Below are 142458 nucleotides of genomic sequence, written 5' to 3' on the forward strand. Positions count from 1 at the left end.
TGCAAAAATTAATAAAAACTTGTTTTTGCTTTGTCGTTATGGGGTATTGTGTATAGATTGATGATGAAAATGTGTTATTTAATCAATTTTAGAATAAGGCTGTAACTTAACAAAATGTGGAAAAAGAAAAAAGGTCTGAATACTTTCCGAATGCGCTGTATATTTGGCCTGGTGAAGCGGTTTTATGCGATGATTGAATGTAAGCTGATAATTATGTTTTTTACTCAACTGGTCTCAAGTCAAGACCGAGTACAGATTCATCCAACACCGAGACACTCATGTGTGAGACTTTTATTGTACTTTTGAGCGTGTTTCATTCCCCCCATTGGATTGGCACTGGTTGGGGGGTACCAGCATGGAGTAGCAGGCTGAAGTTGGTCCAAGCAGACACTGATCTGAGGTCAGTTTAGTGTCCTAGATCTATCAGAGCCTAATGGAGTGGGTGGGAGATGGCATGAACTGAGACAGAGGCTGGGGGAGGTGACAGTTGGTCTCTGCCACCTCGACAGAAAGGGGAAGAGGGTACAGCTGGCGGTGACTTGCTGGAGACTGGTTGCCATAGTTACCGGAAGTGAATAATGAAGTGGCATTGGGTTTCACTTTAGACCCCTCTGTCTGTTTCTTTCTTTCTCTCTCTCTATTTGTCCTCTTTCTCTTTCTTCCTTTCCCTCTTACACTGTTTCTCGCTCTGTCTCTTACTTTCTCTCAATCTCTTTATCTTTCTCTCCCTCTTACCTTCGTCTTTCCTCTCTTCGACATTATCCTTCACTAGTTCACTCGCTCCTCCTCCCTCCTCCTTCCAGCTTGCCATTTTGGCCTCCTCTGTATTTCAGTCCAATAAAGTATAGCATCCTCAGGTTGCTCCTAGCATCTTAAGATATTGAGGGAACCACTGGAGCGCATCCTCTCTCTCTCCCCCTCCCTCTGCCCTACCCCTCTTCTCTGTCTACCCCCCCTCTCCCTTGCTCTACCTTTCGGTCTCTATCTCTCCACCACCTCCCCCTCACTCTGCCACCCCCCTCTTCTCTCTCTCTCTCTCTCTCTCTCTCTGTCTCTGTCTCTGTCTCTGTCTCTGTCTGTCTCTGTCTCTGTCTCTCTCTGTGTCTCTGTCTCTCTCTCTGTCTCTGTCTCTCTGTCTCTCTGTCTCTCTCTCTACCTTCAGAGCGGGGCTGGCGGCAGGCAGGCAGCAGTGGCTGTGTTTCTTTGTGTTGGCTCTCTCTCCCCCCTGGGACCTAATCAGATGGAATGATTCCTGTAGCCCAGCTCCAGACAGCCTCAGCATTAATACTGCTGCTGCCTAGTGCCTGCCTGGGTCTCTGCCTGCATGCCATTCAGCCAGTCCCTCTAGAGTCTCCCGCTGAATATAAAGCATGGAGGAAGGAAGGAAAGGAGGAAGGATTTTACCTAGTGCACACCATACACTACACTACACTACACTGGTCTACACCCAGCCATGGTCTGGTCTCAGCCCCATCGCTCCTTAGAGAAGCCTGCATATGGACGTTGCTCCCCTTACCTGGTGCTTTGTGTGGAGGGGAAAATGAGAAACGCTGACCCCTGGTGGTTGTTGGAGCTCTAAGTGGATTTGAACGTTGAGTTACACAGATCTGTGTTTAGTGTTTACGCCTTTCACAGCCCAGCTCTTCACACTTGAAATGTTTTCTTATTCGCACACACACTTACACAGAAGATGTGTGTTACTTTGTACTTGATTGTAGACTGAGGTACACTACCGTTCAAAAGTTTGGGATCACTTAGAAATGTCCTTGTTTTTGAAAGACAAGCACATATTTCATCTGTTAAATTAACATCAAATTGATCAGAAATACAGTGTAGACATTGTTAATGTTGTAAATGACTATTGTAGCTGGAAACAGCAGATTTTTTATGGAATATCTACGTAGGCGTAGAGAGGCCCATTATCAGCAACCATCAGTCCTGTGTTCCAATGGCACGTTGTGTTAGCTAGTCCAAGTTTATCATTTTAAAAGGCTAATTGATCATTAGAAAACCATTTTGCAATTATGTTAGCTCAGCTGAAAACTGTTGTGCTGATTACAGAAGCAATAAAACTGGCCTTCTTTAGACTAATTCAGTATCTGTAGCGTCAGCATTTGTGGATTCAATTAAAGGCTCAAAATGGCTAGAAACAAAGAACTTTCTTCTGAAACTCGTCAGTCTATTCTTGTTCTAATAAATGAAGGCTGTTCCATGCGAGAAATTGCCAGGAAACTGAAGATCTCGTACAACGTTGTGTACTACTCTCTTCACAGAACAGCGCAAACTGGCTCTAACCAGAATAGAAAGAGGAGTGGGAGGCCCGGTGCACAACTGAGCAAGAGGACAAGTACATTAGTGTCTAGTTTGAGAAACAGATGCCTCACAAGTCCTCAACTGGCAGCTTCATTAAATAGTACCTGCAAAACACCAGTCTCAACGTCAACAGTGAAGAGACGACTCCGAGATGCTCCGGGAGTTGCAAAGAAAAAGCCATATCTCAGACTGGCCAATAAAATAAAAGATTAAGATGGGCAGAAGAACACAGACACTGGACAAAGGAAGATTGGAAAAAAAGCGTTATGAACAGACAAATCTAAGTTTGAGGTATTCGGATCACAAAGAAGAATATTCGTGAGACGCAGAAAAAATGAACAGATGCTGAAGGATTGTTTGACGCCATCTGTCAATCATGGTGGAGGCAATGTGATGGTCTGGGGGGTGCTTTGGTGGTGGTAAAGTGGGAGATTTGTTCAAGGTTAAAGGGATCTTGAAGAAGGAAGGCTTTCACTCCATTTTGCAATGCCATACCCTGTGGACGGCGCTTAATTGGAGCCAATTTCCTCCTACAACAGGACAAAGACCCAAATCACAGCTCAAACTATGCATGAACTATTTAGGGAAGAAGCAGTCAGCTGGTATTCTGTCTATAATGGAGTGGCCAGTACATTCACTGGATCTCAACCCTATTGAGCTGTTGTGGGGGCAGCTTGACCGTATAGTACGTAAGAAGTGCTCATCAAGCCAATCCAACTTGTGGGAGGTGCTTCGGGAAGCATGGGGTGAAATCTCTTCAGATTACATCAACAAATTGCCAACTAGAATGCCAAAGGTCTGCAAGGCTGTAATTGCTGCAAAATGTGGATTCTTTGACGAAAGCAAAGTTGGAAGGACACAATTATTATTTCAATTAAAAATCATTATTTATAACCTTGTCAACGCCTTGACTATATTTCCTATTCATTCTGCAACTCATTTCATTGTCATGGAAATGTCTAAGTGACCCCAAACGTTTAAACGGTAGTGTATATCTGACTGAACTCTCTCCTCCCTCCGTCCAGGCAAAGCGTCCTCCAACGATGACGATGTTCAGAAGTCAGACGTGTCCTCGACGGGACAGGGGGTCATCGACAAGGACCACCTGGGGCCGCTCCTGCTGCAGGTGAGGTCAAAGGTCACGACTCTCCTCTTAAATTGTCTGGCTGTACCGTCTGGCCTCTTATTGGCCTGTTGTACTGACTCTTCATGAGTTCACCCTCTGTCCTCAGGCCCTGGATGGCTTTTTATTTGTGGTGAACCGAGAGGGCAGCGTCGTGTTTGTGTCTGACAACGTGACCCAGTACCTGCAGTACAAACAGGAAGAGCTCATCAGCACCTCCGTCTACAACATCCTCCATGAGGACGACAGGGAGGAGTTCCACAAGAACCTGCCCAAGACCAACGGTACGGCACGCTCACGCATGCACACACATACATGCGAACATACGCACACACACACACACACAGGCGCACTCTCTTTCCATGTCTCTCAACATTCTGCAGTAGGGAGACAGGGTGAAGATGATTTAAAAACCTAGCTTGGAGATGTGGTTAGACACACACATTATCATAGACATATACAAACACCTACTCTTCCCTCCTATCCTCCTTTTCTTGCTCGGTCCCAATAATGAGCGGTTTCTCATAAACCTCCTTGAGTGCACAAGATCCTCTCTGACACACCGGAGCCCCCCACACAAACACAAACACACACACACACTGAGCCCCACCTGCTCCACACACCCAGGAGCACACACATATACACACAGAGCTAGTGCTAAGCAGACAGAGCGTGGCAGAGCTGTCAGTCACACTCAGTGGTCCAGACAGTGTAAAACAGGCCTGTGCTCCATTCAGATCCCATGGCAGCCATCTGGAAACTGCTCACTATTGAATAATGCACCCCTGTATTTCCCCAGCTTGAATTCTGTGTGTGTGTGGGTACGTGTGTGTGCGTGGGTACGTGTGTGTGCGTGGGTAGGTGTGTGTGCGTGGGTACGTGTGTGTGTTTATTTCTAAAGCCAATTAATTATGGATATGTTTGCTCTGCTGAACCTGCTCCCTCGATTTAACTCCCCAGCAGTGTCCCTAAACAGCGGCTCCAAAGTGTCATTGACACTCTCTCTCTCCGTCTCCCACCTCTTTCTCCGTCTCGTACTCTCTGTACTCCTACTTTTTTAGAATAACGTGGTTGCTAGGACTATCGTTTATTTATTTCGCTGGTCCTTTTCTCTCGCTTTCTTTTTTTGAATTCTCTCTCCTTCCCGCGCCTCTCCCCCATCATTACCTCCGACTCCATGAATGAACTACGCTCTCTCTGCACATTCCTGTGGGATGACCACTGATCACGCCAACTGGGGCTTGCACCACATATGCACGCCACACAGAGACACACACACACACACACACGCACACATTTTCTCTCACTCACACAGTCCCCTGTGTGTGTCTAGGGGGCGGGAGTTTTTCTCCCCGAGTCTACCGTTCTGTCCAGCCTCGGCGCTTGTTAATTGTGTCTAAGGGGAAATGTCTGGGCCTCACGGCAAGGCTGGGCTGTCTCTGTCAGGCTGAAGATTGGATCCTAACCGTCTAAGACCTTTTTTAAATCACCATTCAGTACCAGTTAGAAACCCCCAAGCCCTAGGGCATCCCACCCTGTCAGTGGGGGCTGGTGGGGGGAGCTGTAGGAGGACGGGCTCATTGTAGTGGCTGGAATGGAACAAATGAGTCAAACGTGGTTTTCATATGTTCGTGTTTGATACCGTTCCATGAATTCCGTTCCAGCCATTGCATTGAGCCTTGTCCTCCTATAGCTACTCCCACCAGCCTCCTCTGCTCCCTGTACAGACAAACCTTCCCTCTCTCCCGCCACCTGCCCTGTCAGAAACAGACAGACTGGGGGGCCTTGGTCCCTGATAAGGCTTCAGACAAACGTTGGGGGAGAGTGGGGTTCCAAACCTTCCTCCCCTGCGTCCTAATCACTGATCTCACATGACTGGAAAGGAGAATGGAACCTGTGCTATTTTAACACATATATTTAATTGTGTTTGTGTCCTTTGGAACATTTCCTAGAAAAGAGAATGTAGGATGCACGCTACTGTAGCATCTCTCTCTCTCCCCACCTCATCCCCTTCCCTGTGAAGGTGACCCTCTGGGTGGCTGTTCTCTGATGAGGAGTCAGGGCCCAAATGAGGATAGATGGCTGGGTGTCCCTGTCTACCTGGCCTCTCTGCTCTGCTCCCCCCCCTGACCTCGGCAGCAGCACAGGGCTGGAGGGATATTGGAAATCGACACGTCAGCTACATTAATCCCACGGTCCATTTAGCCAGGAATCAGAACGAGAGGAGATACTTTTGCTTTTAGATATGAGGGAAAGTAGTAACGCTGGTTCGTCTGTCGTGTGTGTCCGGATATTTGAAATGGCATGATTTAAAAGATTCAAACATGCATCTTTCTTGATGTTCATGTTCATCTCCAGCTTGGGTGTCTTTGTTATATGCCAGTCACTCTGGATAAGCCTGTTTTCTCATGTCATTTGTGACTCTTGACTAAATATGTTTGTGTGTATACCGGACACACACAGTGTTTGTCAGTATACATTAGTGTGGGGCTCTCTCTATCCATGGTTGTTTGTACATGTACAGGTAACTGCCAAAGTAAAGGAAACACCAACATAAAGTGTCTTAATAGGGCGTTGTGCCTCCAACAGCCAGAACAGCTTCAATGCACCTTGGCATAGATTTTACAAGTGTCCGGAACTCAATTGGAGGGATGTGACACCATTCTTCCATTAGAAATTCCATCATTTGGTGTTTTGTTGATGGTGGTGGAAAACGCTGTCTCAGGTGCCGTCCCAGAATCTCCCATAAGTGTTCAATTGGGTTGAGATCTGGTGACTGAGACGGCCATGGCAGATGGTTTACATCGTTTTCATGCTCATCAAACCATTTGGTGACCACTCTGTGATGCCCTGTGATGGCGGCATTGTCATCCTATTGGGGCATAGGCATGGTAGCCAAAATAATGGCTTGCCCAGCATTTTAGTACATGACCCTAAGCATGATGGGATGTTAATTACTTAATTAGCTCCGGAACCACACCTGTGTGGAAGCGCCTAACTTCAATATACTTTTGTATCCCTCATTTACTCAAGCATTTACATTATTTTGGCAGTTATATGTTTATTTTAATACGGCGTATGCATTTGAATTGACTATATATTTGAATGTACTACATGTATAGTGAGGTGTCTTCTCTCCTCCTCAGTGAATGGGGTGTCCTGGGGGGGGGAGGCGCCCCGGCAGAAGAGCCACACCTTCACCTGCCGCATGCTGGTCAAGTTTGGCAACACCCACGGGCCTGTAGAGGAGGGGCATGGAGGACCGCACTACGAGACCATGCAATGCTTCGCCCTGACCCAGCCCAAGGCCATGATCGAAGACGGCGAAGGTACAGACACACGGGCGCACACACGGACGCATACACCGACACACACACACCACACAATCGCGCGCACACACACACACACAGTATATAACATTTGGCCCGATCCCAGAATGAATGTCTGTGTATGTGTAGGTTAAGTAGTTATTTCCCATTCTCCTCAGACCTGCAGTCGTGTATGATCTGTGTGGCCCGTCGTGTGACTGCTGTGGAGAGAACAGAGAGCTTCAACACCCGACACGAGCTCACAGGTGAGACTGACAGCAGCGTCGCTGAGGTTTATTACTTATCCCGCAAACCTGGTTGTATCATTTGATTTCATAGGGCCTTGTGTGTCCAGAAATGTGTACAATATCCTTCAATAGGTGTGTATTATCCACGTTCAACCATGTCCATCTCGTCTCCTCTTCTCCCCGTCCAGGTAAGCTGATCCAGATAGACCAGAACTCTCTGCGTGCGTCGATGCGTCCCGGCTGGGAGGATCTGCTGAGGCGCTGTATCCAGATGTTCCTACAGCACAGCGACGGACAGCCCTGGTCCCACAAACGCCACTACCACGAGGGTACGCCACACACACACACCTGTACCAATACACACATCTGTTACATGCGGAGTCACACACACACACACACACACACACACACACCTGTCTTAAAACACACATGAATAGCATCACTAAGAGCCCTTTATGTCAGGATACCACCGACCCTATACCTCATCTTTGATATATATTTCACTTCCATATCTTCATCTGAACCCATTGTATTTGCCCCCTCGTCCTTGCCCCCCCCCCACCCCCCAGCCTTCCTGCAGGGTCACGCTGAGACCCCCCTGTACCGCTTCTCCCTGTCAGACGGCACCCCTGTCACGGCCCAGACCAAGAGCAAGCTGTACCGCCACCCCATGAGCAATGAACCCCAGGGCTTCATCTCCACCCACCTGCTACAGAGGTACACACACACACACACACACACAGCTGAGGTAGCTGATATCCACAATATCCTCTCTGAGCTTAGCAGATAGATCTGACTGTTTATACGGATGCTCCAGACAGTGGAGGAGGCCTTAAAGGCCTCCTAGTGGGTTTGTACATTTTTCAGGAAAATGAAAATGTTGAATCATTGTGCTTGACAGCCACTTAAGTCTCTTAGAAGTAAAGTTTACAGGGTTGAGTAATGAATTAGAGAACGCCTCATTCTCATTGTGAATATTTTTTTCAGTTTTTACGCCCTTCAGTTCCATCTTCGGACTCTTCAAGAGACTCCTTTGCTAGACTTGATCTGTGTTTACAAGAGTAAAGTGCCAAGGATGTCATGATAACCGCACAAGCCTCCCATGCTCTTTTCTCCTCCTGTTTCTTCTCTCCTCCTCGTCCTCTCTTCCAGGGAGCAGAATGGCTATCGCTCTGCCCAGACTGGGGGCATGATGCCTGGGGCTATGAGGCAGCAGGGCATGGGGGGCCCCAACCCCAACGCCCAGATGAACATGCCCCCTGGCGCAGGGATGGGGATGGGGGGTATGAACCGGGGCTATGGGCCCATGAATGAACAGAGCCACATGGGACAGATGGGAGGGGGCTCAATGTACGGAGGAAATGGAGGTGGGGGTGGCGGTGGAGGCATGGGCAACAGAATGATGCAGATGAATCAGATGAATCAAATAAACCATATGGGCCAGATGAACCAAATGAATCAGATGGGTCATCAGATGAACCACCCGGGTCCAGGCAACCACCCAGGCATGCAGCATCCCCAGCACCCACAGCAGCACCCCTTCCAGAGCAGTGGGGGTTACGGACTTGGGGGTATGAGCAGCCCCTTGGGGAGCCCCCGGATGAGTGGCCCCCAGCAGGGGTTCCTGATGTCCCCCCGAAATCGAGGCAGCCCCAAGATGGGCGCCAGTCAGTTCTCTCCTGGAGGTATGTCAATCACTATACATTTGCACAGTTTTGCTGTGCTTCATAAAACACAAGATAATCCATTTTAGGTTTTAGATATTTTTTTGTAGAAGTTATAGTACAGTTTCTAACAGTGTATTTTGTTTCTTTCCCAGGCATGCACTCCCCCATTGGCCCTCATGGAGGAGGAGGTGCGGGAGGAGGTGGCACCTCCTTTTCCAGCAGCTCCCTCAACGCCCTCCAGGCCATCAGCGAGGGGGTCGGGAGCTCTCTCCCTTCGACCCTCGCCTCCCCCTCCCCGGCCCACAAACCAGACAGCTCCCCCAGCGTCCACTCCTCCTCTCAGTCCTCCCAGCCAAGCCAGCCGGCCAAACCAGGCACTGACGGCTCCAAAAGCCCTCCTGGGCCCGGCGAGCACCACCACCCCCTCCACCACCACCACCACCACCACCCACACACCCAGGCAGAGAGCTGCGGAGACAGGTTGGACAGCCAGGCCACGGCAGGCAGCAAGGAGCCTGGAGAGGGGACCAGCGAAGCTGGGGTGGCCAGCTCAGAACCCACCCGGAGAGTCCCAGACAGTAAGGGCCATAAGAAGCTGCTTCAGCTGCTGACCTCCCCCACTGAGGAGCTGGGGTTAGGGGGAAGTGGTCCGGCCTTGCCCTCTATACCGCCCCCACCAGGCAGCAGCAACACCCCAGCAGGGTCCGACACTAAGGACCTCACAGGAGGCATGACCAGCCCTTCCTCTACCGGAGTCTCCTCCTCTTCCTCGGCCTCCACCATTCAGGGCCCGGTGTCCGTCCCAGGTGGAGCTGCTCTGGCCAATGCTCTGGCCTCGGCCCACTACACGGCGTCGCTGCAGGAGAAGCACAAGATCCTCCACAAGCTGCTGCAGAACAGCAACACGCCCGACGAGGTGGCCAAGATCACAGCCGAGGCCACTGGGAAGGTGACCCTGGGGGGCCAGGAGGTCCCAGGCGAGACAGGGGCTGGGGGAGGAGGAGGAGCAGGAGGAGTGACTGAGCCCAAGCAGGAGCAGCACAGCCCCAAGAAGGAGAAGACTCACGCGCTCCTCCACTACCTCCTCAACAAGGACGACACTAAAGAGCCCGTGGACGTGAAGCCCAAGCCTGAGGAGCTGGAAGGAAAGGGCCCCCCAGGAGCCACTGCCAGTCCCCCATCCAGAGGCCCTGGACCCACCCCTGAACATCCAGAAAGCAAGATCAAGTCAGAGCCGCCTGATGAGGTAACCACAGTGTGGGGATCAGATCGTTACCTTGCTGGTAGATTATTAAAATGACATGAGTATACCTACTGATAAGTAAGATATTGATTGGGCGACATTGGCCTTCAGTGTGAACATTTTCATTGCTCAGAAGTGCTGAACCTCCGTAGGTTGTGTACGTCTGAGTGTGATACTGTGCTGTTGCTGATACACGTGTATCTATCTTTTCACCAGTTGGAGAACCTGGAGTCCATCCTGGGAGGTCTGAGAGGTTCTGGCTCTGAGTTCTACCCCGAGCAGGGAGGAGGAGGGGCTAATGAAGGAGGGAACAAGGCCCAGGGTTGCCTGGATGACAACCTGCAAGGTAGGACCGGCCACATTAAGCAACACACACACAAACATTAAAAAAAGAAATGTTTTAGCCCTTTTTCGCAAAGTAACTTCCACACCGAGAGTCTGGACACCAGGCTATGGTTATGTACCTGTTCTATCTGTTGTGTCCCTCTGTGTGTGTTCAGGGAGTCCGGGGATGGCCCCTGGCCAACGAGGGCCCTTTCAGAGGGCCATGTCAGTGGACGCCAAGCCCCCCGGCGGTCCGGGAGGGGCGGGGAGGCGCCCCATGCTCATCAAACAGGAGAATATGTTGAGCAGCCCAGACGGATACCCAGGGAACATGGGTGTGTGTCCGCGAGGCGTTGGAACAAGTAACTTGTTTAGTTATTTTACTCTTTCTTTCTGGCTCTGTCATTTGTGTTCTCTGTCTTGCCCCCCACCCCACTACCTAGGTCTGTGTTTCAGTCAGTGCCATTGATGCTTGGTAAGAAAAATCTCATCTAGATGTGTGTGTTTTGTGTGTCCCCAGGGCCGATGAACAGGGGTATGGGGGTCCCCCAGCGCTCTCCCATGGGGGGGTCAGGGGATTGGGGAATGCCCCGCTCCAGCGCCAGCCCCGTGGGCTCAGCCGGTCACCCTTCTATGATCCGCCCTGGCATGGACTACAACTCCAAAGGCATGATGGGAGGTCCCATGGTGGGCAGGTCCAACAGTGTTCCTGGCACTAGATCCATGCTGCAGCAACAGCTGATGGACTTGGGTACGTGTGTGTGCGTTAATCCATCAAATAAACATGGTCGGGTATAATCTCCGTGTATCTGTCTGTGTGTGCATGTGTGTCTGTAATCCGTAGTAATTGATTCTGAGCGATGGAGTATCTGGTTAATATGTGGTGTGTGTGTGTGTGTGTGTGTGTGTGTGTGCGTGCAGGATGTTCTGGTGAGATGGGGATGGGGATGAGTCCGTTCAGTCAGCAGGGCCAGCCTAACCAGTCTCCCTCCTGGCCTGACAGTGTGATGGGCATGGAGGGCAACCACAACAGGTAAACTGTTCTCCCATAGTAACATTTGTTCTAATATATGATTTATACCAGGACAATTGGCAGCCAATTTTATCCTGTCATACTTTTAACGGTTCCCTGGGTGTGTTTCAGGCGTCAGTTTGGGAACGCCCTGGACGAGCTCCTTGCTCCGCCCACCACCAGCGAGGGCCAGAGTGACGAGCGGGCGCTGCTGGACCAGCTGGACTCTCTGCTCAACAACACGGACGGCATCGCCCTGGAGGAGATCGACCGGGCCCTGGGCATCCCCGACTTGGTCAGCCAGGGCCAGGGTCCAGAGCAGCACGGTGAGCCCTTCCCCGGCCAGGACCCCTCCATGGTGCTGGAGCAGAAGGCTCTGTACGGCCAGGGCTACCCCGGCCCCCCCTCCATGGCCATGCAGTCAGCCTACGGGGGGAGCCCCATGCAGGGCCAGCTCCAACAGGGGAGCTTTGGCCCCATGCTCTCCCAGATGGGCCAGGGGGGCAGCTTCCCGGGGATGGGGGGTATGGGTCACCCTCGCGCCAACATGATGAGACCCAGGATGATGAGCGCCACCAAACCCATGAGACTCCAGCTGCAACAGAGATTACAGGGCCAACAGGTTAGAGACATACACACACACACACACACACACACACACAGATAAACGCACACAGGACTTCATGTTGACAGGTTCTTATTTCCTCCCTCAGTTTATGAGTCAGACTCGGCAGGGGATGGCCATGAAGATGGAGAACCCTGGAGCGGGCAACCCTGGCATGAGGCCTGGCATGCAGCCTGGCATGGGGGGACAGGTAGGCACTCACCTCTCCTCCACATATATATACACACACACACACACACACACACACAACCTAGCACTTGGGAGCCACTTATGCCTAACCTTTCCTTGTTGTACATTACACATAGCCAGAACTCTAAATACACACACACACACTCACTACAGTCCTTCGCTGTCCCCAGCCTGGCTTCCTGAATGCCCAGATGATGGCCCAGCGTAGCAGGGAGATGGTGACCATGCAGATGAGGAGACAGAGGATGATGATGCTAATGCAGCAGCAACAGCAGCAGGCGGCAGCGGCCGCCGCTGGGGGGTTCAGCCCCCCTCCCAACGTCACTGCCCCCGCCGGCATGGACACCCCCATGGGAGGCCCCAACATGGGCCAGCCGGGCCCCCAGCAGTTTGGCTACGGGGGAAACTACGGTGAGTTTGGGTTGGTTTGACCTGAAGGGCCACAGGGTGTTGCTGCTCTCTAGTGGTGAGTTTTTGTACTTGCAGTGGGACATGGGAGTGTGTGTGGGTGGTGTGTGTTCCCAAGCTATAGCTCATGTAACATGTTCCTTCAGGTATGACCCAGCAGGGTGACCCGTCGTTCGGCCCTGCGGGCGGCAGCCCCCCCAACACTATGATGTCAGGCCGCTTGGGTCCTCAGAATCCCATGATGCAGCAGCATCCCCAGGGCGGACCCATGTACCAGGGTGCCGAGATGAAGGGCTGGCCGCAGGGAGGCATGGCCCGCAACAGGTGTGTGACAGAGAGGGAGTTAGAGAGAAATAACCTAGAACAACCAGTGAACTAACTAACCCACCTCCTTCCCTCCCTGTCTCTCCAGTACGTACCCCCAGCAGCAGTTTGCCCAACAGGGTAACCCGGGGCAGCAGCAGTTTGCCCAACAGGGTAACCCGGGGCAGCAGCAGTTTGCCCAACAGGGTAACCCGGGGCAGCAGCAGTTTGCCCAACAGGGTAACCCGGGTCAGCAGCAGTTTGCCCAACAGGGTAACCCGGGGCAATACGGGGGCATTATGATAAATGGGGGCATGCCTGCCAACGGAGGAGGGGGCCATATGGGCCAGATGGGGGGACAGATGGGGATGAACCCCATGGTGATGGGACGTATGCCGATGGGGTCTGATCAGGTACATAGCTGTTTATAGATTGCGTGTGGGTGTGTGCATGAACATACAGGAAGCATGTGTGAGTGTTGTCAATATTTATGTACACACGCAGAGACACACACACACTCGATGTCTACACAACTAACCCCATTACCTCTGTTCCTTACAGAAATATTGCTGAACCTGAGACCGAGGCGCGTGGTGGAACAGAAACAGTGTGATCCCTTTCAGAGAGAGGAGTGCAGTGCTCAGTGTGTACCAGACCAAACGTGCGCGTACGTGTGAGTGGTATTCTACTCCCACCAGCTGGGGGGTGCTGTTCCTCTGAACTCAAGGACAGTCTCACAAAACAAGACCGAGGACACACTCTATTCTACATGCACTTACATGAGACACGCCATGACCCACCAACACACACACACACACACTCAAAAACAGTAATGTATGTAAAGCAGAGACGCACTGTGACACACACACACACACACACAAACTGACAGATACACAACTGTTTCATTCCTCCATCAGTCTTTAGTGATGTGGTTTCATTAGACCTCTCTGGGTTCTATGTCTCTGTACTGGACACACGCCACTTGCTGGACCAAACAGACTGAAGCTGGGGGGACACACAGCTAATAATGATCTGGCTCTGACAGACACGGACGGACAGACATGAGAAGACATCCTCTCGTGGGATGTAACTAACGTCATGCTGTGTTCACCCCTGGGCATGGGAATTCTCTCTCTGCTTCGGAACACTGGAGGAAGAGAGTATTTCCTAGTTCTGGTCCTGAAGGACCACTGTGTATGCAGGCGTTGCATCCCATCCTGGTCTCTGAATCCACTCTAATACATATGATGTAGTCCCATTGCTGGAGACGGTGGGAGTTGCTTGTAATCACTGACACAGGGTCAGCTATTTTCACATCCCCTTAATAGTTAAGATTAGGGACCCTGATCCTAGATCTGTGGTCATGGGCAACTTCTACCTCTATAAGCTAAATGACTATACTGATGAGCAGGCCTATAGTCAATGAAGAACTCAGAAGTAAGTCATTGAGAGTCAGTATACATACACAGTGGTCCTGCAGGAGACTGGGTTAAGGTACGACAGAAGGAAATACTAGTTGGCTGTGATTGCACTTTACGGAAAGGCTGTCGTCAAAAGGATTGTGGAAATATTTCTTGGTCATAGAGGCCTTTACCCAAGAATGAACGCATAACAGAAAATCTGGTTTTGCTTTTGTGTGTGTCGGAGGACGGGGACTATTTTGATTGGAAATGGATTACCGTGACGATCATTATTCTAAATGGTTAACCAATTGAAAGGCAGCAAGCACAGATTTTATAGAACACTTTCTTCTGCAGTGTGTTGATTATGGGGAGGTTAGGGGATTTAAAAGGTTCTGATTATTAAAGTAGATCCTTAAAATGTGCTGACCTATTTCAGAGGGCACAATTAACCTCATATTTATACAACTATTCATAAATGATCATTTGAAGAAAGGAGAAAAAAAACAATGAGTATATTGTATTTTTAAGGAGGAATTCGTAAGATTTACGTTCTTGGTTACCTCATGGAACACTTATTTTTTCCAGTTATTGAATGAGTTAATTCCTAAAGTAATCCACACACTGTGAAAGAAAGGGTTTCCCTGATTTTAGTGTATGTTTATGCAGATTTCTAGCAATAATCTTTTCCCTTGGTTCTCCTGTGAGGGCAAAGTGAAGCATCATTTACTCAAAGTCAAAGCGATGGTACTCCAGTATTAGGATGCAACTCGTCTCGTTTGGATTTTTTTTTTTTTTTGTCTGTGAATATAAATTGTATATACGCTTCAAATGTATTATATATATATATATATATATATATATATATATATATATATATATATATATATATATATATATATATATATGCTTTTGTAGGTCACATACTGTTTTTGCACAGATTGTCAGGCTCGATATTTAAAGTATAATTTTCTTATGTCGTAGGTCAAAACAGCTTTTATTTTCAATACTTCAACCATGGGCGAAAAGCAAGGGGCTATTTCTTTGATCAATACTGAAATACTTTGGCTCGATTTTTCTCAGAAAGCTACAACTGCCACTTTTGTTCTCTCAGAAAACACTTTTTTTTTTATTTGTGATCTATAGATCATACATTTCTCTTTTTCAAAGACATTGTGTATATTTAGAGATGCTTGTGTGATCCTGTCATTTTCTGTTCATTTTTAAAAAAGAGCAATCAAACACACACATTGCCTAAAAGAGGTTTCATGTGATTGTGTTAGACTTATGAGGGTCCATGTTTCTTACCAGTGTGTGGATTGATATTTTTAGATAAGGCCCTATGATGGCTCTAGTACTCAGGCTCCCGAGTGGCACAGTGGTCTAAGACACTGCATCTCAGTGCAAAAGGCGTCACTGCAGTACCTGGTTCAAATCCAGGCTGTGTCACATCCGGTTGTGAATAGGGCGGCGCACAATTGGTCCAGTGTCGTCCGGGTCTGGCCGGGTAGGCCGTCATTGTAAATAAGAGTTTTTCTTAACTGACTTACCTAGTTACATAAAGTTTAAATAAAAAATAGTTCCATTCCTTATAATTCCATACTCTATAATTGGCCAGGCTATTTAACAGCGACTATGTGCTCACAGGTATGCTATTGTAGCCAACACAGAGCCATTACAATATCAAGACTGCTTTTCTAGTTTTCTCCCCTTCCGTTGGGCACAGATGGTGGTTTGTGGACAGTTTTTACTGTATGTGGGCTTTTTAGTTACAGTCTTGATCACTGCGGTTAGTTATATTTGTGGCTTCGCTTTTTCAATAGGAAGAGTCAGCTCATATATAGGGAGGCTGTACACTAGAGGGTTATTTGGATTCCCTCCCTCTCTCTGTCTGGTTTGAAGGTTATTTTGGGACATTTTACATGGTTTTATGTTGAACCTTGATTTTGCATTTACATTGTAGTATTGTCTGTGAAGCTTTGTGAGAAATCTTTTAAGAAATGCTCAATCCAAAGATTTTTGTTTTGTCATTCTGCAGTGCTTAGAAACCGGTTGTAGATGGTGCAAGTACTCTACTGGTGTGTGAATTTCTCTGCTGTACCCTACACCCTACATATAATCTGTTTTTCTTTGTGTGTGTGTATTCCCATTCATACATAACATAGAGTTAACATGGGTCTGATTCTGCTGAAGTGATTTTAATCTTGTTTGTAATTGTTGTTGTTTGTTTTTCTTGATTTGAATCTCTTATGTATGGCCAGTTCAAAGTTGTGGTGCTGGAAACAGTTCTTTCGTGAGATTGACCACTCAGAAAAGAAGATATTTTAGTGGCACTAGAAGACTAGACCGTGTGGCGATAAGAGACTATCCCATGGACTCTAAACTATTTACAATGGCTTCAATGCTGAAGTTGGCTATCTTATCTTTTAACACAATGGAGAATGTCTTTAAGCTGTTTTATGGAAACTTCATTACATCATGGAATAGCCTAGAGTTAATTTTTTTTTTGTTTCAGTCTTGAAGTATATTAAAAAAAAGATTTGCCTACTGAATATTCAAAATAACTGTTTTCTGTGCTTTTGCTTAAAAAAAAAAAAGATTCCTCTTGATGTATCTACCCTTTGATTTAAATGGAAAGAGGGGGGGGATAAAATAACACATGGGGGGTGGGGATATATACGGTCATAATTTCAGGATGTAAATTACTGTTCCATTTTTTCTTACTTGTTTCTTGATGTTAATATTGATGTAAATACAAATTTATATTTAAACATTACTTTGTGTGTGTTGTGTTTCATTGTAGTAACAGTAAGTTCCAAAATAGCTTGGCCAGAGGGAAGGGAATGAGAACTTGGGTTAGAGGGTAAGGCACTCGACTAGATGATAAAAGAATAGGGGCACTTATCATATGCGTACAAATGATGTCTGGAGACTGAGGGTCTGTGTGAACTAGGGGCCCAGAGGTGAGAGAGTGGGAGGAGGTGAGGGTTGTCTCGATGGGGGGGTGGTTGGGGTATTGTATGGTGTGTCAATAGGAAGATGGTACCAACACATGTAATTTGGAATATGGGGCCTCCTTGCCACTGTACTACTTAGGTAATCTCAAACAAAAGATGAATTTCAGACTAAAATGCACACCAAGATCCTATCGCTGTCATCATCAAACGAAATGTCTCTGCCCTTCTTTGTCCCATTGTTTAGTAGGCCTACTGAAGGTAAGAACAATTTATTGAGTTGGCCTCTCCACATGTCCTTTTCCCACACAGAGAGGGAGAGAGAACCAAAAGTGTGTGCAGAGGGGTCATGCACCCCTAAAAATCTGAGGGGGCACAAAGTATCTGAAGATGGCTTGGGAGTGGTCCGGAAGGGGCCAGGAAGTTGGCGAATTTATAATTTTTCAAACACCTGAAACTGCATTTTTTTTTGCCATAATCATTATGCTTAATTCTTTGTAAAAAAAAATTTAAAAAAATTAAAAAGATTTTTGTGCGTATCTAAGCATACCTCTTGAGCTCTCTGTAACTAAATATGCTTCTCTGCATTATGTTACAATCTGGATAAAAGATTGAAAGAATGTGAGTCTTATTCAATACATTTAGTAATTGCTTGCTTTTCTAAAGTCTACCAAACTTACCAGCAGGCATGCCAGCTAAGATGGTTAGACAAGCTAGCTACTCTAACTTGACTGATGGACTGAAATGGGTTCTTGGTAGCTGGTTCTGAGGTTTGGAGATTGGTAACCTATCTGGGCTAGCTAAAGCTTCATAAAATTCCTAGGTGGCTAGTAGTATTACAGAGAAACAACATTATTATTAACAGAACAAATCTGAGGGGTCACATGTCCCCTACAGGCATGACGCCTATGTGTGTCAGTGGAGGCTGCTGAGGAGAGGATGGCTCATAATAATGGCTGGAACGGAGCAAATGGTATGGTCATGTGTTCGATGCATTTATTACCATTCCGTTCCAGCCCATCCTCCCCAATTAAGGTGCCACCAATGCGTGTGTGTGAGAAAGAGAGAGTGTTCATGTGGGCCCTGACAATGAATCTCAGTAACACAAAAATAAGGTCCAGTTGCCAGGACCACAAATTCCATCAAGACAGTGTTGCCCTAGACCACACAAAAAACTATACATACCTTGGCCTAAACATCAGCACGACAGGTAACTTCCACAAAGCTGTGAATGATGCAAGAAGGGGCTTCTACGCCATCAAAAGGAACATACATTTTCACACCCCAATTAGGATCTGGCAAAAAAATACTTGAATCAGTTATAGAACCTCTTTGTGGTTGTGAGGTCTGGGGTCCGCTCACCAACCAACAATTCACAATATTGGACAAACACCAAATTGAGACTGCATGCTGAATTCTACAGAAGCATCCTCTGTGTACAACACCAAATAATGCATGCAGAGCAGAATTAGGATGATACACCTATAGAGAGATTAACCTGAAGAAGAGTCCCCTAAGCAAGCTGGTCATGGAGCTCTGTTCACAAACAGACCCCACAGAGGCCCAGGACAGCCACACAATTACACCCAACCAAATCATGAGAAAACAAAAAGAGAATTACTTGACACATTGGAAAGAATTAACCAAAAAACAGAGCAGATTGGAATGCTATTTGGCCCTAGAGTACATAGTGTCAGAGTACCTGACCACTATGACTGACCCAAAATTAAGGAAAGCTTTGACTATGTACAGACTCAGTGAGCATAGCCTTGCTATTGAGAGAGGCTGCTGTAGACAGAACTGGCTCTCAAGAGAAGACAGGCTATGTGCACACTGCCCACAAAATGAGGAGGAAACTGAGCTGCACTTCCTAACCTCCTGTCAAATGTATGACCACAAATAATTCAAAAACAAATCCAATTCTGATAAACTCCCACATCTATTAGGTGAAACACCACAGTGTGCCACCACAGCAGCAAGATGTGTGACCTGTTGCCACAAGACAAGAGCAACCAGTGAAAAACAATCATTGTAAATACAACCCATATTTATGATTATCTATTTTCCTTTTTGCACGTAAACTATTTGCACATTGTTACAACACTGTAAATAGCCATAATATGATATGTGTAATGTCTCTATACCTTTGATACTTTTGTGAGTGTAATGTTTACTGTTAATTTCCCGGATGTTTATTTCACTTGCTTTGGCAATGTAAACATATGTTTCCCATGCCAATAAAGCCCTTTGAATTGAATTGAGAAAGAGGGAGAGAATACATGGTCACCTCAACATTACAACCTTTTATCTTGTCTTTCCTGTGAATGGTCACCCCTGGCGTGCGCTTTTGTCTTTAATCGTCTCAATTTCCTCTCACCTCAACTGACGTTTATGTGCGTTACTGTCTAGAGCCAAGGCTTTTGCGCTTACTGTATGTAGCCCTTAACCAAAAGTGAAGGTGACGTTTTATGGTCAGCAACTCAGAATAAACCAGTCCCATGAAGTTGGGCGCCAGTTTCCATGTTCCTTGGAACAACATCCACACCGTTTCAATTCATTGGAATATGCTACTATCCGGTAGTCTTATGTTTCATAACGCGACATAGTCCGAAAGGCTGAAAACTCATCAATGAGTCAAATCAAAGCCTAGGCTACTAGCCTACATGTTAAGATGACCTATTGATCACGGTTAAGTACGTTTATGTGGATTGATTGCAGAATCAAACGGTGTTCTTCGTGTCTTCAAAAGACAAAGACAGGTGTAGGAGGACGTAAGGGTGCAGCCGGGAGGGCGTGGGCTGCGGAAAACGTCACGTATAAAGTTCACAGGGGGCGTTGCTTCGCTTGTCTATTGGCCAAAATGGGAGTGGGCGTGTCTGAAACTCCCCAAGTATAAATATTTTTTTTTTTTTAATTCCTCTTGTGAGATATTTCGAAGGAGTATTCAAGACACCTGTCAAGAAGGACCTGGAGTGTAGCCCGTACATTTGGTCGCCCCTGCTTCGATATAACTCAAAGCATGGAATAAAGAAGTGTTTTTGCATCGGTAGAGACTGGACGGATCAAGCCTGATTGCGCGCTTGAAAACCAAACCATTGCGCATTTAAAGCTTTCATCTCTCCAGCACCAATTGTGTTGTTTAGAACTTTGCTATACCACCTGTGACTGTTTATATTGTGTTTTTTCCCATAGACGGTTTTCGTTTTTCCATTCGGACGCAGCGGACAAATGCTTTTCCATCAATTTGTTAACGGAGGTCTGGAGACAATGCATCCCACTATTCAGAATGACACTACTTTCACTAAGATCTTTGTCGGTGGTTTACCTTATCATACCAACAATGCATCCCTTCGAAAATACTTCGAGACGTTCGGGGATATTGACGAGGCCGTTGTGATAACGGACAGACAAACCGGGAAATCCCGAGGATACGGCTTTGTAAGTGTATTTTACTTCATCTAACACGCTGTGCAATACCCCCTTCTAAATTCTCCATAACCTTCCTTTGGCAGGACAGAACACATGTCAGGCTGACTGTCTGCTGTTTTCTGCCCATGGTCTTTGTTTAGAAACCATTTCAATTGACTGTAAATGTAGCGTATTGTAGGTTACAGGAAGTGGACTACTGTAAACGTGTGAGAAATTGTGTGTGGTGCGCTACAGAGCGCGTTCCAAAGTGTCAGTTATTTTGAGCGCACAATATTTTGTTCACTTTGGTGTCAAAACTCAGCGGTATCATGTAGATTCACTGATATTAGTTAATTTCATGACACACTGCATTTTATTTTGATTACACTTTATATTACAAAAGCCTTATACAAAGTTACTACATTGTAACCAATGATGAAAGTGCCTTGTGACAGATAAGAAGTAGACCCAGATTAGATTTTCTATCACAGGATACTTTCACAAACTGTTCCGCTAACCATCTTGAATTAGGCCACTGTAATGCTTACCCAACCACCTTGAATTGAGAACATATTGAAAGTGAGGCAACACTTTCAGTTCTGTTTTACTGGGTAGGCTGGGCCCACTGCACATTTCCCACACCGAACTGTAAACCGTTACGTTTCCTTTCCATTTTCTGTGTGGATCTGTACATGTGCTGCTGACATTCCCTTATGTATTGGTCTGAAGGTGCTTGTGTAATCTGCAAAGAAAAGAGCACGGGTTCTTTAACTTGCTGTTACACACTTTGTTCAGGCCAACAAGGATGTGCAGTGTTTGTGGTCTTGCAGTCACATGTTTTATCATGAGTAGATTATTTCTTACAAAGTGTAACATCAATTATCTCAGAGTCCTGAACAACAACCCGCTCCCTCTCCAATCTCACACACACACACACACACACACACACACACACTTCCTCTCATATACAGACAAATACACACACGCACACACAATGATTAACAACATCAAATATATGTGAATAATGAATATGAGCTGAAACAATATGAGATGACCAAGCGTGAGGGTTTTATTTGCTGTGAAATATTTCACACTAATTTGCACACAACTTTATTTACGCAGTTCAGAACAGTGTTTTTAACAATGTGTAAAAAAAATAGTTGTACTACGAATAGTAGGGGAAGATAAGTAAACAGAAAAGTATTGGTTGTATTTACAATGTTTGTGTTCCACTGGTTTCCCTGTTTTCATGGCAGCGGGTCACATCTTGCTGCTGTGATTGCACATTGCAATTGCGGTGTATCACCTAACAGATAAGGGAGTTTATCAATGTTTGATTTGTTTTCAAATTCTTTGTGGGTCTGTGTGATCTGTGGGGAATATGTGTCTCTAATATGGGCCTACCTTTGGCAGGAGGTAAGGAAGTGCAGCTCAGTTTCCACCTCATTTTGTGGCAGTGGGCACATAGCCTTTCTTCTCTCGAGAGCCAGGTCTGCCTATAGCAGCCTCTCTCAATAGCAAGTCTATGCTCACTGAGTCCGTACATAGTCAAGGATTTTCTTAATGTTGGGTCAGTCACAGTGGTCAAGTATTCTACTACTGTGTATTCTCTGTTTAGGGCCAGATAGCATCCAGTTTGCTCTGTTTTTTTAGTTGATTCTTTCCAGTCTTTCAAATAGTAATAATTTTGTTTTCTCATAATTTGGTTGGTTCGAATTGTGTTGCTGTCCTGGGGTTCTGTGGGGTCTGTTTGTGTTTATGAATAGAGCCCCAGTGTAACGTATACGCTGGGAGTCGGGAAGCAAGTTCAGGGAGTGAATCATTTAATAAATAAGCGAACATGGACAAAACAAGAAACACGAGTAGCGTACAGACATGAAACAACGGAACAGAAACAATAACACCTAGGGGAAAAAACCAAAGGGAATGACATATATAGGGAAGGTAATCAGGCAGGTGATTGAGTCCAGGTGAGTCTGATGATGCGTGTAATGATGGTGACAGGTGTGCGTAATAATGAGCAGCCTGACGACCTCGAGCGCCGGAGAGGGAATATACGTGACAGTACCCTCTCCCTAACGCGCAGCTCCAACCGCAGGATGCCGACCAGAGGGACGGTCCCAAGGACCAGGAGTGGGCCAGTTTCTTCTGCTGAGGCGCGGGAGCCGGCTGTGGCGCGGGAGCCTGACGAGCCGGCCGGGCCATTGGAGCCTGACGAAGCAGCCGAGGCATTGGAGCTTGCCGAGCCATCCAAGTCTTGTGAACCTGATGAGCCAGCTGAGGCATGGGAGCCTGACAAGCTAGCTGAGGCATCCTCGGTTGCGGCACCCGGACCCGACATCACCTACACTCACAAAAAAACACAAAAATCTCCCTGATGCTCCCCTTTGGTGAGGCGTTATTCTGTAACGGAACCCAAACCTCACAACCATAGAGAGCAATGGGTTCTATAACTGATTTGACTAGTGCAGTGTTAGCTAGCTAGCTACATAGTTGTCTTTGTCATAGCTTGATAATTGTGTAGTTTAGTAATTATCGAGGTTAGCTAGCCAGCTATTTCCGTCCCCCGCGACGCCATTTTTCCAAACCTAGCCAACTATTACCGACGAGCAGCATTGTAGAAACTAAATACATTACAAAGGAACGTCTTGATTAGTGTTATGTTAGCTAGCTACAAAGTTGCTTTTGTATCATGACAAGGTGTAGTACTGAAACTATCGAGGTTACCTAGCCAGCTACACGTTCAAACAAAGTCAACAACGCAGCCACTGCTAGCTAGCCTACTCCACCAGCCAGCAGTACTGTATCATTTTCGTCATTTTAGTCAATAAGATTTTTGCAACGTAAGCTTAACTTTCTGAACATTCGAGACGTGTAGTCCACTTGTCATTCCAATCTCCTTTGCATTAGCGTAGCCTCTTCTGTAGCTTGTCAACTATGTGTCTGTCTATCCCTGTTCGCTCCCCTCTGCACAGGCCATACAAACGCTTCACACCGCGTGGCCGCTGCCACTCTAACCTGGTGGTCCCAGCGCGCACGACCCACGTGGAGTTCCAGGTCTCCGGCAGCCTCTGGAACTGCCGGTCTGCGGCCAACAAGGCTGAGTTCATCTCAGCCTATGCTACCCTCCAGTCCCTACACTTCCTGGCGCTGACGGAAACATAGATTACCACAGATAACACTGCTACTCCTACTGCTCTCTCCTCGTCTGCCCACGTGTTCTCGCATACCCCTAGAGCATCGAGCCAGCGGGGTGGTGGCACTGGAATCCTCATCTCTCCCAAGTGGACATTCTCTCTTTCTCCCCTGACCCATCTGTCTATCTCCTCATTTGAATTCCATGCTGTCACAGTTACCAGCCCTTTCAAGCTTAACATCCTTATCATTTATCGCCCTCCAGGTTCCCTTGGAGAGTTCATCAATGAGCTTGACGCCTTGATAAGTTCCTTTCCTGAGGATTGCTCACCTCTCACAGTTCTGGGTGACTTTAACCTCCCCACGTCTACCTTTGACTCATTCCTCTCTGCCTCCTTCTTTCCACTCCTCTCCTCTTTTGACCTCACCCTCTCACCTTCCCCCCCTACAATACGCTTGACCTCATCTTTACTAGATGCTGTTCTTCCACTAATCTCATTGCAACTCCCCTCCAAGTCTCCGACCACTACCTTGTATCCTTTTCCCTCTCGCTCTCATCCAACACTTCTCACTCTGCCCCTACTCGGATGGTATTGCGCCGTCCCAACCTTCGCTCTCTCTCTCCCGCTACTCTCTCCTCTTCCATCCTATCATCTCTTCCCTCTGCTCAAACCTTCTCCAACCTATCTCCTGATTCTGCCTCCTCAACCCTCCTCTCCTCCCTTTCTGCATCCTTTGATTTTCTCTGTCCCCTATCCTCCAGGCCGGCTCGGTCCTCCCCTCCTGCTCCGTGGCTCGACGACTCACTGCGAACTCACAGAACAGGGCTCCGGGCAGCCGAGCGGAAATGGAGGAAAACTCGCCTCACTGCGGACCTGGCATCCTTTCACTCCCTCCTCTCTACATTCTCCTCTTCTGTCTCTGCTGCTAAAGCCACTTTCTACCACTCTAAATTCCAAGCATCTGCCTCTAACCCTAGGAAGCTCTTTGCTACCTTCTCCTCCCTCCTGAATCCTCCTCCCCCCCCTCCTCCCTCTCTGCGGATGACTTCGTCAACCATTTTGAAAAGAAGGTTGACGATATCCGATCCTCGTTTGCTAAGTCAAACGACACCGCTGGTCCTGCTCACACTGCCCTACCCTGTGCTTTGACCTCTTTCTCCCCTCTCTCTCCAGATGAAATCTCGCGTCTTGTGACGGCCGGCTGCCCAACAACCTGCCCACTTGACCCTATCCCCTCCTCTCTTCTCCAGACCATTTCCGGAGACCTTCTCCCCTACCTCACCTCGCTCATCAACTCATCCTTGACCGCTGGCTACGTCCCTTCCGTCTTCAAGAGAGCGAGAGTTGCACCCCTTCTGAAAAAACCTACACTCGATCCCTCCCATGTCAACAACTACAGACCAGTATCCCTTCTTTCTTTTCTCTCCAAAACTCTTGAACGTGCCGTCCTTGGCCAGCTCTCCTGCTATCTCTCTCAGAATGACCTTCTTGATCCTAATCAGTCAGGTTTCAAGACTGGGCATTCAACTGAGACTGCTCTTCTCTGTGTCACGGAGGCACTCCGCACTGCTAAAGCTAACTCTCTCTCCTCTGCTCTCATCCTTCTAGACCTATCTGCTGCCTTTGATACTGTGAACCATCAGATCCTCCTCTCCGCCCTCTCCGAGTTGGGCATCTCCGGCGCGGCCCACGCTTGGATTGCGTCCTACCTGACAGGTCGCTCCTACCAGGTGGCGTGGCGAGAATCTGTCTCCGCACCACGTGCTCTCGCCACTGGTGTCCCCCAGGGCTCTGTCCTAGGCCCTCTCCTATTCTCGCTATACACCAAGTCACTTGGCTCTGTCATATCCTCACATGGTCTCTCCTATCATTGCTATGCAGACGACACACAATGAATCTTCTCCTTTCCCCCTTCTGATAACCAGGTGGCGATTCGCATCTCTGCATGTCTGGCAGACATATCAGTGTGGATGACGGATCACCACCTCAAGCTAAACCTCGGCAAGACGGAGCTGCTCTTCCTCCCGGGGAAGGACTGCCCGTTCCATGATCTCGCCATCACGGTTGACAACTCCCTTGTGTCCTCCTCCCAGAGTGCTAAGAACCTTGGCGTGATCCTGGACAACACCCTGTCGTTCTCCACTAACATCAAGGCGGTGACCCGATCCTGTAGGTTCATGCTCTACAACATTCACAGAGTACGACCCTGCCTCACACAGGAAGCGGCGCAGGTCCTAATCCAGGCACTTGTCATCTCCCGTCTGGATTACTGCAACTCGCTGTTGGCTGGGCTCCCTGCCTGTGCCATTAAACCCCTACAACTCATCCAGAACGCTGCAGCCCGTCTGGTGTTCAACCTTCCCAAGTTCTCTCACGTCACCCCGCTCCTCCGCTCTCTCCACTGGCTTCCAGTTGAAGCTCGCATCCGCTACAAGACCATGGTGCTTGCCTACGGAGCTGTGAGGGGAACGGCACCTCCGTACCTTCAGGCTCTGATCAGGCCCTACACCCTCCCTACCTCTGAGGAAGCACAGTTCCCGCTCAGCCCAGTCAAAACTGTTCGCTGCTCTGGCACCCCAATGGTGGAACAAGCTACCTCACGACGCCAGGACAGCGGAGTCAATCACCACCTTCCGGAGACACCTGAAACCCCACCTCTTTAAGGAATACCTGGGATAGGATAAAGTAATCCTTCTAACCCCCCCCCCCTTAAACGATTTAGATGCACTATTGTAAAGTGGTTGTTCCACTGGATATCATAAGGTAAATGCACCATTTGTAAGTTGCTCTGGATAAGAGCGTCTGCTAAATGACTTAAATGTAAATGTAAATGATTTCAAGTTTTTTTAAACAGATCCTAATGCTTGGGATGTCGAGTTTTATGTTCCTTTTGATGGCATAGAAAGCCCTTCTTGCCGTGTCTTTTAGATCGTTCACAGCCTTGTGGTTTAGGCCGAGGTAGGTATAATTCTTTGTGTGCTCTAGGGCAACGGTGTCTAGATAGAATTTGTATTTGTTGGGCTGGCAACTGGACCTTTTTTGGAACACCATCATTTTTGTCTTACTGATTTACTGTCATGGCCCAAGTCTAACAATCTGTGCAGAAGTTCTAGGTGCTGTTGTAGGCCCTCATTGGTATCAAGGGACCTCACGTGTGCCAGGAAAACATTCCCCGCACCAGTCACCACTGTCACAAGCATGTACCATTGACACCAGGCAGGAAAGGTCCATGGACTCCTGCTGCTTACGCCAAATCCTGACTCAGCCATCAGCATGATGCAACGGGAACTGGGATTCATTTTTCTACTTCTCAGTTGTCCAGTGTTGGTGATGGCGTGCCCACTGGAGCCCCTTCTTGTTTTTAGCTGATAGTAGTGGAACCCGGTGTGGTCGCTTGCTGCAATAGCCCATCCTTGACAAGGATCCACGAGTTGTTTTCTCCGAGATGCCGTTCTGCACACCACAGTTGTACTGCGGCGTTATTTTTCTGTTTGTGGGCCGCATTTTGGCTTGCAAGAATCTTACCATTCTCCTTCAACCTCTCATCAACAAGCTGTTTTCGCCCACAGGACCGCCGTTGACTGGATGTTTTTTTTGTTTGTCGCTCCATTCTCGGTAAACCCTAGACACTGTCGTGCGTACACTAACTGAATGCCTCGATGCCTGCCTGCTTTATATACTGTAGCTCTTTTGTGTAGTTTGTTTAATGTGTTCCAATTGTCCCAGAAGTGATTTGATTCTATACATTCACATTGAGCTGTTTGCTGACATGCTGTTCTTCCTTTTTTCTTAGCGTATTTCGGTTCTGTTTTAGTGAAGATGTAGATTCTGGTTTTCTGGGTCTCTTAGTTTTTGGTTGGATAGGTTTCTTAATTCTGGTTTTGCATTCTTCATCAAATCATTTCTCATTGTTAGTTTTCTTATGTTTTCCGCTATATTTATTTTTACAATTTGATATGTTAGCTGATACTGTAGGTCAAATATACTGTTCTGTGTCTATTCCCTGGTAGTTTGGTGGATGTGAATAACAGTTCTCTGTAACCTAGAGGGCAACCAGTGGGTCCTTCTCCTCTATACCATATTTCTTGCAGGATGACAATGTCTGTATTTCTGATTTCTTTGTTGAAGTCTGGGTTCCTTCTCTTTAGGCCAAAAGCCTACTCATGGGGTTGCTCCTTCTCTTTAGGCCAAAAGCCTACTCATGGGGTTGTTCGTCTGTGGGGGGGGGGGGGTGGACCGACTCATTTTGTGTGGAGGAGTCGTCACCAAGAGAGGTTCTCCTGCTGTGCTCTCTCTTTGATTCTGTAAAAGTCCTGTTGGAAGTGTTTGATGTTGCCCTGCACGGCTGTCTCAGTTTCAGGGTCCTCCTTTTTCACTATTCAGATTTTCCACCCTCTGCCTCTGTGCTCTTATAGCGGTTGCTTATGTTCCCAGTCTTGTAATCGTCCACAAATAGGGTCTCTAGATTGTCCCTGAGGAGCTTCTGTTTGTACTGTTTTTCGTGCGGTCTCTCTCCTTTTGTTCCCATCCTTCTCCCTTTCTCTCTCTCTCCCCCCTCCCCATTTATAGCTCAATGCTCTCTTTCCCTCCCTCCCTCTCTGGGGGAGGCTGTGTGTTGTGTGTTAGCAGAAGGTAATCCCCTGGTCACAGAGGTGTGACGTGTTGGCGCTCTGCGATAAGGCTGCAGTTTCTTTTTGACTTCCTTCCACACAGACAGACACCACCCCCCCTTGTCAAGCTGTGTGTGGTTATGAGAAAAGGGGGGAAGGGAGAGTGTCAGCGAGACAGATGGATAAAAAGACAAGAGAGAGATGAGGGGAGTTAAAGCAATGCATATTTTCCCTACATGCCTGTGCATACTCATGTTGATGAGTTTAGCTAGCCAACCAGTGCGTGTTCTGTCTCTGGCCCAGGCCGGACAGTCTGCCCGTTTCAACACTGACTTACCATAGCAGTCTAATTCCCCCGGCAGCCTTCAGAAACACAGCAATCAACCCGTCCACAGCACAGACAGTGTTCGCATAGGACTCCAGAGTATGATGCTTTGAAATAAAAGCAAAAGAAGAACGCAGTCCCATCAGTGCCCTGTACTGTTACTCATTTCATGTTTTCGGTTCACTTCGCCTTCATTTATTAGCAGAGTTTGGGACTACTCTTACTGTAATACCTTAATGTATACTGTAATAGATGCAGTCACAGCTGTGTGTGTGTGTGTGTGTGTGCACGCACGAGCGCGTTTGTGAGAGAGACAATGAATGTGTGTTTCGATGTACCATGTTACTGCTTGCTCTTATTTAGCATCCCCTTGTTAGTAAAATAATGATAGGATTGCAAGATACCCTAACCCCCCTCCCTGCACACCCAGACGCCCACCATTCTTTGTGATAGGTCAGGATGCCGTTGCCCCCTAACCTGAGAGACTTACTCCCCCACAGCAGCAGACGGCTCAGCCCTGAAATCCTCTGTTTCATACTTTACCATCACACACTATGTTATAACCACACAGGATCTTACTATCTACTAGAGCTCAAACAGTACAGTATGAACACTGATACGCTTTACTGGGATTACAGGGATTTATTGTTGAGATACAAGTTACCGGATTGATCACTTCCTGAATCCCAAACCTGTGTGTTCTTTCCTCTTCCTGTCAGGTGACTATGATGGACAGGGGGGCGGCAGAGCGGGCATGTAAAGACCCCAACCCCATCGTCGACGGTAGGAAGGCTAACATCAACCTGGCCTACCTGGGAGCCAAGCCACGCAGCCCACAGACAGGTGTTACACACACACACACACACACACACTCTTTCTCTCATACACAGACATACAGGTGAGCGCAGCAGATGACACACTCTCAGTTGACTACTATTATAGCTACATTACTCTAGATTATACGGTACACAGACAACACACTTGGTGACACACACAGCTTCTCCCTGAGGGGGCCATGTGGTCAGGCTCGTACAGTGTTAACTACTAGCCTACCACCAGCCTGTTAACCACCAGCCTACCAACCACCAGCCTACCAACCACCAGCCTGTTAACCACCAGCCTACCAACCACCAGCCTGTTAACCACCAGCCTGTTAACCACCAGCCTGTTAACCACCAGCCTGTTAACCACCAGCCTACCAACCACCAGCCTACCAACCACCAGCCTACCAACCACCAGCCTACCAACCACCAGCCTACCAACCACCAGCCTGTTAACTACCAGCCTGTTAACCACCAGCCTACCAACCAGCCTGTTAACCACCAGCCTGTTAACCACCAGCCTGTTAACCACCAGCCTGTCAACCACCAGCCTATCAACCACCAGCCTGTTAATCACCAGCCTAGCACCAGCCTGTTAATCACCAGCCTGTTAATCACCAGCCTATTAACCTCCAGCCTGTTAACCACCAGCCTACCAGCCACCAGCCTACCAACCACCAGCCTGTTAACCACCAGCCTGTTAACCACCAGCCTGTTAACCACCAGCCTGTTAACCACCAGCCTGTTAACCTCCAGCCTGTTAACCTCCAGCCTGTTAACCGCCAGCCTGCCACCAGCCTGTTAACCTCCAGCCTGTTAACCTCCAGCCTGTTAACCTCCAGCCTGTTAACCGCCAGCCTGCTAACGGCCAGCCTACCACCAGCCTGTTAACCACCAGCCTGTTAACGACCAGCCTGTTAACCACCAGCCTGTTAACCACCAGCCTGTTAACCACCAGCCTGTTAATCACCAGCCTGTTAACTACCAGCCTAGCACCAACCTGTTAACCACCAACCTGTTAACCACCAACCTGTTAACCACCAGCCTGTTAATCACCAGCCTGTTAATCACCAGCCTGTTAATCACCAGCCTGTTAACCACCAGCCTACCAACCACCAGCCTGTTAACCACCAGCCTGTTAACCACCAGCCTACCAACCACCAGCCTACCAACCACCAGCCTGTTAACCACCAGCCTGTTAACCTCCAGCCTGTTAACCTCCAGCCTGTTAACCGCCAGCCTGCTAACGGCCAGCCTACCACCAGCCTGTTAACCACCAGCCTGTTAACCACCAGCCTGTTAACGACCAGTCTACCACCAGCCTGTTAACCACCAGTCTACCACCAGCCTGTTAACCACCAGCCTGTTAACTACCAGCTTGTTAACCACCAGCCTCTCCTCTCAGCCTGTGGAGAAAATACAGGGATGAAATTAGTGCACCACTATATAGATAACAGGATGTCATTTTTAGATGTAGCATATGTGTGAATGACGCACAGCAGTATACTGTACCTCTGTTAGTGTGTTGTTGCTATGTTACACTCCAAACATGCAGTTGATGAGATATGTCAGAGCATGGTATTTTGTTATTTTGTGTGAGATGAGAGTCTGTGTGTGGGTGTGTGTGTGTGTGTGTGTGTGTGTGGTGGTGGGGGTGATAATGAGAGGGGGGGGGAGAAATAACAGCAGATCTGACTCTTCCTTGTCCTGTGTGACTCAACTCACCCAGGGAGTCATGATAAACAGAACATGACTGGGGTGGGGGTGTGTCTGTGTGTGCCTGTGTACGAGTTAGAGGAACATTAAGTGGTTGTGAGAGAAAAAGGAGTCTGAAGTTAGTGAGATATTGAGAGGGAGGGAGAGCGCAATAGAAGGAAGGAAGGAGAGATGAGTCTCCTATCTTCACATTCATGGTGAACTCAGGAGTCAATGAGGTCAGAGCTGCATGTGTGCGAGAGTGAATGTGTCAGCGAGTGTGTGTTGTTTCTCATCAGTGTCCCCGTAGATTCTCGGTTTCGCTTATTTAAACAGTGCCAGAGTGTTCAGCTCACCAAGGGAGGGAAAGACGGAGGGACAGAGAGATGAAAAGTAAATGGGTGGTAGGATCTCTTCCTCCAGGCACTCTGTCCCTTATGCAAGCTCTGTGTGTCTATCTGTCCTGGTCTGATTCCTGTATTGTCCTCCCAGTAGCTCAGATGATGTCTGTTGTTTTATATAGTATCTGATGGTCTCTGACCCTGCTGGGTTCTCTCTGCCACACAGGTTTCTCCATCGGTGTGCAGCAGGTCCATCCCGCCCTGATCCAGAGGCAGTATGGGTAAGAAGGAACCACTCTCTCGGTCTCTGTCGGCCTCTTCCCCTAATCTCCTTCCTTTCATCTTTTCCTCTTGTCAGTCTGTCTAGTTGTGTATTCAGCACATGTTGTAACTGACAGTCCCAGTGGTCTCATAGAGTCTGAGAATGACCCCTCAGCCAGCTGTGCTACCATCAGTTACAAGAGAACACAACTCGGTGAGAATATCCAGACACTGGCTTGCTTCACTTAACTGGCGAGCCTGCTGCTGTTTCCTAACATGGATACATTTGGACATGGGGATATTCTTAGCCTGCTTATGGCTCTCTTTCTCTCCATCCCCCTCTGTATCTTTCTCTCTCTCTCTCTCTCTTGCTCTCTCTTCTTCCTCTCTCCCTCCCCCCTCTGTATCTTTCCTTCATCTCACTCTCTCTCGGCCATGGTTGACCTACACGGGCCGATGAGCTACTAGTCAAACCATTACAACACCTCCTTACACACACACACACACACACACACACACTTCCAGGGAATGAGTGTGTTGTGAAAACAGGCTGAGTAGAGAAGTGAGGGGTTGGCCTGTGAGTCATGGTGTGATAGATGGGTGAACAGTCTCAGTGGCATGGGATGTGCGTGTGCTTGTTTGTGCGTCTGGGGGAAAGAGCACTGTTGACACTTAAAACAGTTTCAGTCAACTCACTCTCTTACTGGTAAGTGGCAGGCTAGTTCTGAATATTCGGTACCAAAGTTATTACAGTGATCTACAATGAGTGGACAAAACATTAGGAACACCTTACGAATATTTTCTTGCACACCCTTTTGCCCTCAGAACAGCCTGAATTCATCGGGGCATGGACTCTACAAGGTGTCGAAAGCATTCCACAGGGATGCTGGCCCATGTTGACTCCAACGCTTCCTACACTTCTGTCAAGTTGTCTGGATGTCCTTTGAGTGGTCGACCATTCTTGATACACACGGGAAACTGTTGAGTGTAAAAAAACTCAGCAGCGTTGCAGTTCTTGGCACAAACCGGTGCGCCTGGCACCTACTACCATACCCCTTTCAAAGGCACTTAAATCTTTTGTCTTGCTTAAAAATCCCTCGTTAACCTGTCTCCTCCCCTTCGTCTACACTGATTGAAGTGGATTTAACAGGTGACATCAATAAGGGATCATAACTTTCACCTGGTCAGTCTATGTCATGGAAAGAGCTTTTGTGCATGTTTTGTACACTCAGTGTACTTCACAACTAACTTAGTTGTGAACACTTAGTTTGACCCAGAAATAAAACATCTTTCTGGCATTTGTTTGGCCAGAAGGGAGATGACCAGAGCTGTCCATGGTTTCTGATGAGTGCTATACTATATTAGGCTAAATGATCCTTTCCTATTCTGTGAGGCCAGTCTGATTGGGGTGTGTGTTCTGTGTTCAGTGGGAGTAGGGATTGTGATAGGCCCTTCAAACCCCCATGGCTCACAGGGCTATTAATATTGCAGCCGCCGGCTTTCAATTATTGAATGATATATTGAGTGGTAAGGGAATTGAGGCTGACCCAGATGAGCCTGTGAATGAATTATGGTGGGCTGATTGAATGTCTCCTTCAGAGAACCAATGGACAATTAAAGCACAAGTGTTCCCTCTCTTCCACTGGATTTGATCATGATCAAGTCTCTGTCTGCCATAACAATGAAAAGGACTTCCTCTTTCTAAATCTTTTGCGGAAGTCACTTGGTATGGGGTGGATTGAGCTATCTTCATGAAGCCTTGACTACTCTGTCAAAAACACACATGGACACGCAGGCACCCCCCCCCCCCCCAAAACAAACCCCACCCCGCCCAAACTCATCATTTTGGCGGTAAGTAAGCACCATTGTCTCAGAGCAAATAGAGTCGGGCTCCTTCTATGGGGAGCTCCGCCTCTCCAGGGGCTTCTCTGGCCCGGGGTTCAAATATTGCTCTGTCTGTCTGTCCATGCTATTGGAAAGGGCAAATAACAAAGATAAACAGAACAGGAAAAACAGAGCTTCTGTCCCCAGGCTTGCTGTATTTACATGGTTGTTTAAGAGGAGAGGGGACTAATGACTAATGGTAGGAGTGGCTGTGAAGAGGTGTGTGTGAACGCAAGTGTGTGGGGGGGTGGGGGGGCAGAATGTGGTCCAGTGGCTGCCTGTAGGACCCAGAGTCGGCAAGGCAGCCACTGAGGCACCATCTGGTCCAGCTAGCTGGCAGGGCAGGCGCCAGGCAGGGAGCTGACAGAGAAGTGAGATTTGGCACTTTATTCAAATTCTGTTCTTTTTTTGAAGAAGGAGAGGAAGGAGGCGGGTGGGTGGGGTGTGTTTCCTGTTGAAACACAGAGACAGGGTGGGGTTGGAGGGGGGGATTATAGGGCTCAGTCACTGCAAACACACATCTGGGGAGGCAGGCAGGATTTGAGGGCTGGTGTGTGTGTGTGTGTGTGTGTGTGAAGTTGTGTTGTCCTTTGCTGAAGTGGCAGTGTTAAGGTGTCAGCGGGCTTCAGTTCGGCTGGCGGCTAGCCAAAGTCGACTAGGGGAACCGAACGAGTGTGCTCCCTTAAAATGCATTTGCTTGAAAAATTAGAAAAAGCAGAAATGGTACTGTTTGTCCGCTTTGAGACACTGTAGCAGTATACACTTCCTCAAAATAGTCAGAATTAATCTAAAATAACTCAAGAAATCTGTCATTAATTTTGACCTTTTTGCAGAGGAGATCTTAGTCACACAATTTGACATCAAACTAAGATGTTTGGTGAAGTATTACTCCCCCCCCCCCAAAAAAAAATTACATCATAACGAGTTGCATGTCTCGTTGAATGACAGCAAAGTCTTCATGGAAGAATCCCTACTGTTAACCAATCACCGACGAAGGGGTGTAGACTTCGGCTTGCCTCTAGAAAAAGTTTTGTGTGCCCGAACAACCGAAAAAACCCTCACCGGAGTCCAAAACGTCACAAAATGTCGTCATAATATATGCACAACGCCTTCCGAACTGTTTCGGCTGGGAAGCATGCGGTCGCCTTTAGAGTGGCTCAAACTGAGCCTCTCTTGTAAAACAGCATACCATCCAAACTGAGCCTCTCTCTCTCCCCTCTCCCTCCTTTATTATTTTTCAGTCTCCTCATTCCCCTACATTTCCCTCCTTTACTTTCTCTTTGTTGCCTGTATTCTACCCTCGATATCCTCAGGACATGGAGATAGTCTCTCCTCTCCCGAGTCGTTCCCCTCCCCCCGTCTCTTCTCTCTACCTATTGAGCATTGGGGTGAAATCATTTTCCCTCTGGTGTTATTTTCTGCTTCCCAGGGACATAATTAGACAAAGCTCTCCACTAAAATAGCCAATTATAAAAACCCAGTTATTACAATCCCCCTGATGAAAGGGATTGACATTCAGAAACATTTGATCACGTGCACATCTCACATTCTAAGGTATTATTTTACAAGGATCCTGATCGACACGTTATTGTGCTTGACGTAAATCTTTACATACAGTATTCGGGTAATACTATGCCAAAGCTAGCACTATTCGGAAGCTGAGTATTCAATGCCATATGTCAGTCATTCACTGGGCATACTGGGTACTGTATGTCCCCTGTAATTACAGTGGTGTGGTACATCATCTACGGCTACTGTAGTGTACGTGCCTCTTTCTCCACGATGGCTGAGCCGTATGTGTGTCCTCAGGCCTGTGCGTGTGTATACATTCCTAATGTATAACCGCATACTGTACACTTGTATCTATAATTTTCTCTGTCTCTTCAGATTGGCCCAGCAGTATATGTACCCCCAGGCCTTCCTCCAGCCCAGCCTGTTGCTCCAGTCCCACCTCAGCCCCTCTCAGGCCTCCCTCTCCTCCCCGTATCTGGACTATAGCTCAGCCTACGCCCCCTATACCTCCACCCCCTCCACTGGCCTGGAGCACTACCCCTACGCCCCCTCGCCCTCCGCTAGCTACCTCCGCTACGGCTACTCCCCCGCCACACCAGGCCCTACCATGTCTGCCCCCCCCACCCCTCCCACACCCATCCACCTCTCCCTCAACCCCCTCGCTGGCCTCTCTGCCCCCCCTACAGCCTACCTCCAATATCCCCTCCACCACCCCGACCGTATGCAGTGAGGGGGGCCTGGGTTATGGAGGTGGGTGAGGGTAATCGGAGGGAGACACTCATGACAACAACGTATGGAGACTTGGAACAAGAGGATTATTGCACTATGACCTGTGACATCATCAGGACGAGACTCCTGACAACCAAGGAGCGAGTGGGGTCAGAATCCAAAAGGGCTTTGTGAAAACAAACAAAACACACTGAGATTTCTTCCTGTTTTTCTATTAGGGTTATTATCCATTATTGTTATCGTAGTTGTTACTATACTACTATTGCTGTTGTCGCCAATGTTTATATGAATGTTTGAAGAGCTCTCCTTGTGTCCGATGCCAAACGTGATGGAGTCGATGGAACATGAGAGCACAAGAAGAAGAACCTACCACCTTCCACTCCTTACCCGCGGAGACCACCCACCATCGTACACAAGTAGCTAAGGCTTTTCTGAGCAGCCCTTTAATGCAGTGGATGGAGTTTGAAGGTTGGGCGAAGATGGGTTGGATAGCCATTATATTTCACCAGAGTCTCCACCTCACTCTTCCAGAAGTACTACTGAACATTTCATTAGCGAGGTGAGACAGACGCAGCATCATAGAATTAGAATACTAGAATGGACATGAACCTTCTTATGATGGTCCAAAGGTCAGCCATGTTGGTCAGGGAGTTGGTCAACCATGGTTTGCCAGTGCTGTGATAAGATATTGTGTAACACAATGAATGTGAGGAATTTATCAGCACTGTGTTAGCTAGCTAGCCAGCCAGGTTTAGAGAAATGATTCCATAAATTTGTCAAATTAGCTGCCAATATGCCAACATTCCATTCAAAAAATTCTGTGAATTCACAGCCATACACTGGCTCAAATCAGTTAATGGGACTTAGACACGTTGTAAATGCAACAAGTACTGATATTGTATCACATAATAGCACTCACAGCTTTCTGTTTACATATATTTCAGAGGCTATTCTATAGCCGCCTCTAGTAATTTAATAGGATTTACAGTACCTTCAGAAAGTACTCATACCCCTTGACTTATTCCACATTTTGTTGTGTTACAACCTGAATTCAAAAATTATTTTAAAAAAATGTTTTCTCACCCATCTACACACAACTCCCCATAATGACAAAGTGAAAACATGTTTTTAGAAAGTTTAGCAAATTTATTGAAAATAAAATACAGAAATATCTCATTTACATAAGTATTCACATCCCTGAGTCAATACTTTGTAGAAACACCTTTGGCAGCGATTACAGCTGTGAGTCTTTCTGGTTAAGTCTCTAAGAGCTTTGTACACCTGGATTGGACAATATTTGACCATTTATTATTTTCAAAAATCTTCAAGGTCTGTCAAATTGGTTGTTGATCATTGCTAGACATCCATTTTCAGGTCTTGCCATATATTTTCAAGTAGATTGAAGTCAAAACTGTAACTCAGCCACTCAGGAACATTCACTGTCTTCTTGGTAAGCAACTCCAGTGTAGATGTGGCCTTGTGTCTTAGGTTATTGTCCTGCTGAAAGGTGAATTAATCTCCCAGTGTCTGGTGGAAAGCAGACTAAACCAGGATTTTGCCTATGCTTAGCTCCATTCTGTTTTTATTTTATCCTGAAAAACTCCCCAGTCCTTAATGATTACAAGCATACCCATAACATGATGCAGCAACCACTATGCTTGAAATTATGTAGAGTGGTACTTAGCAATGTGTTGTATTTGATTTGCCCCAAACGTAGCACTTTGTATTCTGGACATAAAATTAATTGCTTTGCCACATTTTTTGCAACATTTTTTTGCAGCAACTTGTTGCAAACAGGATGCATATTTTGGAATATTTTTTTATTCTGTCAATTGGGTACTATTGTGGAGTAACTACAACGTTGTTGATCCATCCTCAGTTTTCTCCTATCACAAACTCTATAATCACAAACTCACCCTTGGCCTCGTGGTGAAATCCCTGAGTGGTTTCCTTCTTCTCCGGCAACGGTGTTATCTTTGTAATGACTGGATGTATTGATACATCTTCCAAAGTGTGATTAATAACTTAACCATGCTAAAAGGGATATTCAATGTCGGCTTTTAAAAAAAACTTCCTTGGTGTTTGTGGTTGAATCTGTGTTTGAACTTCACTACTCAACTGAGGAAACTTCCAGATAATTGTATGTGTGGGGTACAGAGATGAGGTAGTCACGCTTAAATATGTTAAACACTATTATTGCACACTGAGTGAGTCCATGCAACTTATAATGTGACTTGTTTACTCATGAATTTATTTAGGCTTGCAATAACAAAGGGGTTGAATACTTATTGACTTGCGGCATTTCAGCTTTCATTTTGTAATCATTTAGAAAAATGTTGAAAATCATAAGTTTGACATTATCCCCATATTGTGTGTAGGCCAGTGACAAATTCTCAATTGAATCCTTTTTAAACTCAGGCTGTAACGCAACAAAATGTGGAAAAAGTCCAGGTGAATACTTTCTGAAGACACTGTATATAAGCAGCACATTCTTCTGCACATTCTTCAGGAATACCTTTCTGTACGTGGCCTTATCACCTCTGTACATTTCTATTCTCTATTTCAGAATTTTGTTCTATGTCCATTTTTACAAGATTCATATTGCTCCAGTGGAAAATGTTTATGCACTCTCTGTCTCTGCTTGTCCGTCCATCTGTCTACCTGCTCTATTCCCATTTTCCATGTCCTCCATATTTGTGAGTAAATTATTGCAGATTGAGATAATCAGAATTTCACTGAATATGCCATTATTATTATTCTAATGGAGTATGGGATGCATATGTATAAGGTAGACAACACTGTAATATATGCTTTTTATATAATTGCTACCCTAAGATATTCATGTCAAAGCAGATTTTTAGGGAAGTATGTATTTCCATATTCATCGTCATTAGAGACCTGCAGCAACTGGGGTAACTGACTATCTCAGTATTTTTTAACATGAGCAGATGCAGGAAAAAAATACAGGCCAATGTAGGCTGTACTATTTGGTATTGGTATAGTAGCGTAAAGTTATAACGATACAATAGTTGTCTATCAGGGACAGTGAAATTATCTCTGCTAGAACGTGTGTGTGTGTGTGTGTGTGTGTGTGTGTGTGTGTGTGTGTGTGTGTGTGTGTGTGTGTGTGTGTGTGTGGGGGGGGGGGGGCAGTGAGTACGCATGTGTGTGGCGCAGTGAGTATGCATTAGCATGAGTGTGTGTTTGTTAGCTTCAGTGTCAGCCCCCATTGTAAACCATTATGAGAGTCAGCGTTGTGCCATTGTCTCTGGGCCAGCTGCAGTTTAGGGTACAGAGCTGCTGCAGGAGTCTCTGTCTACATAACCACCTTATTCACATGTATGATGAAGCCATACAACCACAAAACAATATGCATAATAAAAATAATTTGTAATTAAACAAAATGACATGACTGTTTTTTGAAAACCAAGATGTCATGACGTGTGCATAAATGTTGGTCTACATGCTCTGGTTAATTCACAGACGATGTGTTTGCGCGTGTGTGGACACTGGAGGTCTGGACTGTTTGGGTGGCTTACCATTACCATCTGTGCTGGACATCTGTGTTGAAGTCTGTGTGTAATCCAAGTGTATGTTTTTCTTCACTTTGAATATCTTCTGGAAATGTCTTTTTAAAAACGGATACTCCCACCACACACACACACACACACACACACACACACACACACACACACACACACACACACACACACACACACACACACACACACACACACACACACACACACACACACACACACACACACACACACACACACACACACACAGTCATTTCTACACCAACTCCTTTGATTCCTCCCTTTTCTTCAGCCAATAACAATAATTTGGTTATATCTGGGGGGAAATGCTGTTGTCTATCGATGTGGGAAACACCCATAGCCTCAACCCTCCCTACTCCAGCACACAGAGAGTATTGCTCAAACACCGGAGGCTGGTGAGAGCTGGAACAAAGTCAACTGGAGAAGTCTCATGGCCATACTTAGTCATCATCACACACACAGACTTATTGGGACACAGCACTGGCTACAATAAACACACACCATCTGTTTTTGATCAGTGCTGAATACCGAGAGGAGGGTGAGAGAGGAAGCCAGTTCAGACTAACAAGATGCACCTACTGATGGTGCCCTGGTTGGTACAGCACCAACAGCATAGAACAAATGTACTCTTTCAGTTCCAGAGAAACCCTCGAGGGACACAGAGAAGCTGTAGCCGGCAGGCACTAAAAACAATCGCTCACTCCTCTCTGTCCCCATAGGAAACTATGTTGCTATTGTTGTATTCTCATAATGGTCTGGACATGTTTATAGTTAGCCCTTTCCCACAGGTTACACACTGGTTGAATCAACGTCGTTTCCACGTCCTTTCAAGGAAATTACATTGAACCGACGTTGAATCGACGTCCGTGACCAGTGAGTTCATAGAATACAGAGAGAGACGGGGGAAACAGAATTGAGGAGAGAGATAAGAGGAAAAATGGACACAGCTTTGATATAACTTGACTAAACGAGCACTATTGCGAGGAGTGATAATCTATTTGTAATAATAACACGTGATGAGTAGGACTATTAGGTGTATAGACAACAGATCTGTACGAGTGTTATTTTAAATGATTGGAGTGCTTCTTAAGGTAAGCTGGTTACAATATACCCTGTTACAGAATAAAATAAAGAGCTGTGAACTATTCATTCATCTAATTTATTTGCATAGATGTAATCATCAAATAAATTGACCAAGTGGTGAACGTAAATCATTAGTACATAGAATTGCAGGGAATTCGTTTTAAAACAGCCATCGAAATCAAGCTTTTGGTGCGATGTATTCATGCATCTCATTAAGCTAGAACCTAAATGCATTATTAACTTCAACTTGGCCCAATTTACATGTCCAATTTCCCACTCTGACATAGCCTATCAAGCTAGAACGGGCCCTGCGTCTCACCCAATAGCCAATATAGGCTAAATATCCCAAGCAGGGCGACAGTAACTTCCAGATCGGCTCAGGCTCTTGGGCTTTGCGGTGGCCACTCTGGTATTAGTGTCCTTGGGAGAACGGTGTCATAAGGTGAATGCACCAATTTGTAAGTCGCTCTGGATAAGAGCGTCTGCTAAATGACTTAAATGTAAATGCTATAACCAAGTGATCACATATCGTTCTTGGTTCAACTACGTAACAGCAGGTCAGTGGAGTTCTATGAACATCAAGGCAGACAAGGTTAAACACTTCTTTTTTTTCTCAACGTTCTGAAGTTGGGGGAAGGGGAGCCAGAAACATGTTGGGAGCATCATCTTGTGGTCATTCCCACTTACTGCAAGCCAACGCAACACAAGGCATTAAAATGCCATACTGTTATAATGGAGTAAACAAAACACGATGACACAGATTTTGTATCAAGTTTTTTTGGTTTATTTTCATTTAAATGTGGTTTAAACTGCCTTATGCTGACATTAAGGATCAAATCATAAAAGGAGACTTCATGAAAAGCTTACGCAGCCATTCTGTAGTGAAAGGAATCAGTCCAGTTTGGGATAACATTTCCTTTAAAATTCTTTTTTTTTTTTTCTGAACAAAAAAAGCAGATGGTTTGTGTAAAAATGAATATCATAGCAAATACCACAGTGAGGGGAGGATAAGTTATATGTCTTAAAAATGGATAACGTAATGAAAGATCATCGTGATACAAACAGGAGAGTGTTCATGAAAAGAAAACAAAATGAAAAGTACTGTTTCTGCGAACTCGATTTAAACACGAATTCACATACGGACACACACTCACTGGCAAACACACTCACTGGCAAACAGGCACACACGCACTCACTCTCACACACACACACACATACTGTAGAAGCACCCACACTCACTCACACACACACACACACACACACACACACACACACACACACACACACACACACACACACACACACAGAGATAAAAATGAAGTGATTTGAAAAATGAAACCCTGGTAAAATCTAATGGTATCATACATCCACATCTTGTGTCTGAAGTGCAGAAAACAACTGAAAAAAATTGAGAGCGATAAATCAGATGCATAATGAAAAAGCATGCCCATCTTCACTGATCTAACACAACCCTATCCGACTAAAAACCTGGAGTGTTGCCTCCCTATCCTCACCCCAACCCCTTTACCCCATCTACACCCCAACCCCCTACCCTCTATCCTATACCCTTACCTGCCCAAAGCCCACCCATGCCCTTACCTCTTACCCCAGCCATACCTACATCCCCACTGGGCAAACACTGGTTGAATCAACGTTGTTTCCACGTCATTTCAATGAAATGGCGTGGAACCAATGTGGGAATAGAAGTTGAATTGACGTCTGTGCCCAGTGGGTGCCCACCTACACCTCACCCACATGCTTCTGTGGTGACAGGTCTGGTCCTTGTGTCAATGTGGATGTGTGAAGGGAAGACTTGGTGTGGCTGAGGAGGAGAGGGGAGGTTAGTGGGACTGTTGGAGCAGGCCCCGTTCGCCTCTATCAAACACAATGTCCAATTCAGTATACAGAGTGTGAGGTTGGAGGGAGAGGAGTCTCGTTGCATGTTGAGGTTGAAGGTTGTGAACCTGTCTGTGTATGTGTGTGTATGGGTGTGTGTACAGTTTGTGTATAAATACATGTCTGAATCTGCATGTTTAGTCAGTGTGTCTCAATGTGAGTGTTAGTTAGTGAGTCTGTGTGAGTGAGTGTATGTGTGTTGACGGGTTGGGGGCAGCACGGGGGTTGGTCGACACAGGGCCTGTCCCTCATCCCTCGTCCCCAGATAGGGACAGGCTTATAGGGCTTGTGTCTTGAGCTCGATGGGCTCCCCGCGGGTGTCCTGCTGGGTCTCCGTCTCGGGGGGTCGGCTGCCCTTCAGTGTGGCCAGGCGCTCAGACAGACCGCGCATGCGGGGAAACAGCATGAAATCGTACAGAAGAGCGCCCATAGCACCTCCTATCATGGGACCCACCCAGTACACCTGACACAACACACACACAAAGGTTAGCATGAAGATATGGCACGAGCAACTTGTATTGTTGTCGCTGATATAGTTTTGGCATTACCTATACTCTTAACTACTATAAGATCATAGAATCCACCATTGTCATTTGATTATTTGATCTATTCTATGAATATTTCAGAGGCTGCATTATGGTGTATGACTGTGTGTTTCTCACCCAGTGGTTTACAAAATTCCTGAAGAGTACAGCGGGGGCGAAAGACCTGGCAGGGTTCATTCCAGCACCAGTGTAGTACATCTATAGCAGAGAAGGACAACCGGGCGCTCAGAATGAAATACGTATTTCTGTTGTACACAATGCTGTTTTTTGTGTGTATTCCACTATGAGTACTTTTTGGTCGTTGCGTGTGTGTTCCCCTATCTGTGTGTGTGTGTGTGAGTTACTCTGAGTATGTGTTACTCTGAGTGTGTGTTAGTGTCAGTGTGTTGCTCACCCCCATGAGGTGTCCGACGGTGACAGCGAAGCCGATGGACAGGGCAGCAGAGCCCATGCGTCCGTTCCTCCTCTCATCCGTCACGGCAAAGATACAAATCACCAGCTGCATGGTCAGAAACACCTCTACTGTGGTGCCCATGCCCAGGCTGATGCCAGGCTGCAGCTGGAGACAGCCAGAGGAAAAATATATCAATCAAACTTGAGGACAAGTCATTTTTGTAAAATAAGTCTGTCCTCTTTCTAATAAAGTGTGTATTGTTTGCGCAATTAGATGTGGTTTTCAAGTTAGGTTTGTAACAGGACATGTCAGTAATGACTCAATCAAAGATGTAACAGAAATCAACCCAAACTGTTTTTTGTTTTTTAATCAATTCTTTCAGTGGCCTCACCGCTATAGCCTCAGTTTTACATAACACTGATGGCTTGGATTGTTCTCATTGTACAGTAGCAACTGTAGTTACCAGAAGGTTCCGCGATGATTCCCTAATCCCTGTCCATCTCTACCCTTTCTAAATCCCCAATTCCATTCAAGAAGCCTACCGAACCTAAACAATTATCAAACCCTATCAACATTGTTGACTGTTGTTGATATATATAATATTATTTTGATGATTTGTGCTGACAAGGGTCCAAAATGGCACCCTATTCCCTATATAGTGCACGTATTTTGCAGTGCACCATAAAGGGAATATAGGGAATAGGCCCAGTACTTTTAGAGATGTGGGTGAGTGGTATCTTACCATGTTGAGAGCCATGTTACCCCTCATGTTTTTTGGGGTGACCCCATAGAGCACGGCGGCCCCGGCCATGGCCCCCAGAAACTGGGCAGCCCAGTAGAAAAAAGCGCGGAACAGGGACATCTGGGAGCCTACCAGATAGGCGAAGGTGACGGCCGGGTTAATGTGGCCGCCGCTGATGTGGCCGATGGACTGGATGATGGTGGCAGCCGCCAAGCCGAAGCACAGCGCCACGTGCAGGATGTGGTGAGGCCCAGTGGTCCAGCGCAGCGCAGCGCCTATGCCGAAAAACACAAAGAACATGGTACCGAAGAACTCAGCGAAGACCGCCCGCCAAAACGCCATGGACCGGAACTCCCACATGCTGGCCGTTTACTGGACGCTCCTCAAAACGGAAAATGTTCTTGGGAAAAAAGTTGTTGGGGTGAATCTAGAAAAAGCTTGTACCTTCTAAAAGTCTAGGTGATTTTTTTGCAGTTTCAGATGCAAAAAAAAAAAAAAAGTGATTTCCCTTTGGCAGTCAGCTAGCTGGGCTGACCTAAACGTTGTCTCACTGAGCCAATCAGTTGGAAGACAAACAGTTTAAAAAGTCGACAGAGGAATCCACCGACAGATCGATTTCTAATCTACGAACGATCTGGAGTTGGCGCGCAGGCAGTCAAACATCAACTCAGCTTTGCTTGCCTCCACTAGCCGCCTGTCGTAGAGACATAGGGGTGTGTGTGTGTGGGGGGGGAGTGTGTGTCTCGGGAATAGTTGTCAAGAGGTGTGCATTGATGCTAGAGGAGTGGTTCTAGAATAGAGACAGGGATAGACGGAGTGTCCTGTGGACGTTTTAGCCTCTCTGACGGAGGGGAGAGGGCCCGCCGGGGGCTTTATAACACCCCCCCAGGGGCCCCGAGTGACGCCATAATCCCCCCTCTGGGCCAGGGGTGGGGGGGGGGGGGCGGACATACAGGACGGCCCGAAATCAAACAAACTTAACCCCTCTGTCGCCCCCCCACAATAGACAGAGCGGGAATGAGAGGGGGACTATCAGGGGAGAGGGTGACTGTGAGGAGAGAAGGGAGGGGGGTGAGAGAGTAAGAGAGGAAGAGAAAATAGTGAGAGTGAGAGCGACATGAGAGGGAGGAGGGAATCAAGAGAGAGCAAGTGACTGGGTGAGTAAGAACTAGGTATGGAAATTGACCCCACAGAAGTGATGAGGGGAGTTTGTCTAGTTGGCATAGTGGTACAGTACGTCATCTGTTGACATGTTATAACCATGATAAGAAGTGCTGGGGACAAGTGCTGATGGCAGAGAATGGACACACACACACACACAGATAATACAGTGATCCATGGGGGGGGGGGGGGGGGGGGGGGGGCAGGGGGGGGCAGACGGAAGAGCCTAACGCCAACAGTGTGCGGAATTAACATGTAGACTGAAATGGCTGACCTTGTGAAACCATTGTCTTAGCATCGAGCATGTACGCCGCATGTGAACAGCGGAGCTGCTTGGTCGTTAGAAATTGTGTTTGTAGCCGTCATTCGTAACTGATAAAATGACGACGCGTGTTGTGCACAGAAGGGGAGGGAAAACAAATGAAGAGTTAACATGATCAGCTGTGGATTAGTATCATGTCTGTGTGTCAGTCTGGATCTGTAACATCTACTGGGTAGAGGTGAATGCACTCTCACAAAGCAGTGCATTTAATCACTGACCTCAAATCCAAACGGCGTTGCTAACAGAGGTATTAAGCGTACGTTAGGAGTTATAAGAAATACTTAGGGGCTGTGAGCGTAACATTGGGGTTGGGAGCGCGACATTGGGACCTTAAATGTCTCTGCATATAATGTACAATCATAGGGCACTTCTTAGAGGTAATGAACTTGACATTGACACCCAAAGCACAGGACAGAGGCATGCATATGAACATATGAACATATAAACGTTGACTACTGCTGCAAAGTGGTTGGAAACAAATACGTTTAAAAAAAACGAACAAAATGAGTCTAACTGTAAATATCAGCCCTTCCAAAACAGTCAGGTATAATTTAGACACATGTAGCCGTTTTCTCTCTTCCACGCTCTCCCTCTCTCTAGGAGGTGCTGGGATGTTCAGTGGAGAATTGATTAGGCAGAGGTTTGTATTGTGTATGAGGGTGTGTGCCAGGCAGGAGGGGTGAGAGGCAGGGTGGCCCGCTAGCAGCCAAAGCCCTGAAAAATCCCTGTATGGGGCTGGGGAAAGGGGGAGGGACAGGGCAGGACAGGAGTGGGGGACAGGGGAAACAGGGGTTATTGAGCTCCTACACCGGAGCATCGAGCTGACCAGTCCAGAGCCATCACTGGGCAGAGTGGGCTTTAAATGGAGAACGCTGAGCTCAGCATTTCAACTCTCTAAAAACACACACAATGCAAAATGCTGGCGGCACAAGGCAGTTATTTCCTATTGTCTGTTATGGGGAGTGAGAGTGTTATGTGTGCGTGTGTAGATTAGAAAGCAGATCCATGTGTGTTAGAAACTGAAGGTGCATTCGTATGAGCGTGCATGTTAGACGATGTCTGCGCACACACATTTGAGTGAGAGCGTGTGTGTGTGTGCTTGCGCAACTCTTGAGTGTGTGCAAGGAATATCATTATGGTTTCAATAACGATTGCCCAGTTTTTATTCTTAAACATCCATAGCTTTATACAGTTAACAAAAAAACATTTCAAAAAGTTTAACGAGACATTTGCAACGAGACATCCATAACAATTCAGGTAACAAAAAACTAAAACATTTTCAGGGTTTAACATCCCTCAAAATGTTTTCCTCATACAATTGCTAACTACAAACACAAGAATCTTTTAGAAGAGGGTAGGGAGCGCGTCTGTGAAAAGCTGATCCTACGACCTGTTTAGACCTGGGCCGTTAGAGGGCTCTTGTCTGAGGACTGATTTGACAGTGAACAGCAGAATAACAGAGCTTCGAGGTGAGAGAGCCTTAGGAAGATGACAGAGATGGTGGCCTATGTCAGCGTGTCAGAGTACAGACCGCTAAACTCTTTAGCATTTCAAAGCATTCGCAGACAGGGTGAGTAATGCTAAAATAAAAGGATTCCGTGTTACGAAACGGACATTTCTTTGAGTTATATATCACATTTCTGCGTAAATTAGTATAACATCACTGATAACACTGAATATTGATCAAATTGTGTAATAGATATATAACGTATGTACAATTTTACATGTTGTGGCTAAGTGTGAAGGCTACACATTCATATGTAATTAGAAATTATAACTGTGTTGTCTTCATCATTATATGATCATATTGTATATTTATGCAATAAGGCCCGGGGGGGTGTGGTATATGGCCAATATACCACGGCTAAGGGCTGTTGTTTGCACGACGCAACGTGGAGTGCCTAGATACAGTCCTTAGCCGTGGTATATTGGCCATATACCACAAACCCACAAGGTGCCTAATTGCTATTATAAACTGGTTACCAATGTAAAAATAAATGTTTTGTCATACCTGTGGTATACGGTCTGATATACCACAACTGTCAGCCAATCAGCATTCAGGGCTCGAACCACCCAGTTTATAATATTGCATTTATCTTATGCTAATGTCCACAGAAAATTATCCAGTGTTAAATTAAACACTGGTCCAGTGTCTATACAGGTCCACACTTTTCAGTATTAAATTAACACACTGCTTAGTGTAAAGTGTTATTTGCATATTTCCCAGAGTGCCTTGTCTTTCGAGTGAATTGTAGAATAATGATGAGTGAAAAAGTTATATGGTCAAATATCATACCCCCAAGGAATGCTAACGTCCCTGTTATTGGTAAAGGTGAGAGGTTAGCGTGTCTTGGGGGTATGATCTTTGACCCTATGTAACTTTCTCACTCATCATTATTCACGATTCATTAAGGATTATCCGTGATCATGGTAGCATCCACATTAATGTAGAAGTGTTTAGAAACATATATTCTTATTTACAATAAAAGTGACTCCAAAACGACACAAAACATTATTTACCATGAATTTCTATAGGGCACAAATAATCTGAAACACAACCAAAACAAACTGCAAATGCATCCAACAAGTTTGTAAAGTCAAAAGCTTGATGTAATCATTGCGTGGTAGGAATATGGGACAAAATACTGAACTTTTGACTACTTTATTTCTAAGAGTCTTTAGAGGAGTCAATCACTTTTACCCCTACCTTTTTGAGGGAAAAAAATATTACTTGCTAAACTAACTATCTTTCTCTGTACAATTGTGTTAATATAAAATAATATAATTTTCCTTTTTTTTCATGCGTACTTCAGAAAGTATTCATACCCCTTGACTTATTCCACATTTTGTTGTGTGACAGTTCATTATACAGATTTTTTTTCTCACCGATCTGCACACAATGCTCCATAATGACAAAGTAAAATACATGTTTTTATACATTTTTGCAAATGTATTGAAAATGAAATACAGAAATCTCATTTACATAACTATTCACACCCCTGAGTCAATACTTTGTAGAAGCACCTTTGGCGGTGATTACAGTTTTGAGTCATCTTGGGTATGTCTGTATCAGCTTTGCACATCTGAATTTGGGGATTTTCACCCATTCTTTTTTCAAGCTTTGTTAAATTGGATGAGGAGTGGCGGTGAACAGCAATCTTTCCACAGATTTTCAATAGGATTCAAGTCTAGGCTTTGGCTGGGCCACTCAAGGACTTTCACATTCTTGTTCTGAAGCCATTCCAGCGTTGCCCCAGTCTAAGGTCTTTTGAACTCTGAAGCAGGTTCTCATTACGGATTTGCCTGTTTGGCTTCATTCATTGTTCCCTCTATCCTTACAGTCTCCCAGTCCCTGCCGCTGAAAAGGCATCCCCATAGCATGATGCTGCCACCACCATGCTTCACGGTAGGGATGATGTTAGATGGGTGATGAGCTGTGCCTGGTTTTCTCCGGACACAGCGCTGTGCATTCAGGCCAAAGAGTAACATTTTTGTCTCTTCAGATGACAGATTCTTTTGCCTTTTTGCTAACCGTTTTGTGTGCTGTCAATGTGCCTTTTTGTCAGGAGTGGCTTCTGTCTGGCCACTCTCCCGTAAAGCCCAACTTGATGAATTGCTGTAGAGACTTAGCGATCTGGCAGGTTCTCCCATCTCAGCCAAGGAACTCTGTAGGTCTGAATACTTATGTAAATGAGATATTTATGTATTTCATTTTCAATAAATTAGCAAAAAAATTATAAAAACAGGTTTTCACTTTGTCATTATGGGGTATTGTATGTAGATGGGTAAGAAAAACATCTACTGAATCCATTTTTAATTCAGGCTGTAAAATGTGGAATAAGTCAAGGGGTATGAAACAATAGCGGTTCTGGGGGGGGGGGGGGGGGGGGCAGTGCCCTGTGACAACAATTTTGGACCCACCTGTGGCCCCCCTAAATGTGGAATATGAAATCAGTTTTACATAACAAATTTTTGCTATCGTTCTTTTTTTACATCCGTTATTAGACAGTGGCAACGTGGAACACTAATGATTATGAACATGGTCTTTTGCCTGCTAATGCCTGCAATGCAGTGAAGAAAACGATATGACAACAATAATGTCTAATGTAACTGGCCCCTCTAACAGTACAACTACCCCCCCCCTAGTTGAAATGGTCTAGAACCGCCACTGGTATGAATACTTTCTGAAGTCAATTTAGCTCATTATTTGAATCATTTATTTTATACAGTCATTACTGCTCATCTTTATCAAGGGTGTCAATAATTTCAGACCCACTATATATTGTTGTGTAGCATGATGTGTCCCTTTCTAGTTTTGCTCCTGTTTGTTGACCTGCTTAGCCCTCATGGCGGTCTGGGTGACGGTGGACAGGGAGGACCGGGATACGCTGGTTGCCTCCACCATCTCTATGTCCTTACAGGTCAGACACGCAACCAGCTTCTGCCTCGATGCACTGGGGGCAAAGAAGAACTCATGGGACACCCCGGCCAGCACTGCACCCAGCACCGGTCCAATCCAGTACACCTGGGGGAGGGGGAGGGGTGTGGAAGGGGAGAGAGAGTGGTTAGGACTGATGGAGACATGGATAGAAGAAATAGGGAAAGAGAGGGAAAGAGCTGAAGGGAGGGAGGGAGAGAGGGGGAGAAAGAGAGAGAGAGCAAAAGAGAGAGTGAGCAAGAGAGAGAGAGCAAGAGAGAAAGAGATAATTTGTTTGGTATGCAGTTCAAGGTGATATTGTGACTGTAATAGATGTGGAGGGTCTTACCCAGTGGTTTTCCCAGAAGCCAGTGATGATGGCTGGACCCAGGGAACGTGCCGGGTTCATACTGCCTCCAGAGAACCGACCCTAAGAGGACCACAACACACACATACCCAAAGATTAAAACATAGTGCAGTAAAGTAAGTAAAGTAAACTGAACTAAACTACACTAAACTACACTACACAAAACAACACTATTAAACTAAACTACCCTCAACTACACTAAACTATTGAACTAAGTAAAATTAGAGATAAGAGGAATCAGACGTGAACAGTTCTGACCCCGATGAGCACGCCTGCGCTGAGAGAGAAGCCGATGGCCAGGTTCCCTGGTTCTGTATTCTCCCTCCGACGGTGGTCCTCCACGGAGAACACAGTGAAGACCAGCTGGAACGTTGACAGAAGCTCCATCCCTAGAGCCTGGGCTGCATTCACCTCGAGAGGAACCTAGAATTGGAGGGGGGGGGGGGGGGGGGGCAGAGTTCCAAATGAAACAAAAAGTCTAAAAGAGTAACAGTACAGGTCTATGATTAGATTTAGACCCCCCCCCCCCCCCTCACACACACTGACCCTGCTGACGAAGCAGTCTGCGGTGGTTTTGAGGGGCAGGGCGAAGTAGAGAGCCCCGGCCCCCAGGGAAGCCCCCAGACACTGGGCTCCCACGTACACCAGGGCCCTCATCAGGTCCAGCCTCCGCGTGGCCAACAGAGACAGGGTAACTGCTGGGTTCACCTGCACCATGATAGAGAGAGGCAGAGTTAAAATTGACAATCAATCATAGTGATCAATTTACAAGTCATTCTGTGCCGAAAGGTTAGAGACACACACACACATGCATACAGACACACAACCATAAGTCCAGAAAGGCAGATTCACCTGTGCTCCGCTGATCTCTCCAAAACAGTGTCCCAGGGCAACAGCCACCATGCCTGCAGCCAGGGCTGGGTAGAGGGGCCCCGTGGAGGTCTCTCCAGGGCCCGGCACAGAGGCCCCCAGAACAGCACTCACAAACACCAGGGAACCCAGCAGCTCGGCCAGCATGGCACGCCAGAACTCACGACTGCGCAACTCCTCAGGGAGAGGGAACAGAGGCACGTTTTAATCCTCCTGAGACAAAGCAATTCATTTTTGTCCTCTCTAATGGACATCAGTTCTTAGTGCATATCTCTTAGGCCATACAAGCCCCTGTATTAAGTCCTGTTGTCCTTTTAAGAAGACATTCTGGGCTTTTCAATCATATTACATATGTGGGTTGTGACCTTGACAACTTTATCTTCCTGGGGCCAAATTCACAAAACCTTTTTAAGAAGAAGTTTCTTCTTAAATGCAATTTTCTCCTTAACTATAGACTTAAGAAAGTTAAGCAAAGTTGCTATTCCTTAAAAAGGTTATTGGAAATGTTCTTAGGCAGAAAGTCGAGAAGAAATTTGATTCTTGAAAATAAAGTTAATGGCCTTGTTCTTAATTCCAAGATAGCTAAACCCATGTCTTAATTCAGGGCAGTGAGAGAAAAAGCTCATTAAAGCAATTGACATGTTTAGTTTAGGTTTTAGAAACGTAATCTCAGCAAGAAATATGCTAATTGCTAGCTAGAAAGCTAGCTAAATTGGTTGCCTAGCAAGAAACATCTTAAGAAGATTCGTAAGAAAATATTTGAGAAGTACATAAGAAAATCAATAAATCTTAAGATATTATTGAGGAATTGCACTTAGGAACTATCTTATGAAGTTCTTTATCTTACATATTTTTTGCGTGAGAAGTTTTTTGTGAATCTGAGCCCTGGTTCTTAAAAAAATGTCTTCTGTCAAAATGTGCACATTTTATGGAAATTTGAAAAGAAGTGTGTGTAATTATTAATTATCATTTTTGTGAGTTTGATATTCAAACTGTTTCTAGTAAGTAAATATATCAGGAATAATTAAGTGAGTTGTCAAGACTGTGTAATAATTTGTTCACATTAAATAAGAGCTAAATAAGAGATTATCAAGAAATGTCTTTTGTGGTGGACACCAGGATACCGCACTATGGTTTTTTATGTACTATACCCCCACAAAAAAATGTCAATCCCAAACCTTTTTTTTCGGGTCTCAGGAGGATATAGCATTAAACTACCATTGTAAATACCTTACCAAACCCAGTGTCTTGAATATAAAAACATGAGTTTTGTTAGCATGCTAACCATTCCACGCCACTCTGATACTTCCATTTCGGCTTATCCTGAACACTTATCATTAGATTAAGGTAGATGTGGGCACAATCCAAATCAAATGGCCTAGCAAGTTATAATGAAGTTATGGAACTAATCTGTGGAATGATCATTATCAATGTCTGAAGAGGCCGTACCGCCACGTTGATCAAAGGTTCAGGTTATTAAAATAACTTCACAAAAACTCACCTCACGCAGTGTCATGTTGAACAGGTTGAGTGCGTAATTATCTGTCTTGTTTTTCCTCTCTGTCCGTTTCTGTCCTGTCGATCTGCGGGATCCTTTTCTCTGTCTGCCTGTCTCGCCTTCTGTTCGTGTGTTCCGTCTGTGTGACTGGTCTTTCCCTGGAGGAGCGTCTGAGTGGCCCAACCACAACACAAGAGGACTGCCCCCCTCTCTCACCCCTCTTTTTACTGACCCCCTTCCTCTCCGTTTTGCCTCCTCCCCCTCCTACCTGTGTGTTATGAATTAGGTGGAGTGATTGTCCAAGTGTGTTTGGTCACCATTCCCCCTCCCCCAGTATGAGGCTATGTTCCCCAGGCGAGGGCTTCTCCTCCTGGGCTGAGCTCAGCTGGAGTGTCCTGAGCACCTGGCACACATCATAGCTCCTCGGACTCATTTTCATATCAATGACACTGAGGAGAGGCCCATTACTGAGTAGAGGTGGAGAGAGCTAGAGACATATCATGAACAGGCCATATCATTACCAAACACAATTACAGCATCCACATTATGGGATGGACTGATCAGCAACTGTATACGGGTACAGTTTGACTGGATCCAACCACAAGGTCAATCTATCCCACATATTGTAATCAATACTTTTTTTTGAATGATTGATAGCTGTAACAACGTTATGTTGGCATAGAGAAACAGAGGCAGAGACAAAAGTGGAGGCTGCAGTGATCGTGGGATGAGTGCAGGAGTGTCTGAAGAACAGTGAAAGGTTGACCATGACTTCATGATCCTTCCACACGGGAAAAGAACTGAACACTTTACTGGGATTGAAAAAGGGCCAAAGGTTTCTATCTAATCTAAAGTTTATCTTCAATGATCTAATACGTAACTGTTCATCTCCCACGCACCATGGCATCTCCTCCCGCCCCGCCCCTCCTCCTTTTTCTCTCTTTCATCAACCTACTTGTGAGGTACCATTCGAATCGCCATGGAGACAGTCTCTTTCATGATGCAGTTGCCATGGCGCCTATTGTGATGCTGGCTCAATGGATGCTTTTTCTCATCATCTTTGATAGGAAACAAACACCCCTGTGAAGATCCACCCTAAAAAAAAAAAACACAAAGAGTTGTGTTTTAACATTCACAATGTATTTACTTTTTTGAGGTATTTGATAACCATTTTACAAACATTATCCTTGCAATAAAGTCAAGATATGAGCCAAATTGCATGTCCATGAGTCTCAAGTTGTGACATGTTGTTCGACAGGCTTTGTGATAGTTTTGATTAGAACTGATTAATCAAACAGATCAGGCTTCAAACAAGTGTCAAGATGATTACACTACATAACACCTCCACCCAGTGGAGTGGAGGGGACCTGGCTGATGAAGTGGTGTTTGGGGGACAAGAGGGGACCGGACGAGGTCAATGGCCAAGAGAAGCCCCCTAGGCTTCAGGGGCCCACTCCCTACAAGACCCGGTCCAGAATTAACTGGTTGGGGGGGAACGGTAGCGTGCCCCATTATGGGGTGGATTACCCCCCTCCACGGGCGTTGTTATGCCCCTTTTGTGGAGTTAAGCCCCTCTGTGTGGGGCAGGATGGGTGGGGCCGAGCAGTGGAACCCGCTGGCTGGGGAGTTTTCAGTCCCCTCCACCCAGAGTGCTGACACTGACACAACCACTCACACACACACACACACACACAAAACCCCACTCAGACCTCTAACTGGTTGCCACTAAAACCCCTCGCAAAGTGCCAGCTAAGGGATACAAGGGAGATAGAGACCATCCATCAATCCCAGAATAGAGAGTGCATGGATAGTGTCAGAAGAAAGTATTTGAAGGGTTACGCTGTTATCTCCCTCTTCCATAGCATCAACTTCTAAACGATCAGCACACTCACCCATTTTGGTTTCTGTGTGAAAGGTGTAAATGAGACCTCTTCCCCTCGGTCCCATTTAAGAAGAGGAAGTCCAGCTGGCGCCGACTGGAGGGCCTTCCCTGCAGCATGTGCTCCAGACAGGGCTCACCAGGGTACTGAGGTGTACATAGGCGCCGCTCTTACACCTCCATTCAAGCGGAGGCTACTGTACGAGACTGCTACTGTGATTTAATAAAACACAAAACAGGAGTGAAATGAGGACCCAGGGACATTTGGAGTGTCGTCTCTCTACTAGATGTTTTTTTATTCAACTCACAGTACATTCTACAGATGCACACGTGTTACATCACCTCGATACAACATGATCTCGTAATACGTCCCCTTAAAAATGATAGATTGGTCCTAAAAATATAGAAAGGAACAAATTTAAAGTCACAAAAACTGTACATTATTAAAAATTCACTTAACACCACATTTGCTTTTATTTTCATGTCTTTTCTTTTTAAATATAGAAAAAAGAACGTCCCTTTTGTGTAGCAAGGAACACAACAATGCATTTCCTATCAACTGGTTTCAGTTCAGTGTAAGAAGCTTTAAATAAAACCCGGATTGTGGAGTATCGCCCTGCCGCCTTCATACCTTTCCCATAACCCACCAACCATGCCACGCCATGGAGTGCAGTGGCCCCTTTACAGAGGAAAAGATGTATTCATAATAAGAACGTGAGGTTAGCTAAATGTGCACAGACTTGTATAGAAGACTTCTTTCAGTACGGGTCAAGAACAAAATGTTTCTCATAACACACAAGCTATCCCTGTTCTCTACTGCCAAGCTGCAGAAACCTACACACAAAAACCTCTCAATGCACATTTCCTGTTATTCTGCAGTATTCAGAAAGAGAAGAGTAATAGCATCGCCCCAACTTGAAAGTTAAGCTTGTATTTTTGGGGGGGGGGTTATGATTTCTTGTTTTAAGCACAGGCCTATGTTTCTACGTTAATATCAAATTGATGATTCAACATTTTCAGTGTTTCTCAAATACCTGTTAAGATCCTTTAAACTTAGAATGCAGATATATTTTTTTATCACTAAGAAATATTGAGTGACATTTTTCCATAATATCAATACAGTTCTTCCAATGAAAAGATGTCGGTAAAAACATGACATATTGCTACAGAACAGTCAACCGATAATGTTTCAGCAGCTTGCTAGTTTTCCACACAATTTGACCAATATGGTAAGCTGCAACACAAAGCGAACAGTGTTTTAAACAGAGGTTTAAAATGGCGGTAGCGTCTTATTTGTCCTATTCACACAGTCTAGAGGTACACCTCAGCTGAAAATTCACATCGCTGTGACTACCGGTCTTCGTTGTGATTACGAAGCAGTGAAAACACAAAACAGTAAAAAAAATATATCTATTTTTAAAAGCCTCCAGTTTCTGAAACCAGTGTCCTTCACACAGCAGCAGGGTGGTCGTGTATGTGTGTGTGTGTGTGTGTGTGTGTGTGTGTGTGTGTGTGTGTGTGTTAGGGGTTGGTTACGTGTGATGTGACAGTCTTTAGAGAGAAAAAAAACGATCCTTTCCACTTTGTTTTACTGGCCTTTTCATAAATCGTCTAAACATCTCAACTAAGGAGTCTGTACATAGTCACTACAAGCTATTGCTATTAAATAATCCCAGCTATTGTACTCTTTATATATATATATATATATATATAGAATATATAATAAAAATATATTGAGAAAAATTGCTTCTAGGCATAAGACCACACATGACATTTCCATTGAACAGTTAAGAGAGGATCCAATCCCAAAGTGTTTGAGTTTAGAGAGAACGGTAGGGTTTTGATCCACTTGGGGTCGAAACGAGGTCAGAGCATGTCCGGTCTGAAGCGAAGCGGTCGCATTGGTCTGGCAGACCTCTTGACCGGGACCATGACACAGGGCAGAATTAGAGAACCAATCAACTCAGGGCCTCAGACCCTCCTCCCGCCCCCCAGAGCAAGGGATGGACCAATATCGTGGCCTTGTTATGAGACGAGGGGTGAGGCTTAGGAGAGAACGTGAAGAATTCCAAGCAGCTGATCAGGTGCAGATATGAGGGTGCAGTGGGAGGGAAGGAAGAGAGGTGGAGAGCTCAAACATCCCCCTCTCGGTCATCCAGAGAATTTTAACCCAACTGGATCGAGGTTTTATAAAGGAAAAACAAGAACGACATACAAATAACCAAACCTATACATATCTATACAGGGCTGGAGGAGACTCCAGCCAAGACAGTCTTAGTAGTAATGGAGAGCATAAGCGTCAGGCAATGGGGTTAGGGCGCTGTCCTTGGCCCCACCCCCAGCGCCCTGGGCTCCTATTTGTCCTTGCTCTCGTAGAACTCCACCCAGCGGTTCTCGAAGAAGCGCTTCATGGAGTGTCCAGCCATGCCCACCTCGGACGTGTCCTCGTTGAACTGCTCGCAGTTGTTGAACACCAGATGGGCGTCCGCTGCAAACTCCTCACAGCTGCAGTACCTGGGAGCAGGGGAGGAGAGGGGAGAAAGACAGGTCAAATATAAAGGTGACAAGTTTTCAGTAACATTATGGAAAACGAGAGAAACCGGCCTCCTTATGGAAGCTGGGGTCATGTTGTAGATCGACACACAGACAGACAGAGTGAAGTAGTGCCCCGTACCCTCCCTGTAGCAGCCTCTCCCTCATGGTGAGGAAGTCCATGGGGTTCTTGATGATGCGTCGGTAGCCAGGCACCATGCGGGGGTTGACCGGCTCCAGGAAGGGCCATGCGTCAGCGTGAGACTCCATCTCCATAAGGATGATTCTACACACACACACACACACACACACACACATACACACACACGTTAGAAGTGGTCCTACAGAAACCTGTGTAACAAGAAGTGATCTGAAGTCAGTAATGGAAGCTCGTGGGCCTATAACGACTAACACTGAGGAGATAACTGATCTAAGTTCAGACTCACTCGCAGTAGGTGAGGTCGGGCTGGTTGCGGGTGGTCATGCGGCGGCGCTTGGCGGGCGAGAAGCCAGTCGTGCATCCCCCGTCTCCCGAGTAACGGGAGGAGGAGGATGAGGTGGGGCCGCCGTCCTTCTGTCGCATCGCCATGCCATCACCACCGCCACTACGTCTGCTGGGCACCGTCTCCTCCTCAGAACTGTCGTCTTCGTACCTCCTCTTCTTCACCCGGGTCCTCTGCTTGGAGGAGCGCTGGTTGCTATGTGGTGACTCACCGTCACTCGCCTTATAAAACAACAGGACACAGTGAGACAGAGAGTAAATAACAACCCTGGGGAAAGGTTAAGGACTCAGGGCCACTTTACAGAGTAGCAGGTTTTGAAGGAGAGGAGGGCGTACGGTAGCCTGGGTGACACGTGACCCACGTGACTACACAGCGAGCTGTGGGTAGAGGCTGGTGTTAGCATGACTAGGCCTAAGGGGCTCAATGCTACTGACAGTATTACGGTTTAATAACGGTTCAGTTTCAAATGAAATTCGCCAAAACGACAGGGCAGATAATTGTAATCACATTGCATCAATGTGACTTTTTGGTTGAATTTTCAAAAAGTAAATCAGTTTCTCAATCTAACCCAGGTTGAAAAGGCAGGACATTTCTATCTGCGACGTTATGAACCCATGCCCTCTGGTTAGAGGCTCGACAGACTTTACGTATTGGAACAAAACAAAACTCAACGCAGTACATGAACGTCGTTTTTCGTCACAAAATAGGGGGCTCCTTGTAGTACGTAGGCCTGCCTACCTTGCTTTCAACTCAGTTTTGCTCCTCTCAAATTTTGAATAAAAAACTTTTTCAAATCTCTGGAGCAGACGATATCTACCTTCATCTGGAATAGCAAACCTTCCAAAAAAAAACAAAAAACAAATGCTTCAAATAACCCACTCTGAAAGTGGTTCAGCTTTACCTAATTTCATATTCTATTATTGGGCTGCTAACATTCAGAAACTCACATTTTGGCTTCATACCCCTGGGACAGACTGGTGCCTTCTAGAAGCTTGGTCCTTTCCTCTCACACTTCCCTTGTTAGCTCCACTAGACCCGTTACTGCATCCAAATTTACTTCTAATCCGGTTGTAGTTTCTTCTCTTAAAATCTGGACAAAGTTTCGGGAGCCATTTTGGTTTTAAAGGCCCCTCTGTACTGGGATCCATTTGCAACAACCATTTTCTCCCCCTTCGTCTTTGGATTCTGCCTATTGTATGTGGAAAAACAAAGCCTTGATAAGCTTCAAAGACCTTTATGAAAATGAGGTCCTCTGCAGTTAACGATCATCTCTCTACCCTTCCCACTGAACAAACAATGACTACACTCAAGTAAACACAATTACATTTAGCTTTAACCTTTATGATTTGACTCCAATACAGTTAAGATGTTGAACTAAAATGCCTCTACGGCAATATATACACTATGTCTTCTAATATGACAAGTAAGATTAACTGAAAAATGTATTCTCACTCATCTCCTACTCTTATTTTTATTTCCTTAAAAACAAAGCTATTTCTATTACACATATTCAGTTGAAGTCGGATATTTACATACACCTTAGCCAAATACATTTAAACTCAGTTTTTCACAATTCCTGACATTTAATCCGAGTAGAAATTCCCTGTCTTCAGTCAGTTAGGATCACCACTTTATTTTAAGAATGTGAAATGTCAGAATAATAGTAGAGAGAATGATTTATTTCAGCTTTTATTTCTTTCACATTCCCAGTGTGTCAGAACAAGTTGGGTGAATTTAGGCCCATTCCTCCTAACAGAGCTGGTGTAAATGAGTCAGGTTTGTAGGCCTCCTTGCTCGCACACGCTTTTCAGTTCTGCCCACAAATTGTCTATAGGATTGAGGTCAGGGCTTTATGGCCACTCCAATACCTTGACTTTGTTGTCCTTAAGCCATTTTGCCAAAACTTTGGAAGTATACATGGGGTCATTGTCCATTCTCCCCATTTTTTCTCCAAACATAACGATGGTCATTATGGCCAAACAATTCTATTTTGGTTTCATCAGACCAGAGGACATTTCTCCAAAAAGTATGATCTTCGTCCCCATGCAAACCGTAGTCTGGCTTTTTTATGGCGGTTTTGGAGCAGTGGCTTCTTCCTTGCTGAGCGGCCTTTCAGGTTATGTCGATATAGGACTCGTTTTACTGTGGATATATATACTTTTGTACCTGTTTCCTCCAGCATCTTCACAAGGTCCTTTGCTGTTGTTCTGTGATTGATTTGCACTTTTCGCACCAAAGTACGTTCATCTCTAGGAGACAGAACGCGTTTCCTTCCTGAGCGGTATGACGGCTGCGTGGTCCCATGGTGTTTATAGATTGTTTGTACAGATGAACGTAGTACCTTCAGGCGTTTGGAAATTGCTCCCAAGGATGAACCAGACTTGTGGAGGTCTACAATTCTTTTCTGAGGTCTTGGCTGATTTCTTTTGATTTTCCCATGATGTCAAGCAAAGAGGCACGGTGTTTGAAGGTAGGCCTTGAAATACATCCACAGGCACACCTCCAATTGCATCAAATTATGTCAATTAGCCTATCAGAAGCTTCTGAAGTCATGACATAATTTTCTGGAATTTTCCAAGCTGTTTAAAGGCACAGTCTGACCCACTGGAATTGTGATACAGTGAATTATAAGTTAAATAATCTGTCTGTAAACAATTATTGGAAAAATGACTTGTGTCATGCACAAAGTAGATGTCCTAAACGACTTGCCAAAACTATAGGTGGTTAACAAGAAATGTGTGGAGTGGTTGAAAAATGAGTTTAATGACTCCAACCTAAGTGTATGTAAACTTCCAACTTCAACTGTATAATTGGCTATATAGTTATGTTTATGATACAGATCTACCAGGGCCAAGACATCTTGTGGCATGCCACAGGGTATGACAATTGCACCTTTATTATTCCTAATCTATATAAATGACCTTGCTGCTGTGTCTATCGTACTTCCCATTCTCTTTGCTGATGATATCAATTTGATTTTATCACACAAGAATTTTGATTCACAAATTAATGAAGCCAACTCGGGCATCGCCACATTTTCTGAATAGTTCCAGAAAAACAAATTATCTTTAAATGCAAAAAAAAATTATCCAGCTTTATTGTATTCACTAGTAAGAATAAGAAATATTGTTTAAAAAAAAGAGCCAGAATCTCAAATGGTGGGAATGAAAAGGAACACGTTACATCCACTACGTTCCTCTGAGTTTTAATTGATGAAAAGTTATCCTGGAAAGATCATATTCAATTTGTCTGCAGCAAAGTGACGAAATCTGTTGATATCATCAGAAAGATGAATGGGTTGGTTCATCAGGCTTGCTTCCTAACTCTATAATATAGCTTCATTTACCCATATCTCATTAACTGGCCAGTACATACGCCTCATACCTACACATACAAAATACATTTGCAAGACTAGCCACCTCCTCTAATTACCTGGCTCCATCTATACCTTTGTTTAAGAAACTCAATATCTTGTCTATTTACGACAATGTACGCCAATTATGCACCTCCCAGACAGTTTACCTAAACCCTTCAATGGATTCTTCCTGGTTAATACTGAAATACATCTATGCAATTATCTTCACATAACATCCTCCCTCAGTAACTTCAAGCGAAGACTGGGGGTCAGCCTGATGAACCAAACTACTCAGTAATCTCCTCCATATGGCCCAACTCTCTCACACTCACATGCACACACATTTAAACAAAACAAATATATATATTTTGTGTGTGAATACTGATCAATTAATTTATACTTAGTAGGTTTTGTTATCGGTTTTCATTTTTGTACGTATGTATTGTATATAGTATTTTTGTGGTGTGGTTTTCATATAAGCCCTTGGACTTCCAACCACACCTGCACATTGTTTTTTAAATTATTATTTTATCACTTGTTTTCTTTGGTGCAAACTAAAACTGTGTGATTCCAGTCTATTTTAAAATGGTAAAAACAGGTGTTAGCCATGTGCTTTTACTACATGAGCAAAAACGATTACATTCTATTTTTAGCCGATATGGGAGTGAATACATTCCAAGCTGCGTATCAAAGTGGTATAATGTTGTAGGTTACAATATTTTAGGTTAGCCAAGGCATCATTTTTTATTATAAATCAGATTATTTCACATGGACATGTGGGACGCTAAAAAGCTAGCTAGCTTGCTGTTTTTAGCCAGCAAGCTAGCAAGGGAAGACAAGAAAATCACTGCTATCGCCCGTCTGAATGTTGCTATTTGGGAGTCTAGGAACGCAAGGATCGGCAAAGTATCATGCTACCAAAAGGTATACATTGATCCCCCCCAAAAAATCAAACGCACGCCCTTTAACTTCTTTGGGATAGGGGGCGGTATTTTGACGTCAGGATGAAAAGCATGCCCAAAGTAAACTGCCTGCTACTCAGGCCCAGACGCTAGGATATGCATATAATTGGTAGATTTGGATAGAAAACACTGAAGTTTCTAAAACTGTTAAAATAATGTCTGTGAGTATAACAGAACTGAAATCGCAGACAAAACCCTGAGGTCAAACCATAAAAAAATAAAATAAAATATGCATACCACTCATTTCAATGCCTGGCACTTTTATAATAGGGCGAAATCGTCCCCGATTGCAGTTCCTAGGGCTTCCACTAGATGTCAACAGTCTTTAGAAAGAGTTTCAGGCTGGTTTTTGGAAAAATTAGGGAGAAGTTGTAGTTTTTCTAGTGGCTCACATTTTGGCTGTAGTGTTTCGAAACGCATGGCCGAGAGAGCACGTTCTTTTTGTTTATCTCCGGTAAAGATAATAACAATTCTCTGTCTTAAATTGTATTGTTTATTTGTGTATTAGGGTACCTAAGGTTTGATTATAAACGTTGATTGACTTGTTTGGATAAGTTTATTGGTAACGTTTGGTATTCATTTTGTATGCATTTTGAAGGAGGGAAACCGAGTGGGTTATTGACTGAAGCGCGCCAGCTAAACTGAGTTTTTATGGATATAAAGAAGGAATTTATCAAACAAAAGGACCATTTGTAATGTAACTGGGACATTTTGGAGTGCCAACAGAAAAAGATCTTCAAAGGTAAGGCATATATTATATCGCTATTTCTGACTTTCGTGTCGCAACTCCCTAGTTGAAAATGATTTATGGATTTGTGTGCTGGACGCAGTCCTCAGAAAATCGCATGGTTTGCTTTCGCAGTAAAGCCTTTTTGAAATATGACACCTTGGCTGGATTAACAACAAGTTAAGCTTTATTTTGATGTATTGCACTTGTGATTTCATGAAAGTTAAATATTTATAGTAATTTAATTTGAATTTGGCGCTCTGCCATTTCACCGGATGTTGGCCAGGTGGGACACTACCGTCCCACGTATCCATAATGACTGAATAAGCTGTGGATCGACCTTTAGGTGAACAGTGACCACTGCTGTAATCCATAAGGGTAGCCGAGCAGAGCCCCAGTCAGTCCTCACCTTGGAGAAACAGGTGGGGCAGAACCAGTCCCCCTCTGGCACCTGGGTGACCTTTGGCCTCAGGCAGTACATGTGGCAGCCGCGGTCACAGCAGTCACACAGCAGCAGGTACTCATCATTATCCCCCTTCCTGCACACTTGACACGTCTACAACAGACACACAGGTAGAGTCTTGAAGACAACATTTCTGGTGCTGTCTTTCAGACTATGATAATATACTACATGTGTTTACTGGAAGCTGCTTTGGATCAAAGTGTCTGCTATCTCTACTAATGTTCTATATTACTCATTTCGCCTACATCCATCCTCCTCCCTCCCTTTATAACAATGGTTTCTATTCTCAGTGTACATATTGAGTATTGCTAGTGGGTTTGTCCTCACCACTTTGACCACGGATCTCTCCCAGGCGATGGCCTTCTCCAGCTGCAGCAGACACAGACACAGCTGGGGGGCGCTCCGACAACGGTCCAGGGCCTGACGCCATGTCCGCAACCTGGAGGTTATCTCACTCTCCAGACTGGGGGGGGGGGGGGGGGGGGGGGGGGGCAGGAGCGAGAGAGGGGAAGGAAGAGATTACAGAAACAGTTAAGAGCTTAACTTCTTTGGGATAGGGAGCAGTATTTTCACAGCTGGATAAAAAACGTACCCGATTTAATCTGGTTACTACTCCTGCCCAGAAACTAGAATATGCATATAACTAGTAGATTTGGATAGAAAACACTCTAAAGTTTCTAAAACTGTTTGAATGGTGTCTGTGAGTATAACAGAACTCATATGGCAGGCAAAAACCTGAGAAGATTCCATACAGGAAGTGCCCTGTCTGACAATTTGTTGTCCTTCTGTTGCATCTCTATCGAAAATACAGCATCTGTGCTGTAACGTGACATTTTCTAAGGCTTCCATTGGCTCTCTAAAGCCACCAGAAAGTGGAATGGGGTGTCTGCTGTCTCTGGGCAAAGAACAGCAGCAGAATTTGTAAGTGGTCAGCCTGGGGACAGTGAGACTGAGATGCGCGTTCATGAGACTACTCCATTTTTTTCTTTCAGCCTTTGAATGAATACAACGTTGCCTGGTTGGAATATTATCACTATTTTACGAGAAAAATAGCATAAAAATTGATTTTAAACAGCGTTTGACATGCTTCTAAGTACGGTAATGGAATATTTTGACCCTTCAGATAATGACCTGAACGCACGAACAAAACGGAGCTATTTGAATATAACTATGGATTATTTGGAACCAAAACAACATTTGTTGTTGAAGTAGAAGTCCTGGGAGTGCATTCTGACGAAGAACAGCAAAGGTAATCCAATTTTTCTAATAGTAATTCTGAGTTTAGTGAGCCCCAAACTTGGTGGGTGTCAAAATAGCTAGCCGTGATGGCCGAGCTATGTACTCAGAATATTGCAAAATGTGCTTTCGCCGAAAAGCTATTTTAAAATCTGACACCGCGATTGCATAAAGGAGTTCTGTATCTATAATTCTTAAAATAATTGTTATGTATTTTGTCAACGTTTATCATGAGTAATTTAGTAAATTCACCGGACGTTTTCGGTGGGTATGCTAGTTCTGAACATCACATGCTAATGTAAAAAGCTGGTTTTTGATATAAATATGAACTTGATTGAACAAAACATGCATGTATTGTATAACATAATGTCCTAGGAGTGTCATCTGATGAAGATCAAAGGTTAGTGCTGCATTTAGCTGTGGTTTGGGTTTATGTGACATATATGCTTGCTTGGAAAATGGCTGTGTGATTATTTGTGTCTATGTACTCTCCTAACATAATCTAATGTTTTGCTTTCGCTGTAAAGCCTTTTTGAAATAGGACAATGTGGTTAGATTAACGAGAGTCTTGTCTTTAAAATGGTGTAAAATAGTTGATTGTTTGAGAAAATTGAATTGTGGTGTTTTAGTTGGTTTTGTATTTCGCGCCGTGCGATGCCATTGGCTGTTGGCTAGGGGTTCCGCAGGCGGAACGGGGTTCTGCTAGCGGAACGTCTGTCCTCAACAGGTTAAGTGAGAAAAAAAGCATAAATCACTCAAGTGTTTTAAGCAAATTGACCAAATGCTACACAAACCCAATCCATCCTATTACGATTAAATCAGGCTCCCATCCACTCCATCCTTTCCAACCCCTAGTCTGACTTTGACCCATGCCCCTTCCTCTCTCTCACCTCATGACGTCCATCTGGCCCATCTGGCTCTCCTCGGGGGTGAGAGGGGCGAGACGTACCACCTCGGCCAGGTTCCAGAGGGGCTCCTTCAGGTAGCGCCGGTCGATGTTCCTCTCCAGGTTGGCCAGGCGCAGCACTGCCAGGTCCAGCGGGTGACTGGCCACGCGGGGCAGGTCCGACCACTCCTTCTTGGTCCGCACGAGCCAGTCGTCCCGGGGGTCCGTGTCATGCTCGTAGTACTGCAGGTCGTCACGTGTGGAGTCCGCCTCTGGGACCGTGTAGGGCTGAGGGGAGGAGGGAGAATAACAGAAAAGAGAATATTATAGTTCTCGACAACCAAAAAGCAGTTAGCAAAGGACTTTGAAGCTAGAGAAAGACTCAAAAGGGTTGTGAGGAAAGGTAAGCGACATCAAGTGTAGACATCAAACAATAAAACATTTTAACGACGTAAACTAATTAACATAACAGCAGGCCCCTAAAAAAGGACAGAGGCAGGGTGAATAGAAGGAGCAGAGAGACAAACAGCTCGTATTTCTAACAGTAAGGAGCAGGGGTGTTCAAGTGAGAATTCTACACATTCTGATATTTGGGACATCATGTCATTTTAAGAGGTGTAGGAAAAGAGGAATTGTGACAGATACAATTCTAAAGGAAAAGGGGAAACATGAAGACTTGTGAACGAGTGTAGATCTTAAAACAGGGTGACGATGAGTGAACATTAGATCTGAAACCTGGTTTGTACCTGGAATCCTGCGCCTGGTGTTTCCGCGCTATTGTCAGTGTCACTCCTTCCATTCTGGGGAGCCATCTTGAAATATAAGTCATGGACATGTGATGTGATGAGTGTGAACTCTTTTTGCATGACACTATGACATGGGAGGGGGGGGGACAGTCACTCTGTACAAACTGTAGCAGCACAGGCCCAATACGCCACCCTCTGGACATTCAGTGCAACTGCAGCCATAGTAAAACTGACAAAACGATTAAACTCTGGCATATCTAACAACCACCCACTCTACCCACGCCGCCCTGGGTGCATCTCCACAGTCTAAAGTGTCTTCCTCGCCTTTGTCAGCACAGATCTAAAAACTCTGCAAACGTGGGGGTGACTTATTTGGGAATCTCCTCTCCCCCAATTGAATTTCCAGGTCTGTGTAGGGAAAGGCATTGAACCAAACACAGGAATTCACTTTTGCAACACAGCCCCACTGTCCCCCTGGCGCCTCACCTTGAGGTGCAGGTCAGCGGCGATGACCCTCCGCTCCAGGTCCTCCACCCAGCGGAGGGCGCTGACGTCTGTCTCCAGGGCCCGCTCCTGGACCTGCCACGGCTGCTGCAGAGCCTCCAGCAGGGCCTCGCCCACCTCCACCTTCACCTGGAATATAGTGTCTGGTGAGAGGACAGGGTGGAGGAGAGGGGAAGAGGCAAGGGGATAGAGAGGGTCAGAGAAGGAGAGATGGTCAAGAGAGAAAGGGAACGGAAAGACGTGTCGTCATCCAGTTCCCATTCATTACAAAACCGTCCTTTTTAACACTTTATTTAAACCAAGTCCCATTGATGTCAAAAGCAGCTTCAATATAAAACACAAGCAATCTGAAACACGGTACACCTTTTATTATCCACATCTTCCCCTATAGCTGACTGAGTAACCAGTGTTCATTGCCTCACCGTTGATGGGCCGTGTGCAGACCTCAGCCAGGTACTCCATGTGTTTGGCCAGGTGTTTGTGGAGCACCTTCTCCCGTATGCCTCGCTGGTGCAGGGCCTGCAGGGTAGCCGTCAGCTCCTCAGGCTCCTTGATCCACCACCAGCCGCGCACCATCGCTAACGCAACAGCAGCAGCACACACATTAGACACCCGCATCGCGTCTAGCATATCATGTTACCTAACCGTGTTAGCCATATCGGCTAACCACACACAAACATGTCAACCACTACTGATTACGTCTTGTTGAACATGCTAGTATCTTCGACTAACCATGCATAATCATGTAAGCCAAATCAACAGCTCAAATTGCAGCATGTTTGCATTGCTGACAAGTCTCATCAGAAACCGCAGTGAGGAAATTTGATACATGTAACCACAGTAGTTTTGGAATGGGCTTGAACTGAATGGATTGATTGCAGGGCTTACATGCTGGAATGGGCTTGACCACGAGCTGAGTGAAGTATTGCTGCTCTATCTCTTGGAAGAGCGTGGAAGGAGGGCGGCCACGACGCTTAGCTGCAGCCCCTCTAGCTCCAACCCTACGAGCGGGACTGCTGCCTCTGCTGCCCCTCCTCCGCCTGCGCCCCGGTTTGGCTGGGGTGGGGGTCTGGGTAGGGGCCACCTGGGGTGGGGAGTCCGAGGAGGCTGGGACAGACTGGAGAGGGAAAGGAAGAAAGAGTGCTTGTTTAATAAGAGATCATATGAAAATATATGTAGAGTGTTCTCTCCCATGAGGGTCCTGGAGAGTGTGCAGGGGGCTGAGGTTGGGACTCACCTGCAGCAGTGGAGCGGCAAGGGCGGGCAGGGTGCTGGGGGTCAGAGGGAGGCGTTTGGGGGGTGTGCTTGGGGGGGTCTGGGGTTCTGTTAGAGAGGTTTTGTCACAGGGCTGTTTGGGCAGCAAGTTGAACCACTGCCCCTGTTTCTCCGCCATCTCCTTCACACTGTCCTCTGGTTGGCTGCCTGTTGCTGGCTCCGTCCCGTTAGTTATAGCGCCCTGCGATTGGCTGAGCCAGTTGTGGAAGGCGGACTGCGTGAGGTCTTGTGAGCCGTTGGTGGTGGCCTCTGGGGCAACGCTTGGCCCAGTCTCCTCCCCGCCGGACTTGCTGCTACGGCGACGGCGGCGACACTTGGCAGTGCGGAGGTGTAGCTCCACCTCTGGTTTGATTTTGCGTGGGCGACCCCGGGCCCTGGGGCTGCTCATGAGAGATGCGGTGCCGGGGAGGGGGTCCTCCTCAGGGGGGAAGGAAGTCTGAGACTTGGGAGGGAGAGAGGAGGGGAGGGGGGCAGGAGGGGTAGTAGGAGTGAGCGTCTCCTCCACTTTAGGTTCCCTCTTCAGAAGAGTGATAGGCACCTCCTTCACCAGGATATCTTCTGACGCTACCAGACAGAGGAGAGATATGTTTAGAGTCAATCAAAATATTCTAAAGATCTTTTTTTGTTGGCTAGCAGAGGGTTGAGGGCAGTTGCTCTGTGACTCACCTAGGATCTCCTCAGGTCCCTCCACCAGCACCCCTCCCAGGTGGGGCAGGACCCAGTATCTCCGGCGGAACCGGTCCTGGCCCAGAGAGACCGCACGCAGGGAGTGGGACGACTGGAGCAGCTTCTTACGGAAAAACACCTGCCGCTGTGGAGGAGAGGAAATACTTAGGGCAACATTTTGCAAATACAAAACAACCCAGAGATGCGCACACAATGTAGTTTGAATAGACACGAAAGAAAAAACGAATGCGGAAGATGGACTGCCGAGTATGTTAGCCTTACCTTCGTTAGCTTATCGATCTGCCTCTCCAACTCTGGAACGCTGTCATTGGTGGGGCTGTCAGTCTGTGGAAAGGGCATTTGGTGAGTAGAATATACAGTACATCATCACCGCCGAATTTGGGTTTGAGACACACACACACACACACACACACGTACGTCGTCGAGTTTGGGCTCCTCCTTGGGCGCGCGGCGGCCCCTCTCCATGGAGCTGCTCCCTTGTAGAATGAGGTTCTCCTCCTCTGCCACCCTGGCACTGCGCCTCCTCTCCTCTAGACACAGCTCCTCCTCAGACCGCCCTGTACGCCGTGCGAGAGCTGCCTTCAGTCTGGGGGAGCACATACACGTCAGATCACACACGTCAGATAATAAAACGCACACAACATCAGTGGTATCACACACTCTCCATCCACCAACTAAGACAAAGCTAAATTAAAGGAGCCGTGACCGGCCTTACTTGCGCAATTTCCCCTCGATGATCCACTTGTTCTTCCTGTAAGTAGCCATGTTTTCCAGTGTGTTGTCAATCTCGCTGCAATGCAAAAACATACAAACAGGTATCACTTAAATGTGGGAGATTCTTTCCAGAAGGGGTTTCTTTTGACACATTTCCATTGTGAAAGATATTTGCATCATACTTAGGATACTTCATTAAACAAATATGAGCAGTAATAGTAGTGAGGGCATGAAGGTTGATAGTAGCTTCTTAGTTTATCTGTATTGTCACCCTGACCTAATGACGATGTTGCTACCGTTGAGTTCCTCCACCAGGAAGCCCAGGATGGCAGCCTTTGTGTCGGGGCCGAGGGCATGGAAGGTCTTGGTCCGCAGCACGTTGCACACCTCCATGTCAAAGCCGTGGGACTCCAGGAAGATTCTCAGGCCCTCGGACACTGTGCTGCGAGTCAGCTCCAGATCCACCAGCTTCTCCCCTAGGATCTTCACCGACTGGAGGGAGAAGGGAACTGGTTAATCTGTTGAACTAGGGTTTACATGCAACGTACAACTACATTTTTTAAATGGTAAACTATTGCTAACAGTAAAATGTCAACATGAAGACAGAACTTAAAAAAAAACGTTAAAAAAACACAAACACCCATCTCCAATACTATCGCCATAGAGTCCACAACACACACCTGGTAGTACGGTGGCAGGCCTGGGTCGTGTAGTGCGGCCTCCACCAGCCTGATGAGCAGATCCTGGACCTCGCCTTGGCTGTCTCCCAGGCCCAGGAGGCTCTCCTGCAGTGTGCTGAGGCTAGGCACGTCCCTGGGGATGTGGAGGCCCAGCACCTTGCCATAGCTGTGCAGGAACTCCACCACAGCCAGGCAATGGGAGAAGGCCACGCCAGAGAGAACCACGCCAGGGATCCGAGACAGCTCCGGAAGGGGCTGGTGGTCTGTGAGACACATGTCCTCAGTGGGCTTCTTCAGCTGCTCCAGGATCATCTGCTGTCTCTTCCTCTCCTCCAGCCGTCTCTGGGACTGGGCTCTCCTTTCCACCTGTTTCTTAGCTGCCAGGGCCGCCTGGGCCGCAGCCTCCGCCTCTGCCTGAGCCTTAGCCAGGGCCTTGGCCTTACTCCTGGCTCCCAGCACTCTCTTCCCCTGGGCTACTCTCTCCTGGTCCGTCTCCAAGACCGGTAAAGGCACCTCAGCTTTCTTCTTCCTAGGGCCACGCTTTTTGGGCTCTGGGGCGGGCAGCTGTGGGGGGGCAGGCTGTGGGGGCTCTTGGTCAACTGGTTCAGCCTTCACCTCCTCCTGGTCCTTGGTCTCCTTGGCTTTGTCAAGCTGAGCACAGGAAACACAGAAGGCGACGGATGTATTAGATAAAGAGGGAGACCGATTTGTATTTTGGTCATAAAGTAAATCAATCCTTACCTTCGCTTGCTTTTTCTCCTGTCGGATCTTTTTATTCTTGTTATTCTCCTTTCTTTTCATCCTTGCCTAGAAGAGAGTAACCATTTGACTTAGTGTGTTGGAGGCAACCTGAAAACACCACAAAGATGCAATTTTAGTCTTCAAATTTTGATACTTGGTATACCATACCTTTCTCTTCATTTTCTTCTTGATTTTGACAAGTTTCTCCTTGTCCTCCTCAGTCAGAGCTTCTAAAAATAGAGATCAGACAGCTACATTCAAGACGTCAAAACCCCAACCTAATACAAGATTTTTGATGCAAACATATTCTACAATACGTTTCTGATCCCGTCTTGCCATTGAATCAGTCTGTATATTGGCCTACATTCCAACCAGTGAACAGACTCCTTTCGCCAGGGCTATGTCCACTCACCCTTGGCCTCCAGCCTCTCCAGCATTCTGGCGTCAACCTTGCTAAGCAGGTCCACCATCTTCGGTTTAGGCGGCCTGCCGGGCTTTCGGACTAGCCCACCCTTGGTGCGCCGAGCTCGGGGGCGGGGCTTCTCTTTGTCAGGGTTCGGAGGTCGGCCACGTCGGCCCGTGATGGCCATGATCATGGAGGGCACCTCCTCATTGGCCAGGAGGCACCATTTCACTCCCTGGGGGAGATCATATGAAAAGATTTATGGGAAATGTGTCTTCTTTATATTATTACACTATAGCCCTATTTGCATGGGACTTGTACTACTAGAGAAAGTTGGTTATGTATACAATTCCACAGGATTCATTTTTTCCTAATTGTATTTTTATTTTTTATTGACAGTTATGACAGAAGCCTGGAGTTTTTTTCTAAGCGTGAAGATATTTCATCAAGTCCAAGCGATAATAGGCTACACTGATATCTCGAGAATGGTTCACAAGTTTCTAAACCATCTATGGTATAGTGTCGCGGAAGTGTGATCATAATCATTAGGATATTTTAGCGATCTGCAGTAGAAGACGTCCTAAATGCCCCCCTGCCTTCAGATGTGAGCTAAACAGCGCACTTGATACGCGTTTTTAGGCTATGGATGAGAAAGTGAACTGTCATTTCCAAACGTTGAGGTCAGTTGTATGCTGCTTTGCGATTTATTAACAGCAAGGGTTGCATTAAATAGGCACAATATCTTTTAAAGATGCATTTGGCGATGTTCAATTCAATCGCAAAAAGCTGATAAACAACAGCATTCACTGTGAAAGTGTAGGCCCTTCATATATAGTCTACGGGCAGCACTTTCTTGCTCAAACCGTGAGCAACACCTGTCAAACTTACACATTTCTCTCAAAAACCTGTCAAACTTAGACATTTCTCTCAAAACACAGGGATGTCAATTCGCAGGGATTTTGGAGTTAACCAAAAAAAACTGTCGGTTATTCAGGTTGGAATTGTTACTCTCCTGCCATGTAAAAATGACTGACATGGCAGATTCGGACAGGACTTAAAATACAGATTTGTTTTGTGCTCGTGCACATAATTACATTACCCAATCTCCCCCGGTAAAACTAATCCCGTCCGAATAGGGTTTATGACAGTCTGCATGGAGTTATTACTACAGCTATTTATGATGACAGATGTGTCAGCACAGACAACAGATCTACACACACCTCAGCGGAGTCCATCTCCTCGTAGAAATCTCCTACGGGCATGCGGGGGCTGAAGCTGAAGTGTTCCCTGGTCACAGCGGTGTCCTTATGCCTGTTCAGGTACTGAGGGAGAACAAGACCATGGGTCAGTGACAGAGCCGGGGAACATGGGAGAAAGCCAGGTCATAGGTCACCAAGTCACATGTCATCCACGCACAGTATGAGCAACTGATGGTTTCATTTAATAAGATCAAATGCAACTGCTGTATGTATACTAAAAACATGTCCTCTTGTCATTTCTGTGTGACGTGGTAAATGCCCTGCGGGAAAGATATCCCACTGTATCAAGAGATATTTGTAGCCGCTGACCTTCTGTGACAAAAATGTTTTACTCTAGCTCAGGGCCATTTACCTTGATGACTTCTGGAAACTGCTTCATCCTCCTCCCACAGGGGCTATAGTACCAGGTCTCCCCCTTCAGCCGGTCCTCAGTCTTCTTGACTCGGATTTCCCTCCTCCAGCTAAAGCACAGATCAATAAAAAGTCACGTTAAGAGCCACATTCAACACACAGTAGAAGTATCATAGTATCCCTGTAGTCGGCCTAGAATAGAAGGATGAAACCGAGGAGTATTTTATTTATGGGTGAACACTAACCTGCACTTTCCACACATTTGAAGTATTTGGCCCAGAGACACACTAATTAGGGGAGCTTTTCGCAAGTGTATGTATCATTACCCATGGAGCAGAGGGAAGTGGACCTGCTCCTCTGTTGCTATCCTCCTCCTGGGGGTGTCATCTGTACAAGGAACAAAGAGAGGAGAATTAGATTTGTACAGAATTACTCTCATCCATCAACATTGGTTTAGAGCATGGTTCCCCAACTGGTTCCCCCAACTTTTCAGAGCCAAAAAAATGTATTAATTAATAAAAAAAATTGTATATATATATATATATATATATATATATATATATATATATATATATATATATATATATCAAGTGAGCAAGCAACACCTGTCACACCAAGTGAGTTTAATTTTGGAAATCCGTTCCAAAAAAGTATTCCCATGCATAATAGGGAGATACTGTATATGTGGTCACATACAAATCAAATCAAAACGTTTTGTCACATGCTTCGTAAACAGGTGTAGGCTAAGAATGAAATGCTTACTTACAGGTCCTTCACAACAACGCAGAGAGAAAAACCTAAGCAAGGTATGGAATTATGTTTTCAAATATCTGTTTGGGCTTCTTGCGTTCAATTTGCAGTCTACAAATTATTTGTAATTATGTTCCGGCCACCTGACCACCTGAAAAAAAATTGTCCCGCAGATGAATCTAGTTGATGATCCCTGGTTTAGAGTTTATAAAATATAAATGCAACATGCAACAATTAAAAATATTTTACTGAGTTACAATTCATAGAAGGTAATTGGTCAATTTAAATGAATTCATTAGGCCCTAATCTACGGATTTCACATGACTGGGAATACAGATATGCATCTGTTGGTTACAGATACCTTAAAAAAAAGGTAGGGGCGTGGATAAGAAAACCAGTATCTGGCATGTGACCACGATTTGCCTAATGTAGCGCGACATCTCCTTTGCATAGAGTTGATCAGGCTGTTGATTATGGCCTGTGGAATGTTGTCCCACTCCTCTTCAATGGTTGTGCGAAGTTACTGGATCTTGGCGGGAATTGGAACATGCTGTCGTACACGTCGGTCCAGAGCATCCCAAACATGCTCAATGGGTGACATGTCTGGTGAGTATGCAGGCCATGGAAAAACTGGGCCATTTTCAGTTTCCAGGAATTGTGTACAGATCCTTGCGACATGAGGCTGTGCATTATCATACTGAAACATGAGGTGATGGCGGCGGATGAATGGCACGACAATGGGCCTCAGGATCTCGTCATGGTATCTTTGTGCATTCAAATTGCCATCGATGAAATCCTATTGTGTTCGTTGTCCATAGCTTATGTCTGCCCATACTGTAACCCCATCACCACCATGGGGCTCTCTATTCACAACATTGACATCAGCAAATAGCTCACCCACACATACGCCGTTTGCCTAGTACAGTTGAACCAGTGATTCATCTGTGAAGAGCACACTTCTCCAGCGTGCCAGCGGTCATCAAAGGTGAGCATTTGCCCACTGAAGTTGGTTACGACGCCGAACTGCAGTCAGGTCAAGACCCTGGTGAGGATGACAAGCATGCAGATGAGCTTACCTGAGACGGTCTCAGACAGTTTGTGCAGAAGTTCTTTGGTTGCGCACACCCACAGTTTCATCAGCTGTCTGGGAGGCTGGTCTCAGAAGATCCCGCAGGTGAAGAAGCCGGATGTAGAGGTCAAGGGTTGGCATGGTTAGACGTGGTCTGCAGTTGTTAGGCGAGTTGGACGTACTGTCAAATTCTCTAAAACGATGTTGGAGGCGGCTTATGGTAGAGAAATGAACATTCAATTCTCTGGCAACAGCTCTGGGTCATTATTGCAGTCAGCAAGCCAATTGCACACTCCCTCAACTTGAGACATCTGTGGCATTGTGTTGTGAGAAAACTGCACATTTTAGAGTAGCCATATTGTCCCCAGCACAAGGTGCACCTGTGTAATGATCACGCTGTTTAATCAGCTTCTTGATATGCCACACCTGTCAGGTGGATGGATTATCTTGGCAAATGTGTGCACAACATTTTAGAGAAATAAGCTTTTTGTGCGTATGAAACATTTCTGGGATATTTTATTTCAGCTCATGAAACATGGGACCAACACTTTACATGTTGCGTTTATATTTTTGTTCAGTATACATCTAGAGAAACAATGAAAAAAATATATACAATAATTTCTATAATTTCCAGAATCAAAATAGTTAGCGTGTTCATTACCAGCAGTCGAACTGTCATCTCCGTCATTGTCGTTATTGCCATCATTGGGTTTAGTGTCAACATCAATTTTCACTATTTTGGGTGGCATCGGTTCCAGATTCTTGACCCTAACCTTCTTGGGTTTGATGGCCGGCGGGGTCTGGCCACTGGTCAGACATGGTTCATTGATGGTAGTGACTGGTCCACTTTGACCAGAAAGTAAGCCTTCAGCAGAACGGTCGGCCTCTAATGTGACTGCTACTGATTCTGTCTTCTTTCTCTTTCTTGGTGGTCCCTTCTCCTTTTTCTCTACTACCTCTCCTTTCTCAAGCTTCTTCTTCTTCCTCTCCACCTTTATCTTATCCACCTTTGGAGTTTTAACAGCGGACTTCCGCTGCGCTTGCCCGGGGACCTGGGGAACTGGAGAGAATGACAACAGAAAGTCAGAAATCCTTGCTTGGCCATTGTACACAACTTTGTTTGCTCAAAATGAATTGGAGTTGCACAGAAATATCATAAAGGAAAAAAGGGACAAAGAAGTTGGTTTACCGGGAGTGGAGGCTGCTGGAGTGCGTGGCTTCCTGGGTTTCCTTGGTGTCTTTTGGCTGGTGGTGGGTACGGCTGGGGCGGCTAAGGGCAGGAGTGGGGCTGCAACCAGGTTCCCTACCAGGACACTGAGCGCCGCTGTGTGCTTGCCTTTGTCCATAACAGGGGGAGCCATGATACTAACGGCACTGGCCTTGGTGGTGCCAGCAGAGTCGGGTATATCCTGGCCCTCCGACTCACATTCCCCTTCAAACCCTGTCAAGAGGTCATAAGATTAAGGGTTAATGGTTAACAACCTCAAATTATCAGCGTTGTGATTGGCTGTGATTTTGCTTCCTGATTTCTCCCGCTGGAGAGGCATCTGTTGTCAAAATGGGAAAGCTGTTCTGACTTTGTGGCTGTATCTAGTGGAAATCGCTCTGTCATTTCCTGGTTGCAAGAATTCTACAATCAATTTCAGTTTAAGTGAGAAAACAAGCACTTGGTTTAGGGAATCAATGTACCATCTAAATCACCGTGAAATGATATTGTCAATAACTTTCAGTTTTGGTCCACCAACTTCAAACAGCTGTAAAAACCATATGCTTTGTTATTGACAAAATAATTTCACCGCGATTTAGATGCGACCGATATTGGCATTTTTCACACATGTTCAAAACATCTAGAAGTGACTATGTTGGGATTCACAATACATTTGAGATCATTAGAAAATTATTTTAAAAACTACAATTAAAAATAAATGTAAAAAATGTAATTAAATAAAAATCGGTCCCATAACTTGATTCAGATTTGTGCCACAAATTTTAAAACGTTTGGATTGCTTTCATACCTTGTCCATAGACAGCTTACAGAGTAAGGAAACCAATGTGTCATTTTGTAATTTGGGTGAAATAACCCTTTAAGCTAATTAAATACAAACATAGGTTGTCATATCAAGTATGGCAAGGATCTTACCTTTGTAGGTTGGGGGTGGTTTGGCAGGGCCATTTGAGCTTGACCGGGAGACATCATTCTGGGAGGATTCAACACAGGAGTCCTCCATCTGAGAGGTGTTGTTCAGAGAGGAATCCAGCATGGACACCCCGGTGCTCAGGGAGCTGTCAATGGTCTCCTCTGCCTGGGAAGAGTCCTCTGTTTGGGTACCATCCAGCGTCAAGTCCCTGGAGTCCTCCACAGATGAGAAGCTGCTATCTATTGTAGTGTCAGCAACATGTGATAATTCATCCTCACAAGAGGGGTGATCCATGCGAGAGCTGTCATCCAAACAAGAAGTATCGTCCAATTGAGAGGTGACATCCAATCGAGAGCAGTCTTCATCCATTCGAGAGGTGACATCCAATCGAGAGCAGTCTTCATCCATTCGAGAGGTATCATTAAACCGAGAGGTTTCACCATCTACACGGAAGCTGTCATCCAATCGAGACGTGTCATCCATGCGAGAGTTAGCGCCAAGTCTAGAAGTGTCACCAAACTGAGATGAGTCGTTGAGTGACGAGTCGTTACAGGCGTCATCCTCTTCAGTGAAGCTGGTGTTCTCCATCCTGGTGCTGTCGAGGCACATGGACACCTGCGACGACTCGTCCGCAGACTCCTCATCCGCTGACTCGTCCGTCTCACAGGTGTCATCCAGACCTCTTCTCTCCAGGGGAGAGTATGAGTGTCTCAGGGGGGCGGTGTCCATTCTCTCCGCACACATTTTGTCGCCAAAGGAGTTCTCTTGGTCCTTGGGAGGCGGAGGAGTCCCAGAAATATCTGTGAGGGGTTTGTGTGAGTGTTTTTCAGATTGACGAGTAAGAGACTTGGGGGCATCCATCTTTGATGGTGTTCTAACTGGGTCGACTTTAGGCTGTGGAGAACTCCCCTCTGGGTTTCCAGGTGGTTCTATAGAGGGTTCCTTCTTGTTGCCCATGGCCTTCTTGTTCCCCATGTCTCGCTCCTCTGGCTCAGGGGAAAACATGCGTTTAGGGGCTTGTGGAGAAGCAGGAACTGATAGGGAAGGCGCAGAGACAGCAGGAGGGGTTGAGGGGACCATATGAAGAGCAGTCATCACTGCAGGAGGCACAGACACCAAGGCAGGAGGCTCAGACATTGAAGAAACTCTGGAGGCTTGAGCTTTAGGGCCTTGGACTGTTAAAGGAGGCATAGATACCTCCTTTGGTGAAGAGGACACTGCAGACGCAGACTCTGTGGAGAGAGCAGAAACTGCTGGGGGAGGAGTAGACACAGATCGAGGAGGTGAGGACACTGATATAGAAGGTGCACTGACTGCCCAAGGAGGCCTGGGCACTGCTGAGGAAGCTTGCCTGACTGCCACCGAGGGAGTAGACACAGCTGGGGGGGACACAGAAATCATTGGGGGAGGTGCAACTGCAGATATTGATGGAGTCCAAAACTTTTCTCGAGGAGCTCCAGATAAAGCTGGGGGAGAGGAAGTCAAAGGCGGTGGTCTGGATCCTTGAACCATCTGCTGAAGTGCAGAGATGGGCGCAGACATGGAGCGCGGGGGAGCACACACCATGGTAGGAGTAGAGACCATCGCAGGAGGTGCAGATGTCATGGGAGCAGTCTGATGTGCCACAGACACTGGGGGAGGAGCACTGACTGGATGGGGAGCAGACACAGCTGGAGGTATAGAGGATTTGTCCAGGAGAAGAGGTGGTGCAGGTGGCTTGGGAAGAGGTACAGACACTGACGAGGGTGGAGATGCCACTGATGGAGGTGTGGACAAAGACACTGGAGAAGGTCTTATGCTCATCAGAGGAGGCGAAGACAGCCTGGGAGGAGGTCCAAGCACAGGGAGAGAAGGAGAAGAGGACATGGGAGCCGCTGAGTTTCGGGGAGGCGCAGAACTAACAGAGAAGGATGAAACGACAGGAGGTCCTAATGTACCCATTGGAGGCGTAGACATTGCAGGAGGTGCAGAGAGCCTAGAATGGGTGGAAGGCGCAGAGACAGCCGGAGGATGGGACGACATCGAGTGTGGAGGCGCAGGTAGCGCAGACTCCCTCGCTGAGGTTGCCATTTCATGGTGCTGGGCCATTGGCTGCTCGGAGCGCTGGCAGTAGTCACTGGTAGGCCCCATCGGGGGTCCAGGGGGCGTGGGAGGGTAGTTGTCGCTTTTAGGCAGCAGCTGGGTGACAGACGCCCTCTCCATCCCATTATAGCCTTTATCCACATCCTTAAACACTTCACTCATCCGCCCTAAGGAACAGGAACACAAACAACAGTCAGATCATTAGAAACGACACAAACACAACACAGCAGCCACAAGGTAACTCTAAGAGGGAATCTGGAGAGCAGATGGCGCTTTTAAAAAACACCTTGGGGACAATCTGCTGCATGCCAGCGTGCCACCTCAGTAAGACAGCAAAGGCGGCAATATAGGCGGCAAAATAGTGTCTATCATTGCAAGGGGCGAGGAGTTTTTCATTATGCATTGTGGTGCACATTAGATTGAAGGTAAGCCACACCCTACGTGTGGCGGTGGAGAATAAGGATATGTGTAGGTGAGATATACAATTTTGGATGACAGTACATTTGACACATTCTCTTCTCCTCCGCTCCTGACTGCATGTGCTGCCATAGAAATAAAATGAATAGAACAGGCGTCACCCATTCAAGTTAACGATAACATAATGGGTGGACTGGTGGCCATTGTGAGTGTACCCATAGGAGCAAAGCAGGAAGTAAAATATGTACTAAAATATCAGCTGTGATTTGTTGAATCAACTGACATTACAAAAAATACATTCCATTGATAATTTGAATTAACATTCTACATTAGCATGGAAATATTGCATCGCAATACCAAGCAGCCATTGCGAGTGTACCCATGAGTTTACCAGTCAAATTGCCAGGGTTAGAGGATCCAAGCCTGTTCTATTTCTATGTGTGCTGCTGCAGCATTGTGGTTATTCGGTCAGCTGTTCATTTAGAAAAAAAAGGATAGAATTATATGCTGCTGTTCTAGAATGTAAATTGTTGCATTTTCCCGCAATTCTCTGCACCCCTCACTGCATCAAGACCGCATTGTCAGCTTCATATGAGGCTTCATAAGACGATCTATATTACATTTATTATTTGAAAGAGGCTTTGTTATTAGCCTGTGAGGGGCTCTGCGTGTGAGACAGGGCGGGAAAGCTGAGGTGCAAAGTCCGGAGTCTTTGATACAATAGTGGCGTACAAACAAAGTGAGAGCGGGGTATGGGCATATTACATATGGCGACCATGGCTAAGGGAAACGCTGGCATCCTAAATACTTTTTATTCACCTGTCCTGTGACCTGCCAGTGGACAACGTGGCCGTTGACGACAGCTATGTCTGTCAGGTGGAAAATGTACTTCTTGTACAATTTGAGGGACTTTATAGGTGTGCACAGTGGCCAGAACATGTGCACTGCATTTTTTGTTGTTGTGCTATTCCCTGTGGCTCAGTCGGTAGAACATGGTGTTTGCAACGCCAGCATGGTGTGTGCAACGCCAGGGTTGTGGGTTCGATTCCCACGGGGGGCCAGTACAAAAAAATGCATGAAATGAAATGTATGAAACGTATGCATTCACTACTGTAAGTCGCTCTGGATAAGAGCGTCTGCTAAATGACTAAAATGGAAATGGAAATGTATTCACTGCCTTCACTCCACCTCCCCCTTGCTCATTTACTTTTAGAATATCGGTATCCCCTTCCTGTTGGATCTTACTATGCCACAGGCCCGTGTTCTCCCTCAAAAATGGTACTAGAAAAGGGTAAGACATCTGTCCACAAATACAACGTGCCCCTTTTCCAAGTCTGGCTGCAACATGGTGATCACTACTGATCCAGATATGGCAAGACCCCCAACATCTATTATATCTGTGGTGGAGCCGGTGTAGATGATCAGGTCCTGTATGTATCCTGTCAGACAGTCACATAAAACAAAGAACTTGACTCCAAATCTGTGGCACTTTGATGGGATGTTTTGGCAGAACGCAAGCCTCCCTTTCCAAGCCATGAGAGACTCATCAATGTGAGACTGAAGAGATTTGGCATGGGTCCCCAGACCCTCAAAAAGTTCTACAGCTGCACCATAGAGAACATCCTGACTGGTTGTGTCACCGCCTGGTATGGCACCTGCTCGGCATCTGACTGTAAGGCTCTACAGAGAGTAGTGCGTACGGCCCAGTACATGGGGCCAAGCTTCCTGACATCCAGGACCTATATACTAGGCGGTGCCACAGGAAGGCCCCAAAAAATTTTGAAGACTCCAGTCACTCAAGTCAGACTATTCGTTCTACTACAGTACGGCAAGCGGTACCGCAGCGCCAAGTCTAGGACCAAAAGGCTCCTTAACAGCTTTTACCCCCAAGCCATAAGACTGCTGAACAATTAATCAAAATGGCCACACAGACTATTTACATTACTTTGTTTTTACACTGCTGCTACTCGCTGTTTATTATCTATATATATATATAGTCACTTTACAAATTACTGACTAACCTGCACCCCCGCACATTGTCTCGGTACCAGTACCCCCTGTATATAGCCTCGTTATTGTTACGTAATTTTCCTTTCAGACCCTTTACTCAGTACTTTGTTGAAGAACCTTGGGCATCGATTACAGCCTCGAGTCTTCAATGGTAAGACGCTACATGCATGGCACACCTGTATTTGGGGAGTTTCTCCCATTCTTCTCTGCAGATCCTCTCAAGTTCTGTCAAGTTGGATTGGGAGCGTCGCTACACAGCTATTTTCAGCTCTCTCCAGTCCGGGCTCTAGCTAGACCACTCAAGGACATTCAGAGACTTGTCCCGAAGCCACTCCTGCGTTGTCTTCGCTTTATGCTTAGGGTCATTGTCCTGTTGGAAGGTGAACCTTCGCCCCAAATCAAATCAAACTTTATTTGCCACATGCGCCGAATACAACAAGTGTAGACTTTACCGTGAAATGCTTACTTCCAAGCCCTTAACCAACAGTGCAGTTCAAGAAGAAGAAAATATTTACCAACTAGGCTAAAACTAGGCAAGTCAGTTAAAAGAACAAATTCTTATTTACAATGACAGCCTAGGAACAGTGGGTTAACTGCCTTGTTCAGGGGAAGAACGACAGATTTTTACCTTGTCAGCTCAGGGATTCAATCTAGCAACCATATGGTTACTGGCCCAACGCTCTAACCACTAGGCTACCTGCCGCCCCTATATACAGGGGGAACCGGTACCGAGTCAGTGTGCAGGGATACAGGCTAGTTGAGGTAATCTGTACATGTGAGTAGCAGCAGTGGACGGACGGACGGACTGGGGGGGGGGGGGGGGGGGGTCGATGTAATTTGTCCAGTGGCAATTTCTATGAATTGTTCAGCAGTCAAATGGCTTGGGGGTAGAAGCTGTTGAGGAGCCTTTTGGTCCTAGACTTGGCGCTCCGGTTCCACTTGCCGTGCGGTAGCAGAGAAAACAGTCTATAACTTCGGTGACTGGAGTCTCTGCCATACTGAGATCCTGAGCAGGTTTTTAATCAAGGATCTCTGTACTTTTCTCCATTCATCTTTCCCTCGATCCTGACTAGTCTCCGAGTCCCTGCCACTGAAAAACATCCCCACTGCATGATGCTGCCAACACCATGCTTCACCATAGGGATGGTGCCAGGTTTCCTCCAGAAGTGACGCGTGACATTCAGGCCAAAGAGTTCAATATCTTGGTTTCATCCGACCAGAGAATCTTGTTTCTCATGGTCTGAGAGTCCTTTAAATGCCTTTTTGCAAATTACAAGCAGGCTTTCATGTGCCTTTTACAGAGGAGTGGCTTCCATTTGGCCACTACCATAAAGGCCTGATTGGAGTGATGCAGAGATGGTTGTCCTTCTCCAAGGTTTTCCCATCTCCACAGAGGAACTCTGGAGCTCTGTCAGAGTGAGCATCAGGTTCTTGGTCACCTCCCTGACCAAGGCCGTTATCCCCCGATTGCTCAGATTGGCAGGGAAGCCAGCTCTAGGAAGACTCTTGGTGGTTCCAAACTAGGTCCATTTAAGAATGATGGAGGCCAATGTGTTCTTGGGGACCTTCACTGCTGCAGAAATGGTTTGGTCCCCTCTCCAGATCTATGCCTAACACAATCCTGTCTCGGAGCTCTACTGACACTTCCTTCGACCTCATGGCGTGTTTTTTGCTCTGACATGCACTGTCAACTGTGGGACCTTATACAGACAGGATTGACAGTAAATTGGCAAGATGGCGCCGACAGAGAGGGCTGCCTCACCTCTAGTCCTTAAGGGAAAAAAATAAAACTGTTTCCAAAGTGTTAATACATACAGTCAGGAAGAACTATTGGATATCAGAGCGACGTCAACTTACAAGCACCACGACCAGGAATACGACTTTCCCGAAGCGGATCTTTTGTCCGAATTTGAACTGATTCCAGAGGCTGACCCAAAACAACGTCGCCGGTGCGCACACTTCGACGGCGCGCACACCACCCACTGCTTCCAAGTATATTACTCACTAATGTCCAGTCTCTAGATTACAAGGTTGACGAAATTAGGTCAGGGGTTGCTTTCCAGAGCAACATCAGGGATTGTAACATACTCTGTTTCACAGAAACATGGCTCTCGGGATATGCTGTCGGAGTCTATACAGTCACCCGGATTTTTTTGTGTCACGCCAACAGAAATAAACATGTCTCTGGGAAGAAGAAGGGCGGGGGTGTATGTTTCATGATTAATTAACGACTCATGGTGTAATTGTAACAGCATAAAGGAACTCAAGTCCCTTGGTTCACCTGACCTAGAATTCCTCACAATCAAATGCCGACTTCATTATCTCCCAAGAGAATTCTCATCGGTTATTGTCAATAGCGCCTCTTCACCCTCAGGAAGCTGAAGAAATTTGGCTCGTCACCCAAAACCCTCAAACTTTTACAGATGCACAATTGCGAGCCTCCTGTCGGGCTGTATCGCCTCCTGGTACGGCAAATGCACCGCTCACAACCGCAGGGCTCTCCAGAGGGTGGTGCGGTCTGCACAACGCATCACCGGGGACAAACTACCTGCACTCCAGTACACCTACGGCCCCTGATGTCACAGGAAGGCCTAAAAGATCATCAAGGGCAACATCCACCCGAGCCACTGCTTGTTCACCCCGCTACCATCCAGAACGCAAGGTCAGTACAGGTGCATCAAAGCTTGGACCAAGAGACAGAAAAATATCTTCTATCTCAAGGCCATCAGACTGTTAAACAGCCATCACTAACACAGAGAGGCTGCTGCCCACAAACTTCAGATCCTTGGCCACTTGAATAAATGGATCCCTAGTCACTTTAAATAATGCCACTTTAATGTTTACATATCTTACATTACTCATATCATATGTACATAGTGTATTTTATACCATCTATTGCACCTTGCTTATGCCACTCATCCATATACTTAAATGTTCATATTCTCATTCACCCCTTTAGATATGTGTGTATTAGGTAGTTGTGGTGGAATTGTTAGATTACTTGTTAGATATTGCTGCACAGTCGGAACTAGAAGCACAAGCATTTCGCTACACTCGCAATAACATCTACTAACCATGTGTATGTGACCGATAAAATTTGATTTGATTTTGTGTGCCTTTACAAATCATGTCCATGTCCAATCAATTTAATTTACCACAGGTGGACTCCAATCAATGGAAACAGGATGCACCCGAGTTCAATTTTGAGACTCATAGCAAACGGTCTGAATACTTATGTAAATAAGGTATTTCTGTTAGCAACAATTACTTGTTTTCGCTTTGTCATTATGGGGTATTGTGTGTAGATTGATGGGGGTGTTTTATCCATTTTAGAAAAAGTAACTAAAGTTACTTTGAAAAAGTATTTTACTACATCCAAACTGCTGTGAAAAATAGTAATATTTAAATCTAAAATGTCACAAAAATTACAAGAACAAATCACCATGGCAGTCATATGTTAAGAATGTGTAATTTCTCCTATTAAACACAAAAACAATAACTAGGCAAGTCTGATGCCAAAAAAATGAGGTTATTAAAATTGTTTACTTCACCCATGTTTTCTTTTTGAGGAAAAAAAAAGTAGTGTAGATTAAATAGTTAGCTACACGGCAAATGAATTTAGTTAAACTGCCACCAAGCTAAATGGGTGCTACACGTTAGTTGTGGAGGAGTACGCAGTCCAGGCTACAGAGAGGCTGAGCTGAGAACGACATCAGGACTAGAATGCCAACTCCATCACTACCTGGCATCACAGGCTACAGAGAGGCTGAGCTGAGGACAACATCAGGACTAGAATGCCAACTCCATCACTACCTGGCATCACAGGCTACAGAAAGGCTGAGCTGAGGACAACATCAGGACTAGAACGCCAACTCCATCACTACCTTGCATCACAGGCTACAGACAGGCTGAGGATAACGTCAGAGTCAGCATGCCAACTGCATCACCATCATCTGGCATCCCCATCAAAAGACCATCTAACTCAGTTTAGGAGCCTGAGATCGCTGATCTACGTAAGGAATCCTGCTTTATGGCTATGATGATGTCATCCTGCCGTTTGTTTTGTTAAGTTTACAGTATATAATGTATACAGTGCGTTCGGAAAATATTCAGACCCCTTGACTTTTTCCACATTGTTACGTTACAGCCTTGTTCTAAAACTGACTAAATAAAAATGTTAATCCTCAATCTACACACAATAGCCCATAATGACAAAGCAAAAACATGTTATTGTGTGTAGATCGATGACGGGAAAAAAAATCAACTTTAGAATAAAGCTGTAACGTAAACAAATTTGGAAAAAGTCAAGGGGTCTGAATACTTTACGAATGCACTGTATATGTAACCCAACTATGCCTAGTAGGCTAGGTCTACTGTGTAGGCAAGATCTACTGTGTAGGCTAGTAGGTCTACTGTGTAGTTTAGTAGGTCTACTGTGTAGGCTAGTAGGTCTACTGTGTAGGCTAGTAGGTCTACTGTGTAGGCTTGTAGGTCTACTGTGTAGGCTAGTAGGTCTACTGTGTAGGCTAGTAGGTCTACTGTGTAGGCTAGTAGGTCTACTGTGTAGACTAGTAGGTCTACTGTGTAGGCTAGTAGGTCTACTGTGTAGGCTAGTAGGTCTACTGTGTAGGCTAGTAGGTCTACTGTGTAGGCTAGGTCTACTGTGTAGGCTAGGTCGAAGGTTTTCGACTGTCAATCACCACATTCTTATCGGCAGACTCAACAGCCTTGGTTTCTCAAACGACTGCCTTGCCTAGTTCACCAATTACTTCTCAGATAGAGTTCAGTGTGTCAAATCGGAGGGCCTGTTGTCCGGACCTCTGGCAGTCTATAGGGGTGCCACAGGGTTCAGTTCTCGGGCCAACTCTTTTCTCTGTATACATCAATGATGTCGCTCTTGCTGCTGGTGATTCTCTGATCCACCTCCACGCAGACAATACCATTCTGTATACTTCTGGCCCGTCGTTGGACACTTAACTAAACTCCAGACGAGCTTCAACGCCATACAACTTTCCTTCCGTGGCCTCCAACTGCTCTTAAATGCAAGTAAAACTAAATGCATGCTCTTCAACCGATCGTTACTAGCACTTGCCCGCCCGTCCAGCATCACTACTCTGGACGGTTCTTCCAGACTCACATTAAGCATCTCCAATCCAAAATTAAATCTAGAATCGGCTTCCTATTTCGCAACAAAGCATCCTTCACTCATGCTGCCAAACATACTAGAGGTCGACTGATTATGATTTTTCAACGCCGATACCGATTATTGGAGGATCAAAAAAAAAAAGCCGCTACCGATTATTGGAGGGTCAAAAAAATCCGGTGCCGATTAAATATTTGTAATAATGACAATTGCAACAATACTGAATGAACACTTATTTTAACTTAATATAATACATAAATAAAATAAATTTAGTCTCAAATAAATAATGAAGCATGTTCAATTTGGTTTAAATAATGCAAACACAAAGTGTAACAGAAAGTAAAAGTGCAATATGTTCCATGTAAAAAAAAGCTAACATTTAAGTTCCTTGTTCAGAACATGAAAGCTGGTGGTTCCTTTTAACACAGAGTCTTCAATATTCCTAGTTTTAGGTTGTAGTTATTATATGAATTTATAGGACTATTTCTCTCTACCATTTGTATATACCTTTGACTATTGAATGTTCTTATAGGCTCTATAGTATTGCCAGCCTAATCTCGGGAGTTGATAGGCTTGAAGTCATAAACAGCATTATGCTTCAAGCATTGCGAAGAGCTGCTGGCAAATGCAGGAAAGTGCTGTTTGAATGAATGCTTACGAGCCTGCTGCTGCCTACCACCGCTCAGTCAGACTGCTCTATCAAATATCAAATCATAGACTTAAGTATAATATAATAAACACACAGAAATACGAGCCTCTGGTCATTAACATGGTCAAATCCGGAAACTATCATTTCGAACACAAAACATTTGTTCTTTCAGTGAAATATGGAATCGTTCCGTATTTTATCAAACGGGTGGCAACCCTAAGTTTAAATATTGCTGTTACATTGCACAATCTTCAATGTTATGTCATAATGATGTAAAATTCTGCCAAATTAATTACGGTCTTTGTTAGGAAGAAATGGTCTTCACACAGTTCGCAACGAGCCAGGCGGCCCAAACTGCTGCATATACCCTGAATATGCTTACACTGAACGCAAGAGAAGTGACACAATTTCCCTAGTTAATATTGCCTGCTAACATGAATTTCGTTTAACTAAATATGCAGGTTTAAAAAATATACTTGTGTATTGATTTTAAGAAAGGCATTGATGTTTATGGTTAGGTACATTGGTGCAACGACAGTGCATTTTTCACAAATGCGCTTAATTTAACCTTTATTTAACTAGGCAAGTCAGTTAAGAACAAATTCTTATTTACAATGACGGCCTACCCCCGGGAAAACCCCCCCTAACCCGGACGACGCTGGGCCCCCCTATGGGGCTCCCGATCACGGCCGGTTGTGACACAGCCTGGGAACGAACCAGGGTATGTAGTGACGCCTCTAGCACTGCAATGCAGTGCCTTAGACCGCTGTGCCACTCAGGAGGCAAATGTATTGTCTAATTGTGTTTTAAAAATTGTCAAATAAATAGAACACTTTTTCCATGTGTTTTTTTCCTTCACAGACCATGAAATGATGAATGCTTCCTAAATATTTCGATGCATTATTAACTTTGTGTATGGTTTCCTAGAAACAAGGAGCGGCTCAACTTACCCCACTCTCCCCTAAATGAAAAGAAGCCTAGTTAACTTATGAAGTGGAAAAAGTAGACGCTTTGAGAAAACACTGAAATATATGTTTTCATATCGGCAAAGGTTTTCAGTTCTGTCATGGAAACAGTGTTTTTATTAAATCTGCTTAGCGAATGAAATTACTGACAGCTGAGACACTGATTAGGCCTAATTGAGTCATTGTTTGGAAAGAAAAATCGCTTTGAAATAGGTATTTCGAACTCCAGTGATATATGGTGCCGTTTCCACAGACACTGGCTCTAGTGACCATATGAAAAGGAAACAGGGAAACAGATACTTACTTCTTCAGTGCCATAAAAAAAAGGGACTAGGTTACTCTGAAAACTTGCCACCTGTGTAAATATTTAAATCTTACCTTGCATGATAGCAGGCATCCCCACAGAACCTCCATGGGGACTCCTCTCCCTGGTCTGGCTCTGGGGCGATCCACTATCCGCCATTGTCGAGGGTGACATCATTGGGACAGAGGACACCCCCAGGGGGAGGGGGCTGCCAGTGCCTCCCCGACCAATGTGGTGGTGCTGTGGGCTGCCCCGTGGAGGGGTGAAATTTTGGGAGGTTGGGGGCATCATCTGAGCCTGGGACTGAGATTGGGACGGGGGCTGGGGTTGTGGAGCGGGAAGAGGTGGGTGCTGGGGCTGGTAGTAGGGAATCCCATTGGGTACCATGCTGTAGTGCTGAGATTGCTGCTGGTGTTGCTGCTGGTGGTGTGGGTGGTGGTGCGGGTGGAGGTGCTGCTGTGTCTGTTGGTGAGGGGATGACTGTGGAGGCTGCTGCTGGTGATGCTGTGAGGGCGCAATCCCAGGGTGCACCTGACTCTGGTAGGACCCGTACACACCTTGTGAGTTATACCCCATTGCCATGGCTGCGCTGCTCTGCTGTTGCCCCGGGTTACCCCTGTTCCAGTACTGGCCCCCTGTAAGAGTCACGTTTGGTGGGGCCGCCACAGGTGGCTGACGGGACCCAGGCATGCCCCCGTTCAGTTGGTACTGTCCATGACCCTGGAAGTGGTGCTGGCTCTGTTGCTGCATCCCCCCAGGTGGAGGCTGCTTCTGGTGCATGCCATGCCCAGGAGACGAGCCCATGGCTGGGCTGTACTGTGGCTGTCCTCCCCACAGGTAGTCATAGCCCATGCTACTCTGGTGGTGGTTGCTCATGTGGGGGTATGAGGCTGTTGGAAGGTGGGAGCCAGGCACACTAGGCCCAATTACAGTAGTGACGCCATTCACATTCATTTCGCCATTCATATCTGCAAAGGTGGTCAGGGATGAGTCAGATTACTAATTGTTCAGTGTGTTCAATTCACACAGCATCCACAGGTCATGCATCCTGCAATCATAAAATGTCCAGCGAACATCAATTTGTTGTGGTATGATCATGATATTGATTGCTTATGCACCGAACACCTGGTCTAGAGTTACATACAATATTTTGCTCATTAGAAGGGGCCAAGAGACTAGAGCAGAGAGAGATGAAATATAAATCAGTTATTGATATAGAAAATAGTGAGGCAGAGAGTAACCACAGCAAATGTGGTTAGAGGGGGCTGTACTCACTCTTCCCCTGTGGAGGGAAACTCATGGAGGACCTGTTAGAATAGAGAGAATCCCCTGAGGAGAGTTTCAGTCCTGAGTTAGCAGACACAGAGGAGTGGCTGCCATAGTTGAAATGGTTGTTCGACTCCATCTGAAAAAAACAGGGAGCACAGACCACAAATCATGAAGAGAAACAAAGAAACCAGAAAAAAATATTTTACCTGCATATCAAATAAAATTAAAAATCACACCAAAATTCCATGCAGCTGTCTCATATTAGGCTATTTTTACAAGCAGAATACACATGCAATGGATGGTTTTCATAAATAAAATGTGTGTAGTATAAAATAAATAGAAAATAGTATGTGTTATTTTAAAAACAATGTAGCTAGCTAGATCCATACACTAACATTACTTGGTTAGAACTGCAGGCGTCGGGAAGCCTGAGATGGACTACTATGAATGATGACACGGTGTGGAATTAATGATCAAACATTGCCCTCCCATAGCTCCCTAAAAATGTCGCAGTTAGAGCAGCGAAGGGGATGCCCTGGCCAACAAAATAATGGACAATGAACGCCACGGAATGATCCACGGTAGCTAAAGCACAACGGACCCGTTTTGATAACGGGAAAACAACAATATTTTGGTCTGAGAAATATGTTTTCAAGATAACTACAAGTTGACAAAAAAAGGTATATCGTAGTTTACAACAAGTAAATATTGTATGGAACGTCAAACCATTCGTAAACCCAATGTTAAACTGCGTTTTTCAACATCCATCCCACGATAAACAGTAATATTAGCACGAAGAGCTAACTAACACTAGTAGCTAGCTGAAAACATTGGTGTTCTATACTACCGTAGCTCGCTGCAACCTACATGTTTGGGCCATATCACAAATATATGGTAATGCAACAACCAAAACAGCAGTTAGTCATTTATTAGTTACTTTCGAAAGACAAATGTTATTCGATTGTACATAATTTTGCTTACCATCTCACACTGGCTAGGCTAACTACCACACGTGACCATGCGCTCGCGGATATCACCCCCTGGATGGACCTGAATTTCTCTCCTCCACAGATCAACTAGCTACCTAGATTATCTGTGTAGCTAGCTAAGTGTTCATCGACATAAATCGAAATGTAGCCCCCTGATAAAAAGCCGACATTTTTGTTTCTCACTATGGCTATGTTTAATAAAAAAATAATTATTGTTGTACATTTAGTTCATGATAACATGGCTACTAACGTTAGCTATTTAACGTGTCCAGTTGAAGTTGATTAATGTAATGTTCGCTTGTTAGCTAGCTAGGTCAATATAGCTAAACCATCTAGCTACAGTAGCTAACGTTATCCAGTTGCTTATCAAACGGTCAACAACGAAAACAAAAAGGGCTTAGTAGGGCTTGTAATGTTAGTGAAATTCAATAACAAAATTGCTCGAGCAGTTGCATTAAGCATGTTTCGTTTTGGTATTGTCGATATATTGACTAGCTAACGTTTGTTAATTTGTGTACAACAGTATCTACATATTTTCAAATGGACTTTAATTCAAAACTCGCTAGTAGATAAGTGGCTAAAGCTCATTAAATAACGTCATTTCCAACTAGCGAGATAGGCCTATCTGGTTAGCAACACCGGGCGCAGTTAACATCTGATTCCATGTCTTTCTCTGCAACAAAAACAATCCTCCAATGATGTCGTGAGGTGAGATATAGCTAGCTAGTTACATTTAATACAATCGGGTTTACATTATAGAATTTGCTGGTTGTTTCAACATTCGACACATCGAGACCTTATTAGATAGCGCTTATTTACAATAATCAGCAACTGAAGTTACACCGTAGTGTAAAACTAGGTCGCTAATAACAGTCACAGCGGGTAGCTAGCTACATTAGCTAATACAACTTAAGGAGAATCGAAACAGTGGGTCGTCTTGGGAGTCTCATTCTTGTTTACGTTACTGAACATTTTGGATGCTCTTTTGTTAGCAAGGTAATAAATACACTCATTGTTTTTGCTGTAACGTTAGTTGCCTTAAATTGTGAGACAGTATTATCCTCACACACAAAAGTTTTCGCCATAAAATGTAATTAAAACTGTCTAACCTTGTAATCCTTGGATTTCAAAGGCACCGATGCCTTTGATCCTCCGATTGAACAAATATGGTTGAAGACGGTACAGGCGATGTAAATACTAAACAGGTTTTCGCTAACCTTTGGGTTTCAAATTAGGAAACATGGCTGGTGTTTGAGCGCAGCCATGATTACAGAAGAGAAAGAAACCGAGCCGCAAGAGGAAGTGAATGGGTACACACTACGTGCAGCCTGGTGAGCTCTGGGTCCTACCGCCGAACTATCATAACATTACACTTGTCATCTGATGTATTTAGGCTACACACAAAAATGAAGGTATGGATGTATACAGTGTAATTTAAAAGTACGTATGAATTTGAGTACAAACACAAATGAGTATGGGAAACCGAGTTAGATAAGTATATTTGGTCTAATACTAGACACAGAGTATATACATAACCTACTGGTACTGAAAATATGAGGTGAGTTATCACAATGTTATTTCAGATTACAAATGTATTTGGCCTGTCATCTCACACATCTCCCCATATTTCTGTCATCAGTGACCATATTGAGCATTTTCCAAGCTAAAAGTGGTGTAAATGCGGGTAGCGGGTTCAGCTACATGCAAAACAAATTTCAGCAGCACTCAAACCATCTACATTTTACATTTTTGTCTGGAGAAACATGTTACTCCGACAACTGGATTGAAGCTTCCTTTGCATGAATTTAAGGGGTGGACCGCTGTGACATCTTCATTTTACCATCATTCAGATCCATGTGGATTTTATGTTGTTTATGTCTAGTGCTCACCTGCTTCAAAACAAATTGCCCTCTGGGAGAAATAAAGTTGAAACTTGAATGTCTCGAGTATAGACATCATGATATTAGTTTGTGCCATTTTTTATAAAGATAGCCCACTACAAAGTAGGGATATGGTCTCTCACACCATATGGTTCTTGTGTTGAAGGCCTGCAAATTCAGTGTAGTGCATATGTGTGCTGCTCTGCTACTTTTAATATACTTATACAGTGCCACAATTTTAACCTATTCATTTCCTGTTACATTGTTAAAGTCCAACATTTCATGGTAGACGATTCTGTTAATGGATTACTAAGGGATTTTGGCAATGAAGACCATTATCTACTTCACCAGGAACAGATGAACTCATGAATAACATTTTTTATGTATCTTCGTGCAGTTTGAAGGAAGTTGCTAACTAGCATTAGCGCAATGACTGGAGGTCTATGGTATCAGCTAGCATGCTAGTAGATGCCATAGACTTCAGTGGTTGCGTTAACGCTAGTTAGCATTGGCTCACGAAAGTACCTCTAACTTCCTTCATACTGGATGCAGAGACATAATGGTATCCATGAGTTCATCTGACTATTGGGAAGATACAGGGCTTAATTGCCAAAACCCTGAAGTAAATCCCTTTTAATTAAATTAATGTTTTAATTTTGCAATATTGTGGTATAGGCTACTACATCTCCTATAATGAATTAGGCAAATTTCCAGAATGAGAACATAGATTATATTAAAGGAATAGAACAACCTACATTCTAGGCTTTCATGAATTTATTTTAGTGCGATAAAATTCATGGTAACATAACTGCATGCAGGTGTTTCTATTCATTTCATATGACATTTGTTGAACCCTGCACCTGTCTAATTCTTGGAAGTGTGTTCTACAGTGGCCTACTTTTGAACACACACACACTTTATCATTGTGCAAAACATCATTAAACTTTATAAAGACTATCCAATCCTGCAGCAAAAACCTGCTCTTTAGGACACAGGTTACACCACATAATATACAGTGCATTTGGAAAGTATTCAGACCACTTGACATTTTCCACATTTTGTTACGTTACAGCCTTATTCTAAAATTGATTAAATAAAAAAATTCTCATCAATCTACACACAATACCCCATAATGTCAAAGCGAAAACAGGTTTTTAGAATTTTTTTGCAAATGTATAAAAATAAAAGAGAAATACCTAAGTATTCAGACCCTTTGCTGTGAGACTCAAAATTGAGCTCAGGTGTATCCTGTTTCCATTGATCATCCTTGATGTTTCTACGACTTGATTGGAGTCTGTCTGTGGTAAATTCAATTGATTGGACATGATTTGGAAAGGCACACACCTGTCTATATAAGGTCCCACAGTTGACAGTGCATTTCAGAGCAAACACCAAGCCATGAGGTAGAAGGAATTGTTCTTATAGCTCTGTGACAGGATTGTGTTGAGGCACAGATCTGGGGAAGGGTACCAAAACATTTCTGCAGCATTGAACGTCCTCAAGAATACATTGGCCTCCATCATTCTTAAATAGAAGAAGTTTGGAACCACCAAGACTCTTCCTAGAGCTAGCCACCTGTCCAAACTGTGCAATCGGGGAAGAAGGGCCTTGGTTAGGGAGGTCACAAAGAACCCATTGGTCACTCTGACAGAGCTCCAGAGTTCCTCTATGGAGATGGGAGAACCTTCCAGAAGGACAACCATCTCTGCAGCACTCCACCAATCAGGCCTTTACAGTAGAGTGGCCAGACGGAAGCCACTCCTCAGTAGAGGCACATGACAGCCTGCTTGTAATTTGCAAAAAGGCACCTAAAGGACTCTCAGACCATGTGAAACAAGATTCCCTGGTCGGATGAAACAAAGTTATTGAACTCTTTGGCCTGAATGCCACGCGTCACGTCTGGAGGAAACCTGGCACATCCCTATGGTGAAGCATGGTGGTGGCAGCAGCATGCTGTGAGGATGTTTTCCAGTGGCAGGGACTGGGAGATTAATCAGGATCGAGGAAAAGATGAACGGTGCAAAGTACAGAGATCCTTGATGAAAACCTGCTCCAGAGCGCTCAGGACCTCAGACTGGGGGCGAAGGTTCACCTTCCAACAGGACAATGACCCTAAGCACACAGACAACACAGTAGTGGCTTCGGGACAAGTCTCTGAATGTCCTTGAGTCGCCCAGCCAGAGCCCGGACTTGAACCCGATCGAACATCTCTGTAGACACCTGAAAATAGCTGTGCAGCGACGCTCCTCATCCAACCTGACAGAGCTTGAGAGGATCTGCAGAGAAGAATAGGGAGAAACTCCCCAAATACAGGTGTCCCAAGCTTGTAGTGTCATACCCAAGAAGACTCAAGACTGTTATCGCTGCCAAATGTGATTCAACAAAGTATTGAGTAAAGGGTCTGAAAACTTATGAAAATGTGATATTTAGTTTTTAATACATTTGCAAAAAAATTTAAAATAAATGTTTTGATTTTGTCATTATGGGGTATTGTGTGTAGATTGAGGGATAAACAAAAAAATCAGTTTTAGAACTAGGCTGTAATGTAACAATGCGAAAAAAGTCAAGGGGTCTAAATACTTTCCAAATGCACCGTATTTTCTTCTTCAGTTTTGCCAGAGTTTCATTTCACAACAAAATGGGCACATTCAAGAAAAGCATAATAAAACAAATACCATAATATTGTTTACGCAAAAGAAAAAGATTGTACTCAAGAATATGATTTTGAATCGATAACTATTGCTGTCTATTGCCATTTCACATGATCCCCTTTATTGTTGAACCCTTTTCAACGCACTACTTCCTCTCATCTCACACTTCCTAATCGTCTTCCACAGCTTTCATGGCATAACTATTTAATTACTCTCATTCAATACCGAATACAAAAAGCGGCTCTAGGACCCGACGGGATGTCTCCCTCGGAATCATTAGAGCGCAAAGGGTGTCTGGTTAGAATTGAGATGGGAGGTTGTCGTTTAAAGATGCACTATGCAGAAATCAATCCGCCATTTCCTGGTTGCTAAAATTCTAATAGTTCGCCTAATTTCCGTTAATGTGACAAAACAAGGAAGTATAGTGTAGAGAATCATTATACCATCTAAACCGCAGTGAAATATATTTTCCATAACCAAAAAAGTCGAGTATTTTCAGCAGGTGTAGAAAACCGAAAGTAAAATAAGCTAAAACGAAACTTAAGCAAGTGAAGCATAAAAATAGCTCACATTGAACACATCAACCGCTTCATAGGGTGTGTTTGTATATTCACTCTGGAGTACAAGAGTGCTCTGGGCGTTCGTAAATTCAGAGTGCTGTCAGATTGTCCGTTGGTAAATTCCGAGAGTTGTCAGATTGTCCATTCGTAAATTCATAGTGTTTCGCTCCCAGAGCGTTCAGATCACACTCTCTTTTGTCAGAGGAGTAGGGTTGTAGGTTTGATCCGAGCATTCTGACCTCACAACAGCAGTCGAGCACCCAAGCTAAATTGCAAAAAACATCTACATTTAAATGATACAAATGAGAGAACACCCGACTATGACCATTTTACTTGCCCTAGCAGAGCCGGTTAGGCTGTTTTCATGTTATCTAGAGCAATGGTGACTAACTGCTGCTGGCAACAATTCAATTACGTTTACTTGCCGACTTTTACTGACACCTGTCATATTCAACGGATGTTTTTATTGGTCACATACACATGGTTAGCAGATGTTAATGAGAGTGTAGCGAAATGCTTGTGCTTCTGGTTCCGACAGTGCAGTAACATCTAACAAGTAATCTAACAATTCCCCAACAACTACCTAATACACACATATCTAAAGGGGTGAATGAGAATATGAACATATAAGTATATGGATGAATGGCATAAGCAAGGTGCAATAAATGGTATGAAATACAGTATGTACATATGATATGAGTAATGTAAGATATGTAAACATTAAAGTGGCATTATTTAAAATGACTAGTGATCCATTTATTCAAGTGGCCAGTGATTGGGTCTCAATGTAGGCGGCAGCCTCTCTGTGTTAGTGATTGCTGTTTAGCAGTGTGATGGCAGAAGCTGTTTTTCAGTCTCTCGGTCCCGGCTTTGATGCACCTGTACAGACCTCGCCTTCTGGATGGTAGCGGGGTGAACAGGCAGTGGCTCGGGTGGTTGTTGTCCTTGATAGGGTTTCACATTTTGGGGAATATTCAGAGGTGGAAACTTTCTGTGGGAATATATGGGAATAAATGGATATGTATGCAAATTAATATTAACATCATTTAAATGTAGATGTTTTTTGCATTGGATATATTTACCATATCATATGGAGACAGAAACCTTATCATAAATTAGACATAATTGCAAATTATTAAATCCATCCAATAGAAATAAAAACAACAATTTAGTTACGAATTGAACTTTAATTAAATGAGTTAACTCTTCACATGGGATGATTTCACTGAACAACAAAAAGGAATATTGAATGCTCCCCAATGATCCATCGCATCTCCAAAAACGTTTTCAACATACATCTGTGAAATGATAGTCCAGAAACTAAAGCTTTGGTTGTCTTCCTCTCAGGCTTCCATGTCTTCTCCCTGGAACTGCTCAATGTCCACCTCTTGAACATCAGACTCTGAGGCCTCATCTTCACTGTCACTTTCCAACCTTGAGGATGAGGATGGCTTGTTGTCAGGCTCAAATTTGCCCAGATGGCCACCAATTCTTCAACCCTTGTATTGGTCGACCATTTGAGGTTGAAGAGGCACTGTTGCTCCTTCTTCACCACACTGTCTGTGGGTGGACCATTATAGTTTGTCTGTGATGTGTTTGCCGAGGAACTTAAAACTTTCCACCTTCTCCACTGCTGTCCCTTCGATGTGGATAGGGGGTGCTCACTCTGCTGTTTCCTGAAGTCCACAATCATCTCCTTTGTTTTGTTGACTTTGAGTGAGAGGTTGTTTACCTCAAACCACACTCCGAGTGCCCTCACCTCCTCCCTGTAGGCTGTCTCATCGTCGTTTGGTAATCAAGCCAACTACTGTTGTCGTCTGCAAACTTGATGATTGATTGCTCTGAAATCTGATTAGATAGCCAGAGTGAATTTACTAACACACACTTAGACTTGTTTTCAATGAGAATGACATATATACAACTCACATGAATTTAGTCATCCCTAAAGTTATATATTGCAGCTTTAATAAACAATTACAAAAATACCTACATAAATTGAAATAATTGTAAGTACAACATTTATATATTTTTAGTGACAGTTCACCCATCACACTGGAACTGAACGCAGTATGTTTTTTATATAGCCCTATTCTCATTTTAGTGTAATTAATTAGACAGATACTGATTCTATATGTACTTTGACAGAATAGTTCTTGGTGGCCATCGTTCAGCCTCTCCATCCCCTATACCTGGTGGTCATCCGCTGCTCGGACATGTCACTCTCCTCTCCATCATTTCACGTTTTCACCCTGAAAGAACGGATGATAACCAACGATACAATATATCCTCAAATGTTGATTATAAACTGGGTGTTTCGAGCCCCGATTGCTGATTGGCTGACAAAACATTTATTTTTACTGCTTTAATTACATTGCTAAGTAGTTTATAATAGCAATAAGGCATCTATATATGGCCAATATACCATGGTTAAGCGCTATTTCCAGGCACTCCACGTTGTGCATAAGAACAGCCCTTAGCCATGGTATATCGCCAACATACCACACCCCCTTGTGCCTTTTTGCTTAATTAGTCCAGGCTATTGTAGCCTATTTAAAAGTGCAAGGTGGTGTATGGCCGCCCAAGCACTCATAACGGTGATAGATATTGAACGGGGAGCAGAATTATTTATAGGATATTTATTTTCCTTCTTCAACGAGCAGCTGTCCAAATATGTCTGGAGGTTGAGGCATACAGCAGCCTGTTCTTGGTAAATTGTTTTGGAAAAACGGTGATTAATATATTTCAGTAGCCATGTCGCACCCCATTGCACGCTGTACTCTAAAACTGCTTTGACACACAGACAGTCTTCAAACACACACCGTGTGAACCATGAGTCTTAGTTTATTAAAAAGACGTAGACAATAAAAAAAATCCACTGCAATTCAACATCAATTTAAGTTCTTCAGCCTGTGATAACCTGACAAGTTGACATACACACCAATAACGACACTTATATTTATCTCCCCTGACGTACATGTTCTTGACAGTGCAAATATAATTTGGTCATTATACAAGTTTACCATTTCATATCAACAACCCCCTCCCCACACAAGGGGTATTTTAACTGCCATAACTCTAAAACAGATGGAATATTCTTTAGGGTACAAGACAAATCCAGATGTTAACAAAGGCCTAAACAGATAGGAATGAGTATGCTCTATTCCTGTGTAGATGTGTGATGAATAACTAAACTGCTGTTGGATCGCAAATAGTAATACAGGATTAGTCAAATAAAAAAATTGATAGCGGTGAGCAACATGTCAAATCAGATGCCTGTAACGAATTCCAGAACATTTAAAATCTAAATGAACATAACATTGATAAACTGTTTGCGACATAACAGGTGGGGAAGAAAAGGGAAAGCTTAAAGGCTAAGCTACTGAAACATGGAACTGTTTCTCTGATCACTACCTATATGCCACAGGGGAGGCTCACAAGTGGGAACCAAACAGAAAATGTTCCAACTGTTCTGGTACACTGCTCAACTAACTTACCACAGAACCTTGTGGGGGAGGGTAAAACAGACGTTTAATTACTTTTCATTACATTTGACAATCTCTTTACATGTATTGCTTTCTAGGTTGAGGATGACTATACAGTACATCCGAAACAAATCATGAATGCTTAATCTAATAATAGTAAAACAGGACACGCCAAGAGTGCAGCACTGCAAATGGAAGTGGAGACTGCTACTCTGTACAACACTATGCATATCAACCTTAAGTGGACTGATTGGAAATTAGCTCTGGAGCAGAGGCTATGGATTTAAACATGGCTACCGACTCATATCTGTACAGATCCCCCCCCCCCCCCCAGTCTTCAATTTCAAGATGGAAGGAAGAATCAAACTATCCCTCTTCCAGGTTTTTCATTCCAAATCAGGCATTTCTGGGGGGGAAAAAAATCATTAATAATGGAAAGTAAACAAATGGCCATGTGATAAAAACAATATACTTCGGATAGCACTTCTGCGCCAAAACATTTCTGGGTTAAGGGATGTCAGGGTATAAAAATTAGAAATCTCAGTGTGATGAGAAAACCTTTCACTTACTTTCATCGTCACTATCTGCAGACTCATCCTAAACAGGAATAGAAATAAGCATGAGAAGATGTATATGAAAGGCCTGACTGACAATTTAGTCGCATTTTGTGACCCTTTGACTTGGCTGTGGAAGTTCAATTTGTAATTGGTCGTATGGATGCGAGCTGCACATTCTACATGGTCACCTCATGCAAAACTTCCTATTTTTCTAAGAGGCTAAAACCATGATTTGCTCAAAAACAGTTAAGAGCATTATCTTCATGATTCCTGCAATGAAAGTATCTGCCATGGCCCAGTGCCCATTTGGCTGGGGACTGCTGCGGTGACAAGTGGGCCACTCACCGCCTTTCCCGGGAAGAAAAAAAATGCTCTCATAGAATCTCTTCTGATTGTATAACATTTCAAAATCCAATTGCGGGGAAAACAGCTATCCTGTGTTATACGGTTGTCACTATTGAAGAGGCATTTCTCAGCTTTCTTATTCATTTCTAAACTCTCAATATTGAGCTCAATAGCACCATTTTAAAACAAAGTTATTTTATAGGCCTATGGCTTTTGAGATATGGAGCGCGCGACATGCGCATCCGCCATTGTGATTGCATAAGTCTCACTGGGAAGTAGGCTACAACTGCAAAGCTTTTTAGGACGTTACATTTACTGTTAGATTAATACATGGATACTAGCATCGGGTATTAGTTAGCAATCTAGCGTTTGAGTTTCTACTTACTCAGGTGGTGAATTGAACCTAAATAAGCCTAGAATAGTGCATATAAAGATTGGCAAATAAATCTCTACTGAAAAAAACAAATGTGAATTCTTGAGCTCCATTCTAACAGTTAAATATAAAAACTACAATAGCCTAGTTGTCAACCCAAAATTCATTACAAATGGCTGGATCATAACATTTTGAATGATAACATGTTAGATGAAACCATCTCAGTAGCCTTTTTACACCTAACCATCTAGTCTAAGCCGGGGGGGGGGGGGGTTCTACTAAGCTAACATGTGGACATTGAGACTTGTCCGAAGCAACTCCTGCGTTGCTTGGCTGTGTGCTTAGGGTCATTGTCCTGTTGGAAGGTGAACCTTCGCCCCAGTCTGAGGTCCTGAGCAGGTTTTCATCAAAGATCTCACTGTACTTTGCTCCATTCTTCTTCGCCTTGATCCTGACTAGTCTCCCAGTCCCTGCCGCTGAAAAACATGCAGAGCATAATGCTTCCACCACCATGCTTCACCGTAGGGATGGTGCCAGGTTTCCTCCAGACATGAGACTTGGCATTCAGGCCAAATAGTTCAATCTTGGTTTCAGCAGACCAGAGTCTTGTTTCTCATGGTCTGAGAGTCTTAGGTACCGTCTGGCAAACTCCAAGCCGGTTGTCATGTGCCTTTTACTGAGGAGTGGCTTCCGTCTGGCCACTACCATAAAGGCCTGATTGGTGGAGTGCTACAGAGATGGTGTCCTCCTGGAAGGTTCTCCCATCTCCACATAGGAACTTTAGAGCTCTGTCAGAGTTAACATCAGGTTCTTGGTCACCTCCCTGACCAAGGCCCTTCTCCGATTGCTCAGTTTGGCCGGGCAGCCAGCTCTCGGATGAGTCTTGGTGGGTTCCAAACGCCTTCCATTTAAGAATGATGGAGGCCAATGTGTACGTGGGGACCTTCAATGTTGCAGAATTTTTTTGGTACCCTTCCCCAGATCTGTGCCTCAACACAATCCTGTCTCAGAGCTCTACGGACAATTCCTTCAACCTCATGGCTTGGTTTCTGCTCTGACATGGACTGTCAACTGTGGGACCTTATATAGGACAGATGTGTGCCTTTCCAAATCATGTACAACCAATTGAATTTACCACAGATGGACTCCAATCAAGTTGTAGAAACATCAAGGATGATCAATGGAAACAGGATGCACCTGTGCTCAATTTCATGTCTCATAGCAACTGGTCTGAACACTTAAAAATAAAAACATAAATACCTGTTTTTGCCTTTTCATTATGGGCTATTGTGTGTAGATTGCTGAGGAAAATGTTTTATTTTAATCCATTTTAGAATAAGGCTTTAACGTAACAAAATCTGGAAAAAGCCAAAGGGTCTGAATACTTTCCGAAGGCACTGTACTTCCATTAATTTTTTAATCTGGTACTAGGGACCTTCAGATTAGTCTTATGAGCCTTATGGTTGTCCTAGAGCAAAACAACCACATGTACGTGTTCGTAGTGTGTAGGCCAAATTGTTTGGAAGATACATACAGAAATTGGCATCAGAAGTTGTACTGACCTCAGACAAGTCCCGTGACTCAGTGAGAGTCATCTTTCCACAGAGGGATCCTAGTAGTTTGTTGGTCAAACTGGACGATTTAGACGCTTTGTGAGGACAATTTTCGCAGTGTCACCGTGGCAGATGTGGAAGAGCGGTATCGGCGGATTGAGACGCAGCCCATACAAAAAACATATCTTAAACACGGATTATGATGGATTTTGTTTACGTTAATTTGATTTCCACAGGACCACGGAAATTGTAGAAGGGTTAATAAAGCACTGAATATCTTTATAAGACGATTACTAATGTTCTCTATTGCATGCCGCCGCAGGAAAAACTGGTGCAACCAAATCATGGACTGATGCAACCAACTGGAGAAACCTAGTGGCAACAGTACCACCAGGGGACATTTTAGTGTGACTCGCTGATATGACCATCGCAATTAAGGTTTGAACATATTGTGCCCCACACATTCTTCTAAAGAGACTGATCAGTCATTAGCAAGCCAGTACAATAGAGGCACATGACTAGAGCGTGACATCGTGTTTCTGTACAAAGTCAAATAAAGTGAAACTGAGAAAAAAAGGATGAACTCCAGAGTAGCTCTTACATCATCAGCACCATCTAGATCAGGTAGGTCATCTTCCCCCCCCATGTTGTTCATCATCTGCAATCAGAATCACAAAGAACAGCCTGAGCCAAATATCATCATGCTGCCATGTACTCATTTGTACAGTCTTGGCCCAACCGTTCATACAGCAATCAAGAGCAAGTTCACCAGTTACCCTAGGGCCCTTACTTTAGCCATTGCTTCTTGTGTGTTGAACGCCATATCCCCATCTCCTACCTCTGAGAAACGATCGAAGTTGCCTAGCTCCTCGTCCGAATCGTCCTCCCAGTCTTTCCAGTTGTTAAAGTCGACGCTGAGCCAAGTTAGCTGTTGAGGAATAGCATGTATGACAAAAAGGCTTGCAGATGCTCATCTGGAGGTCATCTTCCTGGCTCCTTACATGCAGTTAGAATTCAGCGTGTTCCGAAATCAATTATCAACCAATACGTAAGCACATCATTTTTATTTAACTATATATGGCAAATACATTACACACTAGAACTGACCTTAGCCTTCTCTTTTGTTAGCCTCAGCCACGGCTTCCCAGGTTCTGCTTTTCGCAAACAGCACAACACTGACCGATCTGTGCGTTTGTGCATGGATTCCTGTGTGTGTGTGTACAAGAGATACATGAACACTTTCATTATGCAAAATTAAGTTCCATTAGTTACACATCATGCAATCTGTACCTCGTCCTGATGACAATGTAATGAAGTGATTGAGTGACTCACATTTTGATCAATGGCTTCGAAAAGGTCTACTTCATTCTCGTGTTTGACTTGGTCAGTTCCTCCAAGACAACTGGTAAAGGGAGGGGTGAAAAGAATTCAGCATGAATTTGGCTTAAATGGATTCTCCGGTACTTATGTATACTTTTTAACCAGTAGTTCCGAAAGTAGCACTCACAAGCCAAAGTGGTCCCCGAAAATTGCATACTACATCACATGTGCAGATATGTGAACCACATCATTGCTCTCTTGCTCTCTCTCTGCTGTGTATGCATCATGCTAGCTGTCACTCATATGCTGTGGGGCTGAAGCTCATTGGTTGACCTCAAATTGCTAGGGGGCTGGCCCAAGTGGGTGGTAAATGTAGGGAAAATAGTGCAGCACAACTTCCAGAAAAACAGTTTATTTCGGGAGTTTGTGGTCAATTGAAGACAGACACTAATTCCGCATGTATGAACTACACAGTGACACATCCAGCCCAAAGTGGGAGGGTTAAAAATCTACTTAGCAGTTGCTAAAGTCCCAGAGCACATATTTAAACTGAATTAGAGGGATTTTCAAATGCCTAGAGCAGTTCGAGCAAACATTTTCTTTAAAACTCCATTGACAGATGTCATAGCTCACCTGAAAGCAAACTTTGCTTTCTCGAAATTGATCTTGACATCCTTGCTGTCCGCTACGCAGAACTCGATGTAGACGGAGTCCCGCCTGTCATACCACTTAGCAGTCGCTGGATGCCTGGAAACACAGATCAAGAAACTCAATGAATGACAACTTTCTACATAATATTTAGTGAATTGAGAAAAGCACCCCCCCCCCCCACAGGATAGAATGGTTGGCTTCAGTAGAATCAGAAGAGCAAAAGCTACTGTATCTATTATCACTGAAGAGGAAGGATCTCCTGCTGGTATTTTCCAGCAATGTTGTCTTGGATCACAAACTGCATGCAAATCACCCTAATCATTACGCTGATCCTACAGCTGTACCCAAAGGTAACTTCTATCCCAGTGCTACTAACAGTGGGAGGCGGGGACAAACGGCTGTGAAGCATCTGCATGGAGCAGGTGTGACACAGTTGCGAGTCTATCATTTTCACGTCTATCCAAAGATGTTCGACCAGTCCGGGCTCTGGCTGGGCCACTCAAGGACATTGGAGACTTGTCCCAAAGACACTCCTGCATTGTCCTGTTGGAAGCTGAACCTTCATCCCTGGTCTGAGGTCCTGAGAGCTCTGGAGCAGGTTTTCATCAAGGATCTCTCGGTACATTGCTTCGTTCATCTTTGCCTCGATCCTGATTAGTCTTTCAGTCCCTGCCGCTGAAAAACATCCCCACAGCATGATGCTGCCACCACCATGCTTCACCTTAAGGATGGTGCCAGGTTACCTCCAGATGTGACACTTGGCATTCAGGCCAAAGAGTTCAATCTTGGTTTCATCTAGAGGTCAACCGATTATGATTTTTCAACACCGATACCGATTATTGGAGGGCCAAAAAAACTGATACCAATTAATCTGACGATTTTTATATATTTGTAATAATTACAATTACAACAATACTGAATAAACACTTCTTTTAACTTAATATAATACATCTCAAATAAATAATGAAACATCAATTTGGTTTAAATAATGCAAAAACAAAGTGTTAGAGAAGAAAGTAAAAGTGGAACATGTGACATGTAAAAAAAGCTAACGTTTATGTTCCTTGCTCAGAACATATGAAAGCTGGTGGTTCCTTTTAACACGAGTCTTCAATATTCCCAGGTAAGAAGTTTTAGGTTGTAGTTATTATAGGACTATTTCTCTCTATACCATTTGTATTTCATATACCTTTGACTATTGGATGTTCTAATAGGTACTTTAGTATTGTCAGCCTAATCTCAGGAGTTGACAGGCTTGAAGTCATAAACAGCGCAATGCTTGAAGCACAGCGAAGAGCTGCTGGCAAATGCAGGAAAGTGCTGTTTGAATGAATGCTTACGAGCCTGTTGCTGCCTACCACCGCTCAGTCAGACTGCTCTATCAAATCATAGACTTAATTATAATAACACACAGAAATACGAGCCTTAGGTCATTAATATGGTCAAATCGGGAAACTATCATTTCGAAAACAAAACATTTATTCTTTCAGTGAAATACAGAACCGTTCCGTATTTTATCTAACGGGTGGCATCCCTGAGTCTAAATATTTCTGTTACATTGCACAATCATCAATGTTATGTCATAATTGTGTACAATTCTGGCAAATTAATTGCGGTCTTTGTTAGGAAGAAATGGTCTTCACACAGTTCGCAACAAGCCAGGCGGCCCAAACTGTTGCATATACCCTGACTCTGCTTGCACAGAACGCAAGAGAAGTGACACAATTGCCCTAGTTAAAAGAAATTCAGGTTAGCAGGCAATATTAACTAAATATGCAGGTTTAAAAACATATACTTGTGTATTGATTTTAAGAAAGGCATTGATGTTTATGGTTAGGTACACATTGGTGCAACGACAGTGCTTTTTTCACAAATGCGCTTGTTAAATCACCCGTTTGGCGAAGTAGGCTGTGATGCAATGATAAATTAACAGGCACCGCATCGATTATATGCAACGCTGGACAAGCTAGATAAACTAGTAATATCATCAACCATGTGCAGTTGTTAACTAGTGATTATGTTAAGATTGATTGTTTTTTTATAAGAAATGTAATGCTAGCTAGCACCTTACCTTGGCTCCTTGCTGCACTCGCATAACAGGTAGTCAGCCTGCCACGCAGTCTCCTCGTGGAGTGCAATGTAATAGGTGTCCAAAAATGCCGATTACCGATTGTTATGAAAACTTGAAATCGGCCCTAATTAAAATCGGTCAACCTCTAATTTCATCCAACCAGAGTAACTTGTTTCACATGGTCTAAGAGTCATTTGGTGCCTTTTGGCAAACTACAAGCGGGCTGTCATGTGCCTTTTACTGAGGAGTAGCTTCTGTCTGGACAGTACCATAAAGGCCTGATTGGTAGAGTGCTGCAGAGATGGTTGTCCTTCTGGAAGGTTCATTGGAGCTCTGTCAGAGTGACCATCGGGTTCTTGGTCACCTCCCTGACCAAAGTCCTTCTCCCGATTGCTCAGTTTGGCTGGGGGGCCAGCTCTAGGAAGCGTCTTGGTGGTTCCAAACTTCTTTCATTTAAAAATGATGGAGGCAACTGTGTTCTTGGGGACCATCAATGCTGCAAACATTCTTTGGGGGACCCTCCTACAGATCTGTGCCTTGACAATCTTGTCTCGGAGCTCTATGGACAATTCCTTCAGCCTCTTGGCTGGGTTTAAGCTCTGATAGGCATTGTCAACTGTGAGACCTTATATAGACAGGGGTGTGCTTTTCCAAATCATGTCCAATCAATTGAATTAACCACAGGTGAACACCAATGAAGTTGTAGAATCAGCTCAAGAATCATCAATGGAAACAGTATGCAGCTGAACTCAATTTCCAGTCTCATAGCAAAGGGTTGGAATACTTATGTAAATATGGTATTTCAGTTTTTTTTTATTTTTACATTTGCTAACATTTCTACAAACAAGTTTTAGCTGTCATTAAGGGGTACTGTGTGTACAGGTGAGGGGGGAAAAATGTTTAAGCCATTTTAGAATAAGGCTGTAACATAAAATGTGGAAAAAGTAAACGTGTCTAAAATACTTTCCCGAATGCACTTAACGTTAGCTACTATTAAGGACATTAGTCAACAATGAGCATGCTGTATCATTAGCCAACTAAGTTAGCCATCTCGCTTAGCTTCCTTACAGCTAGTCAGCAGTAGGATAAACAGTCTCATTTTGTTGAGAGCAACTGGACATTATCTAGCCATTTGCACGGTATGAATAAACATTTCGTTACAGCAAAACTACGCATCGTTCGTTATTTCTATAAATCCTCTTAAGCTGGCTAGCTACTTAGGCTAGATGGAGCTCTTTGAACGTTAACGCTACATCTCGTGAAGGGATTTCTGTTCTGTGGCTAACGTAAGCTAACTAGCAAGGTAGGTAAGGCCAACCCATGGTGATTGATCGATATGCTAACTAATCTAGCTAGATAACGTTAATCAGTTGTAGCTACCTGGCTAGCCTTAGCTCACGGAAACATGGACAGGAAAGCACACCACACATGCCATGCGGAGCCATGCACTTGACCACACTAACACGTTAACTAGCCAGCCAACTTCCGTTACTGTAGCTAGATAGTTTCTACTGATGGGAAAAATTCCCATTAGCCAAAAGGGACTGAGTAAACAGAAAACTAGTCAATGTTAAGTTGGCTAACGTTAGTAGCTAGCGCTAGTTATCAAATTATGGACATTGGCACTCATTAACTTCCATTGTAAATTAGCTTGGTAGTTAACAGATAGCTATGAAATAAGGCCTATCATCGCTAGTTCCTCCCGTCTTTCGCAAAAGCATGTTGGTATGCTAGGTAGCTAGCGGCATAACGAAACCAACGACGTTAGCTAACTACTGGCGCTAGCTAAATTGTACAGAAGCACGCGCTCGCCATTCCTCACAAACTTACATGTCTTGTTGTATGTCAAATACCGTTGTGATCGCCGTCTCCTTGGGGATACACAATTAAATTTAGAATACTGTCCTTGTGGGGAATTCGTTTCAATGGGCTGTAGAAAAGTGTGCGCGAACTACAAAACTGTGTATTGTATATCCACACACTACAAGGCCACCCCGTCTACTCCTCGCGGACTCTGAATCGGACCTGACGCTGTGACGCAGCTACCGCGCCTTCGACGTTTCTAGAGCCTTCCCCAGCAGGGTTGCCAGGTCTAGCCACATTTCTAGCCCAGTGACAACCCAACATCTACGACAAGGCCTGAAAACTAGCCCAAATGTTTGTTTTCAGCAGCAAGAGAGGAGTTGCCACATTTAGCCCCAAAAATATTTTGACATAACGTTATCGAGCGAATTAAGGATTATTGACGTAATTTGTAATGACGAAAAAAAATCTGTTTTACATCAAAATAATAATTGTGAGCTAACGTGACTAAAGGAATTTGAATAGGTGGCAAGATAATAGAATTCGCCTTTATTAAACTCGCCAGATCATTTTCCATCAATGGACGTTAACTCGTTTGACTGCTATGATTGTCAATAAATCCCTTAAATGCATAACGATAGACAAATCCAACAGTAGAGTTTGAGGGGTGAAAATTCGACAGAGGATCTCGAAATCTCTATGCAAGAAACTTGGACGAATTAAAAAAGAAAAAAGTTAGACTATTCTCTGTCAATTGTGCCAGATGTTAAAACTACAAACCGTTATATGACGTATTTGCGAGATTGACTTGTCATTTCAATAGGCATAGGCTAATTAAATTTCCCCGATAGCCTACAGTAGCCTAGGCAATATGTAAAATTGAAGATTTAGCAGCTTGCTTAGTTCAAATTGAGACTCATTTAACATAAATGAGGCGATTTCGAGGTAAGAACTGCTCCTGTTGCCCAAACGCCTGCTGGAATAGGCTACTGAGGATGATTGGGCAATCACTGAATCATATATTAATAATATGGAAATGAACTGCGTTGGCCTATGCTTGTCAACAAGAGCTAGTGTATTGAAAAATGTTTTTTACCTGCAGCCTAGTCTGATTTACTTTCAATCTAATGCATTCCAACAGCTGATCGCAATAGAACTGTGACCATGATCACGATTGCTAATTTAACATTTCATTAACTAAACATGGCCATTAATAACTTAATACGAACAAGGCTACAACAACAATAAGCTGAAGTTATAGGCTATTTGTTAAATAGTTTGCCAGTACCAGGTAGGCTACACATGTGGCACACGTTTATTTGCAATGCCTCCAGTGATATCGTCATTTCAACATATTTATTGAATGAAATGGTAGGTTACAGTAACCTACATAGCATAGAAATGAATAGGCTACTTAATGGCCAACATATGTATCCTTCTCAACATGTAATGTCAGTTTCATTGTGGACTTCGTTCCATAACTTCATGTTTCGCTTGATATGGTTTCCCATAAGCCAAGTCGACATTAGAAGGCAGTTTAAACCTATTTTATCTCATGCGCTCTATAGCGCCTAATGTCGTTTTCCTGTGCTTTGTCGCCGTATTAATTGACTCACATCAGCGCGTTAATATTTTATGGAAAAGGGGAAGGAAATAGGTGTCTCCATAATGACAACCTAAATAGCATACCTTCAACTGCTAAGAAGTTGCCATGACGTGCACGTGCTTCTGTCTTTGGGATCCTGAGTGGCGCTGCTATGCAGCGCTACAGGCGTCACTACAGACCCGGGTTCGATCCTGGGTTGTATCACAACCGGCCGTGATCGGGAGTCCCATAGGGTAGCGCACAACTGGCCCAGCGTCGTCCGGGTCAGGGGAGGGTTTGGCCGGAGTAGGCAGTCATTGTAAATAAGAATTTGTTCTTAACTTACTTGCCTAGTTAGATAAAAAGCCTCCTCTTCACTCACGTGACTCAGCTGCCATATGTTTTTACATTGCCACAGCAAGTGAAATAGGTAAACAAAAAATGCACAGTAAACATTACACACAGAAGTTCCAAAGGAATAGACATTTCAAATGTCATATTATGGCTATATAATGATGTGCAAATAGTTAAAGCAAAAAAGGGAACATAAATATGGGTTCTACACTGGTTGCCCATCTCTTGTGGCAACAGGTCACAAATATTGCTGCTGTGATGGCACACTGTGGTATTTCCCCCAATATCAAAATTGGATTTGTTTTCGAATTCTTTGTCTGAAATCTCACTCACTCTGCCTCACTGCCTGATAATCAGCAGCAGGTCACAGTGAAAATAAATAAATAAATTATATATATATATATATATATAAATAATGAAAAATGCCAAACCCTAGATACCAGCATACTTGACCCCAGGTAGCCTAGTGGTTAGAGCGTTGGGCCAGTAACCGAAAGGTTGCTTGTTCGAATCCCAGAGCTGACAAGGTAGAAATCTGTCATTCTGCCCCCGAACAAGGCAGTTAAGCCACTGTTCCTAGGCCGTCATTGTAAATAAGAATTTGTTCATAACTGACTTGCATAGTTTAATAAAAAAAATAAGTGGTTGACCTGGCCTGACCACAGATCTACAGTTACTCTATTCCTAGCCTTTATCATTAGGGGGATGGGGAAACACCCTGTATCAGGGGTTAACATACCTACTCTTTGAAACCCTCTGGGTTGATGCCTGGTGTATTATCATAGGCATCAATCAGGTATTTCTAGGATATCAAATTAATTGCATACAAATGCATGAAATGGTTTGGTGCCCAAAATATCAGACACTACACTTTGTATTCCCATTAGCAACCTTCCACACCTTTCCCGAGTGCATGCCACAGCTTCCTTGATCCATCAGTAACTCAGAAGGGCAGTTTTCACTTGACATCTTCCGATGAGTCACAGTAACAGTAGATACATTTCCAGCACCAGCTCATGAAAACTCCACCGTTCCGAATTAAATCTGTGGTACACTCTGTGTAGAATGTATATTGAACTGCCAGCAATGATAAGATATCCAACAATATTATTTAAGACGAGGGACTTCTGAAAGTTCAGTAAAACAGAGCAGAGTTTACACCTATAAAGGACTCAACATCCCTGTTCAGACAAATCCCTTGGAGACAAGTGTTCCTTGGAGACGTGTCAGATGCATCATTTCACAAAACGAAGGACAATAGAGGGAAACCGCATCGATTTACCAAGCCACAACTTTATTTCCATCTTGGGTATAAATTGTACCAACGATAGATTCAAAATCAGCAACCTTTCAGAACCCCTTCAACTCCAGCAGCCTACATCGTCAATTCCTGTGAATATAAGAACGCAATGTGTTGATGCATGTACAAACTAAGCCCCATCAGAGTTAACACTGCTTTGCTCTTCTCAGGACAGAAAGGTTGGCTTCAGTAGACTCAGAAGAACGAAAGTCACTGTATCAATCATCACTGAAGAGAAAGGATCTCCTGCTGGTAGATCCCACGGTAACTTGGACACAGGTCACAATTCAAATCTACAAATATTTGGAATGAAGGGACCCTGTGCCAGATATAATTTTGTCTGGCGACAAGGGGAATTGTGTGGTAAAAATGACTTACCATAATTGCGTTGACAATGTCGTTGTTGTTGTTTTTCAGGGCGCGTACGGCCTTCGCTCGCGACACGTTGGCTTGTGACATCACAAGTTCAATGTCCTTCACCTCGACCCCGGTCTCGTCAACCTATACATTGAGACAAAACATTAGTATATATACACATTTGACAGTCAACTCGCACTGCAATTCACCGACATCTCCAGGGGAATTGGACCCATAAATTACCCCATTAAGCATGGGAGACTACTACAATCAAAACTACATGGAAATGATTTGTGGCAAACAGAGCTATACAATCTAATGGACAACAAAACATACGGTGCCCGGTTTTTGACAATGTACAAACTAAGCCCTATCATAGTTAACAGTGCTCTTCTCAGGACAGAAAGGTTGGCTTCAGTAGACTCAGAAGAACGAAAGTCACTGTATCAATCATCACCGAAGAGAAATGAACTCCTGCTGATTACATGGTAACTTTTGCACCCCTCAATGCCCTCACCTCTTCCTCTTCGCTCTCCTCCTGTACGGTGGGCGTCTGTGTGTTTTCCTGGATGTTCGACACAGCTTCTCCCTGTACCTTGAACTTCTCTGCCGCTGCTAACTGGGCTTGCTGTGAGAGATCCTCGATCTGAGACACAAAGGGAGAGAAACGGGCAGAGATATCAGTGCCGTATTCTTTAGCAAGAACACCATCACCTTGGTTGAAGGACATCACACTGCATATTTGACTGATACCCTTGTAGTATGCGATTCTGGTTATCATGAAAGAACAGTCTAGACTAGATGGAACAATGCCAATAGCATTTCAAATTTAAAAGGGGACCAGAAAATACAATTATAATGGTATCCTGGATCGATCTTACCTTAGCCTCACCAAAGACAATGTAAGTGTCTGATGCAGGGCTCTTGTAGACATCTGGTTTGGTGATGACGAATAGGATGTTCTTAGACTTGCGAATGGTAACCCTGGTGACCCCCATCACCTGCCTGAGACCCAGCTTAGACATTGCCTGAAGAAAAGCAAACAATCATGGGTTATATTTTGACTGGAACCATACTCCTTAATTATCCATTGTTTATACTATACAATGGATAGTTAAAGGTGCCATAGTAATTTAAATTATTCAACGTACACTTTTAAGATGGGAATGTCTAATGAAAATATGATGAAGTCCAGATAGTTTTTTTTAAGCTAGTTACCTTTCGTGCCTTCTTTTCACTACGGCTCTGTTTGGCTTTGCTAACGGGTTCCTCATCTATTTCTGCAGCAGCTGCAAGCTGTGGAGAAAAAAAAACACATTTATCCTCCTTTAATGGCAGTCAAGGTTTCAGAGTGAGAGCAAAAATTCCACCCATATGTAAGAATATGGCATGAATGGTGAAAATAAAACAAATGAAAGTATCTCTTTGGCCTTTGCTCTTCTCAGGACAGAAAGGTTGGCTTCAGTAGACTCAGAAGAACGAAAGTCACTGTATCAATCATCACTGAAGAGTCAAGGATCTATTCTTAAACAGATACTCAGGGGTTCTAATCATGTTGTGAGTGCAGTTCAAGTGTTTACTCAGTCCCTCCAGGATGTCGCTGGGATTTCTTTGTGATATTTGCATGGCAATATGTAATGGTTGTCCACTGTGGCGAAAATGAGCTGACATGGGAAAAATATTGTTGACGTTTGATTTGTTGGAATGTGCTAAACTTTGACAATTGAGGTAGGAAATGAAAGACTGGGTTATGTTAGAAGTTAACGGTTCTCAGAAGAAAGGCGGCGGCTTTGGAATGTGTATTAGATGAAAGAGGGGTTGAGGACAGGAGGTGAGGACAGATTCTCTTAAGAGAGTAATAAATGTTTGGAATCCTGTTACCCTCTTTATTAGCTTCCTGTAGAGCCAGAAAATGTAAGGATTTGAGAGAAAGGGGAGTGTTAACTAGGATGCATATAAAAGCTGTGAAGTCTGAAATCTTTTGCTGTCTGTTTTCAGCTGTACAGAACTTTTGGGGAATGATTAAACTTGGTTAAAGCTTCTCTAGTGTCCGTGAGTTATTTACTCTGAAAAATAAGAACCTAACAGATTGAACCATATGTGCAATGATTAGGGATGCACGATATATCGGTAAGCACATCGGAATCGGCCAATATTAGCTAAAAATGGCAACATCGGCCCGATGTCCAGTTTAACGCCAATGTGCAAAACCGATGTCAAAGCTGACATGCATACCTATATAACGTAGGTAGATGACGTAATGACGCCACAAAAAAAAAAATACAGCGCTACACGTGCAACACATAATTCCTAACCTAGCCCACAATGTCAGCTGTGTGGATATATTTTGAAGTTTCAAAGGAAGATAACAAAAAGGCCATATGCAACATTTGTGCTGCTATTATTTCCCGAGGAGGGGAGAAAGTGAAATCTTTCAATACCACAAACCTAATTACTCATTTGAATGTGCATCACCCCCAGACGTTCAGCGACTACCTAGAATAAAAGCAGAAAAAAAGAAGCGCACACTTCCAACAACTAAACAAGTTCAAGTTGACCAGTCATTTGAAAGAGTAAGAACATTTCAGCGAGACAACGAAAAGGCGAAATCCATTAAACACCAAGATAATGAAATTCATTACCCTTGACAATCAACCGTTCTCTGTTGTGGATGATATTGGCTTTCACCGACTGGTCGAGCCCCGGTACACACTACCAAGTAGGCGCTATACTACCGGAGTTGCACAGTATTGTTGAAGCGCACATCCATTAACTACTTGCAATGGGCGTCACTGCTATTAGCTTCATGACTGACATTTGGACCAGCGATGTCAGCCCCATGAGCATGCTGAGTCTGACAGCACAGTGGGTCGATGATGATTTCATACTGAGGAAAGCCGTATTGCATGCTCAAGAATGTGCTGGTTCTCATACCGCTGCTGCCATTTCAATGGCATTTGAGAACATGAACACACTCCTCCTAGCTCGATTCGAACAACTGACTCGAGAAATAAGCTCTTCAACTGCGTCTGCAGCAGATGTGATACCCTCTGTCATGGCATTGAAACACCTGCTCAACAACACTTCCAAAACAGACCATGGGGTTAAAACTTGTAAAAGTACTCTACAAGAGGCTGTGTACAAGTGATTCGGTGGCATTCTCTCTGAGCCTCTTTACTGTGTTGCCACCATGCTCTATGCTAGGTACAAGGACCGCTACTTCGATGCAGACAAGAAACAGGGTTTACGTGAAATGTTAGACACAGCTGGACAAGATGGAAACAGACACAGTGAGCACCGATGAAGAGGACCAAGACAGAAGAGGCCACGGACCGACAGAGCTGAAACTTCACTGCTCAACATGTATGATGAAATCCTCAGAATGAAACGACTGAACAGCACAGCAAGTAAGTGAAAGAAATAGGTTTTGATTATGTTTTTTTACTGGTAATGGGGACATAGGTAAACGCCACCAAAATAACATCTTGGTCAGTGTGTGTGTTTCAACTATTTAACTGTACTAGGATGCTTATAATGCTGCTAAAATTTTAAATATCAGTATCAGGTTTTTGGCAAGGAAAATACCAGATATTGGTATTGCCCAAAAATGTAATATCGGTGCATCCTTAGCAGTGATTGGTTGAAATTGCGAGTCCTCTTGAAGTTATGCGATAATATTGCGACGATTTGACTCTTAACGCAGAAATATTGTGGCAATTTGTCAAATTTGAAAGCCCTCATAATATGCGGGAAGTTGTTGATTTTGCTAAATAAAATTATGATTGCAGAATCCTGGAGGGACTGTTTCTGTATCAGTATACACAATATATAAGCAATTAATCCAATCTGTGCCCTACCAGACCCCTGTTCAGGCAGTCTTACCTGGGCACTTGATCACTCAGGTGGTCTTACCTGTGCATGCTGTGTCTGTGCGGAGTCCTGTTCCTCCAGATCTGGTACAGACTCGTCGCTGTCCGATTCAGTGCCAGACCCTGTAAGCACCCCACAGAGAAACAAGCATTAGTCACATTATACAGGCTGTCACAGGCAGATGCCTGAGCAGCAGATAACCAGTTCTCTTACAATAGCACCTGTGTAAGACCGGAGAATTGTAATTGTATGGGTCATTTAATTGAGCAAAGTCTGTTTAAGGCACCGAGACCAATACAAATTGAGATGTTGAATAAGCCCAACATTTGTTGGTGGTAAGTGAATTTAACCTAGTAATTTGAGGCACTGAAAGAATAATGGTTATATGTGGATGAGGTAAAAAAACATGTCAGTGTACAAATTAACAGACCTGCTTATAAATAAATGTTAAAAGAATCTTATGGTAATATGTTGCCCTAGTCATACAGATTTAAAGATGGATCTCCCGACTTCAGAATGACATGACCCCCCCAAGGATATTTTATAGAGTTCCATACTATGGCTCAATTAACTGTATCATTGTGGGCAAAAACATCCACCAGTGTCTAAAAATAGTAGGGAATTTGAGAACATTTCCATAATTTGAACTTTCAACATGCATGTTGATGGGAGGCAAAACATGCCAACTGGAACCTTTTGGTTGGTTTGAAAGTACACAGTTAAAGGGGAAATCAGCAGTTGCTACATCAATTTGAATTATAAAGAACATAACTTATAAATGCTACATGAGCTTAGTTCAACTGTCGTACCCCATCGGAACCCAAAATAAGCTTGTTTTACTCCAATATTTGTAAACAAAGAAAATTTAAATAAACACTATATAGCCTCAAAACATGGTTAAAAGTATTAATTTTGATATCATGGACTGTTAAATCCTTGCATCCATAAGCCCAGTCTATGAATTTGAGAGTGATTACATTTCTCCAGTCCCACACCTTTTTACCAAACCAGGGGCAGGGAGGCCACTGTTATCGTTTCTACTGCTGATTGCCACTTTAAATTATAATAATAATAAAAAAATAAAAAAGGGCACTAAAGTGGGAGCACTGATTTCACCAATCAATAGCTCCAATAATTACATGTAATCTTTGAAACAGGCCAGTTGAGGTTACATTTGAAGCAAATCTAATACACCGACTACTACAATCTACTTTCTTCAACTCAAACCTGAAGAAAAAGGGAAGAGACACTTGGGCAAGCCAGTGAATGGGCCACAGAACTCAACATTGGCAGGCAAACAGAGGGGACACAGGAGACAGAGAGAGGAAGAAGAAATACCCTCATTCTTGGTCACAGGCTCCGGTTTGGTTGGGGTTTTAGCAGGGGTGGGGGCAGGTTTTGAAACTGGAGGTGGTACAATGGCTACTTCAACAGGCTTAGGGGAAGCTACAACAGGCTCAATTGGTGCAGCCTTGGGCGGAGCTGGTGCAGCTACAACGGGCTCAATTGGCGCAGGCTTGGGCGGAGCTGGTGCAGCTACAACGGGCTCAATTGGCGCAGGCTTGGGCGGAGCCGGTGTAGCTACAACGGGCTCAATTGGCGCAGGCTTGGGCGGAGCTGGTGCAGCTACAACGGGCTCAATTGGCGCAGGCTTGGGCGGAGCTGGTGTAGCTACAACGGGCTCAATTGGTGCAGGCTTGAGCGGAGCTGGTGCAGCTACAACGGGCTTAGTTGGCGCAGGCTTGGGCGGAGCTGGTGCAGCTACAACGGGCTCAATTGGCGCAGGCTTGGGCGGAGCTGGTGTAGCTACAACGGGCTCAATTGGCGCAGCCTTGGGCGGAGCTGGTGCAGCTACAACGGGCTTAGTTGGCGCAGGCTTGGGCGGAGCTGGTGTAGCTACAACGGGGTCAATTGGCGCAGGCTTGGGCGGAGCTGGTGTAGCTACAACGGGCTTAGTTGGCGCAGGCTTGGGCGGAGCCGGTGTAGCTACAACGGGCTTAGTTGGCGCAGCTACAACGGGCTTAGTTGGCGCAGGCTTGGGCGGAGCCGGTGTAGCTACAACGGGCTCAACTGGAGCTGGTTTAGGGGGAGCTGGAGAAGCAAATGGGGCAGGCTTAGGAGCCTCTACTACTGTAGGGGGTGAGAAGACTGACATCTTTACTAGCTCCTCTGGTGGAATGAGAGGTGGAAGGTCATCATCCTCCAGAGCAGGCTTAGCTGGTGCAGGGGCTACCTTGACCTCTTTCACCTCAGCTTTGGGCACAGGCTTAGGCTTGGCCTTGGGCATTTCAGGGGAAGCTTTAAGTGGGCTAGAGGCAACAGCGTCAGCAAATGACATAGGGGCTGATGCAGCAGGCTTTGAGGTCACTTTGAAGGCCTCAGGCTTGGGAGAGATGGGTGAGGCAGGTGCAGGATCTGCAGCAACAGGTGCTGGCATGGCCACTACTGGTGCAGGAGTAGCTTTAAGCTCAATAGGAACCGGTTTGGCCTCTGTGGGGGCAGGAGCCTTGGCTGGGGCTGGCAGGTCAGCAGCAGGCTTGAAAGCCTCTCCTTTCTTAGCCTTTCCTTGTTTGCCAGCCTTTACAACCTTTGGGACAGCACGGTTGCCCTGGCTGGGAGCTCCAGACGCCCCAGGTGAGGTAGCTAAGGGGGAACGGGGTGTTGAGGAGGTTGGCTTTGGGGAGGTAGGAGAACAGGAGGAGGCAGACATCGAGGACTTTTTTCTTCTGCCAGGGACAGCCTTTGGGGTAGAGCCACCCTTGGCCTCTTTGCCTTTGGGCTTGGCAGGGCCAGAAGCAGCCTGGGGTTCCTGGGAGGTAGCCACACTTGCAGGGGCAGAGGGAGCGGCTGAATGAAACAAATATGTTTGTTAAAAATTTGGAAGGAAGTCAAAGCCTGAACCATGCGGGTTAAAAGATCAGAACACACAAGACAATGTTACCTCAGAACTCCAGGGTTAGGAAAATGAACACCACACCAACCTTATTTCCAAAATGGAAGGATTTGTTGCAGGGCAGCAAACTCAATGCACATTACAATTCAAATATTCAGGCAAAACCACAACTGACAAGCTAAAGTTAAAACACCAACATCTACTTGGTCCGAGCACAGACCTACACATAACATTTTCTACAGCGTTAGTCCAATTTCATAACCAGAGATTAAAAGTGAGGACCTACTCGGCGCAGAGGAAAGTGTGGCACCATTTACACTAAAATACATTTGTGACAGGTCAAATTCTAAGGAACTGTAGCGGTTATAAACAATGCTATGCATTGTTTGACCTTTGCTCCCTAATGGGTTCACACTTAAAGGCAAATTCAGCCCACTAACATCCATTACCTGAAATTATTCAATAGACTGAATGAGAGTGTAATGAATTACACTTTTTTTTTTTGCAGTGATGAGGTGCGATGTTAATTTGAGGTAAAAATATAAATTGTGGTTTACGACCAAGTTTAAAAGTCGGGCTACAGTATAGACAAATAAATGCAATTGTTATTTAATTGAAACATGACCAATTTCATGTTAAATTAAAACAACCCACAATGGATTAAATGTGGCTAGTGAGTAGTAAAAAGGTGTACCGCAATGACCAAAAAAGCCATAACTGGAACTATTACCACTCCCTAACCACCCCCATTGGCTACAAATACCAGTGTTAAAAAACAGATACTGCAGTTAGAGCACATTAACACAGTTGGCTAGGTGGCATTCTTCCTGATAAACACCAATAAGCCCAGAGAAAGTTAGAGAGACTGAAATAGAACAGTCAAAGGACAGTCTGCATCTGATGACAAAAGACCAAGAAGTTGCTGGAAGTCAGTTCTTTACATTAAGTGTCTAAATGGACTGGCCTGTTTCAAGGTGAAACGCTGAGTTTAAACAGTGACGCAAGAGAATATTGAGAGCCAATGGATACCCATGAGATAACAACAAGCCCTAAAAAAGAAAATGTAATATTGAAAATCGCTTCATTTCTCTCAACATAAGCCCTTTTCATCAAGCATAATATCATTTTACTGGCAAAACATAACATTTGAAAGGTCAAATATAGGCACAGCTTTGCCGCAGAAGTTTGCAAGTATTAAAAAAAAAGAGACAAAATGTCTGAAAAGGGGGAGCTGCTGTAAGAGGGGAAAAGCAACTAACTTTGCACACAGAATGACCCACCTGACAGGAGACAGGTGGAGACGGTCGGGCCTGCACGATTTGACATCACCTTCGTCTGGACGGCCTCAGAGAAGGCTGCAATTGGTTCTTTCTCAACAGGAGTTTCGTTTAGCGTGTCAATGGTCATATCAGCAGGCAGTGGTTCAGGTTCTGGGGCCCCAGTGTCCGAGCTGGCCACTTCAGTGCATAGTACGGCATCATCAAGAGCTGGATCCAGACTCACAGTCTCCAACTCTTCAGTGATCATCTCGACTGCAGGCTCGGGGGTGTCTTCTGGAGTTACACGTGCCATCCCATCAATAGTGTCTGCGATTGGCTCTTTAGCAGCAGGTGCTGGTTCTTGGACCGGAGTCTCTTCAGCCACTGCCGCGGGTTCAGCAGCCACTGCATCTTGAGTGGTTGCCACGGTAGCCTCTATAACTTCAGCTGAATCTTGAATGATGACCTCTTCTGGTGCTTGGGTGACCTGTTGTTCAGCAGTTTCTTTACGTTCTTCAACAGCGGTTGCTTCAACTTCAGGTGTTGCTTCTACACCGTTAAGTTGTCCACTAGATGCCTCTTCTAAAGCCATTTCTGACACCGGTTGGGATTCGACCTCTGGAAGAACAGTGGCGGGTCCTAGAGGCACAGGACTCTCCAAAGCGGCTGCCTTGGTCACGTCAGACACAGCCACCTCAGGGGGAGCAGAGGAACTCAACACCCCTGGAGTTGATAGGAAGGAAAGGAGGAGCGGAAGGAGCAGCAGGGGGTAGTCACAGCAAGTGTGAGGAGCGGTTGATAAGCTTACAATAACTTTTTTTGAAGCATATGATCAAAATGATTTAACCCCTCGTTTAATAAAATCTACCTACAGTAATGGTATTCTCCTATACCAGATACTTTTACCAACATGAGGAAGTTGGGGTCCAAATGTTTTGATTATATGACACAAAATATTAAGAGGAAACAATTGAATGAATACATTTTTAGAACTGGGGTTGTGATCTAGATCTACATTATATATACAAAAGTATGTGGACACCCCTTCAAATGAGTGGATTCGGCTATTTCAGCCACAACCGTTGCTGACAAGGTGTACAAAATCGAGCACACAGCCATACAATCTCAATAGACAAAATTCTGCCCTGCTAGAGCTGCCTGGTCAACTGTAAGTGCTGTTATTGTGAAGTGGAAACGTCTAGGTGCAACAACGGCTCAGCCACGAAGTGGTACGCCACACAATCTCACAGAACGGGACCGCCGAGTGCTGGAGCCTGTAAAAATCGCCTGTCCTCAGTTACGACACTCACTACCGAGGTCCAAACTGTCTATGGGAGCAACGTCAGCATAAAAACTGTTCGGCTGGAGCTTCATGAAATGGGTTCCTTGGCCGAGCAGCAGCACACAAGCCTAAGACCACCATGCAAAATACCAAGTGTCGACTGGAGTGGTGTTAAGCTTGCCGCCAATGTACTCTGGAGCAGTGGCTGTGTGTTCTCTGGAGTGATGAATCACGCTTCATCATCTGGCAGTCCGACGGACGAATCTGGGTTTGGCGGATTCCAGGAGAACGCTACCTGCCCCAATGCATAGTGCCAACTGTAAAGTTTGGTGGAGGAGGAATAATGGTCTGGGCGGTTTTTTATGGTTTGGGCTTGGCCAGTGAAGGGAAATCTTAATGCTACAGCATACAATGACATTCTAGACGATTCTGTGCTTCCAACTTCGTGGCAACAGTTTGGGGAAGGCCTTTTCCTGTTCATTATGACAACACCCCCGAACAAAAAGCGAGGTCCATACAGAAATAGTTGGTCGAGATCGGTGTGGAAGAACTTGACTGGCCTGCACAGAGCACTGACCTCAACCCCAAATTTACACCTTTGGGATGAAGTGGAATGCCAACTGCGAGCCAGGCCTAATCGCCCAACATCAATGCCCGACCTCACTAATGCTCTTGTGGCTGAATGGAATCAAGTCCACGCAGCAATGTTCCAACATCTAGTGGAATGCCTTGCCAGAAGTGCAGGGACCAACTCCATATTAATGCCCATGATTTTGGGACGAGATGTTCGACAAGCAGGTGTCCACATACTTTTGGTCATGTAGTGTAGCAATTCAGTTGAACCAAGGTGTTTGTGAGGTTGTTCAAGGATGCAGACATCAGCCTTCCGTTTGCTACAAGTGAACCAAGAATGGGTGAATGTTGTGTGTACCCACAAAACCAAACTTGAGCCCATGTCCCAGTTTCCATGCAGTGCCTAAATGCACAAGATTGTGATTTGAAAAACCTTGAGACCGAAAGTGGGTAGAAACCCTCTGAAGAGCGAGCAGCATTCAATACATCTACAAACCCTAATGACACAATATTTCAGAGTGAAAAGAATCTTATGAGAGAATCATGCACACTGAACCACTAGTGAAAACGGTTGAATTCGAAAATTGAGATTTAATTAGGTTGCTATGCTGTTTGATGTGATGAGGCAATTTGATAACCTTACCTGAATTACAGTCAAATAACTAGAACTGAAAAGCAAAATCTAAACATTTTCTCATCCACTTCATGCGATTTATCCCAAATCCCCGAGTGGATTTTCAACACTTTTCTGGAACAACGCAGGTCTTCCTTGCTGAACAAAAACTATTTACCACTTTTCCAACAGTCCAACTTTAATTCCTAAAGTCTTCCCCTGTGGTCATAGCTAACAGTTCCAATTTATCAGCCAACACCTACGGTGTTTCCACTAGCAACACTAAGTAATTACCTGCAAAACTACGTGGGCTCTCTCCATAAACCCTGTACTGTAGTGTCTCATTAACAGGCACCTGTTGTACTGAACATCCAGGATCTTCTCCAATCAACATTAGTGGTCTTCACTTGTTCAGCACCTTCTTCGGCTGCCATCATGACCAGTGGTCTTCTAAAGCAATCTGTGGCCTTTCACCAGCTGCTTATAACCTTCATGGTTTTCAACACTTCACTCTTCCGGTTCAGGGCTTGGTAGTGAGGAAATCCATAACAGTGTCACCAATTATCTCCACTTGCATATTGACGCATCTTTGTTATACTAATCAGAATTTGGTTTGCTGCAGCATGAAAATGAAATGAGAAAATGCTTTAAGAAAACCATCAATACTAATTCCATTAAAAACCAATGTTTCTTAAATTACTTGAAAATAAAGCTCCATAAGCTACTTCGCTTACCTTTGCCATCAAACATTTAGTCAAATCAATGCCATAAAAAGGCCCGCAAATTGTGAGCATAACTTTACCAACCATATCACTAACATGGTCAAAGAGAATGTAGGTGTGAATATTTAAAAAAAACAAAGCTGGTCTAAAAACTAAATATATATTTCCAGAAGCATAAGGAATTCCTACTGCTGCATGACAAGTCAGTGACACTTTTTAATGCCGAGGTTGCTAAAAAAAAAAAAAAAATAAATACTTAAAAAAAAAAAAAAAGAGTATCACGTATACCGAACAAAAATATAAAATGAAACATGTAAAGTGCAGGTCTCACGTTTCATGAGCTTAAATAAAAGATCCCTGAAATGTTGCATGTGCACAAAAGCTTATTTCTCTCAAATTGTGTTCAAAAATGTGTTTACATCCTTGTTAGTGAGCATTTCTCCTTCGCCAAGATAATCCATCAACCTGACAGGTGTGGAATATCAAGATGATTAAACAGCACGATCATTTGTGCTGGGGACAAAAAGACACTAAAATGTGCAGTTGAGACACACAACACAACGCCAGAGATTTCTCAAGTTCAGGGAGCATGCATTTGGAACGCTGACTGCAGGAATGTCCACCAGAGTTGTTGCCAGAGAATTTAATGTTCATTTCTCTACCGCCTCCAACGTCATTTTAGAGAATTTGGCAGTACGTCCAACAGATCTCACAACCGCAGGCCTTGTGTAACCACACCAGCCCAGGACCTCCACATCTGGCTTCTTCACCTGCGGGATTATCTGAAACCAGCCACCCGGACAGCTGATGAAACTGAGGACTATTTCTGTCTGTAATAAAGCCCTTTTGTTGGGGAAAAACTCCTGATTGGCTGGGTCTGGCTCACCAGTGGGTGGGCTTATGCCCTCCCAGGCCCACCCAGGCCAAGTCATGCGAAATCCATAGATTAGGGCCTATTGAATTGATTTCAATTGACTGATCTATAACTCAGTAAAATGGTTGAAATTGTTGCATGTTGAATTTATATTTTTGTTCAGTATAATTAATGCGTGCAGGGCGTTTCTTTAAAAAATATCCATGCACATGCCACTACATCAATACCCGTGCATTAGAAAGTGTTTCACAACACAGTTGTCAGTGCAGTAACATTCAATACATGCGGTTGTGAGTGAGTGGTTTTCAGTAAACAAGGGGTCCTGGATAACCCATTTGACCTGCAGTGAAATTCAAAACAACCACCATTTTTTTTAAGCCATCTCAAATCCCTAAAATTGTTCCCACACCCTTTTTTCAACATTAATGCAAAGTGAGTCGATGACTGGCCAAATATAATCCTTGAGGGCTACTCACTTCAAAGTAAAAAAGGAAAGAGAGTCGCCCCCCAGGATTATTATCTACAGGCCATGGTTTATACAGGGAGGTCCAAAAGTATTTGGACAGTGACACATTTTGTTGTTTTGGCCCTGTACTTGAAATGACACAAAGACCACGAGGTTAAAGTACAGACTGGCAACTATAATTTGGGGGTATTTTCATCCATATTGGTTGAACCGTTTAGAAATCACAGCACTTTGTACATAGTCCCCCCCATTTTAGGGAACCAAAATTATTTGGACAAATTCACTAAAATATGTATTATAGTCAAAAGTTTAGTATTTGGTACCATATTCCTAGCTCGCAATGACTACATCAAACCTGTTGGATGCATTTGCAGTTTGGTTTGGTTGCATTTCAGATTACTTTGTGCCCAATAGAAATGAATGTAGTGTCATTTGAGTCACTTTTACTGTAAATGTTTTCTAAACACTTCTACATTAATGTGGATGCGACCATGATTACAGATAAACATGAATGAATTGTTTATAATGTTGAGAGAAAGTTAGAGGCATAAATATCACCCCCCCCCCCCAAAAAAAAATGCTAACCTCCCCTGTTATTGGTAATGGTGAGGTTAGCATGTTTTGGGGGTATGATATAAAATGCTAACCTCCCCTGTTATTGGTAATGGTGAGGTTAGCATGTTTTGGGGGTATGATATAAAATGCTAACCTCCCCTGTTATTGGTAATGGTGAGGTTAGCATGTTTTGGGGGTATGATATAAAATGCTAACCTCCCCTGTTATTGGTAATGGTGAGAGGTTAGCATGTTTTGGGGGTATGATATAAAATGCTAACCTCCCCTGTTATTGGTAATGGTGAGAGGTTAGCATGTTTTGGGGGTATGATCTTTGTACCTCCATCTCACTCATCATGATTAATTCAGGATTATCTGTAACCATGGTACCATCCATACGAATGTAGACTTTTTTTTTTTTCGGGGGGGGGCAACAATTTAGCAGCAGAGTTGCGCAGCTGCTAAATGAATACAGGGACAACACTTATTGCGTGCTAGGAATATGGGACCAAATATTCAACTTTGACTAATGCAAGTGAATTTGTCCAAATACCTTTGGTTCCCTAAAATGGGGGGGGGGGAGACTATGTACAAAAAGTGCTGTGATTTCTAAGCGGTTCACCAGAGACGGATGAAAATACCCTACAATGTAAGCCAGTCTGCCCTTTAACCTCAGTCATTGTATAATTTCAAAGTGCTAGAGTACAGAGGCAAAACAAAACATCTGTCACTGTCCAAATACTTTTGGACCTCACAAAATATGATTCCTCAGCTGATCAGCCCACCCTTCTCCCTATATATGAGAACATGTGTAAAGCTGTACTCAGCAGGTGACCCAGAGAAAACAGTTCCAAGTGAATGTCACCAACAGTGTGTCATTCTACAGCAGTGTCACCTGCTTGATTATCTAAGTGTCAACTGATGAGTGCTACATTTCCTGAAGGAGGTCAATTAATATAAAGCCCTCAAATAACAGCCACCACTCCACTGGGGGAATAGGACTCCAGTCACTACATCCAACAAGCACTGCTGCTGTTGAATTAGCTACTGCAGTGTTTGAGTTCCAGGACCCCATTAGCCTTGCAGTTTAGTATCTTAGCATGCAAGTGTGATGTAATAATGCTATACAAACCAGTCTCAACTTGTGGCTGCTGCATCTCCTGCTCAGTGACCGGGACAGTCTCTGTAGCTTCACCAGGCATGATTGTGTCTGAAATGAGAAATCAAGATATGACTCACCAGGAATAACTGCCAAGGCATGAATAAAACACAGACTAACTTACTAGATACTTTTACACGTCTCCCATTGACTAGGTAAATCCATAGAGAGCAAATGACAAAATAAATGTAGTAGTAGGAACTGGATTCAATGAGTACATTAACCAGCACAGTAGTAATTCGATATTAAACTGATTATGGCAGTAGACAGATTATGCAATCATGTAAACACCTTACTCTGTTCATCTTAAAATCGGCATTAGGTCAAAGTAAGCATACACCGATTAATGCACCTGGTTTTCTGCGCAATCTTTCAAATTATTTGCACATGTAAACACCTTAATTGGCATTCCCAGTGCTGTATTTGATCAGTGTATGTGTTAACACCAGCTGAGCTAGCCTCCCTCTTTAGTGCTGAGTGAAGTGCGTTCAGAACAACTGAATGAATGCATAGAAGTAGTTCACAAACATTATATGTCCTATCTCAAAATCAAATATGCTTCCAAAAAATAACAATGTTCGCTGTGGTAGAACGTTTATTTTGTTCGGCGATTTTCTGCATTTATCAGAGTGCCATCAGGTAGCCCCGATTTCAGATGTGTCTACGTAAAACATGACTATTAAAGGGAATCGTTCTTCTTGCAAAGCATGTAAACGTTTTAATCTTAGTATTAAATGAATCTATCCACAATAACAGCATTATTGTGTGCATATAAACGTACTCAATGTCTCAGGGAAATCATCACCTGCACACTTCGAGTCCTCTCTCCTCACCTCCTTAAAACCCATTGAAGGAAGTCAGATGGGAGGGACCTCTGGCTCTCTCATCCAATTGGTTTTGAGAAAGAAGACGCGAAAAGTATGAAATTGAGGTTCTCCCACTGTGTTCAAATCATTCCCAGCTAAATACTAACTCAAATCTAATTTTATTGCGGATGTAGCGAAATTCTAGAACAGCAGATTATACTCAATGTGACCGACTCATACTGTCAAACATTGGTTAGGTACTTACTGATAGTGAGGGTGACTGGATAAATGAGTGGTTAGCCAACAAGCCATTTTAATTTAGAACTCAAGCGTTAACTTCTGTGTTTCACGTGTTCCTAATGTAATGATAGCATGCTAACTAGCCACTTTAACGGGATTAACGTTACCTAGTTAGTTAATACTGGCAAGCTGCACATCAGGAACAAATGGACACTGGACTAAAACGCTGTTTAATATAACGTCACAGCAATAACAGTCATAGCCACCAACTTGTATAGTCTACAAAGAAACCCGTTAAAGATTAGGTAGATGTTTAGCTAACGGTACTCTCACTTTCGAACAAGCTTCGCTTGAATCTTGCTTGCTGGATGTGCGCTGTCAAAGATATGTTCATAGGTTGGCTCACTGACAACTTCCACTGAACACTACACAAGTTGCCCCATCGGTAAAATGTCTAATTCGTCCTGTGTTCCCAACTGTCGTGTCACATGAAGAAACCAAGCCTGTACCATTTCGCAAATGTGGGCAAAGTCGTGTTCCCCCATTTTGTACCAGAGATCGATAATATAAACAGTGAATATTTCTGTGTACAGATAATGATATGAATAAATATCCACATAAGGGGTATGCCACACTTCTCATGTACTTTCAGAGCCCCGTTTCAAATAATTTAAACTACGATAAATGGTTAGATGAAGTTAGATTCGCGGCAGACACTCACCGAGTTAGGATTCTATATCCAAGATGGTTGTGAGAGAGAATTTCTGACCTCGGTCTCCCGATATCACATTTTTTTGCACTAACTTCTTCCGGGTCGTTCTCGTTTCCCAGTGGCGGCTTTACACAACAAAAATATATCTCTGGTGTATCCTTGCATTAGTTTTTCTTGTTAGTTACTTTATGTATTTTCAACCCAATTATTGGAAAAGCGAAGATCCTATGATGGGACATTTTTACCCTGGCATGTACTGTTATGTTGTGTGACTTGATTGTGCCTGCTCTAACATTGACTCTCATGACACACAACATAGACAAACTGTAGTATAAAGTCATTTAATTAGAAAACAATAGGCTATATAAAAGTTTTGCACAACTGATTTTTCAATTGTTGATATAGTAAAATATTTGCATGACAATTCTCAAACAGACCATTTGTTTACAGTGTATCTGTAATGTGTGTTCTCCATCTTTAACTGTCAGATTACAACTGATATGATGGGATGGTTAAAGATTAGCCAACCAATGTAGGTACCAATCCCGGTACCAATCCCAGTATCAGACAGTATTCCGTTGGACACTTCTAAAGGCTAGAAGTCCTTTTGAAGATCTGTGAAAAGAAATTGAGAAAAAAAAAAAATCAATGATCATCCAACTCTTTTAGATCTGAATATTTATACTAACAATTGTATTCTTCCACTAAGGACTTTAAATTACACCCACCACTCTTTTTAAGATGCTCCCCTTTCCTTGAGCGAGCCATCCCTTCCAGGAAATGATCAAACAGTTTCACATACTTTCCCAAGCTTGTTCGTTTGTAGTCTATGGAACCAGAACGTCTTTGTTAGTCAAATCAACATGCAATGAACAAAATAATATTAGATTCCTTAGTTCTCTTAGTGATTAATTGCACTCGTCTTTTTTGAATACCTCTCTTCTGTCGCTCTCCTGCTTCTCTCTCATTCTCCAAGGGTTCTTCCTTCTCTGCTGTCTTGGGCCGATCCAGCTCCACACAGATCCGACTACAGGGAGAAACAATAACAGGACCGGTGAGTGTACCAACTGAGAAGAACCCTAGGGGCGCCACACATACAAACTGTGTGTTTAAGGCTTTTGGGAATACATTTTGAATTTGTAAAGCTCTTTACAAAGTTCTTGTTATGACAAATTGACTGAGGGCTTACCTGATAGTGGGCACATCAAAGGGGTCAAAGCGATCCAGTTCTCTCAGGTCAATAGGAACAGAGATCCACCCTTCGGGGAAGTAAGGATCATTGAGAAAAGGTGTTGTTGAGCTAATGACATCCTAAGAGTATCTCCTTCAGTTGGATGCGAGCGTCTTTTGACCATTTCTCTCACAGGCAACATTTGGGTTAAACGTCAGTCACCTTTCATCCATTACTCTTGCACTTCATTCGTTTTTCTCTTACCTGTTTTGGGATGGACGCTGAAGGGGCTCTTCAGCAAGTGGTTGACTCCTTTACTGACATTTCACATCAAGCCGAGGGTAACAGTACTGCAGCATGACCTTCTCAAAGTAGTGGCCCTTGGCAGTCGTCTGGTGGTAGAAAGTAGAGTTGTTAATGGCAGCCAAGCATGCGCTTATGACATCACCACATTGTTGTATTGTGTTATAACAAGGCGTATGTCAGTCTTCACTGTTGTGTGGGCATGGCCACCTACACGTTCGTTTTGGACCAGAGTCTTAAGTACACACCAGCGCTTCTCAGGAGTTTTTTTTTCAGTCTGGAAGCACTGCAGCAGCTCCTTTCTGACATGTGGTTTCCGTTAAGGATAGGCATTTTATCACAAAAACCTGCTAAACGGTGACATACGGAACGCTGTGTGTGTGTATGTGTAGCCATGCATGTACTGTAGACATGTCACATTTCATATTGCGTCATATAATAAAAATTGGCAGAGGAAAAGGATATCTTCAGGCACAAGGGCCAGCACTTTGTCCGCAGCCTCTTTGCTGCCCAGTATGTCCTGTCCTACTAGAGCACACTGGGGAAAGTATTGCTCCACCACACTCAGGGATTCTCTGGAGGGAAAACAGGGGTCAACTCGTCATTCTAGATTGAACATGACGCTGCCCTCTAATAGTTAGACAACGCCTCAAACTAATGGTCCTTTTTCTCAGCTGTTAGAACCCACAACGTCTAACAAGGATAACGCCATGTATGGCTCAGTGACTTGTGAAAAAAAAGGTTGTAGCTCATTTGGAAGGCTTTTAAAGTGCATCATAATCTTACTTGATGAATTGGGTCTGACAGCACTACTTTCCTCACCGTCTCTTCTCCACCCTGAAGAATAGGAAGAAAAAAATATTCAATGACCAGGCTACTGATTTACATGAACACAGTGCAAGTTTGCTTAAATACAGTGTTGATGTGATCACTGAGGCATTTCTTTACGCTCAGCATTTAACTCAAATGAACAAAAATCGAGAAACGTGCTCCCAGATCACCACTAGCAAATATTGCATGTGATTGAGTCTACTGCTCCATTAAAATACATCCAAGAAGAGTAGAACCCTTGATTGTTGTAAACCTCTTTTAGCCTTGTGTGGGTTATGTTATGAGAGGTGGTCTTACCTTGACCAGACTCAGGTACTCAGACACAGCGGAGCGCGCCGCCAGAGAGCTTCCGGGCGGCCTCGTCACACACCCAGCAATGCACCCCTCTCCTGCCCGAGTACATCCACAGGCGGTGCAGGAAACCAAAGTCACCTGGAGCACCCCAGAAAAAGAGGCAACAAACACAGGTAACAATGAAAAAGAGTCACATTCAGATAACGTTCCAAAATTACCGATAGAAAGATCCTGGTCCTCTGTCACTCAGTTGGTTGCAAAGCCAGGATAGTGGGTTGGATCCCCGGGATCACCCATACATAAAATAAATGTATGCATTCATGGCTGGCTTTGGATGAAAGCGTCTGCTAAATGGCAATTAAATGTAAAAAAAGTTGACTCGCATCAAAGGACCCTGTCCAGGATACAGATAGCAATAGTCATCAGAGTCCAGCACTTTGGCAGATGTCTGCAGCACTGCAAAACGAGACAACAGTCCCACACACCCCCCAACAAAACGTCAAAAGGCACCGTCCCTGAATTAGTCTGTTGTACATTCAAACATACTCTACATCATGGTGGAACTACAAATGCACTTTCTGGCTGTGATCCAAGTACAGGTGATCCAACAGCTTCTGACATCATCATAGTCAGTCATATCAATATCAAACACCAGCTCCTTCTCAAGAGCCTGGAAGGATCCAGACTTGACTGTGTTATGCTGATTGGGCTGAGGGTGGCAGAAGAAGAGGAATGACATTTTTTTTTTTTTTTTAAATGGACACTTGAGGGACAGAGGTAAGTGATTGAGTTAGGCAGATGGAGAAGAAAGCAAGATTGTGTGTAACAGGTGGTCAGATAAAGATGGTGAGTAACGTAGCCCCACCCTATGACTGTACACTGCTCCAATGTCAATCTTGTACGGGCTCATCTTCCGCATCAGGTTTTTAAACACAGACAGGTGTGCGCGCAAAGTGAGAACAACATGGAATCGGTTTGGTTTTGATTTGAAGAGACAGGGTTAGCATCTAAACTGGATTTAATAGTTTGGTTCACTGCTCGGTGATACAAACAGCGATTATCCAATCGGAACTGTCTACCAATTATGGCTGTAGCTTTGGACACGGTCATAAACGGCACAGCACAAACGGAGTAGAAATCGGAAAATTGGGTGCGGCTGAACGCCTTTTTTCAGCCGAGGCCTTGCAGGGAAACCCTTTCGAAGAATGTTCTGCCCCCACACGTCTGAACCTGTAGGGATTTGATTTGGACTATGACTGAATGTGTGGGATGAGCTTTCTAAATGTGTCTAATTTTGTATAGTGCATGATGTTTTTCCCCAATCTTTTATTTAGAGTAGGATACAGGGGCAACGTAATGGGCGGGCCTTAGTTGGCCTGGCCCGTCCTACCTCATTGCCCATCCAAATAAAACATTAAAATATTGATCATTTATTTGACCAAGATGCACACCGACAGAAATATGCATCAATCTCAGATAAAGCAGCCCAACGAGCGAAATAGCACTCCCCTGTCTCAGTATGTGTAGCCCATGTATCTGATGCTGTCTGGGCTAAAAGAGTATGGCTCGGATGCTTTCTCCAGTGAGATAGTTTCAGCCATGCGAATTGGCGGGTGCATAGTGCACTGTTCGGATGTTGGAATTATTTGCGAAGGGAACTCACTTTTTGAATAGGCGGCACATCAAATAGGCTTAAAGTAAATTGAAATAAATGTACCAAAATTATAGATTTACTCCTGTCTGTACAAAATATAAGATCAAATCATTCAAAATACTTCAGAGAGCACGAGTTAGCCACTGAGGATCATTAGCTGTGGATTGTTTCAAATCACAAGTGCATAGGCAAATGCCTATTTGGGAAGCCAGCAATTGAGAGCAATAGTAATGGCATATTTTTGTAGGCACCAACTCCGCCATGGTTCGTTGGGAAAAAGCTATTTTATACGTTTTGTTCTGAGAATCATCAGTTAATGTCACTGAATTCTGAAGCATTTATGTAATAAAAAGCACAAAAGCTTCATAATTCATCAGCATACCACCCTGCATCCCTCTGTTCGGCTTGCCTCTGAAGCTAAGCAGGGTTGGTCCTGGTCAGTCCCTGGATGGGAGACCAGATGATGCTGGAAGTGGTGTTGGAGGGCCATAAGGAGACACTTTTTCCTCCGGTCTAAAAAAAAATAATTATTACAATGCCCCAGGACAGTGATTGGGGACATTGCCCTGTGTAGGGTTCTGTCTTTTGGATGGGACGTTAAACAGGTATTCTGACTGTGGTCAATAAAGATCCCATGGCACTTATCGTAAGTAATTGAACAAAACTTATAAAATCTTCAAAGCCTGTGTTAACCTCAAACCTTATTTTTGGCATTTAATCCAAAACCCAATTCTTTCTTCATAGGAATGGCTGAACGAACCAGTTAACTCATTTCGGGTTTAGGACTACAAGCTGGCAAGCTCTATTTGGGCAGAGCACGTGGCAATAGGCCTAGCTGATTGAGTTGCGGCTGTCAGTGAAAAGCATCCAAAATGCGTGTTTAGATGTGTCGAGTATGTATTTCAACGTTGAGACAAGAAGGGAATCGGTGTGTGGCGAAGATATTGGGTGTCTCTCTCCAGAATCCATGTGCTCAGCTCTCCAGAATGTGCTCAGCTTTCTCCCGCCAATTTTTGCACATTCATAATTTATTTGTGTGAATTGTTTGCCATTTGTTTCTTTTTTTTTTTTTTACATTTGTCACCATTACATTTGTCCCCAGTAGTAAATATACCGTTAATCCGCATAATTTGGTTACATACATTTTTGTTAATGCATGTATTAATTACAGTAATTTACCATTCTCATTCTCAGAGTGGAAACGTTGTTTGCAGAGTTCACAACCTGCTACACTTGTGAGAAACAAGTTTTGGTTTATTTCATAACCATCATTTACAAGTTTTGGCAATTTTTTTCATTGCCTTTTGTTTGGAGTGCTCCTCCTAGCCAGCAGATCCGACTAATTAATAGTGTCAAGTTATTTTTCAAAGTATTCCCCAGAAACCTGCAGTTACTATTGATCATTTATTTTACAGAGACTCAGTTGCTAAGGATTCATACTCTTCAGAGGCATAATGGACTTTACAGTGTCCTGGTAAACAAAACCAAAGCATGGGTTACTGTCATATATTGTCCATAAACTGCTTACAGGGTAAGGAAATCAATGTAATTATCCCTTTTAACAACCCCATATATTGGTCAGAACATGGAAATATCTGGATGTAGGACAGGACATAAACCTAACAACTTCAATGAATAATTTCTCTGTACGGGGAGAAACCATCAAATTCACTGGGACTACATTACATAGGATGAAGAAAACAATACTCAGCTCCATACTACTTGTCAGACAGAACTGATACTATATACTCGTTGTTGGGGAGAGATGGCCGTGGGGGGGGGGTCCGTGGGGGGCTCATGTCTAACTCACTGTTAGAAAGAAGTTGTCCATATCGTTGTTGGATACTATATTTATTGAATCCTATAAATTAAAATGGCCAATTAGCTTAATTTCTCAGGAGATCAAATTATATTAAAACAAAAGAATGTTGCAGGAATGCTAATCTTGTGTTTCCAACTACAGAAATGATTTTAGAACAAGCTGAGATGGTTGGTGTCAAAACCTTCTTTCTTGTGTTGTTTTCTTAAGTGGAACGACCCCCAAAAGATTGTTGAATTGGATAATGTCTTCTCGTGTGTTGTGTGAAGAATACAACACTTTTTGGTGAATCTAAGTATAGTTTATTTTACCAAGTGCAGCCGACCCGTGCATGGCAGTAATGATTAATTGCAGAAGATGCATGCTCACTTGGTCAAAAACAATACTTTGATTATTTCCATTTTTCTGATACATACTTCTTTTTAATTCGACCTTTTTTGGAAATACAGTTCATAACTTACCGGTCACGTCAGTAGTGACGATAGTTGCTGAGCAAAACGCCATTCTTTGGTAAGTATCGAACGAATTTTGACATTATTAAGCTTGAAAAGCTGGTGAATGGTAAATTGAATGGCTGCTTCCTGGGCTTGGAGAATCGCCATATTCAAGTTAAAGAGCAGGCTAACGTTAGCTAGCTAACTACTCACCTCCTCCATAGTTCAGCCACCGGTAACATTGAGAGAAAGGGAAAAGTCGGTGGTAGTAGAGGGGCTATTAGGTCCGGTAGAGAGGCTTGGTCGTAATCAGCAGCTGCCATTTCTTAAGCTATGTAAAAAATGTTGATAACCGACTGTACCACAGATAGATGAGACTGTACACCGCAGTTGTTTCACTGACGTTTGAGCGCGCGTTAAACTCTGAAATTAGACCGGAAATTCCGGGAAACATCACAGAACAGGCTCATGGGATATGTTAGCTTAGCATTTGTAGTCTGTTCAGTGGTCATTCACAGCAGCTCAAATTGAGAGCTTTCCAAAATGTCAAAGTACATTTTTTTTTGCATGTGTTTCATTATCTCCTCATTTGTGACAATATCCCCGCTATTGTTATTTACTGGTGCGCTTTAATTATTTGTTATTCTTATCTCTTAGTTTTTTTAGGTGTTTTCTTAAAACTGCATTGTTGGTTAAGGACAGTAAGTAAGGACAGCCTACACCGGCCAAATCCGGACGACGCTGGGCCAATTGTGCGTCGCCCTATGGGACTCCCAATCACGGTCAGTTGTGATACAGCCTGGATTCGAACCAGGGTGTCAGTAGTGACGGCTCTAGCACTGAGATGCAGTGCCTTAGACCACTGCACCACTTGGGAGCCCACACATGGTGCAAAGTGACTTCAATTTTATTTAACTCTGCATGGATTGACAGATTCACAATTCACTTTAATATGCTCTGGATTGATACATTACTTTCTGTTTATAAAATGGTGCTGTTGATGCTGTGCATTGGCATTGACACAGGCCCAAGTGGTGCTGGATTGCATTTTTCCTCTATGACCATCAGATGGCGATGCAACATCAGATAATCTCTCCCTGCAGGATTGCCCTCTGTACACCCCCCCTCCTCCATGCCCACCACACTGCAGTTTCTCAGCAGAGGAGATCGATTGGGTAGACGTGCCCCTGTTACCGGAACGACTCGTGTTTCTCAGGGGTTCCTCAGAACCCAACAGGCATCTGCATTCTGAACCTAGCCAAGTAACTGTTACTCCCTTATCTATAGCCCCCCATGCACTGTTGATGTGCTCGTGCGTGTGAGCGTGGATCATGTTTGTTTGCTATACCTTGAGTAGGTTGTCATTCAGGTGTACATGTTGTAGACTGCACCTGACTGAAGTGGTGCTGATGTGCTGAAGGTTGAGAGCAGCAGAGTGAGAGTTGAGTTATCACATCACAACAAATCAAATCAAATCAAATTTATTTATATAGCCCTTCGTACATCAGCTGAAATCTCAAAGTGCTGTACAGAAACCCAGCCTAAAACCCCAAACAGCAAGCAATGCATGTGAAAGAAGCACGGTGGCTGGGAAAAACCCCCTAGGAAAAACTCCTGAGAAAGGCCAAAAACCTAGGAAGAAACCTAGAGAGGAACCAGGCTATGAGGGGTGGCCAGTCCTCTTCTGGCTGTGCCGGGTGGATATTATAACAGAACATAGTCAAGATGTTAAAATGTTCGTAAATGACCAGCATGGTCAAATAATAATAATCATAGTAATTGTCGAGGGTGCAACAAGCACGTCCGGTGAACAGGTCAGGGTTCCGTAGCCGCAGGCAGAACAGTTGAAACTGGAGCAGCAGCATGGCCAGGTGGACTGGGGACAGCAAGGAGTCATCATGCCAGGTAGTCCTAGGGCTCAGGTCCTCCGAGAGAAAGAAAGAAAGAAAGAAAGAAAGAGAGAATTAGAGAGAGCATATTTACATTCACACAGGACACCGGATAAGACAAGAGAATACTCCAGATGTAACAGACTGACCCTAGCCCCCCGACACATAAACTACTGCAGCATAAATACTGGAGGCTGAGACAGGAGGGATCAGAAGACACTGTGGCCCCATCCGATGATACCCCCGGACAGGGCCAAACAGGCAGGATATAACCCCACCCACTTTGCCAAAGCACAGCCCCCCACACCACTAGAGGGATATCTACAACCACCAACTTACCGTCCGAAGACAAGGCCGAGTATAGCCCACAAAGATGTCCGCCACGGCACAACCCAAGGGGGGGGCGCCAACCCAGACAGGAAGACCACGTCAGTGGCTCAACCTACTCAAGTGACGCACCCCTCCCATGGACGGCATGGAAGAACACCAGTAAGTCAGTGACTCAGCCCCTGTAAAAGGGTTAGAGGCAGAGAATCCCAGTGGGAAGAGGGGAACCGACAAGGCAGAGACAGCAAGGGCGGTTCGTTGCTCCAGCCTTTCCGTTCACCTTCACACTCCTGGGCCAGACTATACTTAATCATAGGACCTACTGAAGAGATAAGTCTTCAGTAAAGACTTAAAGGTTGAGACTGAGTCTGCGTCTCTCACATGGGTAGGCAGACCATTCCATAAAAATGGAGCTCTATAGGAGAAAGCCCTACCTCCAGCCGTTTGCTTAGAAATTCTAGGGACAATTAGGAGGCCTGCGTCTTGTGACCGTAGCGTACGTGTAGGTATGTACGGCAGGACCAAATCGGAAAGATAGGTAGGAGCAAGCCCATGTAATGCTTTGTAGGTTAGCAGTAAAACCTTGAAATCAGCCCTTGCCTTAACAGGAAGCCAGTGTAGGGAAGCTAGCACTGGAGTAATATGATCAAATTTTTTGGTTCTAGTCAGGATTCTAGCAGCCGTATTTAGCACTAACTGAAGTTTGTTTAGTGCTTTATCCGGGTAGCCGGAAAGTAGAGCATTGCAGTAGTCGAGCCTAGAAGTAACAAAAGCATGGATTAATTTTTCTGCGTCATTTTTGGACAGAAAGTTTCTGATTTTTGCAATGTTACGTAGATGGAAAAAAGCTGTCCTTGAAGCAGTCTTGATATGTTCTTCAAAAGAGAGATCAGGGTCCAGAGTAACGCCGAGGTCCTTCACAGTTTTATTTGAGACGACTGTACAACCATCCAGATTAATTGTCAGATTCAACAGAAGATCTCTTTGTTTCTTGGGACCTAGGACAAGCATCTCTGTTTTGTCCGAGTTTAAAAGTAGAAAATTTGCAGCCATCCACTTCCTTATGTCTGAAACACAGGCTTCTAGCGAGAGCAATTTTGGGGCTTCACCATGTTTCATTGAAATGTACAGCTGTGTGTCGTCCGCATAGCAGTGAAATTTAACATTATGTTTTCGAATGACATCCCCAAGAGGTAAAATATATAGTGAAAACAATAGTGGTCCTAGAACGGAACCTTGAGGAACACCGAAATTTACAATTGATTTGTCAGAGGACGAACCATTCACAGAGACAAACTGATATCTTTCCGACAGATAAGATCTAAACCAGGCCAGAACTTGTCCATGTAGACCAATTTGGGTTTCCAATCTCTCCAAAAGAATGTGGTGATCGATGGTATCAAAAGCGGCACTAAGATCTAGGAGCATGAGGACAGATGCAGAGCCTCGGTCTGACGTCATTAAAAGGTCATTTACCACCTTCACAAGTGCAGTCTCAGTGCTATGATGGGGTCTAAAACCAGACTGAAGCGTTTCGTATACATTGTTTGTCTTCAGGAAGGCAGTGAGTTGCTGCGCAACAACTTTTTCTAAAATTTTTGAGAGGAATGGAAGATTCGATATAGGCCGATAGTTTTTTATAATTTCTGGGTCAAGATTCGGCTTTTTCAAGAGAGGCTTTATTACTGCCACTTTTAGTGAGCTTGGTACACATCCGGTGGATAGAGAGCCGTTTATTATGTTCAACATAGGAGGGCCAAGCACAGGAAGCAGCTCTTTCAGTAGTTTAGTTGGAATAGGGTCCAGTATGCAGCTTGAGGGTTTGGAGGCCATGATTATTTTCATCATTGTGTCAAGAGATATAGTACTAAAACACTTTAGTATCTCCCTTGAGCCAAGGTCCTGGCAGAGTTGTGCAGACTCTGGACAATGAAGCCCTGGAGGAATACCCAGATTTAAAGAGGAGTCCGTAATTTGCTTTCTAATGATCATGATCTTTTCCTCAAAAAAGTTCATAAATTTATTACTGCTGAAGTGAAAGCCATCCTCCATTTGCGAATGCTGCTTTTTAGTTAGCTTTGCGACAGTGTCAAAAAGAAATTTCGGATTGTTCTTATTTTCCTCAATTAAGTTGGAAAAATAGGATGATCGTGCAGCAGTGAGGGTTCTTCGATACTGCACGGTACTGTCTTTCCAAGCTAGTCGGAAGACTTCCAGTTTAGTGTGGCGCCATTTCCGTTCCAATTTTCTGGAAGCTTGCTTCAGAGCTCGTGTATTTTCTGTATACCAGGGAGCTAGTTTCTTATGACAGATGTTTTTAATTTTTAGGGGTGCAACTGCATCTAGGGTATTGCGCAAGGTTGAATTGAGTTCCTCGGTTAGGTGGTTAACTGATTCTTGTCCTCTGACGTCCTTGGGTAGGCAGAGGGAGTCTGGAAGGGCATCAAGGAATCTTTGGGTTGTCTGAGAATTTATAGCACGACTTTTAATCTTCCTTGGTTGGGGTCTGAGCAGATTATTTGTTGCAATTGTAAACGCAATAAAATGGTGGTCCGATAATCCAGGATTATGAGGAAAAACATTAAGATCCACAACATTTATTCCATGGGACAAAACTAGGTCCAGAGTATGACTGTGGCAGTGAGTAGGTCCAGAAACATGTTGGACAAAACCCACTGAGTCGATGATGGCTCCGAAAGCCTTTTGGAGTGGGTCTGTGGACTTTTCCATGTGAATGTTAAAGTCACCAAAAATTAGAATATTATCTGCTATGACTACAAGATCCGATAGGAATTCAGGGAACTCAGTAAGGAACACTGCATATGGCCCAGGAGGCCTGTAAACAGTAGCTATAAAAAGTGATTGAGTAGGCTGCATAGATTTCATGACTAGAAGCTCAAAAGACGAAAACGTCATTGTTTTTTTTTTTGTAAATTGAAATTTGCTATCGTAAATGTTAGCAACACCTCCGCCTTTGCCGGATGCACGGGGGGTTTGGTCACTAGTGTAACCAGGGGGTGAGGCCTCATTTAACACAGTAAATTCATCAGGCTTAAGCCATGTTTCAGTCAGGCCAATCACATCAAGATTATGATCAGTGATTAGTTCATTGACTATAACTGCCTTGGAAGTGAGGGATCTAACATTAAGTAACCCAATTTTGAGATGTGAAGTATCACAATCTCTTTCAATAATGGCAGGAATGGAGGAGGTCTTTATACTAGTAAGATTACTGAAGCGAACACCGCCATTTTTAATTTTGCCCAACCAAGATCGAGGCACAGACACGGTCTCAATGGGGAAAGCTGAGCTGACTACGCTAACTGTGCTAGTGGCAGACTCCACTAAGCTGGCAGGCTGGCTAACACAGACTTGTTCCACTCACTGTCCATCCCTTTCTGCTCTGCAGCGTTGAGTGCTCTCTCCTCTAATGTGAGTGTGCTTCTGTTCGAGCACTGCTGCTCTGGAACAGCCATTCTACCTAGGCTGTCTTAGAAGTGGACCTTGGTTGATTTCCCATTACTGCACCTTTCCCACCTTTGATGCATCGAAGCTGTGCAGGTCTATGGAATCCATGTGAGAAGGTGGACTTGTGTTGAGGGTTGGTTATCTTCTAGACCATCTAGAAGGATCTTTACAACCAGATGGAATCAGACAGAGATACACATTGCAGACAGAAGATGTGGTATATTACCTGTAAAAAAAAATAAAAATGATGGCAATGTTTATTTAAAACAGCACCTTATTTACCACTTTCTTGCAGGTTTTGCCCTTTTACACACATCAGTGAGTAGAAACCGGCTAATTGGGAGGGGTGGGAGTTGGGGGGGGGGGGGGGGGGGGGGTTGTAAAACCATGGGGTCTGTTTGCATTTCAAATTAGGGGGGTGTTAAACAATATAAGTGTCAATGGTTTTACCTGCAAAAAAGCAGAGAACCATTCACACAGACCCGACTCCTGTATTTTGCTTACAGGGTCTGTGAAAATGCAGGAATTGTGGCTAGGTCTTTTGGTGGCTTTTTTTTTCTTGTTTTTTTACCCCCTAACCCTTTCAGATATATAAAAAAGCTGGTATAAAAAAGTAGGCATGGTAAAATAGTTGGATTTTGATATGCATAAGAAAGGGATAAGAGAGTGGGAAAAAGAGAGAGAGTGGGAGAGAGGGCACATGTCACATAGTGTACAGTACACGATGTTACCATACAATGTTGCAAACTATTTCATGGCTTCAGTTATTCAGAAATCTGCTTTTAGCCAGGATACATAACATAATAACAGTGTCTAGTACAGAACAACAGTGTCTATGGCTACACGACGTGACTACCAACCCATAGCACTCACGTCTGTAGCCATGAAGTGCTTTGAAAGGCTGGTCATGGCTCACATCAACATCATCATCCCAGAAACCCTAGACCCACTCCAATTTGCATACTGCCCGAACAGATCCACAGATGACACAATCTCTTTTGCACTCAACACTGCCCTTTCCCACCCGGACAAAAGGAACACCTATGTGAGAATGTTTTTCATTGACTACAGCTCAGCAATCAACACCGTAGTGCCCTCAAGTCTCATCAATAAGCTAAGGACCCTGGGACTAAACACCTCTCTCTGCAACTGGATCCTGGACTTCCTGATGGGCCGCCCCCAGGTTGTAAGGGTAGGCAACAACACGTCTGCCATGCTGATCCTTAACACTGGGGCCCCTCAGGGGTGTGTACTTAGTCCCCTCCTGTATTCCCTGTTCACCTACGACTGCGTGGCCAAGCATGACTCCAACACCATCATTATGTTTGCCGATGACACAACAGTGGTAGGCCTGATCACTGACAACAATGAGACAGCCTATAGGGAGGAGGTCAGAGACCTGGTAGTGTGGTGCCAGGATAACAACCTCTCACTCAACGTGATCAAGACAAAGGAGATGATCATGGACTACAGAAAAAGAAGGGGCGAGCACGCCCCCATTCTCATCGATGGGGCTGTAGTAGAGCAGGTTGAGAACTTCAAGTTCCTTGGTGTCCACATCACCAACAAACTATCATGGTACAAATACACCAAGACAGTCGTGAAGAAGGCACGACTCAGGAGACTAAAAAGATTTGGCATGGGTCTTCAGATCCTCAAAAAGTTTTACAGCTGCACCATCGAGATCGTCCTGACTGGTTGCATCACCGCCTGGTATGGCAACTGCTCTGCCTCCGACCGCAAGGCACTAGAGTGGGTAGTGAATACGGCCCAGTACATCACTAGGCCAAGCTTCCTGCCATCCAGGACCTCTATACCAGGCGGTGTCAGAGGAAGGCCCTAAAAATTGCCAAAGACTCCAGCCACCCTAGTCATAGACTGTTCTCTCTGCTACCGCACGGCAAGCGGTACTGGAGCACCAAGTCTAGGTCCAAAAGACTTCTTAACAGCTTCTACCCCCAAGCCATAAGACTCCTTTCACGGTAAGGTCTACACCTGTTGTATTCGGCGGATGTGACAAATAAAATGTGATTTGATTTGACTGCAATTGAATTGTCCACAATGGGAAATCATAGTAGTCAGAAACCACAGCTGCAATTGACCACAGTACAGTACAGTAGAGCACAGTACAGTAGAGCACAGTAAATTATAGTAAAGAAATCAGAGTAGAATATAGTTCAGTACGATGGAGTAGAGTACAGTACAGTAGATGACACATGAGTAGAGTACAGTATAATGTAATATACTCAACTACTGTACTTGACTGTGCTGTATTGTACTGTACTGAACTATACTCTACTTTCCTTTACTTTACTGTACTATACTCTTCTGTACTAATTTAACATCATGCTAATAGACTTGTTGTTTTATTCATAACAGGTTTTAATTGCTTTAATTGCTTCTGTATGCTACTGTACTGAACTATACTCTGCTCTATTTTACTTGACTGTTCTCTACTGTACTGTACTATGCTCTACTGTACTGTACTGAATTGTACTGTACTGTACTGTGGTCTACGGTGCTGTACTGTGATGTTTAAACTTGTGAAATATAGATGTCTATGATTGGTACAGATTTGGTCCGGTCTGAACCAACCAAATGTGGTCTTGTTTGGTGGCAGAGCTCATTAGAATAATAGCCAGTTTTTTTAATAATACCCAAACATGCAAAGGTGGATATTACATATTTCTACCTTTGTGTACCTATTCAGGATACATCACCGTGAAGATAATGACATTCATAATTATGCATTTCTGTATAGTACAGATCAAGGACCCATGATGTCATTCTTTTACCATCCACTTCACTTACTGTATTTGATAACCAAAATAGATTTTTTCAAACTCAAGGTGTCGTATCATGGCTGACACCCCATTCCCCATGATAGGTGCAGTGTAATGTGTTGTTTTACAGGGTCAGCCATAGTAGTATGATAGGTGCAGTGTAATGTGTTGTTTTACAGGGTCAGCCATAGTAGTATGATAGGTGCAGTGTAATGTGTTGTTTTACAGGGTCAGCCA

The 142458-nt window shown here is 44.5% G+C and overlaps 7 protein-coding genes, 3 non-coding genes and 1 pseudogene across 21 annotated transcripts in view; 2 read left to right on the forward strand and 9 right to left on the reverse strand.

Annotated features, from left to right (window-relative positions):
• LOC115166170 (nuclear receptor coactivator 3) overlaps positions 1–14670 on the forward strand; it is a 123175-nt gene extending 108505 nt beyond the window's left edge. For 4 of the 5 annotated variants that reach the window (XM_029719924.1, XM_029719926.1, XM_029719925.1 and 1 more), the window contains 18 exons: positions 3339–3439; positions 3546–3720; positions 6583–6765; positions 6924–7010; positions 7181–7321; positions 7562–7709; positions 8145–8677; positions 8812–9905; positions 10119–10248; positions 10403–10588; positions 10747–10977; positions 11148–11259; positions 11371–11860; positions 11952–12053; positions 12223–12463; positions 12607–12784; positions 12873–13176; positions 13325–14670. In XM_029719924.1, the coding sequence (XP_029575784.1) occupies positions 3339–3439; positions 3546–3720; positions 6583–6765; positions 6924–7010; positions 7181–7321; positions 7562–7709; positions 8145–8677; positions 8812–9905; positions 10119–10248; positions 10403–10588; positions 10747–10977; positions 11148–11259; positions 11371–11860; positions 11952–12053; positions 12223–12463; positions 12607–12784; positions 12873–13176; positions 13325–13336 (4448 nt within the window). In that variant the 3' untranslated portion in view covers positions 13337–14670. The remainder of the gene's footprint in view (positions 1–3338; positions 3440–3545; positions 3721–6582; positions 6766–6923; positions 7011–7180; positions 7322–7561; positions 7710–8144; positions 8678–8811; positions 9906–10118; positions 10249–10402; positions 10589–10746; positions 10978–11147; positions 11260–11370; positions 11861–11951; positions 12054–12222; positions 12464–12606; positions 12785–12872; positions 13177–13324) is intronic. The other variant, XM_029719928.1, reaches the window with a different exon arrangement.
• A 5372-nt stretch (positions 14671–20042) lies between these two features.
• Positions 20043–36205, forward strand: LOC115166173 (RNA-binding protein 38). The gene is made up of 4 exons (XM_029719930.1): positions 20043–20555; positions 29317–29440; positions 31681–31735; positions 35487–36205. The coding sequence occupies exons 1-4, from the start codon at positions 20346–20348 to the stop codon at positions 35839–35841; spliced, it is 744 nt and encodes a 247-aa protein (XP_029575790.1). The 5' UTR covers positions 20043–20345; the 3' UTR covers positions 35842–36205.
• Positions 36206–42041: 5836 nt separating this feature from the next.
• Positions 42042–44891, reverse strand: LOC115166172 (lens fiber major intrinsic protein-like). Its single transcript, XM_029719929.1, has 4 exons — positions 44061–44891; positions 43319–43483; positions 43042–43122; positions 42042–42842 (listed from the first exon to the last, which is right to left on the reverse strand). The coding sequence occupies exons 1-4, from the start codon at positions 44418–44420 to the stop codon at positions 42657–42659; spliced, it is 792 nt and encodes a 263-aa protein (XP_029575789.1). The 5' UTR covers positions 44421–44891; the 3' UTR covers positions 42042–42656.
• A 4871-nt stretch (positions 44892–49762) lies between these two features.
• Positions 49763–54788, reverse strand: LOC115166175 (aquaporin-4). Of its 2 annotated transcripts, none has more exons than XM_029719935.1 (7): positions 54588–54788; positions 52699–53790; positions 51180–51371; positions 50874–51035; positions 50586–50750; positions 50310–50390; positions 49763–50068 (listed from the first exon to the last, which is right to left on the reverse strand). In XM_029719935.1, the coding sequence occupies exons 2-7, from the start codon at positions 52711–52713 to the stop codon at positions 49853–49855; spliced, it is 831 nt and encodes a 276-aa protein (XP_029575795.1). In that variant the 5' UTR covers positions 52714–53790; positions 54588–54788; the 3' UTR covers positions 49763–49852. The 2 variants fall into 2 exon arrangements, with proteins under 2 accessions (XP_029575795.1, XP_029575794.1); XM_029719934.1 differs by having other exon boundaries at positions 51180–51374.
• A 56-nt stretch (positions 54789–54844) lies between these two features.
• Positions 54845–91668, reverse strand: LOC115166174 (bromodomain adjacent to zinc finger domain protein 2A). Of its 3 annotated transcripts, XM_029719931.1 has the most exons (29): positions 91493–91668; positions 89401–89530; positions 88200–89093; positions 76558–78804; positions 75607–75858; positions 75079–75477; positions 72925–72985; positions 72600–72708; positions 72209–72310; positions 70998–71223; positions 70754–70815; positions 70586–70651; positions 69845–70495; positions 69442–69656; positions 69166–69240; positions 68868–69036; positions 68712–68774; positions 68430–68574; positions 67726–68327; positions 67377–67605; positions 66911–67066; positions 66471–66631; positions 65985–66050; positions 65243–65526; positions 63444–63579; positions 63063–63209; positions 57553–57830; positions 57249–57392; positions 54845–57088 (listed from the first exon to the last, which is right to left on the reverse strand). In XM_029719931.1, the coding sequence occupies exons 2-29, from the start codon at positions 89528–89530 to the stop codon at positions 56929–56931; spliced, it is 8229 nt and encodes a 2742-aa protein (XP_029575791.1). In that variant the 5' UTR covers positions 91493–91668; the 3' UTR covers positions 54845–56928. The 3 variants fall into 3 exon arrangements, with proteins under 3 accessions (XP_029575791.1, XP_029575792.1, XP_029575793.1); XM_029719932.1 differs by lacking the exons at positions 65985–66050; positions 91493–91668; XM_029719933.1 differs by lacking the exons at positions 63063–63209; positions 91493–91668.
• A 6627-nt stretch (positions 91669–98295) lies between these two features.
• Positions 98296–107870, reverse strand: LOC115166177 (prostaglandin E synthase 3). 2 transcript variants are annotated; one of them, XM_029719936.1, is made up of 8 exons: positions 107657–107870; positions 103738–103851; positions 103117–103186; positions 102892–102990; positions 102575–102712; positions 102386–102442; positions 99526–99553; positions 98296–99362 (listed from the first exon to the last, which is right to left on the reverse strand). In XM_029719936.1, coding segments are annotated over exons 1-8 (528 nt in total). In that variant the 5' UTR covers positions 107659–107870; the 3' UTR covers positions 98296–99342. The 2 variants fall into 2 exon arrangements, with proteins under 2 accessions (XP_029575796.1, XP_029575797.1); XM_029719937.1 differs by having other exon boundaries at positions 102623–102712; positions 107657–107868.
• A 2971-nt stretch (positions 107871–110841) lies between these two features.
• On the reverse strand, positions 110842–127365 carry LOC115166178 (nascent polypeptide-associated complex subunit alpha). 4 transcript variants are annotated; one of them, XM_029719940.1, is made up of 10 exons: positions 127258–127364; positions 125464–125541; positions 116927–117942; positions 116434–116566; positions 115138–115217; positions 112444–112521; positions 112107–112253; positions 111743–111871; positions 111247–111369; positions 110842–110958 (listed from the first exon to the last, which is right to left on the reverse strand). In XM_029719940.1, exons 2-10 carry the CDS (start codon positions 125531–125533, stop codon positions 110944–110946), a joined length of 1791 nt encoding a protein of 596 aa, XP_029575800.1. In that variant the 5' UTR covers positions 125534–125541; positions 127258–127364; the 3' UTR covers positions 110842–110943. The 4 variants fall into 4 exon arrangements, with proteins under 4 accessions (XP_029575800.1, XP_029575799.1, XP_029575801.1 ...); XM_029719939.1 differs by having other exon boundaries at positions 116434–117942; positions 127258–127365; XM_029719941.1 differs by lacking the exons at positions 116434–116566; positions 116927–117942 and adding an exon at positions 119269–119970.
• On the reverse strand, positions 111030–111103 carry LOC115166502 (small nucleolar RNA SNORD59). The gene has a single exon (XR_003870337.1). It is a non-coding gene; the product is annotated as a small nucleolar RNA SNORD59 (small nucleolar RNA).
• On the reverse strand, positions 111615–111688 carry LOC115166504 (small nucleolar RNA SNORD59). Its single transcript, XR_003870339.1, has one exon. It is a non-coding gene; the product is annotated as a small nucleolar RNA SNORD59 (small nucleolar RNA).
• Positions 112662–112735, reverse strand: LOC115166503 (small nucleolar RNA SNORD59). Its single transcript, XR_003870338.1, has one exon. It is a non-coding gene; the product is annotated as a small nucleolar RNA SNORD59 (small nucleolar RNA).
• Positions 127366–127573: 208 nt separating the features above from the next.
• Positions 127574–134213, reverse strand: LOC115166179 (DNA primase small subunit-like; annotated as a pseudogene).
• Positions 134214–142458: the final 8245 nt, after the last annotated feature.

The sequence above is a fragment of the Salmo trutta genome, chromosome 28, assembly GCF_901001165.1.
Source record: "Salmo trutta chromosome 28, fSalTru1.1, whole genome shotgun sequence".
Taxonomy (NCBI): Eukaryota; Metazoa; Chordata; class Actinopteri; order Salmoniformes; family Salmonidae; genus Salmo; species Salmo trutta.

Bases quoted from the DNA above. Each gene is read 5' to 3' on its own strand.
- LOC115166173 (XM_029719930.1), top strand. From the start codon at position 20,346: ATGCTTTTCCATCAATTTGTTAACGGAGGTCTGGAGACAATGCATCCC. The intron at 29,441-31,680 runs GTGTTACACACA...TCTGCCACACAG, and splicing joins GCCACGCAGCCCACAGACAG to GTTTCTCCATCGGTGTGCAG. The intron at 31,736-35,486 runs GTAAGAAGGAAC...CTGTCTCTTCAG, and splicing joins CTGATCCAGAGGCAGTATGG to ATTGGCCCAGCAGTATATGT.
- LOC115166172 (XM_029719929.1), bottom strand. From the start codon at position 44,420: ATGTGGGAGTTCCGGTCCATGGCGTTTTGGCGGGCGGTCTTCGCTGAG. The intron at 43,484-44,060 runs GTAAGATACCAC...GGCTGTCTCCAG, and splicing joins GTAACATGGCTCTCAACATG to CTGCAGCCTGGCATCAGCCT. The intron at 42,843-43,041 runs GTGAGAAACACA...GTGTTGTGTCAG, and splicing joins GGAATTTTGTAAACCACTGG to GTGTACTGGGTGGGTCCCAT.
- LOC115166175 (XM_029719934.1), bottom strand. The intron at 51,036-51,179 runs GTGAATCTGCCT...ATCATGGTGCAG, and splicing joins GAGAGATCAGCGGAGCACAG to GTGAACCCAGCAGTTACCCT. The intron at 50,069-50,309 runs GTAAGACCCTCC...CCCCTCCCCCAG, and splicing joins GCTTCTGGGAAAACCACTGG to GTGTACTGGATTGGACCGGT.
- LOC115166174 (XM_029719931.1), bottom strand. From the start codon at position 89,530: ATGGAGTCGAACAACCATTTCAACTATGGCAGCCACTCCTCTGTGTCT. The intron at 89,094-89,400 runs GTGAGTACAGCC...CCACCTTTGCAG, and splicing joins TTTCCCTCCACAGGGGAAGA to ATATGAATGGCGAAATGAAT. The intron at 69,241-69,441 runs GTCAGGGTGACA...TTTGCATTGCAG, and splicing joins GGTAGCAACATCGTCATTAG to CGAGATTGACAACACACTGG.
- LOC115166177 (XM_029719936.1), bottom strand. The intron at 99,554-102,385 runs GTAAGAGCTACT...ATTCCTGTTTAG, and splicing joins ATCTAGATGGTGCTGATGAT to GATGAGTCTGCAGATAGTGA. The intron at 99,363-99,525 runs GTAAGTGAAAGG...TTTCCCCCCCAG, and splicing joins TGCAGATAGTGACGATGAAA to AAATGCCTGATTTGGAATGA.
- LOC115166178 (XM_029719939.1), bottom strand. From the start codon at position 125,533: ATGCCTGGTGAAGCTACAGAGACTGTCCCGGTCACTGAGCAGGAGATG. The intron at 112,522-115,137 runs GTAAGACCACCT...TTTTCTCCACAG, and splicing joins CACAGACACAGCATGCACAG to CTTGCAGCTGCTGCAGAAAT. The intron at 111,872-112,106 runs GTAAGATCGATC...TTTGTGTCTCAG, and splicing joins TTGTCTTTGGTGAGGCTAAG to ATCGAGGATCTCTCACAGCA.